General features: G+C 44.0%; 9 protein-coding genes and 1 long non-coding RNA gene across 22 annotated transcripts in view; 5 read left to right on the forward strand and 5 right to left on the reverse strand.

The window, feature by feature from the left end:
• Positions 1 to 843: 843 nt before the first annotated feature.
• cckar (cholecystokinin A receptor) lies at positions 844 to 7,033 on the forward strand. Its single transcript, XM_034615497.1, has 5 exons — positions 844 to 1,194; positions 2,136 to 2,387; positions 4,513 to 4,774; positions 5,043 to 5,170; positions 5,471 to 7,033. Exons 1-5 carry the CDS (start codon positions 1,068 to 1,070, stop codon positions 6,049 to 6,051), a joined length of 1,350 nt encoding a protein of 449 aa, XP_034471388.1. The 5' UTR covers positions 844 to 1,067; the 3' UTR covers positions 6,052 to 7,033.
• An 890-nt stretch (positions 7,034 to 7,923) lies between these two features.
• rbpjb (recombination signal binding protein for immunoglobulin kappa J region b) lies at positions 7,924 to 66,772 on the reverse strand. Of its 4 annotated transcripts, XM_034615494.1 has the most exons (13): positions 65,714 to 65,729; positions 60,951 to 60,957; positions 51,920 to 52,009; positions 27,776 to 27,814; positions 20,925 to 21,020; positions 16,945 to 17,110; positions 16,395 to 16,569; positions 15,894 to 16,031; positions 15,579 to 15,691; positions 15,165 to 15,305; positions 13,909 to 14,064; positions 13,664 to 13,767; positions 9,995 to 12,535 (listed from the first exon to the last, which is right to left on the reverse strand). In XM_034615494.1, the coding sequence occupies exons 3-13, from the start codon at positions 51,937 to 51,939 to the stop codon at positions 12,211 to 12,213; spliced, it is 1,473 nt and encodes a 490-aa protein (XP_034471385.1). In that variant the 5' UTR covers positions 51,940 to 52,009; positions 60,951 to 60,957; positions 65,714 to 65,729; the 3' UTR covers positions 9,995 to 12,210. The 4 variants fall into 4 exon arrangements, with proteins under 4 accessions (XP_034471386.1, XP_034471385.1, XP_034471384.1 ...); XM_034615493.1 differs by lacking the exons at positions 60,951 to 60,957; positions 65,714 to 65,729 and adding an exon at positions 66,711 to 66,772; XM_034615496.1 differs by lacking the exons at positions 9,995 to 12,535; positions 60,951 to 60,957; positions 65,714 to 65,729 and adding exons at positions 12,738 to 13,435; positions 66,711 to 66,772 and having other exon boundaries at positions 13,616 to 13,767.
• A 9,811-nt stretch (positions 66,773 to 76,583) lies between these two features.
• On the reverse strand, positions 76,584 to 78,898 carry smim20 (small integral membrane protein 20). Its single transcript, XM_034569109.1, has 3 exons — positions 78,696 to 78,898; positions 77,467 to 77,523; positions 76,584 to 77,082 (listed from the first exon to the last, which is right to left on the reverse strand). Exons 1-3 carry the CDS (start codon positions 78,802 to 78,804, stop codon positions 77,039 to 77,041), a joined length of 210 nt encoding a protein of 69 aa, XP_034425000.1. The 5' UTR covers positions 78,805 to 78,898; the 3' UTR covers positions 76,584 to 77,038.
• On the forward strand, positions 78,847 to 84,912 carry man2b2 (mannosidase, alpha, class 2B, member 2). 2 transcript variants are annotated; one of them, XM_034569108.1, is made up of 19 exons: positions 78,847 to 79,158; positions 79,319 to 79,465; positions 79,716 to 79,821; positions 79,912 to 80,084; positions 80,213 to 80,328; positions 80,406 to 80,583; positions 80,717 to 80,915; positions 81,002 to 81,192; positions 81,281 to 81,452; positions 81,575 to 81,711; positions 81,972 to 82,249; positions 82,376 to 82,567; positions 82,646 to 82,889; positions 82,965 to 83,075; positions 83,159 to 83,351; positions 83,940 to 84,086; positions 84,171 to 84,283; positions 84,360 to 84,477; positions 84,562 to 84,912. In XM_034569108.1, the coding sequence occupies exons 1-19, from the start codon at positions 79,033 to 79,035 to the stop codon at positions 84,663 to 84,665; spliced, it is 3,045 nt and encodes a 1,014-aa protein (XP_034424999.1). In that variant the 5' UTR covers positions 78,847 to 79,032; the 3' UTR covers positions 84,666 to 84,912. The 2 variants fall into 2 exon arrangements, with proteins under 2 accessions (XP_034424999.1, XP_034424998.1); XM_034569107.1 differs by having other exon boundaries at positions 78,944 to 79,158; positions 81,578 to 81,711.
• Positions 84,913 to 85,453: 541 nt separating this feature from the next.
• si:dkey-19b23.7 lies at positions 85,454 to 89,871 on the forward strand. 2 transcript variants are annotated; one of them, XM_034615561.1, is made up of 8 exons: positions 85,454 to 85,617; positions 85,980 to 86,051; positions 86,252 to 86,323; positions 86,582 to 86,781; positions 87,190 to 87,253; positions 87,396 to 87,561; positions 87,777 to 87,974; positions 88,105 to 89,871. In XM_034615561.1, the coding sequence occupies exons 1-8, from the start codon at positions 85,588 to 85,590 to the stop codon at positions 88,227 to 88,229; spliced, it is 927 nt and encodes a 308-aa protein (XP_034471452.1). In that variant the 5' UTR covers positions 85,454 to 85,587; the 3' UTR covers positions 88,230 to 89,871. The 2 variants fall into 2 exon arrangements, with proteins under 2 accessions (XP_034471452.1, XP_034471453.1); XM_034615562.1 differs by having other exon boundaries at positions 85,454 to 85,611.
• Positions 88,765 to 94,078, reverse strand: si:dkey-19b23.8 (low density lipoprotein receptor adapter protein 1). 2 transcript variants are annotated; one of them, XM_034615568.1, is made up of 3 exons: positions 93,483 to 94,078; positions 91,067 to 91,779; positions 88,765 to 90,488 (listed from the first exon to the last, which is right to left on the reverse strand). In XM_034615568.1, exons 2-3 carry the CDS (start codon positions 91,764 to 91,766, stop codon positions 90,403 to 90,405), a joined length of 786 nt encoding a protein of 261 aa, XP_034471459.1. In that variant the 5' UTR covers positions 91,767 to 91,779; positions 93,483 to 94,078; the 3' UTR covers positions 88,765 to 90,402. The 2 variants fall into 2 exon arrangements, with proteins under 2 accessions (XP_034471459.1, XP_034471458.1); XM_034615567.1 differs by having other exon boundaries at positions 93,644 to 94,076.
• A 1,064-nt stretch (positions 94,079 to 95,142) lies between these two features.
• LOC117779408 lies at positions 95,143 to 101,478 on the reverse strand. Its single transcript, XR_004617002.1, has 3 exons — positions 101,410 to 101,478; positions 97,108 to 97,281; positions 95,143 to 96,472 (listed from the first exon to the last, which is right to left on the reverse strand). It is a non-coding gene; the product is annotated as an uncharacterized LOC117779408 (long non-coding RNA).
• Positions 101,479 to 105,005: 3,527 nt separating this feature from the next.
• LOC117779402 (diamine acetyltransferase 2-like) lies at positions 105,006 to 108,122 on the forward strand. Its single transcript, XM_034615573.1, has 6 exons — positions 105,006 to 105,166; positions 105,484 to 105,535; positions 106,237 to 106,320; positions 107,569 to 107,670; positions 107,765 to 107,805; positions 107,891 to 108,122. Exons 1-6 carry the CDS (start codon positions 105,104 to 105,106, stop codon positions 108,056 to 108,058), a joined length of 510 nt encoding a protein of 169 aa, XP_034471464.1. The 5' UTR covers positions 105,006 to 105,103; the 3' UTR covers positions 108,059 to 108,122.
• A 3,736-nt stretch (positions 108,123 to 111,858) lies between these two features.
• Positions 111,859 to 118,742, forward strand: tnfsf12 (TNF superfamily member 12). Its single transcript, XM_034615570.1, has 6 exons — positions 111,859 to 112,720; positions 114,064 to 114,145; positions 115,821 to 115,877; positions 116,029 to 116,052; positions 116,188 to 116,315; positions 117,353 to 118,742. Exons 1-6 carry the CDS (start codon positions 112,547 to 112,549, stop codon positions 117,626 to 117,628), a joined length of 741 nt encoding a protein of 246 aa, XP_034471461.1. The 5' UTR covers positions 111,859 to 112,546; the 3' UTR covers positions 117,629 to 118,742.
• A 3,016-nt stretch (positions 118,743 to 121,758) lies between these two features.
• The window catches only part of chd3 (chromodomain helicase DNA binding protein 3), a 37,761-nt gene continuing 18,097 nt past the window's right edge, over positions 121,759 to 141,422 (reverse strand). For 6 of the 7 annotated variants that reach the window (XM_034615539.1, XM_034615540.1, XM_034615542.1 and 3 more), the window contains exons 30-40: positions 141,157 to 141,319; positions 140,900 to 141,051; positions 140,254 to 140,449; positions 140,044 to 140,160; positions 139,837 to 139,968; positions 138,789 to 138,897; positions 138,245 to 138,377; positions 135,768 to 135,963; positions 134,845 to 135,008; positions 134,398 to 134,524; positions 128,183 to 130,043 (exon numbers count right to left, since the gene is read on the reverse strand). In XM_034615539.1, coding sequence (XP_034471430.1) covers positions 129,775 to 130,043; positions 134,398 to 134,524; positions 134,845 to 135,008; positions 135,768 to 135,963; positions 138,245 to 138,377; positions 138,789 to 138,897; positions 139,837 to 139,968; positions 140,044 to 140,160; positions 140,254 to 140,449; positions 140,900 to 141,051; positions 141,157 to 141,319 — 1,758 coding nt within the window. In that variant the 3' untranslated portion in view covers positions 128,183 to 129,774. Of the gene's footprint in view, positions 124,048 to 128,182; positions 130,044 to 134,397; positions 134,525 to 134,844; positions 135,009 to 135,767; positions 135,964 to 138,244; positions 138,378 to 138,788; positions 138,898 to 139,836; positions 139,969 to 140,043; positions 140,161 to 140,253; positions 140,450 to 140,899; positions 141,052 to 141,156; positions 141,320 to 141,422 lie in introns of those variants that run through there. The other variant, XM_034615545.1, reaches the window with a different exon arrangement.

Below are 141,422 nucleotides of genomic sequence, written 5' to 3' on the forward strand. Positions count from 1 at the left end.
CATAAAGCCATTTTTGAGGAAATGTGTTTGTCTGTTTGGTCCATGTCCCATCAATAACACGGAGGAGGTGGGGCTCAATAAGTTCCATTCATCAGTGTGTTGTCAGGATTCTTCGATGCGATACTACTTCAAATCGTGTTTAAACAGGTGTTTATACATGTTATATGATGAAATCGATTTCATCTGTATTGCATCAGGCCACTTCTCTCCTGTGTCATTCTTTATAAATGACAGGTTGCAACAGGCATCAATCTATCATCAACATATTTTTACAGTGAGCATCATCATGCCCGAGGTGTCCTTCACCAACAGTCAAGACAATAATTAAGGGCAACAGTCTATATGGGACATAGGGATCTTTTAAACACAGGCTGTAGGAGTTGTTGGTATGAAGGTGAAACCCTGAACCTGTCTCCACAGGCCACAGCTTCCATAATGTTGCTGACACCACCACATGAAACGCCACAGCAGGGGACATCATGTTTTGAATTGAGTAGCTCGGACACACTGTGGATTCCCCCAACACAAGATTGTTGCACATCTGGCATTTCAAGTTATGTCGATTCCACTCATGTTCCTTGTGTATTTGGCTTCAGTATCTCCCCTGGGGGGGGGAGAATTAGATGTAGGTGCCAATGTGTGAAATGAATAGCCTGAAGAATCAAGAAAACATACCGTTAAATGATCCGTTGAACAATCAGTGCAATGATTTACATCAGGGTGAGGCTATATTTAGAAAAGTAGAGACGCTGACTTTCACAGACAAGTGAGGGTGGAGCACAGAATGTGACCCGTCCACATGTTGTCAGGGGCTGGAAGTGCTGAGCACTGCTGGAGCGACGCGCACCAGAGCGCACGGGACCTTGGAGGCTCCAATATAACATTCATTATTATTATTATTATTATTATCATCAGCCTGTAGATTAGAATTCCTTGTTTCTTCTTCTTTTTTTTTTATTTGTTGAATTGAGTTTGGATATGTTTTGTCCTTTGGAGCATTTTCTTCTTTACGCACGAGCATCACGGACGCTGCGTTTATGACCTGAGGCGACGGGAGAGAGTGCGACATGGAGACGTTCACGATACAAGACGTGCTCATGAACTCCACCGACCTGAACAAGATCCTGTGCAATTTCGGGATCAAGAATATTTCGGAATGCGAGGAGGAGCAGGAGCCGTCGCCCGAACCCCAAGGTACAGTGGGTTTATCTTTGTTATTACTGTTTGGGGATATTATGCAACAATCATCAAACGTTTGTTTGGATATTTGCAATTTAAATTTTATTTCAGATTTACGCATTTGTGCCATAAGACTGAGTCATTTGGGGCTTTTGTTTCTGCTCCAGTGCGCTTTACGCATATGGCTCATCTCCTCCACACAGCTCATTTGTCACTCGACACTATAGTTGTACCAATGTCAAATAAACAAAACTGATATTATATCCTCTATGATCGCAAAATAGAGACTTTATAATAGCACAAGCTTTATTTTTAGGATAAAACTCAAAGGAGAAGGATAAAACATCCTGAGAAATTCAACCCATGCAGTGATTGTGACATTTGGAAATTACTCTCCTCCTAAAACCTCTGTAACTCTGCTCCATTACTTCACTTTATTAGAATAAAACGTGTTACAGATAATGTCCAGATGTTGTGATATGGATTTCCAGATGATTTGGTTTACAACTGCATGATTTAAACTCTAAAATTACAAATATAAATCATTTATGTTGTGTTCCATCCTCTTTTACTCTGACCCAGTGACATCTATACTGATGCTGACACTTCTGAAGAAATCTCAGCAGTGTCAGCTTTATACAGATACAAAGATTACTCATATAGACTGTGTAGTTGCAGAGATATACACTATTCATGTTGTAATTTCCGAGCAGGGGCTATAGAAAAGGACAGATTTTAGGAGAGTAAGCATAAAAAAACCACCATTCTGCAAATACTGAGCATCAAACCGCTGCATGCGACTTGAGGCATGAAGTGATCATGCTGATAAATGAGGATGGAGGGAGAGTGAGAGAAAGCAAGAGGGAAAGGATGAGTCAGATAGTATTTAGGTCACGTTTTGAGAATGACCCTGTGCCTCCTCCTCCTCCTCCTCGCTCCTCTCCTCTCCTTCACAGATATCAACCAGACCGTGCGGATCTTCCTCTACAGCCTCATCTTCCTCCTCAGCGCCCTGGGCAACAGCCTCATCGTCGCCGTGCTGGTGAGGAACCGCCGCATGAGGACCGTCACCAACCTCTTCCTGCTGTCCCTGTCCATCAGCGACCTGATGGTGTCGCTGGTCTGCATCCCCTTCACCCTCATCCCCAACCTCATGAGGGACTTCGTCTTCGGAGCCGGCATGTGCAAGCTGGTCATGTACTTCATGGGTGAGAGGATTCACATTGTTCTACTGCAGGTTTGAGATTGAAGTGCATCTTTAGTCAATTGAAAGTCTCTTAAATTTAGCTTTTTATTTGCAGCCAAAGGTTTTTTAAAAAGATTTCGTAGGCATCAATCTCTGGTACCAACTATAAAATAAAATAAAACAATACAACTATATAGGAAGAATAGTAGAATTCAAGTTATGTCTCGTGTTATCATAATTTTCTTACAATAAAATCTTCACTGGGGTTCCGTGTCTTGCCCAAGGACACTTCAGCATGCAGACTAGAGGAGGCAGGGATCAAACTCTCTGGATAACGGACGACCAGCTGTACCCCCTGAGCCACACCCCATTTCAGACTATAAACAGTTCAATTACGTAGATGTAACGTATACGATTTAGAAATGCAAATAACACATGGAAGCCATACATACAAATTCAAATTAGAAGATAAGATAAAATGAGATAATCCTTTATTCGTCCCACAGTGGGGAAATCTGCTGTAAACAGGAAAGACAAAAGACAGACATCAGTAAAAGTAATAAATAAGTAAACACAAAGAAATCTATTACTTTTTACTGCTGAAGTGTCCTCTGGGTCAACGACAGTTATTAAACAATCGCAGCACATTTAATCTGAGGTGTAATGGCACAACCAAATTTATATTTTGGGTTGTGATCCAATATGAAACAGATCCTGGATCTTTCCGTGAGCAAAGAAAGAGTCCATCCACGAGTCAGATGGGATTATCAATAGTGACCTTTAACCGAATATCAGCTCCTGAAACCTTATTTATGACAGAAATTATCCTCCAATTGTGTTAAATGCTCAATTTAGTTGTTAGTGGGTTCAAATCCATCCTCCTGCTTTTATTAGACAAATATTTAGATGTAATCTTGGCCGTTTTTACTGAGAAGCAGCTTCATTCCTCACTGATGCTGATTTAGAAGCCTCGAATCGGTCACATAAGATTCAGTGCAAATAAACACGGGGTCCTGTTGTTCAGGTTTATTTCATTTTCTCAATAAAGCGTTTCTTTGGGGAGGTTTTCCTCAGTCGAAGGGTCAAAGGTGAAAGGACAGACTCTATCGACTCTAAAGGCAAAATGTGCTTTGGGATACTGAGAAATAAATGAGATAAATTGCAGGTGAGTTCATCTTTGTGGCAGTGGACAACATTTCCGAATTATTTCTGGAGCCGTTAATATCCGGAGGCGTATGGAAGATTTAAAATGCCTGCATGAAAATAAAATCAAACAAATAAATTATTCTAATGTGGATAAATGTGCCGAAATAGAAAGTAAAAAGTCATTTGAGACTAAATATCAACCTAACTAAGTAAATTTATTAGTCTGATCTCAGAGGATTAATCAGATTGAGGATGTGAATCACTTCTGCCTCCAGCTTCATCGCTGTGAGTTTTGTAATAAAGTGCAGTCATTACACACAGTTCACCTTTGCTAATATTTCATTTTCATCCAATTAGAACTCCGCCAGATAATAGGATTTTCCCTTCTCCCCACTTCCCCCCCCACTTCCTGTCGCTCCATTGAATCAGACCAGAGCGCTGTCCTGCAGGATTATTACCTCATTTGTCCATGTGTCTATCTGTTTACGCGTCGCCGCTCGCGGATCGTACACGGCGATAATGTGCATGTATTTATAGTTGGTCTTGTTATTGTTACTGAGTGTGTAAACGGCGTTCTGGTGACAGACGGGGCAGGATGCGCTCTGTCACCGCTCTGCAGGCAGATTTAACGTGACCAAACATTAAGGGGTCGTGTCGACGCGAGCGTTCCAGTCGTGTTACTGAAGTTACATCACTGATGGAATAGTTTTGGTGCATCTGTAGGATAATATCTGCAGCTAGATGCTAGCCTATAAGAAACACCCTAAAGCCCAGTACTTTACAAAATACATATTATTACATATATAAGTTTGTTCAATTTGAACAAGCTAACAAAATTTTGTGGAAATCCGATTTGTGGTTTTTGCGTAATCCTGCTAACAAACAAACAAATAAATGCACTGGGATGAAAACACAACGTAAAGTAAAAAAAAACACGTCGGCCAATTATCGCTCCACAATTAAAAGTGAAGCCATCAACTCTTTCATTCTCTGACGTGCAGGTGTCTCAGTCAGCGTTTCCACCTTCAACCTGGTGGCCATCTCCCTGGAGCGCTACAGCGCCATTTGCAACCCGCTGACCTCCAGGTCGTGGCAGACCAAATCCCACGCCGCCAAGGTCATCACCGCCACCTGGGTGGCGTCCTCCATCCTGATGCTGCCCTACCCCATCTCTAGCACCCTCAAGCCTTTTACCCGCCTCAACAACAGCACGGGGCACATGTGCCGCCTGGTGTGGCCCAACGACACCATCCAGCAGTCCTGGTGAGCAGAAAACATGTCTTCACTGCCCCACCAGGGGGCCTTCACACTGGGATGCACTCAGGTTGTGTGGCAGCAAAATGAACCCACTGGTGATGTCAGTCGGCCGCTTCATTGATTTTCTAGGTGCTTCTGGGAAGAGACGACCACTTCTGGCTTCACAGAGCTCACCCTTCAAAATAAAAGCACACAATGTTCAAATATACGCTCATCTGCTCTAATAGAAAATTAACGTTTGCTTTCACTTACTCCCCAAATGTGTCTCTTGCAGGTACGTGTCTCTGTTGCTGCTGCTCTTCCTGATCCCCGGCATCGTCATGATGACAGCGTACGGACTCATCTCCCTGGAGCTCTACAGGGGCATCAAGTTTGAGCTGTCCAATAGGAAATCCAGCAGAGGTACGAATGTAAATTCAGGAAATGTAATATCAATGTGCTTCTCCATCTCTGGATGTTTACCAACTTCTCTTTACCAAACAGACCACAAATACAAACTTTGATTTAATTTCAGTTTTAAACAAATGCTGCTCAAACACATGGAGACATTTACAGGTTTTCCCCTTGGCTCTTGGACGTCTCTTCCTTTCTAGGTCTGGAGTGAAGACTTTTATCGTCATTGGGGTTTTACTGCTTCACTTTATATGTTGAAATCTCTTGTTAACTCTCCGCTCTTTTCTTCTCATGTTCATGTCCTGACAGAAAGGCAGTGCAGCACTGGCAGCATCAAAACCGGTGACCACGACGGCTGTTACATGCTGCCGTCGAAGAAGAGGAGCATCACCATCAGCTTGTCCCACTCCATTACGAAGCCCACGGCGGTGGGTCGTGTGTGCAGCAGCAGCTCCACATCCAACCTGATGGCCAAGAAGCGCGTGGTCCGCATGCTGCTGGTCATCGTCTTCCTCTTTTTCCTCTGCTGGACCCCCGTGTTCGTGGTCAACGCGTGGCAGGCGTTCGACCGGCGCTCGGCCTACCGCCTGACCGGTGCGCCCATCTCCTTCATCCACCTGCTGTCCTACACCTCGGCCTGTGTCAACCCCATCATCTACTGTTTCATGAACAAGCGTTTCCGCCAGGGCATGCTGTCCACCTTCAGCTGCTGCAGCTGCCTCAGGAGGAGCGGCTCGGGGGGGTCGGTCAGGACCAGTAAAATGGAGGTGAGCAGAACGAGAGCGGCGCCAAAGACCCCCGAGCAGAATGGTCACACCCCGACGAGCGGAGCCACCACACGCTTCAACTACACCGGCATCCGACCATCAGCCTGGAGTGAGCTGACCTAGACCGGACTGAGAATCTGTGTTGTGGTCACGTACGTCCCCACAGTGCTTATAGGACCAGTATACGAGCAGCCATGTTGCTTTAGCTTGACGTGTGACCTGACACATGGGCACTGCAGTTAAAGAGCGCGAAGCAGCAGTGGCGCACATCCAGAGCAGATCAACACGGCCACATGTTTCTGGAAAACCCTGAAGGGCCACAAGATGAAGCAGAATACACAGATTAACGTAGTTTACACATGTTCTTTAAAGTAATTGTAGCTCTGCCGCAGCCGTTTGTACCAGCGACCAAACCATCTCTCCTCTCTTTCATAATCATTACTCTAAAAATCATAACTCTAAAAATAAACTGTTCTTTACTCAGGTGACATTCTGAAAAGGGAACCAACCAGTTACCGAGACATTTTCACCTACAGGGACATTTAGTAGATTTACAGCATATCACATGATTTATACTGCATTCCGCCACCAGGTGGAAATCGAGAAGATTTGGCTTCAGTTTTGGAGAGCTACATCTTTATGATACAGTCTAGATTCTGCATCGCACTTATCACGAGCTCCTACAAGAAACAAAACAGAAACAAACCCCTAAAAACGTTGCTGCTCCGAAGCGCTACGAAGTCAATAAACAGCAGAATGTACCTTTAAAGGTTTGATATTGTGGGAAACTGCTAATTCTCTGATAAAAAGCAAACAGCACCTTTAGCTCATTAGCCTAATTCCCCCAAACTGTCAACATATCCCTTTAAAACTCTGCTGTGATGCATTATGCTAAAAATAAATATTTGTCTCTCTGCATACAAGTCGTAAGTCATGAGTAAGAGAAACTACTACTCACGATTTGTAGTTAATTGGCTACAACGTGACGAACACCGCTGTTGACCTTTAACTAATTTTTAGACGCTCGTGGCTGTGAATCAAAGGCCTTCAACCAAACAGGCGTTCATTAGTCATTTTCGGTAGCAGCTGCCTGTCGCGCTGCAAAGTAACCACACGCAGCACCTTCAAAACACCCCCCCCCCCCCCCCCCCCCCCATCATCCCGCTCAGCACACAAAGTGTTCCGGCTCATCCTTGACCTCGCTGTTTGTTTGTGCGTGTGCTCTGCCGGAGCTGGAGCGGCCTTATCGTTTTTGTGAGACTTTAAACACCTGGTTCACCCACTTTTTTCTTCAAAGACATCAAAGAGTTCCATACCTGGTTTTTAAAAACAACAGCGTTAATGTAGCAACTTATATCTTTTTATTTCCTCATATCAGTTTGTTGCCATGTTGTAATTATTGTTATGTAAATTCTTACTTTTGGGGTTTTGATGCGTTGACATGAAACGAAGGGATTGGAGGTATTCTGTTTGACTGCATGATAACGTGCCTATAACCTGCGGCTACACGACTGAATGTAAAAACATAATCCCAGTGATTTGAGTGGTTGTGCGTCTAAAAGCAGTTCTGGGGACGGCATTGTGCTCTCTAACCAACGCGTGGTTGACCATATAAAGACCTCGAATAACCCACTGTGCAACCACATCTGCGAAGACTTGGGGCAGAGCAACTCAGAGCTTTTAACGGCTTTAATGAAAGTGGATCTAAAGGACAGAGGGGCATTAGGGCCCAGACAAGTGGCGGAAAGAAAAGGGGGGAATCTGCTAGGACTTCTTCCCGGGGATAAGAGCTCCATTTGGGCTTGGTAGATGCCCAAAGCCCCACTCGCCTCCACCGGGAAATGTTTACCTGTCGCTGGGAGGGAGAAAAGACGGAAATGTTTCTTCACACAAAAGGAGACACAAGCCAGAGTTGTTCATTTGTACTCTTTTCAGCTTAAACCACGGTTTTGTGGGGGTAAAAAATTAATAAAAACGTACATGCACAAAGTGTGATTTTGTATCACTTTTTTTATTTCTCATTTTTATGCCAGTATTGCAAGTTTTTTTTTTTCCACGGTTTTTTTTTTCTGTTCTTTTAATGACATACAGATTTGAGCATGATCTGGAGCTGCAATATGTACAAAAACAAAAACTAACGCATGTTATCAAAAAACCGTCCCCGTTTTGACGTTATTGCTAAAATGTTACAAACGGCACAGGTTTCTACCATCAGCAACCCTTTGAGCACTGAGTATACTACCACAATGACACCTCTGCTTACCATTTACTAGAATAATACACAGATACAGTGAGAGTGAAAGATAGTGGAAGGACATGGAGGAAGAGGAAGAGAAGAAGAAGAAGAAGAGGGAAAATGACAACAGAAAAAAAAAAAGTGATCCGACTGTAGCAAAGCTAAGCACGACAGGCTGCATGATGAAAAACAAAGAAGGGGCGGGGGGGGGGGGGGGATGAGAAAACTCCAAATGTACAAACAGAAACATGAGCGATAAAAGAGTGAGGATGAAATGTGTGAGAGAAAAAGAAAAGGTTAGCGCTCTGTAGTGCAAACAGCCCAATAGTCTGAAGGAGAAGTAAGGCTGAGTGCGACAGAGAAGGGCTCCACACTCCTTTTTTTTTGAAAATTTGTTTAAAGCTGCCTCTCACTCTGCCCTGTTTTGTTTAGCAGTGCATGAAAACTACATTATAAAAGACATTTGGCATATTAGAGGATACATACATTGTTCAGAGCTCATTATAAAAAAAACAAAAAACAAAAAAAACAAGAACAGCTGCTTTTGGAAGAGTAAAACAATTATGACCATTCACACACACACACAGACAGAGAAAGAAACCGGTTAAGATATTTTGTAAAAACAAAAAAAAGCATTGTAAATGCTAATGAGATGGTTGTTTCCCTCTCTATCTGAAAGCTTTGTCGTCGGGTTGCGTGCGTTCAAGAAGGCATGTAACATTAGTTTGACCCCTTTTGACAGCTCGTCCCTGTCATGGGCGAGGGAAGGGGGGTGGGGGGGGCATTCATCAAGTTATTCAGTATCCTCCCAAATCTCTTAAAAACTTCCGGATGTTTTAAGAGGAAAAAAAAGAAAATTGTAAACCAGCTCGGATTGTCAAGGCGACACATTTTCAAAACCAAAATAAAAAAACAAAACCAAAAAATAGCATGCATCACCCACTTTATTAGCTTGAGCAAATGTGACAATGCTGCTCTGTTCAGACTCGCATGAGGAGATGAAGAGGAGCTGCAGGGTCGAGGGGAAGATCGGCCTAAAGGAGGCGTAAACAAAACCCCCCAAATATCCAAGCGTCGAGGTGGGTGGGGCGTGTGTGTGTGTGTGTGACGCTAATGCAGAGGCTATGTTTAAAAAATAAAAAAAAGATGAATTTTAGAGCTAGTAGAAAAAAACACTCAAGTTTAAAAATCTACAGTTGAGATTTCGTGGACCTCCATCCTGCAGAGTAAAGGGTTCGGGGACGTCGGTTCGATGCTACACGACCGCTGCAGCACCAACTCCTCCACATGTCCATGACAGACAGGAAGTGGCCTCTTTTTATTTTTGAAAACAACAAAATAAAACAAAATACACTCCCAGGCCAACCTAGGCAGCATGGGCAATAATGCACTTTTCTTTTTTTTTTCTTTTTGACATAAGACAAAGGGAGACTTTGTACCAATAATTTAAAAAATATCAATATTACAATATAAAATATTTAACATTAATGACGGACAGGTGGACAGGGGTGGTGAAACTGGGGCATAACTTAATTTTTTCTTTTTCTTTACATTGAAAGGGGGAGGGGGGGGGTACAAGAAAATCATTTTTTGTTCCTATTTCAAGGTTTTGTTTCGTAAGTAAAAATTCGGAAATACTTCATTGAGCAGACATTCAAGTTACAGTATCGTTGTTCTTTTGTTGTTTTCCCAGGAAGTGTGTACAGTTGTACTGTAAAAACTAAAAGAGCACAAGTATTGCCTTTGAATGTTTAATAATCCACAATCACCAGACATTTGGATCCAGGTGGAAGACAGAGAAAGTCATGAATCTCAAGTTTGGTTTTTTTTTTTTTTTGGAGAGCAGTTTTGAAATGGAGCGAGTCTGACTCAATATTCCATTACAGCGACTTACATGTGACAATCACTCACTCACTCACACACTCGGACACACACACTCAGACACACACACACACTCAGACACACACACACAGATATATTTGCTGGCTGGTGAAGTTAGTGCTCAGGCGGACAAACATGATGAAATGACCTGTACAATATTGCTGTTCTGTTTGGAAATGCACATCTTCATTAACACACATTTAGAAGGCCTTTACGCGGTCGCCATGAACACGAGATGAGTGCAACTACTCGGACAGTGAGTTCATCATGTACATGCGCTTGTTTCTGCGAGACGAGAATAAACCACAGGAGATTTCTTCTTCTTTTTTTTTCTCAAAAAAGGGGGAAGGCTGGAAGGAAGGAGCTTTACAGCGCTCTTTGTGAGACATTGTACCAAAAAGTGAGAAGGTGCCGCGCACCGCAGGGGAATAAAAAACGGGATTATTGTACTTGTTCACCACAAAAGAAAAAAAAAAAAACACACAAAAAGAGACGTGAAGGCTGAGAGGTCCTTCAGAAGGCTGCTTTGCTTTGCACGACAAAATGTGGCTGTGGAGCGTCGGGCTCCAGCAGTAAGAGGCCAGGCATGAGCTTGTTTTGTGCTATGCACGGGTTCTTTCAAGGTGAGTAAACAGCAGATAAGAAACAGGTGAAGTGTTTTTTTTGTTAAGTTATCAGTAAGGCCACATCAAATTGAAAAGTGTCTGTTTTTTTTCTTGAAAGAAGAAAAAGAAAAGAAAACACTGGAGTTAAATGCCACCAGAACTACAGCACACACAGGAACGCACCTCGCTCGGCGCAGTTTTCAGAGACAAAGTTTCACGACATTTTCTGATACGTTCACAGAGACAGAGCAACAGGTACAGGATATTAGATATGTGACTGGTTTGACTGTGTGCACAGTAAGAATATACAGTACTAAGGCTATCCTTTTAAGTCAGTGACTACGCTTATTACATTAGTTTGTAAATGACAAACCGACTTGTTTTCCGTAACTGTGGAAGTCTAGTTTTCTTTTCTTTTTTTGACGTATTCTGCAAACGTTGCTATGGCTCCACGTGAGATGTACTGATGAGTATATTTTCCAAAAGGAGACATAGCGCACATAGAGTATTGCAGGCAAGGCAGAGGCGTTGCTTAAAGCTTTTCTTTTTAAAGACTTCATAAAAACCAATGATAAAAAATAGGCCCTCTGAGGTTATTCCCCAAAATTTAAAAAAAACAAACAAACAAACAAACAGAAAACAACAACCTTCGCTTATGTAAATAAACAACCAAGACTTCAGGTTTCTTTTTTCCCCAACAGAAGAAGTGAGAGTATCAAAAACAAGAGTTCGATCCAAAGAGTGGACAAGCAGGCGTTTCGTAGTTAAGGTTGCAATAACATACAGGTTGGGATTTTGGACCTCAAAGGGGGAAAACAAAGCCCAAGCTCAGGGGAAGAATAGAAACTATTTGGTAACAAAAGTGTACTATATGTTTAATACAAAAAAGGTATGGAGAAAAATGTACCTTTACTAAAGCTTATACAAGATCCTTGGTCCATAAAAACTATGTTATCGTCACGATTCATGTGTGTCCCTCTGCATCCTCGCACTCCCTCCAACAACAATACATCCAGCCCCCCGCTAGGAAACCACAAATGAACGCAGAGTAAAACAAAAAGGAATAATTATAAAACAAGTGGTGGGAGGAGATGAGGGGACGAGGGAGGAGGAGGGGGAGCAAGGCAGCGCAAAAATATACTTTCCTTTCAACACAACTTGGTTTTTTTTTGTACAAGGTGGATGTATTGTTGTTGTGGTTTCCATTCTCACAGCCGTAGAAAGGTGCTGGTGCTCTGAGCCGGCAGGAACTTCACTGAGTCCAAACACCAGAACTGAACAGGCAGGTCCTTAAAGTAACCACAGGAGAGGAGGCGTGTCAAGAAGCATGTTCGCTCATTTCCATTGGCTGACAACGTTGTGATGTTACTCCTTCTTCAGATTCCCCCTGTGTTCGCTCCTTTTGTCCCACCAACTTTTTCCATTTCAGCTTCTTTGTATCCAAAAATTAATACACAGCACTTTAGAGTGAGTCAGTTTTTATTATTTCCCATAGTCTGTATATACCCTCTGGTATATTTGCTCTCAAGGCATATTGTATTCAGCGGCCCCCTGTGTGCGTTAGGAGACCACAGCTGCGGCGGTGGAGGATGAGGACGTGACTCCTGCGTTGGAGGTGCTGTTGGGGCCGTAGACGCCGGAGCCGGCCTCTTGGCCTCCGCTGCTCAGCAGGCTGGAGTTCCCGGTCCGCAGGATGGCTCCGGCGGCGCTGCAGTGTGGCCGCGGCCCGGGCTCTGGCGTATAGGTGAAGGTCAGTGTGGTGGAGTAGATGATGCCGTCGTTCCTCACCAGCGTGACGGGCACCTGGACGGGCTGTCGCACCCAGCGCCAGCCCTCTCGGAAGGCAGAGATGTCGGGCACCACGCACAGCATGCTCTCCGCACACCTGTTGGGAGAAGAGAGGAACAAGGAGCCACATCAGAGTTTGATAAGATACATTCAGGCTTTCAGTAAGAATGGTTCCTTCTGGTTTCGATTTGAAGAGTTCGATTAACATTTTGCTCTAACTTTAAAATCTTTGTCTGAACCTGCCCCGATTGGCCCAGCTCAGGTATTCACACTTGGCTGTGAGTCATTCCTCTCTGTCCCCATTTCCTCTCATCTCTATGTCAAACAGCCAAAACTAAACAAAACAAAAGAAGTGATTTGTTTTAAAAAGCTTCTATCATAAACAGTATGTGGGACATTGCTCCATGAGGCATCGGTGGTTCTGTAATGTTGCACTGAAGCAGGTCTCTCTGTTTCACTGAGTCATTGTGATGTTCCATGACCTCACCCCCCCGTCTACGACTTAACGTTTGACGGGGGGGGGGGGGGCTGAAGCTAAACACATAAAACCTGATCCATCTATAAATCTCAATATGACAGAGGAAAAACCACATTGAAGGTTTTTTTACGAGGGTGTGAACACTGAAATCTCGTGGCTCTGTAAAAGATTTTAGCTCAGTGAAAAACAAAAAAAACAAACAGGTTAAAAGAAGAATGAAGATTAAACAGTTTTATTGCAGCGACGTCACTACAGCTCAGATGAGTATTTATTACCTGCATTAGGCGACTGGGCCGTGAGTGTCTGCAGCAGTGAGTCTGACTGAGAGCTTTTATCTGTTTTGATTAGAATACTCATCGAGAATTTCCATTTTCTTTTTTATTCTTTAAAGCCTGTAAGATCTCATCTACCCTCAAATTAGATGTAATTGATGATTTGTATGCTAACGGGGGAAAAAAGGCAAACTCGTCCAACGGATCTTATTTTGCGGAAGAAATGGAAAAGAGCACTTCAAGTAGCCAGGTAAATTAGAATGCACCAAATTACACACACTCATCAGCATCAGTGTCCTGAACATGCTTGATTTTTGTCCATCAAGATCCATTAATTAACCTCTGAGAAATCAACGAATCTGACCTCTACCGAATCCTTCCACCGGGTTTCACAGTAAATCTGTATGGTAGTGTCTGTGATGTGACGTGTGTGTAGATACCCTGCAGGGAAAAGGAAACCGGAGCAAAGGCACACCTGTACATGGTCTCAGCCTCGACGTCGCCAAACCACACCCGAAGATTCGGAGTGAAGTTCTGTCCCGTCAGCTCCAACATGGCGACGTCCCCACCACCGTTTAGCTGCAGGTAAAGAATTACGTAATGATAACTTACTCATACACACACACACACACACAGGACCACAAAAGGACAACTAAGCTGAAATCAGTTTTGGGGGGGGGGGGGGGGGGGGGGGGGTTGTATCCAGACTCTGCTGTGCACCTGTAAGCTCTCGACCACAGGCACGGGGGTGACAGGCGAGTGGACGGGGCCCATGCCCTCGTAGAAAGTGTATTCGGCCTTGTCTGTGCTGATGATTGTCCAGGAGGCGCCATCGTTGATCATCTCCTTGTTTGGTTCCTTTGGGCATGGAGTGGCCTATCAGGAGGAAGGAGATATAACAGATATTACATTTAGCTGACGCTTTTATCCAAAGTGACTTACAGTAAGTGCATCAACCATGAGGGGACAAACCCAGAACAACAAGAATCAAGAAAAGTACAATTTTCTTCAAGAAAGCCAAACTACAAAGTGCTATAAGTAAGTGCCATTTAACTAAATTTCTTGTTTAAACTAGTTTTTTTTGGAGCAACAAGCCGATTGGCAGATGCAGAGCGGAGTGAACGGGCTGGGGTGTAACGTTTGAACATGTCCTGGATGTAGACTGGACCCGAGCCGTTTGCAGCACGGTACACATGTACTAATGTTGTAACGGACGTGGGCAGCCACTGGTAACCAGTGACGGGAAGCGGAGGAGCGGAGTAGTGTGAGTGAATTTAGGTTAAAGACCAGTCGAGCTGCTGCATTCTGGATGAGCTGCAGAGGTCGGATGGCGCTAGCAGGTAGACCAGCCAGGAGCGAGTTACAGTAGTCTAGGCGTGAGATGACAAGAGCCTGGACCAGAGCCTGCGCCGCCTATTCTCCTGATGTTGTGCAGCATGTATCAACAGGAACGTGTTGTTACAGTAATGTTTGCAGTAAGGGAGAGTTGACTGTCGAGTGTCACACCCAGGTTCCTAGCAGTCTGGGTGGGGGCTAACACAGAGTTTTCAAAGGTAATAGTCAGGTGGTGGGTGGGAGAGCCTTTCCCTGGAAGGGATCAAAACCCCTTTCCTCAGAACTGAGGAAAGGGGAGAGCCTTTCCCTGGAAGGGATCAAAACCCCTTTCCTCAGAACTGAGATCAAACATCTCTCTGGGACCTTACAATCATCTAAAAAGCATCAGATCCTGGTGGTGAGTGGAACCCACACTGATCTTCAAAGAGAAAATGGCCCCATTACAGTAATATAAAGACAAAATAATGGATGAAGGATCGAGCTCGATCACTGTGTGGTTCAGAGAGGTGAAGCAATCATCTCCAATCGTGTGTGAAGTGTAAGATTGACTTGATCAGAGGAAGAAACGACCTCGACCCTGAATTGATTCTGAAAAGTGAAGAGTGGGAAGATGTTCTGAGGGTTTGAGGTGGAACACTGACTTGAAACTGGATGATCCTTTCTTGGGAAAGGCACAGGTACATGCGCTCGGTGTCCTTCAGGTAGAAGGCACACTTGTGGAGCTGGGAGACGGGGTCGTCAGCGTCCAGCAACGCCGTCTGCTTGTCCACCTTTCGGATGATCTGGAGGGGGGGGGGAAGAAAGCAATGGATTAGCCGCCGGGAGGTTGACGGAGGAGTGGAAAGAAGGTGTAGGGAAGTATGGGGGGAAAAAGATAGGAGAGGGAAATGGTATCATGAAAAAGAAAGTCACCACGATAAGGAAAGAAGAGAAAAAGATTTGGTGTCTATTCCTTCCACATTTCCTAATTTACAATGACTTCATCTTCCCCTCTGGGATCATTAAAGTTTCTCTGTCAGATCTGTGTAATGTCAGATGATGTGTATTCTTTTTACCAGTCTGGGCAGCGCCATGCCGGTGACAGAGCAGACCAGCTTGACCGTCTGGCCGTAGTGGATGTAACCGTCTCTCACAGTGAACTCTTCTCCTTCTGACTCCTCGTCATCCACTGCAAACACACAACACAGGAGAGAAGACATCAGTGGTGCGACAATCCTCCCACAATCTGCTGTGTGACGAACAAAATCACACTTTTGTTTGTGACAGGCTGTCATCAGGTTGTTCTCACTTCCTCTGTTTGATTTGTGGTGTTTCTAAATCAATAGTGTTTGTGTCACTGACACTGTGAACTCGGGCTGGATGAAACGTACACAGGTGGATGTAGAAGGCGCCCCACTGCTGGGAGCTGGCGTGAAAGTTGCCCCCCTCCACGTGTAGATAGCGCGTGCTGACCGTTTGGGACCGCAGCCGGTTGAACAGCGCCACCTTGGTCCCTGATGCGATGCACACTGTGGGGACACAGACATGCAGGTTACACAACGTGACATGTGGCCCTCAGGTCAGCTGTGTGAGCCGAGCGATACGAGGCGAGAAGAGAAACAAGTCTGAGCGGAGGAGGTGACGTGTGCAGGTGAGAAACATGCAACTGGGATAGCATTCAAATTAACCTACACTGCCCTCTAGTGGTTAGAATTAATAATAACATTGATAATAATAACCTAAAAGAAAAATTGGGTTTTACATTGGAAAAAATAAATAAATCAAGATTAAAACAAACTTGCACGATAATTAAATAAACTCAAATACACAAGGCAAAGGTACAATACATTAAAGTATATTCTTAAAAAAAAATGTGTGAACAACCAACTCACAGTCAGCGTTTTTGAGGGACTGCTTCTTTTTGGAGGGCTTGGAGATGACTTTGATCCTCTTGCTGAGGAAGACACCAATGTCAGCGCTGTTGCCGTAGAACATCTTGACAGACAACATGAAGTGCTTTCTCTTGTCGGAGTCGGATATGTACAAGGTTTTAGCTGTGCAATAATTCTGAAAAGACGACAGCAGACAGGGGAAATCTGATTAGAAGGTTTTCTTCTATTTACACTCGCCGGCAGCTTTGCCCGATGTGTTTGCAAAGACGGAGACAAAGTGAACACACACACACACAAACACACACAACTAACATTTCTATCTAAGCTGTGGCTTCGTAAATAGAACTCGAAAAATGTATCAGATGGCTACAAAGCCGGCTGATATGAGCCCATCTCAGATTTTGAGAAACTTTTATTTTACAGAATAAACAATGCAGCAAAGACATGCATTTATATTTAACTTCTATTTATTAACCTAGAAATACGCCGCAGTCTTATGAGAGGCTCCCTGTTTCATTAGTGTAAATAAGCACGTCAACGGGTGACGCACCTTTCCCTCTAGGTTGAGCTGTTGCATTTCCTGGTCGCTGTTGCCGATGCCGATGAAGGCACAGGGCTGCGACTCCTGCTCGGAGCAGCCGTCTCGCTCCATCTGCTCCTTCTTTTTCTTCCAGCCGCTGCCCATCAGGTACACGCAGGGGGGAGGGCAGAAGAACCTGCACACAGGGAAACACATTCATGAGTGTGTGGGTGCAAATGCTTCAAAGACACGTTTCTCTTTGACTTCAGTGATGGTTACGTGAGGAGTTTTATGTATCTTGTGTAGATACCAAATGTTAGTTGCCTCATTCGCTTCTGCAAGTTATATTTAAGCCTTTACTGGAAATATGATATGATTTTAATCCACTTGCCTTTTTAGCAAAGAAACATATTCACATCTGCAAGGCTGGTAAATATGCACAGATTCTTTTTTAGAACATAAAATAACATTCTTTTATGAATCAAAAATAAATGGAGGAGAAAGGACAAAACCACGATTCACGAAAATAAGTTAATATCTTTTTGAAACAGTACAAAATGTGCATCTTTTATTACACCACAAGAGGGCAGCGCTGCACCAAGCTTCGACAAGACAGCCATTTTTATCAACATATTGTTATGTATAATTTAACTAAAGCCTCTTTTGTCACGCTGTCAAACCTAATTCCACAGATGTTACTGAGATCAGTCCAACATGTAAATGATATGTTGTGAAATATAAACAAGGATTTCAGATGAAAAGTCACTTTTTCCATTTTGAAATCACCCTCTTTGCCTCTTATGTCAAGAAATAGAAACCTCGTGAAAGGAAAATGACAACTCGAGTCTTGTTGAAATGTGTAAAATCAACTCATCTGCTTCAAACAAATGTATGTGCGTCAGTGTGCAACTGGAAAGTGACCTATTTCGCAACACACACGTCTGTCTCTGTGGGTGTTTGTCTGCTTTCACCTCCTATAAAAAGCACAGACAGAACGAGTCAGAAAGAAAAGAAGGGAGACGGCACATTTGCATTCTCCGTGCGCCCACTTTCTCTGTTGCAGACGTAATCGCAAGTGCGAGACACACACACACACACACACACACACAACACAAACGTTGTGTGGGGATTTTTCAGGCCAAGGGAGGTTGAAACATTAATATGCCCACAGATGTAGAAACCCGTCTGTATATGTGACTAGAAATCCCTTCAGGACTGTGTCTATTGGTTACGGATACTTTTCAGGTTTTGAGTGAACACCTAAACCGAAGCCCTGCACCGACATGTCACTGAGCGACTCACAAAGCAGCAGCGCTGATAGCTGATCCTCTACACGCACGCCATTTGTCTCGCCGGTGTCACTTTAACTGAAAAGTTATCGGAGGAATTCATCTCCTCGCTCCATCTCCTGCTCCAAACTCTCTGAGGTGTCTCCGCTGGCTCGCAAACGTCTGGTTATTACCAAGAGCCTGATGAGATCGCAAGCAGCCCCGGGGCCACAGCCAAGAACAGGAGGAAGAAAGAAACAGGCCGAGATGATGGAGAGATGAAGAGAGTTGCAAAATGAGCAAGACCTGTAGCAGGGGGGAGGGGGTGAAAAAAAAAAAAAAAAAAGCTGTAAAAGGTTTTGCGAGCAAGAGGTGGAAAGGTGAGAGCAGAGTTACAGGAAGAGATTGAGGAAGAAGAGATGAGTGACAGAGTTCAAGAGAGTGAGGAGAAAAAGGAGAAGGGTTTCACGAAAGCTGCACTCATCTTTGAACTTAGCGGTAAGTACAACAAAGCCTGAAGTGAAGTTGCCCTGTGACCCTCTGACCCTTAATTCTCGTTGCCCCCGGTGTCTTTTTATCTCCCCGACTCCCATCGCTCCTGTTTCTCCTTCCTTCCGTCTCTCCGCGGCCTTCACCTGAACGCGCCCTCGTGCGGAGGTGGGGGGGGGTCGCCGCTCATTTCCTCGGCTAACCTCTGGTGATATGGGAGGTCAGACGGGGTCAAGATACACACACAGCGGAATATGTGTTTTCTGCCCGATCTCACTGAGTAACCGGGTCATAAAACCATACAACATGGAGAAGGATTAGAGGACAAGGCCAAGTGGGTTGTTGTGAAGTTCCGCTAATAACACTTCAGGGGAGAGCTATTAAACTACAGGTCGGTTTGTAAAAGGACTTTTTAAGACCGTAATGAATGAATTTAACACCGATGTCAAGTACGGCAGATATAAAGGAATCATAATCATAATTAAAGATAAGGTGAAGGAGCCTCGTAGAGAAGAGCGAAGCCTTGAAACGCCAGGTTCACTCGCAAACGGAAAAAGTACTCACATATTTTACTTGAGTAAAAGTACAAACAATAGACAAAAGTGTACTTAAGTAAAAGTACCACAATAACTTTTCTACTTGAGTAAAAGTGAAAAGTCCCCAGACAATAAATCTCCTTAAATATAAGAAAAGAGATACATATAAAATATACTTCAGTACAGTTGAAAAAAAAAAAAGTTTAAGTACTTTGTAACATCCCACCACTGTGTCTAGTAAACTTTCATTTGGTCTGTAAAGGCCCATACACAGTATAACACTGAGCATAAATGTAGCCGAGTTAACTCAAAGGTAACTCTCGTCTGCAGTAGCTCTACAGGCCTCGTCGTTACACACTGTGAGAGAACTGCACTAAACAAACCAGAAACATAATACAAAGTTACACACAGAAGCACATCACACACCCACAAATGTCAATATGAGGCCGCAGACGGCATCTGCTCAGTTTAGCTTAGCATTAGGACTGGAGACAGGTGGAAACCACCAGCCTGCTCCGTGCCAAGAAAAAGTCAGACGCACAACGGCCCGTGAAACCACAACTTGTTGTTTTTACACTTTGTGCAAATTAAACAAATGAGAGACAATGTGATGGATTATGTTACATGTGGACAGAGCCAGGACGGTTGGTTTCCTCTCTTTGCCGTCTGCTATGCTCCAGAAGCGAGAGAGATACCGATCTGTCAATCTCAGCGGGAATGCAAATATTTTCCAAAACGATGAACTATTCCTTTAACTCCCTAAATAATCCAGTCTTAGTGATGAACAGTGCTCTGTTGATCCGAGATGAGAGACGGTGCATCTTCAATCCGTCTCCCTCTAATGATTGAATGGTTTCTGCAGGTCTGAACAAGTTAGATTCAAGACATTTTTAAGACCATAATAAACTAAATTTAAGACCTTTGTCAAGTACAGCAGATATGAAGGAAGATCAGAGTCTCAGAGTTACGAGGAGAAGATTTGTAGCAGGATAGAGATTAACCAGCGAAACGCCACGACGGCTTGAAAACTACAGAGACAGCAGTTGTTCACAGTCTTTCTCACTGGGACAAATTCTGACTTAGGGTGTTTGTCGGCTCAGTTGCACACTAGTCTTGTTTGTAGTTTTATTACAGCGTCTTAATATCTGTAACGTTAAGAACGAACTACAACACATGGGGACTTGTAGTAATGGCGCTGACTGCTAATTTCGCTCAAAATACATCCTTTCTTATATAAAAAGGCACAACGAGGACACGTTAATATGTCGTAAGACTATATTTTCGTCGCTTCACGTGGAGTTTTAACTTGCGATTGCATTTGCGTAGGTGTGACTATGCCCTAATGCTGCAGTGAAAAAATGCTGTAAAAAACACAACAACACTCGACTGATAAAAACCAAAACAGGTCCTGTCAACTTGTGGGTGGGGCTCAGTAGCAGGTGAGCTGTGAGAGGAGAGTGGGGGGGACGCGGAGCAAGGGCGGAGCCATATTAGCATATCCACAGGTCCCAGTCACGGGGAAGGACAGAGTTGCTTTTAAGCCATTTTTAGGCCATGAGGGGAACTTCTACATGACAAACCTTTTGAAAATGTGATCTCTCCGGCAGCTTCTTACAGAGGGACTATAGCATTTTAAGAGCTGGATTATCAAAGTCTGAGGAAACCTTGATAAACAGATGTGAATTGCAAAGAAGCTGCTGCTGTGTGCTCAACTCACCTTTTCTCATTGCCGTAGGATTTCTGTGCAACTTTCGCGTGCAGGATCATGACAGTTTGGTCGCCTCGCTCCTTCAGGTAATTCCTCATTGCTTCTCTGGAAGTTGCAAATAAATAAGAAGAGACAGAGAGAAGGAAGTTCATTAACAGGTCATTATGTGATCAAGCAGATGAGGTGAGGTGACAGCGGGGGTGTTGAAACCTCTGGGGGAAGTGTTCAGCGTAGACGGATACAAAAAAAAAAAAGAGTGTGAAGTATAGAATGAGATGGTTAAAAAACTTGTGCAGATACAATTCACTTGGTCGCAGTGACCTCTGCAAAGCCTCAGAGCCTGCACGGCCTGCCGGCCAAAAAGATATGTTCTCCCCCAGCTGCGTCCATGTGAGGTGGGGGGGGGGGGGGCTGAACTGTTCATGACTGGCTCAGAGGGACAGTGAGGAGCAAGAGAAGGGGAGAGACACACGGAGAAGGGGGGAGGCAATTTTTTTTTTTAAAAGGCAGAGAGAGAGAGAAGGGACTGGGGGAGGGAGGTAACGAGAGCAAGAGAGAGAGAAGGAAAAACAGAAAACACCAGAACTGAAAAACACAAAAAAAAAACTAAACAACAGAGCTGAGCTCACCAGCAAAGATTCCTCGTCTCGTGTCAAAATGTTGCAATGTCCGAGCTCCAATTACTTCTGTCAACTCCACCAAACCCTCTCACCCCCCCCCCCAACTTCACGCAAAACAGCCGAGGAGCGTGTTAATATTTGTTGGAGCAGCGGAGTTTACGCAGAGGTGAAAAGCACAGGGGGTCAGAGATCATGGTTTGGATGCTGAATTAAGACGCATCGTCGACATTAACACAATCTCTGGCCAATTACACACACACACACACACACACACACACACAAAGACGCACAGATGTCAGTGACACCTGACACGCGAGGGGCTTGGAGGGAGTCCCACTCAGACACACACACACACAGCTTTCCACTCTGGAATACTGCGCCGCACACTTGCTTTAGACAGGGCCTTTTGTTATGAAAAGTAAGGGGCCCCCTCACGGTGTGCATGTGTGTGTGTGGGAGGGGGAGAGGGGGGGTTACAGTGGAGGAGGAAGGCAGAGAGGGACTCTAGGTGAGACAATTATATTTCTGAATATTTCAGTGTCACTGCAGCGCCACATTATGCCGCTGTTCATTCACTGGTTCCTGTCTCGCTGATGGCCAGCAGCTGTAGGTGAGCGTGACGGAGCGACGAACCCCAGATTCCAAACATTCGAGGCCATTGAAGAGATCCGGTGCAATCTGATACCAACTCACTAGCACATGGAGCAAATTATACATCAACAACACGGGGGAAACAGACGTGCTTGACTCCTGCCAAACACGTTCCACGGGAGCGGTTTGATTAAATGGTTTCAGAGAATTTTCGTGGAAGTGCTGAAGTCACTTATTTTTTCTTCTGTTCACATCAAGTGACATAACCGTCCTCTGGGGTTTGAGTGAATGATACAGTCACCAGTGTCGTCCTCGGGCACTCGCTCACCGAAGCCCAGGGAGACGTCCTGAGCTCATTGCTCGGATTAATTGTGTGGAGAACACACACACACACACACACACACACACACACACACACACACACACACACACACACACACACACACACACACACACACACACACACACACACACACACACACACACACACACACACACACACACACACACACACACACACACACAGTCTAGATGTGCTGATGTGAGGCCTGCAGGGCACATGTCACTGGTCACCTCTGACAATGACTGTGACCTGGTCTTACAGGAAGGCTGACATCACAGATAAAGCAACACACGCACGTACGTACACAAGCTTTCTTGTTCATGGCTCGTGGTTGATAAACTCACATTAGCAAAGGAATTACAAGAATGTTTTGATAAAATTGTATGTAATTATTCTTTTTTCCTTGGAAAGGTTTACGTTCTCCAATTTCAGAAAACACTTTTCCTCAGACTGTCCACTGCTGCAGCTCCTTTAACCAACAGGACACATCGATGTAGTTACTGTGCAAAAAATCCACAATGTTACCAAACTGCCGCCGATTCCCTGTTATAAGGATTTGATGAATCCGCTTCAAGCCTCTGACTTTATTATCAACGTCATCTTACATTCATGTCGAGATTCTGGGGTAAAATTAAAATATACGTTGCCACATACAACAGTTTCTTTGCGACACCAGGATCTCACAGTGGTGTTGGTGAGGTTTTGTCTTGTGGTTATCAGTTTCAACCACTCCTCTGCTGCAGAGTGTGAGAAATGCCCATTCTCTGTCAGGACACACAGGGTTAAGCTTTCACCCACACTGGCTCTTCTATGTGTTGTCATGTGCAATATCCTCTGATGCATTGACATTCACGTCATAGTTCAGTAAAAATAACTATTGATAACCAAGCTGGTGCCCACATATGTTCATAATCAAACGAAGCAGCACGGCCTGCGATCCAGTGAATCACATAAACCCAGTGGTGGGTCCATCTTTAAAATTCTTTGTTGTTGTGTTGTGTAGCCAAGCATTGTTCAAACCCACATGATTTCATATTAAATTCTGGTGGGTAACACAAGGTTTACAAAAATAATAAATGTGTCAGGCTGGATTTTCAGCGAATGTGAATAAAATGATGCACAAAAACGAATAAAAAAAATAAATCCATCTGATGCACTTCTGCAGCCACAAAAATCATGGCAGCTTGGGTTTGAGCATTGAACTCATCCACATAAAATGTATATGCAGACTGTCACATTCTGACTATTGACCTTATCCTGAAAAATGTCCGAAGCCAGCCTTGCCCGAAAATAGATACAAATAAAATCAGGGCAATCAAGATCTTAAGAGGAGAACAAAGAGGAGAACAACAACTACCGAAACGAGACTTAATGACAACGGCACGCCGAATGACACCGGAAACTCATGATAAAGGCGGGGATCAGTGACTCCGAAGGGTAGAACAGGGACGTCTGACTAATCACCCATCTCCTACACACTGAAACACAGACACACGCACACACTCAGACAGAGATTAGGTCTCTTCCTGAAAACTGAGGACAGGAAGGAGAAGTGAGAGAGACAGTGACCAGCGCACGGCCCAACTTCCTCTGCCTGCAGACACACGAGCCGACATGACTTCAGACACGCATAAGCATGTATATAAGAAAGAATAGAAAGATGCATATAACAAAATATGAAGGAATAACATTAAAGAAATGTGCATCGGAGCAAAACAAAGAAACTAGCGGTTTAGTGGCCAATGCACTCGAAGCTGATTTGTCGGTGGTGGCTGTTTACCTGCTTGTTACATTTAGCTGACAAGTCACATGCACACATATTCAGGCCATATATACCAACATGCTGGTAATAAGCGAGAAAAGGAACTGAATCAGCAGCACTGCCAAGGAACGAAGAACCACAACCACATAGACAACGTTCCCGACAACAATCAAAACAACAATCAAATAATATAAGAACTTCGTAAGTGGCAGGTTTCAGTTTTGCTCAGATGTATTTAGACAAAAGAGAAAGTAAACTAATGAGCGTAAGTGAAAAGAGAAGAAGAAGAAGAAGAAGAAGAAGGGGTTACAGAGATATGGACTGAAGGAGGGAAAGAGAGTGAGATATACACATACAAAAAACGGAAATGAGTGAGAAGTGAGACAAAAATGTGCCAGACAGATTTACAAAGAGAGACGTATTCAACAGCAGGCACTGCAGGGGTCGAGGGTGTGTGTGTGTGTGTGTGTGTGTGTGTGTGTGTGAGAGAGAGAGGAGGGGTTAAGCCAGGCTACAGATGCAGTGGAGCAGATGGGCATCTGTCCTGTACATCTGCCACAGCGTCTACACCAGAAAGGGACCCTCACAAGACCCCCCGTGAACACACACACACACACACACACACACACACACACACACACACACACACACACACACACACACACACACACACACACACACACACACACACACACACACACACACACACACACACACACACACACACGTGTACGCTGAAATAGCTCAATTAAGATGATCAGACCACAATTAGCGTGCGCCCGTATGCATCACAAAAGGTAGATTACACATTATCCGTGGCGTCGGGGCCGGCGCTAAGACGTTCACAATCTGCCCCTTCATGCTGCTTCCCTCAGAAGTGACCAACAGACGAGTGCACGTTAAACGTTTGACCTTTCGAAGTCCCCTGTGAGCCGTATAAACACAGTTCTCTCTAAACAACGGCGTCTTGCAGCAGCGTTTGCGAGTCCAGCTCTGATATCTTCATAGTGAAAACCAGTACAAACACAAAGGCTAGTCCTGTCACAGTGGTTAAAGTGTGTGATCGCCTGAAGCATTAGCGAATGAGGAGGGAAAGCACAAATGTTTTTAATACGGTGAAAGCTTAATGGCAGATTAAGCAGATTTTTCAGATCAAATCTTTATTTTTTATCAATAAGATCGGAGGGAAAACACAAAGAAAATCATTCAGGAACAAAAAATGAAATGCACACATGGGATTTCAGACAGAACAATAGCCCGAGCCAATTCAATTGTCACTGGGGTTTTATCTCAGTGTGAATTTAAGAGTTTTTGACAAACAGGCAGATAAGTAAAAAAAAAAAAAATGGTTCCTATTGAGCGTTTCCATGTGATTCTGCAGAGCTGGCCATCCTCCGCTGTTTGGGAAAATGAGCCCTTGAAGGGGCGTCTCCCCTCACAGAGGAGGCAGCTTATCCCGGCTGCATGCTCATGTGTTGTGTCGGTTTGTGTATCTGTCTGAATCAGGGACGTGTGTACGCGAGTGCGCGTCTGTGTGCGCTCATTTCCAGTGCATGTGTGTCACGTATTGTATTTCCAGTCGAGTAGCCTTCCTGACAGGGCGGCCCTGCAGGACCCGGAGCTTTATGCTGCCTTAAAAAGCCCCTGCAGGACGGTGCACTATTTTAGCTGTCTGTGCTGCTGCCTGACAGAAAACCACGGGGCTGTTGTTATGTTGCTGCAGGAGGAGGGGGGGGGGGGGGGGGGGGGGGGGGGCAAAGTGGGTGCGAGAACATGCAGACATGAGGACCCTGTGGTACATTTATATAGACGAGGAAACAAAAACAAAACGGTACAAAGACACACACTGGTGGAGTTGTGTCTTTCGGCTCCCGGGTAAAGAGATGTTTTGTGTCTGTCATATTTCTGGCCATCGAAACCATCAGACAAACGGAGGGACCGGTGCAAGCCAGCGGACTGGCAGCACATGAATGAAGGGGGGGGACACATCAAAAGGTGCTGGGGCCCCTTTTTTCCCGAAACCAAGCTCGGCTATTCCAGAAAGTATGCAACCCCTCATTTTCCCCGCTGAGTGACACAGGAAAAAGACGAGCATATGCACGCTGACTCACACACACACACACACACACAAACACACGCAAGGAAACAAGTGCATGTACCCTTTTACCCCACGACAACACACACACACACACACACACACACACACACACACACACACACACACACACACACACACACACACACACACACACACACACACACACACACACACACACACACACACACACACAAACCTCCAGCAGCAAGCCACAACATCCATCCAAACTCTGTTCACCCAAACTTTGCTGCAAATGACTTGGAACAAACATAAGAGCAACAGAATAATCAAAAACTTACAGCCTGGCTAATCTGAGCTACGCTGAACGCAACACACAGCACAGTGCATACAGAGGGTAGGTTGAATTATTGCCTTTCTGGCTTGATTCTCTACAAACAACAAGACATTGGGTTATTAAAGTACGCCTCAGAGGGACTGTGGAGTGAAACGCTACAGAGATCTAACTTATAAAGAAACAACAGCATAACAAACATGATGTAACATGGCAGGGCTCAACAGATAGCAGCAGTCCAGAGGCATAAGAAAGGATGAGCCGGCCAGAATTACACAGGAAAACCACAAAGCTCACCTGGTCTAACTAGAATGGCACTCAGTGCGGCGCCTACCTCCGCCAAGCCCCAACCGTCCACTTAAACTCAATCAAGCATATAGCTAAGCCAACAGAACAATGCAGATCAGGAAAACATAATCTCCATTGCAGAAGACGAAACCACATTTAAATCCGCTAGATCCACATGGCACGCTCTCATCATTTGCCAGGTTCTTTAATCAAGATCCATAAATTTCTCTCTGGGAAAATCAGTGAAAATGTCAACAACAAAAGTGTTAAAAAATCTTGCCAGATTCCTGACAATATTTAATAGGTTCCTTCGAGGCCTGTGTCACATCACGTTCTGTGGAAATCCATTAAGTAAACTTGGTTAATCCTGCTGACAAACAGACAGGGGCAGAATCAGAGCTGCTTGGCGGAGGTAACGATCTGCATAATAGTTTTTTGTAAATCACAACCAGAAATGTTCGCTGCTGTGTCCCAACATTGGCCTCGAGTGATCCTGATTGGTGTGTGTGTGTGTATTGACTGATACACATCTTCAAAACATCCATAACATTTTTACCAAACATACAGTGGGACTGGTGGGCGATTTATGTCATAGTTATCAACGTGAGCATCTTAAATAACCCAATGGTGTTGTTAATATGAACCAAATATTTTAAAGCACACAGGAGTTAATCCTTTGCACCCTGGTCTTTTCAACTGCTTTTGAAGTGAGCTCTTTCCCACTCAACTTATTTATTTAGTAGGCGAGATGTGTTCCTCTTGAATTACTGTATCCAGATCAACGTTACACACAGGTTCACATACAAACACCACTATGACAACACACAAGGTCTTAAGGGAGGCTTATGTTGTGTGCATACACTCACCTTGTTAGGCGCTGTGGCTGAGGGCGCTCCCCGAACTTCCTGCCAAAGACACAGAGTGAGAAGAAAACATGAGTGGGCTGGTTATCAACCACAAACACACACAAGGTAAACACTGCATTACTCAACGCTGCGCACACACACACACACACATACACAAACACGCATCTGCCCACACTGTGGCCTTGATAGTGTGTAGTGGCAGTGTGTGTGCGCCGACAGAGGCAAGTGACAGGATGTGTATTTTCTTGTTTTCATGGCCGCAGGCAGGTTAAAGCAGGAGCACAGACACTGAACTTTATTCGTATTAATTCCTACCAATGGCGTGTCAAAACAAGTTGTGCGTGAAAAGAAAAAGCTTCTCTCGTTTCGAATTTCAAACACAAGAGTCAGTATTACTATTAGATTTCAGGCAGCACACGTGAACCACATGAACCCGACTATGAGGCATGGATGTGTTGAGAATACAGTGATTCACAGGCGTGCTCAGCGGTTTACTACGCATAATTATCTTGGTTATCTAGGTTTTTACAAATGCTTCTGTATTCTCAGAGATGTGAGGCACGACGCGGCTATCATCACATCAATGGGTGGTGAAAAACCTTGGGTAAGAGGAGAACTAGTTTAAACTTGTATTAAAAGTCACAGTGAGGTCCAGCAGAATATCTAGAATCTATCTAGAAGAGGACTTGGAGAGTGCCAACCTCCGTCCAAGGCTAACACACTATTGCGCCATGTTAAAGAAAACAATCAGATCCACTCCAATATCTAAAAAGGGTTCATCCTTGGGTCATGCCTCAGCCCTACACAGAATTTCAGGGAAATTAGTGTAGCAGTTTTTGCGTAATCCTGCCGACAAACAGACAAGCAAACACACTGCAATGACAACACAACCTCGCGGGTATAATGAGGGCAGAGTCGAGTAAAAATGACAGGACAGAACTTTTTATTTTCCTCATTTCGATTTGTTTACACAAGTCTGTCTGTTAATTGTTAAATATTAACAGACGGGACGTTAACAACATCTTTCTTCCGTCCATAATTGAAGCACGACGTTTTGCACACTAATGACTCAACTCTTTACTTAACCGCTGTTGCTCGTCCCTGGTGTACACAACAAACACAACACACACACACACACACAGGAAATGCAGCTCGTGTTCAAAGTGTTTGCAAAGCTGCAGAGCTGGTCTGAGACACTGTATGCGTTTTGAAATTAAAAACCATGGAAGGATGTTTCTCATGTTTCTGTAACTGGGATGATTTGCTCATTTCGAGATCTGGTTGTCGAACCTTTTCTCTGAATTACACCGTTCATCCTGCAGCTGTCACATTGTGTGACACAGTGTCTCTGCCATCTATCGTTTTCATCAAGACCAGTTAGTTTCACAGCCAGCGATGTTTCACTTTGAAAAACACGAATCAATGGTTTGTTAAAACCTCCACGTCCTGGCACCAGAGTAAGAGCTACAAGACTGTGCCGGTTATTTTCTTTATCGTTGTCGAGTTGAGAATCGATTATGAATCAAATCGTGACAAAGAGAATCTAAGTAGAATTAAATTAAAGCTGCAACCATCAGTTATTTTCATTATTGTATTTTTTTTCTCTCTATGAAACGCAAATTGCGAAAAATGCCCAAGACTCCAAAACTCAAAAGATCCAGTGTAATCATGTTGAGCAATTTCGAAATGAAATGAAAAAAGTATTTTTCCTTGTTAGACAACTAATCAAAGGAGACGTCTGATGTGTTTTCATTTTTTCTTTCCTCTTGTTCCTTTATGTTCGCTAAGTAGTTCGGTCGATACGTCCGCATCATTCACAACCTTCACAGAGGTTTGTATTTAAAACAATACTACGAATCTTAACTAGTGCTACAAGTTTTTCAAATATCACGATATAAAAGTCAACCCTTAAACCACGTATTTTTTTGTGCATCACTCCACTGCAGAAACACTCAGCTAGTGGCACATGGCTGGTGTAATTAGTATGGACATGTATGCAGCACAGAGAGGTGATTGTATAGGAGTGTGTGTGTTTGTGTGTTCAGGGAGGGTGGAGGTGAGTAAGTCAGGTTTTTCTCCGGTCGCCACACATACTGCAGATAAGTACGTCAATACCTCCTAACATGCAATCAATAAACTGTCTGTCACACAGTTGATTGGGGGCTTTGGCCGGTAGAGTGTGAAAAAAAAAAAAAACAAGCAGGACGCAAAAACAAACAGGAGGGATGAAAATAGCTAAAAATAAAAAAAAGGAAGGGAAAGAAAGAGAGAGAATGAAACATGACTGGCGCAAGAGCCATAAAGAGGGAGTGGAGGTGGAATAATTATAAAGGAGGGCAATCAATAAGGTTCCCACAGTGAAACACTGATGCCTCAACTGGCTAATGGATTCCAGACTGCTCTCTTCTTTCTTCCCCTTCTAAACCCCCCCCCCCCCCTTCGCTGCAAACAAGGAGCGATGGAGGAAGGGATACTGCGGGGAAAGTGCAGGGTGAGATTGAAGGCTAGGGCGAGGGCAAGGTGAGGCGAGGAGAAGTAGATGGTCTGTTGTGGAAAGAGGGAGGATGGGATAAACACAGCGATAAAGTGCGAGGATTTAGCGGTGGTACGGAGAGAAAAGGGCAAATGAAACGGGGCACGAGAGGACACGTCTCCACACGAGAAACATGAATCAGTCGAGGTAGCGTTCGCCAGCTGTTTTTAAACCAAAAAAAAATCTAAGCAGAAGCCACTCAGGTGCATAATGGTGCATGCTTGCAAAAAATCCCAAATGCATGTGAAGTAGCACAGCAGTGTAGAGAGAATTGGTGGTCTGGGGGTTTCTTTACAAGTTCTGTGAAAAACCACAGTCCACGCGTGCACATCACCTCCCGGAGCTCACATTAAACACACTCGAGACTAACACACCAGGAACAAGAGACCAACCAGAGGAAACCACAAAAGGTAGCTGCAAAGGAAAGACACGTCGACTGTTGCATCAGCAGTTTTTGGGGCTCAGCTAAAGTGAAGTTCCACCTTTTCACGGTCGAGTTTGTGGCTGTTAAAAGGTCAAAAAAATGTTAGACTTTGGTTTAGATTCACAAAAAAATGAGTGTGGTGTCAATATTAAAATGATTAAATGACTGAAGGTTAACAAAAAGCTAACCTGTGACTTATAACAGGAAACGATCACAGTTCCTAGGACTTAAAGTTCCAGGTACTTTTGGTTGAAAAGATGTTTTAAAGAGTTTTGGGCATTTTAGGCCTTAAATATTTATATGGCGTGTTTGCGTTAAATTATTTTGCTCACAAAAAAATGTGTCTCGTCTTCTCCCTTTGCCAATGGTGCCCTATGACGTGTACTGAAGCACAGACAACTGCCTACAACTGTCCTTGTTCTGGCCTCTGGTGCACACAGACAGTCTCAGTGCACACAGACAGTCTCAGTGCAGGCCAGGGGTCAATAGAGGAAAAGGAAGCTCCGTGTGAAGCTCCAAAGTTGCGTCTGATTTGCTCTCCATCCGTTACGACTACTCTCCCTTCCCTCCCTCCCTCTCTCCTTCCTTCCTTTTCCTCCTCCTCACCTCCCGCTTACTATCACTTATTCCGCCAGACACAATGAGGGTGAGAGACACTGCGGGCAAACAGCGGCGAGAAAACAAACAATATGGGACTCACTATAATAAGACAGATGACACGAGGGGCTGCGAGTGCATTAACCTCTCAACAGGGCTCACTTATCAATTTCAACAGGTGGAGCAGCACAGACAGACAATGGTAATGGTGTAGTTTGACTTTATGTGCATTTCAATGCCGTTATGTACTAAAGAAATAAATAAACTAAAACCCTGACGGCAAATTAACCTGCAAAATATAAAAGCCTTAATTATATTAAATTTCTTTGCCATATGTTTGATAACCTCATTTTAGTTATAATTGCTACTTAAGAAAAATATTACATTGGCATCTCTAATTTTCCAGATTAGTCGGCCTCTATACTCAGGAAAACCATAATAAACAAGTAACATAATCCGACACAGCTGGAAATATAATCTGATATATGCATACAGCTGCATTTTTTTTTCACGTTTCTCGTGTATCTCAATCTCATGACGCCAAACTGTTGAACAGACAGAATTTCGGCCACTAAACCCATAAAAAGAGAACATGGAAGCAATGTTTTCCATTGATTGTTTCTTATTACCTCTTTAAAGTTCAGTACTTTTTAATGGGTGAGCCAGTTGTTTTGTATAAACACAACTTGCATGCGGACACACATCATTTATTCTACATCATCCTCATAAGAGGGATTGTTCTCTTTTATTTTTCTCATTTAAAAAAACCCAAACTCATGGTCCTGAGTGAAATGACCACATTTTTGTTGCAGAACATATGAATGTCATTAATACTGTGAACTTTGTGCTCCAGTGTTCTCCGAGTCCTCCAGAGAGCGAGAACTGAACCACCTACTCCTGCACAAATCCAAACTTCTGTTGTGCGGACTTATCAAACTAACTTCTCACACTTCTCTCAATTCTCTCAATTCTTTAATGTCTCTTTATGAACCCTGTAATGAGGCTTATTGTAACTTTGGCAATCACCGGCTCAGCCCGTTAAACAGCTAAGCCAACTCGCTGTTAGATTACTACCCTGGCACGGCTACTGACGGTGTGTAACAATTAAAAGTGTGCCAAGGCCAGTGGACTGGTTCAAGATGGGACAAACAGTTGTTTTGTTTACACGTGAGCAGTGGAAGAGGATATCCTGACTTCCCAGTGACTGTGCTTTCACTGGGAAGTGAGGGTCACTGTCTGTCTACACAGGTGTGATGTAGCTGCTGTACCATACTGACACGAGTCAGACAAATTCAAGATTATTGCTTTTTGATTTAGTTCATTATTGATTATTAATTTAGCTGCAACGATTAGTCGATTAATTAGTGAATCAACGAAACAATAATCTGCATCGTTATTTTGAAAACAAAAATATCAAACATTTGCTGGTTCCAGGTGTTCAAATGAGAAAATAACATGCTTCTGTTGTAAAGGATTATTCATGGAGCTTTGTTCTCATATGAATATTATCTTAAATTTAGCAGGAGACAATGTCTAGAGTTTCCCTTTTCACGCGTGTACAAAGCAGCAGGAGATTGTCAGTGTGAGACATGTGCTCATGAGGCGGTGAGGTGGGGTGTGTCTAGGTAGAGCGTGCGTGAGCCAGGAGAGAAACGTCAACAACACATCCACACACTTGCTTTGAATTCTCGAATACAGCTCTTTCAGGTAGTTTGAAATTGAAAGTTGTATTTTTCACAATGTACTCAAAGCATTAAAAAGGCAGAGCAGTAATCTTCTCTGCAGGCTGAATATAACTAGACAGAAATATTTTAAACTAGCAGCCTGAAGTCAGTATTTCATTTTACAGGCTAATGCTAGCAGAAGCATATTTCTTTAGCATGGTGTATAAATTTGAAAAAAACTCACAACTGCAGAGTGAGTTTACTACTAGCTCAAAGTTTTAAAGTGAGAGAGGGAGAAGTGTCACCTGTTTGCTTCCCCTCAGCGCACGTCAATCTGAGACAGCGACGGAAACATCCTCCAGTGCGAGAGGATTAGAGCCTTTACATTTCCATTCTGATGCGACTCTGCAAATCAAGATTGTCGGCTTATTCTTTTACAAATGGCGGATTACGTTCACCAGGCGAATTGTTCTCACTGTGGTTTGGAACAAAACTGTAGCCTGAGAGCCATGGGAAAACTGATAAAACCTCCATCAGCCTGCCAACAACAACAGTCAGAGGGGAAAATAAAATGCTCGTAATGTTGTTGTTAGAAAGTGAGCAGTAAATGTTATGACTGAGACGTATTGATTATTATTATTATACAGAAGATGCGTTTCATAGGTACAGGTGTGACCTTTCACACTGTGAGCCAGCACGAAGGTATGATTGGAATTATTACGAATCATTCCCATTATATAAACAGATTTAAATGGAGACATTTTTACATCCTTAATGCCTTGAAAAACCCCATTTCAGTGCTTTAGCGTACACACACAGACTGACACTTTAATTTCTCAAAAGCCGAACACAACAGCAGCCAGAGGGGTGACAGATATATCACATTTTTTTTGTGGTAGCTAATTAAAACCCAACACCTCTAACCAACAGCAGATCCGAGTCGAAGACAGAGTGAAACTCCACACCAAACCTCCCCTCGGGCTTTTTCACAGAAACACACACACACACACAACCGCAAACACTCATAGTGAGCATCTCCTGCAGAGTAAAAAAAAAAAAGAAGCGATTTCTCAAATCTGGACCAGAGCTGAGTGACAGTGAGGCACAGCAAGAACAAGAAGGGATCGATGAACATGTTGCTTTTCCGCACCATATTTAGGCCGAACGTCTCTAATCTGATCTAATCTCTTCTGGGTAAATTTAGCCAGCAGTTAGGTTCTCATGCGAGCCAGCCAGCAATGTGACAACGACAATTAATGGATCGATAATGCAAAATAAAATAAAATAAAATGTTTATACTGTGCCTGACTTATCTGAACAGACACCGTGTTTACAATATCATTTTTCAAATCAAAGACGCTCCAAATATTTTGTTTCCATCTTTTCAGATAAAAAGTTTTTTGTCCATTTTACATTTAAAATCGTATTAATTCTGATTAATTTTTTGACGGTTGTTTGGATTAAATCAAGCAATTTGGACACGTAAACTAAATACGAGTAATTCAAACCGGTGTTTTTTTTAAACAGATTGAAGACAAAACAAATCGACTCTTCAAAAACCAGGTACAAAAGTAGATACTCAGGTTATTACACAGCAGCTTGTTTCCTTCAGATTTATGTTAGAAAAGATGTTTTATCTCCTTCTTTATTAATGTTGTGGCACCTTTGGGCTCCAACACCACCTTACGTCTCAGGTGCTGCACAGGAACATCTGCAGTGTGATGATACACAGGTTATTGAATAAATGAAACCTCTGGATAGAGCGTGATTGGGAACAGGTTGGGTTCTCTCATCATTCTTTGACACGTACAATGACATATGACTGGGAATGGTGACAGGGAGGGTGCCGGGTGCTATTAATAGAGCCTCGACCACCCACTTCCACTTGCTAACACACTAACACATGTAAGGCACGTCAACACATGCACACGCGACGGGGTGGTGGGGGGAGGTTGATTGAGGGATCGCGAACCCAGCCTGCCGTTCATACAGCGATGCGTTTGACAGCTGTGACTGACAGTCAAGGTATAGAAACACGCATCAACACCCGAAGACTCCGAGGACACAGAAATAGACACCCTGACATGTCCTCAGCGCTGTGTACCAGACTGAAAAGACACACGTTCTAATGCAAAGTGCACAAACACACATTTGCTTTTTTTGCTCTGTTGCTCGGGAATATGAGTGATACATCCCCAACACATCGAACTGAAACAAAGTAAAGTTTCCTGAAACTTCGGCGCGCCGGGCTAACTCATGTATGGTTGGGTTGAACTCTCTAAATACGTGATGTGATTTGATTTAAACAATTTCTTCAGATGATTGGTTTATGTTTACATTTTCAAAACGTGTGATATAACAAGTTTAAATAATATATTTGAAATGTAATGATAACTTATTTCAACGGCCAACTAGGAACAGATTGTAAACACAAAAATACTCCATCTAGTGACTTTTCTTTTAACTGCAGCGTGTGCCATTAAAATAAATAAACGTATGACGTCGGTGTTACTGTTTACACCAGACGATTTACTAGAAAAGATGGTGTTGGCTCAGTATCTGAGGAGTGTTTGCATTAATCTTTAACATTAGATTCCGCTGCAGGCAGCATCGCTCTGGTGGGACTGGTTGTAGATCAGAAGTGTTTCCTACAGGGGCCGCCGCCTACAGGCAAAGTTCACCGACTGCCTCGTTAATGTCATCAGGTTCCCTTTAGGCATTTGGGTCAAATATTGTCAAACGGGAGCTTTGACGCCACATTCTCAGCTTCTCTCGTGTGATGAAAGAGGGAGCCGACTCACCTCCGGACTAAATGTTGATAACTCGCATTTTCTTTGATGAATTTCAGTGCTGCTGCTTATGCGCAGAAATTAACATAACAGGATTTATGTTTATTAAAAAACGAATAGACTGTGTGGCATGGGGGGTAGAGGAAATAGATCTGGTAGAATTGATGACCCACGTTTGGATTTTGAAGGAAGAAACCCCCCATAACTTGCACAAATATGGTCACATTGATTATCAGATCAATACGGCCAACACTCCATAAACTACGTTAAATGTCGATCCTTGGTAGGAACTACTGAGGCAGGAGAAGAGCAGGTGATGGTGGTGTCCACTATCTAACAATGCAGGGCTACATTGAACTTGCCCACATCTTAACCTTATGGAGAGTGATAACTGTGGAGAAGAGAAGCACAAAGAGTTGCTTTGAAGGATTATTAAAATTGAAATGTAACCGGCATAACTGAAAAGGAGGATTAATGAGCCTTTCCACAACCTCCTGCACGCTCATGTCACCATCGACAAACAATACACCAGAAACAGAGAGAAACACAGCCAAGGTTTATCACGTTTTAAAGGAGGTGCTGGGTAAATCTGAGAAAGGTGCAGAGCTTCTGTATATTTGTACCACGATACCGTTCCATAGACAGTATAGTAAATACCAAACACCATACAAAACAGTACTTCTTTTCAATGGATATTGAGAGATATTCTGCAGGAAATGATTGGAGCCACTGAAAAATAACAACTTTGCCATAAAAACTATAGGTCCTGCTGCCATTTTTCAAAGTAAAGCTGACAAAACCTCTGACGAACGTAAAAATGTGCCAAATGTATTAAAATTACTGTTCTTCATGGCAGGACAGTCATTTTCCTTTGAGAATACAGTGGGCATGGGATCCCAATATATCACTAATGTGGCACGTCGAAGGTAAATTATAGTTTCTGTGTCACGTCACCCCGAATCTAACTGTGTTATTATGAGAATTGTAAATAGTCTAGCCTAACCTAAATAATGGAAAACACCGGATAATAGCACCTCTACAATGTAATGTACTGTACTCTTCCAATTATATAAACATTTACCTAATGTCCTACAGTGTAAGGGAATGGTTGAAATGTCTTTTTATTACAAATGTTTCTATACAGGGGCCCTTTAATGACTAAATGATGGAGAAAAAATAAAAGTTAATATCATTTTTTGGGCTAAAAGGGCCAATGAAAACAGACAAGGGGCCAGTAAATCTCTGACCCAGTGGTAAAATGTTGGATTGGACAATGCAGTTACCTGAGCTTTTCTCTGTTGCTCAAGAATATGGGACCTCTAATGCACACTGGGCGCCAGTAACCCCATAAATCTGTTTGCGAAATGCAATCTATATTAGATTACAAAATATGTGAGCAAACAGGAAATACTTATGAGAAGTAGATGACAATCTGTGTACGAGACGGAGCTGACGAGTAAAACCCCAAAAACAGTTGAGCAACTTAAATATATATTTCTTTCACTTACAAACATTTGATGCAGGGTAAATGTTAGTATGTGACGCCGTTCATGTGTTGTCTAGATTGCAGACGGACAAACAGACGTGCACACACACACACACATGCATCTATCCTCTTGTAGAGCTGGGGATTCCCAGGAGACTGAAACCCAACACACAGATGCCATCATTTGTATGCTCAAGGTCAAGGGTTAGGGGGCTGCCCTCCAGGGGTCAACTGGCAGGCAGTGTGTTAATGCACAAATGTGGTCAGAGACAGATTATAGGCTCGCGTACAAAAATGGGTCTTTCACATTTTCTGATTTAAGATATAAAGGTTTAAAGTAATGCAAAAGTGGCATCACTATCATAAACAACTGCACCATGCTTTATTTTTGATAACTTAATTTATCACTGTGTTCTTAAGCAGACGCTCCTTCTGTCAACTCTAACTCTAATTTTAAGAAATGACATATATTTGGTGTTAAAAAACAAAAAGCAGGCCACCTCATCTTCATCATCTCTTCCTCGTAAATAGAAAAAGCAGACCCCTTTTTATTTTTTTACAGTGTACATAAAATATTCTTGTAATAACCTCAAGACGGCTGTAAGCGACAGTCTGCGCCCAATTAATCTGCTTTTCACACATCTGTCACTCTGGGTGGGTCATTTGCGGTGTGACACACCACTCGGTGTGAATATGAAAACTCATAACTGACTGTGTGTGTATGGATTTGCATTTACACACACTTACAGCAGTGTGGGTGGAAAGAGAGGGGATGAGGGATTAGTCCTATAAAAAGGTGTCTGGTTTCCCGGCCTGAGGGCTGATAGCAGATATCACAACTCCTTGGAGCGGCTGTACACCTTATTATCAACACCACTCTCCCTCCGCTGGCCTCCACAGCCACGGGCCATCTCTGTGACTCCAAATGTACGAGCCCTGAAAACAATGTGCTCATGCACAACTTCGTTTCAGAGGCAAAGCCATTTAACTCTCTTAATCATCTGTTTCAGAGAGTGGAGACGGAGAGTATACCATTTGTCTTCCAACTGCACCAACAGCGGCTGGAACACAGAACTAATACAGCGACCCCAAAGTTACTCATGATTAAATACAATATAAACAGAGTCAGAAAGTCTAGAGGACAATGAAAGAACAGTTTTTGTATACAAATGTTCCCTAATGTTTGACTGTGAGTAACAACAAACGACAAATTTGACAAATTTGATGATGTGACTAACCCTTTTCTCTGCGTGCACAGACGTAGTGACTGTTCTTTGACTCTTACACTGTTCAGTTGAATAATAACAGAAATAGAGAGCGAGTGGCGAGACAACTATTAATTTAACAACCAATTTATATCGCAGATCAATGTTTTCGCTTTGCAATTGTAACGGGGCTGATATTTGTACTTTAAATAACTGTTCCAAAAACACAGCTAAATTACTGTATACTAACCAGAGAAGGAACAAATCTACTCTTAGTAATGTTCACTGCAAATAGCAGCAGTTAGCAAGTCTCTCTACCTTATTATTTTTTTTAATTTAGATCTGATCAAAATGTGGGCTGACTCGAAACAAACAAACAACTTTGGAGCAGTGTGGACACCAGAAGTAAAACAGCAAAAATGTGCATTTTAAAACAACAAACATATGAGCATGGTTGTAACCGAAGTAATAAGGAACTGTGCAATCAACAATGCAAATTATAACAAGTTGCAGTTGCACCTTTCATATGCAAAGACTGGTGGAAATCTAGCGTGTGTTGGACTCATGCATCATGTTGAAGTGTGAAAGAAAGAGGAAACCGAGAGTCATCTATTGAATAGCTATAAACTGACATCTGTCAACAAGCTTATTGATATAAGCCAGACACAATAAGTAAAGCCAAATTATAGTCTGCTGCTGCCAGGCTAACCCGTTACAGGGCCTGTAAAAAGAAGTTTGAGGAGCACCAAAAAAGACTCACTCAGTGAAGCTCTGCCAAAAAATCAACACGATATGAAAGACAGAAAACAGGCTCAGATTGGGACAATGTGCTGCTTCTTAGTTACCTCTGCATGACGTGTTTTCAAACACTTCAAGACCAGACAGAGAAAAATGGGTGGAAATAACATGTCTCACCAAGCAAGTGAATGTGTTTGTGTGGAGGGGACTTCAGGCTAAGTGAGAGAAATTTCGAAATTTGAGCCCGTTGGCTACATTAGCCCTGGCAGCTTATTGAAAAAAATACCTGCATACTGATGTCACAGGCCCAAGACGCTCTGTTATACAGTTATAACACACACCGAGCACAAACATCAGCCTTTTCGTTCATGACACACTCGCTTCCTCGGCAGCGATGTGCCATGCTGTGTGTGGCCTGCAGCATGGGTGTTGCGCACACATCTCTCAAGCGCATATTAAATCATTGAGTAAAAAAAAAAAAAGAAGAACTGTTGCGGTGAAGGTGGCCAAGTTTGGGCACTAAACTCGTAACCCGAGTCAACCCCAGACGAGTGTTCCAAAGCGGGGGTGGTGGCGAGGAGGACAACGAGAAAGACGTAAATAGGGGGAAAGAAATGCACATTAAACCTCTGAGGCAGCAAACGAGAAAACAGGCAGACGTGGCCAGAGCTGGAGGCTCGATCTGTGCTTGGCAACGCTGCCTGGCATGTGCCACTGTGCATGTGCCACTGTGCATGTGCCACCGTGCATGCCGACAATCGCAGCCGCCAGCTAAAAGTGGTGAGGGCAGAGTCACTACAAATATTCTCACAATCCTGTCTGTTAGCGAAGCTGCGATGGACCATCCACAGCTGTCCACACTGGGGGGGGGGGAGGATGTGGGTGCAAAGTGCAACGTGCACAAGATCAAAAGGATATTTAGAAGAAAATATTACTTATATAATATGTGATTAAAAACATGAATCGATTATGTTCTGTCACCGATGCAGTCGTCCACTTCCGCATCGCAATGCTTTGACGTCTTGATACACATTTTCTTGTTTCATGTAATTCCAGGAGCTCAGACAAACACCCACTAACAGCCTTTTCTCCATCATGTATTCCGCACCTGGCTGGAAGCTTCATGTCTTTAGGACACTCGTGTGTGCACTTTGCTCGGTGCAATGAAAAACCCGCCTTTCAGAGCGCAGAGGTGCCATTGTCGCATTCTATCTGAAAAGGGCCGGAAGGCATTCATGATTTATAGCCGTTTATTATGGTCCATGTTTTGCACAAGGAACTGTTTTACCGGTGGACCTGACCTTGCTCAACTCCTGCTGTGACATCACTTTCAAATTTCTCTGGAAGACAAGCCACGGCAAAAAAATTAGTTCCTGTACGAGTGTATTAAGAATGTCTTCCCCTAAATCTTCCTCCTATGATTTTCCTCACATTAATCCAGCCTGGCTGCCGGCCTAAAAATCTGACTGAGAGAAGGGCAAGATGAGACAAAATAATGGAGGGCGATGTGATCAGAATCACAAAGAGACAGAAAATGATCTTTTATTAGAAGAAGTTTTATGTCGGATGAGCGGATACAAGTGGGAAGAGGGAGAACTGACTTACTGACTGCTGATGAGCTGTCCGACCCTCAAGCCTGACTGACTGCAGATGGCAGAGGTCTGGTAGCTGCCCTGAGACACCCCGCTGGGGGCAGAATCAAGGGCAGGGCTCAATGGTGTGTGTGAGTGAGTGAGTGTGTGTCTGTGTGTGTGTAGAGTTGGGTGGATCACATCAGTCTGCACTTGCAAGTGCCTGCACACACACACACACATACACACAAACACTTGTACACCCATGGCACCAGCTCCATCTGTCTTTGACATGGGAGAGCTTAATGACAGAGGTAGAAAACCCAAAGAAAAAGGCCCACTCTCTCTCTCTCTCTCCCTCCTTTCTTTCCCTCCATCTCTCTCCCTCTTGACCACACTCTCCAACATCAATGCTCCATATGGAGCTCCCTCTCTGGACAGACTTTTTAAAACTCATCGTGGCTTGGCACACAATCAACTCGACATCCAGACGCACACGCACTTGCACACCAACAGTACATATTAACGGGTGTAATCTGGCGCAGGGGCTGGAACACACTGAGTAAGAACATACTCCATTACTTGTGTGCATATAATATGTCCTGAACACCAAGTAATGAAATTTCCAATGTGTGCTGTGGAGCCATCGTGGACTCACATGTGTGCACACACACATACACACACATACACACACGCTCCCTTGATGCTTGCTCTATCTTTAATGAAGTCTCCTTTGTGAATCCTGCAGCTCTGACTCTGTTTCCTCTGTACAGCCTGCCACCTGGCTCCATTCAGTCCTCAGATAACATGTGTCCTAAATTGAGACAGTCTGACACCTCAGGACCCGCCGCAGTGGATCTGCAATGTAGAGCCGGACCGATTTATCAGCCAATATGAGCCTTTCACTAAATTCTCAGTGACACCATTTATATTTACTGATATGAAAACGTTTATTTTACAGAATAAACAATGCAGTAAAGGTTTGCACAAAAAAAAAAGATGTATTTGATTATATTTGTGTTTTCTAAATATTTAGTTATTCATAAAGTTTTTCAGGTTAAAGCATAGACTGTATATAAAGATGGACGACATGCCCGCTACAATGTGTAGGGCCATCAATTCTGCCTCCTCCATGTTAGTAAATTGGACATGGACAATATTTTTCTCAAAGATGGTCATTTTAGGTAGTTTTTCCAATCACACCGTAATCAAATGTTTGCATTTTGGGGTCAAACATCATGATTGACAGCTAAAAATGACTGATGACTGGTCGAGCATGTATATTAATGGGACCTGACTACTGCAGCTCCATCCCCAGATTGCTGCTGAATAGTGGGAAGAAGTTGAGACATGTCTTTCATCTTCTGTAGCCAGTCAATGGGTTAAAATGTAAAATATCAAGCCTCATTACATTTCTTTGTCAAAAGGGTTTGATAACAAAATCCAAGGAATCAATGCCAAATGTTTAAAAACCTGTTTATCGGCTGGTGTAGTAGCAAATCAGATTTATTTTGTTACTCCCTTATATCAGTATCAAAACCTGTCCCCAAAAAAATCCACCTTTATCTGGCTTTGCTCAAACAGACCGTCTCTCAACTGCTGTGCCTCAATTCCAAAAAACCAACAACAACAGAGAGCATCATGTTACTGAACACAGCGTTAAATCTCTTATTCCAGGTCTGACAGAGCTTGAGCTGTGGGTCTTAAATGAATTTAAAAATATATAAAACATGTAAAAGGAGAAACAGGCTTGGTGGAAACATTCATGAGTGGGCTTGCTGTTCTCTGTTCAGAGGTATGATAGAGGAAACTGCTCAGAGCCATGCGGCGGCACATTATCACACCTCAGGCAGGTTATAGAGACAGACAGCAAAATATCATTCTCAAAAGCCATCAGACACCAAGTATAGATTTAAAAAAAACAATGTGTGATTCATGTGTGCATGACATTTTCCACTTGAATGCGTCTTTCCTAACCTGCAGCTTCGGCACGACACCAACCTCTTTCATTATCATATTTTAAACAAGGATTTAATTTATGCTAAACATATTGTTGGTGCTGTGCAGAAAACAACAGCGCTGAACAAATCTGGTGAATAAATTCAACATGTTTTTAGTGTCCTGACTTGTGAAGGTTAAAACGTGTCCGAGCACATTGAAATGGAAATGGTGAGTTTATATTGGATTGGAAGAATATAATCAAGCCGCAATTCAACCACAAGAGTATTTAGTTTTGGAACAATTCAAAACAGAAGGAGGTGGAAATGACAAAGCTGAAGAATTGAATGCAATGTAAAAAAGCCTTGAGAACAGTACAGGGTAATGTGGGGTGTTTTAAGTTACTGTAGCCACAGGAGAAACATAAAGAAATCTTCAGGCCAAGTGCAACGTGGTGCAGCAACGTGATCTCACAAAATTAGACAGTGATGATTTTAAAAAGAAGCAATGCAGTGAAGTGACAAGTGTGACTGTAGCCAGAGAGACACACACACAGAACGGCTGGGGTTTGGGGTTGAGACAGGTCATGTGCTCAGGGGGGGGAAACTGTCAGGATAGAGATGGAGAGGGGGACGAGAGGAGGGAGCCTTGAACCCTGCATGAACCACCCTCTCCCGGCTCCCTTCACCTCCTTCTCACTCTCTGCCGAGCTAATGACTCAACGCGAGAGGGAATCCGCGGGGAAGGATTGCGAGGAGTCGAGAATCAACCACCGCAACGTTACTGACGCTCGAGCTCGAGTGCAGAGCCGTGTAGAGGGAGCGGATAGTGGTTAGCGGTGCTGTGTTAGCCTGTGTGCAGACAACGCTGCTGAAACGCAGTTTTGACCACAAGCCAAAGTGTCAACCGTCATCGTCCTGAAATTTGAAAAAAAAAAAGAATTGTCTTGCTAAGTTGAACTCAGATGCTCTATCTCATGTCTCTATCTTGCAGCTGCAGATTAATGTCTTGCACCCCCCCCCCCCCAAAAACCAAATCGACAATTTGGCTGCTGGCGGTTAAGGTTCAACTTCTGGGATATGCAAAGTAGCATGAATTGGCTGCAAAAAAGGGGGCAATTAAAATTAGTATAATGCTGGGATTATTGGAAATTTGAGCTGAAACAACTATGGAAAATTAATTAGTTGACAGAAAACTAATTAGCAACTATTGTGATAATCAGTTTATTACAAAAAATAGCAAAAAATCACAAGTTACAGCTCCTGAAGTGTTGAGATTTGTAGTTTTTTAACATTTAACACGACATCACCTTGGACTCAAGAAAACTTGGATAGATTTTTATGGTTTTGTATCAGACCATCTTCATGGTAAATTACAAATTCTCACATTTAAGAAGATAGTAATACACATTAGATTTTAGTATCTTTGCTAAAGAAAAGTCACCGATCAACTTTAACGGTTATAATTGCTCATCATTATGCTGTTATTATTTTTTAAATGTTTAGATAAGCTGTAAAATATATATATTTAGATTTGAGAACCATTTCTCTGTGATCTATATTAAGGAGCAGTGAAAGTTACACAGTCCCCCCCATATTTCCGTTATTTGCAAAATCAAGACACACTAAATCTAGGTTCTGTGAGTTTCTTGTTCCGCATGCCCAACTTCATTAATATCTATGAGGATGTGACACAAAAGTGTGATGATTTGCAATGGAAAGACACCCCCCATGTGATTGCCTCTATCTAGTACATGTCTTTACTTGTGAGATGGTACTGTCCAAACGTTAAGTCTCACAGGACGTCTGTCAGCTCTGGCAAACTAACCAGCGTCTCATCCTGCCCTTGCCTCAAAATGCACTGCATCGAGAGAGAGAGAGAGGGAGGGAGAAAGAAAGATTGAATTCTTGGCAAACAGAGAGAGCGACAGAGAGTGTGAGACACGACCTTTCGCCCACAAGCTGCGAGATGATCCCCAACAAACCAAATGTAGAGACTGCGGCACGCTTGAGTGTGTGTGTGTAGTCTGAGCAGTGACTTTGCCAACTCAAGATTGTCGTCTGGTTTCAATGTTGGGGAGTTGCTGTTCCTGCTACTTGTTCCTCTTCCTAACTGCCCATCTTTCCAAATTAATTCTACTCTGTCCTCAAGAGATAATTTCCTAAACCTTAACCACACACACACACTGATGTGCCATGAAAAACAAAGCAAACAAACATGCTGGTAAATTAAAGCAAAGTGGGGTTCGTTTTTCTACCAGACACTTAGACGAGTCGGGTTGAGGTTAAAATATCTGAGGTCTAATTCTAATCGGGTGATAAATAGAGAAACTTCGCTGGTGACTTTTTTAGGATAAATCAGTGGATATTAAAAGGGAAAGTTAAGTTTCCTTCCATGAGCTCATGTGAAACCTCATGTGCATTCTTCGGCAGTGTGTCCAAAATGATGGCAACGGCAGAGAACATCAAACTGCGGCCGCAAGTGCAAGATGATCAGCCACAACACGAACAGCCCTTTCTTCACGAGACGGAAAAAAAAGGCATTGTTTGCCCGACCACAATCAATAAGCTGTTCCACAGAATGACACACACGTCTATTACTTCATTGTGATTCTAAGCAAAGGCCAAGAACCTCCTGACGTCAACAGCCACAGGAATGCCACCAGGCGGATTCTTCAGTGAAACTCTCCGGGAGCCTTAGTTAAACAACCAGACAATGCGAAGAAACGCTTGGAGATAACACTTTGTCGTTCCTAGAATCCCAACCTCAATTTATGTTCCTTTCCTTGAATATCATCCTTGACACTTGATAACTCCTCGTTGTGCCCTTCTTGCTCTCTCCCTCCCTCTCTGTCTCTGGGGCTGGGGGTAGCAGGGTGAAGGCTGCTAATGTCACCAGGGCTGCCGTCACTTGTCTGGGCAAATGCCAGCAAAGAAGTCCCTGGATAATGGTCTTGCAGAAATCACGAGCTGATATAAAGTGTTAAAAACATGGAAGATGCAGGCAGATAGTGATTTGAGCATCAGTTGGTATATCACATTGGCTGGTATGAGCCTTTCACAGATATATCGATATCAGCATTTATGTTTGCCTATATAAAAACCTTAATTTTACAGAATAAACAATATGCTCAACAGCTTAGTGTTAATTGCAATCCCACCCTTTGCTGATTGTCCCACCTTTTCTCCTCAGTTCACATCTGCCAGGCTTCAATGATGATACAACTTTGCTCCTAAATAAGCCAAATTACATGCATGAAAAGACACAAATATATATCACACAAATCGGATAAAATATGTATTTGACAAGGTCTCAACAAAAACCAAAAGTCTTATTCCAAATCCTCCAAAGATAAATTTGCAATGTCAGTATTATAGTGCTGTAAAAAACCTGTCAGAGATCTACCCACGGAGGATGGGATTCAGATACACATCTCTGGCTATCATGGTCCCGAGGCCACAACAACATTTCTTTCAGGGACTGGTTACTACCTGCCACTCCCTCCTTATCTAATACAGTAATGGCAGTTGCTTACAGCCATGGGAGGTGGTGTTGTCAGGGGCTTTCCCAACACGGGAGATCCTGTGTATGTTTGCAACCTTCCCCTGAATGGATGAGCCGGCCCAGTATGGTCGCCGGAGAACAGACAGAACGAGGCACACTTGAACAATGCTTCCGAGCCCTCGCGACCTCGGCGGAGGATAACAAAGGCAATTATCTGGGCCAACAGATATAAGAAAATACAGCTTTTCTCATACGCGCGTGTTTCTCTGGAGGATTCTCCAGAAAGCTCAGAGCAGCATATTCTAGTTTAATGCAGTTTATCAGAGGCCTGACATGAGTCTGTTTTTGTTTTTTTTAAAGAAGACGACTTCAAAAATACAGATCCCCCTCTGCCATCCCTGAGGACAAAAGAATGAACAATCATTTTTGCCCACGAAGAAAAACAAAGAGTGTGGAACAAATGCACTAGTGTCAGTAGAAGCCTGTTCAACATTTTCTCTTCCTCTTGATTTCAGGAAGTAGGTGAGGGTTTGCTCACAGAAGTTGAATGAAAGCAAACAGGAGTCAGACAGGGGGAATCAGCTCATGTTTTCTGAATGAAACATCCTGAATGTGGAGGGACAGCGGGGGCAGAAACTGCTGACACAGTAGAAACCACCATTCCCTTGGCGAAGCTGTAATCACAACAAAAAAGTAAAAAGGAACATGGGGGGGGGGGGGGGAGAGCGGTTGAGGAAATTCTCTTGGAAGAGTAGGAGGGAATGCGAGAAAAGAGAAAAGACAACGAGCCAGTCCAAAACAAGAGTCAGCGGAGAGGTACGCACTTCCACCGCCTGTTGCGTTCGCCCCGTGTTAGCTTTCGGTCTCTCCGCTGCGCTTGCCTGTCTTAGCTAAGCAGCGTGGCCAACGCCAACAACAACACCGAGAAGACTTGGGCCTGTATCAAACATGACGCCAAGGCCGGTTTTTAAAACCACACTGGCTGCAGATTTGCATCAGAATGTTCCGTCCCATTCTCTCTGAGGCGAACAGCGGCAAATTTTTTTTGGGAAGAGCCACAGATTGAAAGAGTACAGCCTCAGACTAATGCATTTCAAGCCTTGCACGAGTAAATAAATGGCTCCTTGTCGTGGCTTGTGTATGAGACATCTAACCCCCTTATCAGGCCTCAGGCTGGGTGAAATTAGGTGATGCACCCCCCCCCCCCCTTCTCCATGCTAGCATCTACATGAAAAAGGTCACTTAAATGCATTATCAATAAAAAAACAGCCGCCTGCTATGAATAAGTAGCAAAGGACAGGGACGTTCTCTGTTGGGAAATCCGTTTTGTGCACACTCGAGAGACTAAACACCAAAAATAAGGAGTGCCAAGCTGGCGCCGGTCCAAGTCAAATTACGCAAAAATGTGCACTTCTATCCCCGTGGGTGTCTCCTGTGGTTGTTCCCTCGAGACACATAGACACAAAGAGGCTGAACAGGGAAACAAGAGAGCGAAGACAACGAGTCAACGAGGGCGTGTGTTGCTTTAAGAGGCCCATCGTCGCTCGACCAAACAAGTTGAATCTGAACCCTGAATGAAGCTATATGCTTCGGGGGATATTTCAATCATGTGAAGTAATGGGTATGCATGAACTCCCAAAACAATAGGCTACTGTACGAATGGGAGTAAATCCCCCTAAAGATGTCTGGCGGTGGCACATTCACTGTGGGTGCTTTGCCTGTGACTTCTGTGCAGCAGCCCCCCCCCCCCCCCCCCCGCCTTGTAAACACCCAGCACGCCACACACTTTGAAGATTTTCACAGCTCTGGGTGGATATAGGGCGGCTTTGGAGGCTGGAAGGATCCTGAGGTGACTGACACACACACACACAGATCAGGTAGCTTGTATCATCTCCATCATTAACCTATCCATCAGTGCCGCAGCTAAGGTAACAGACAGTGTGTGTGTGTGTGTGTGTGTGTGTGTGTGTGTGTGTGTGTGTGTGTGTGGGGACATGGGGCGGTTGCTTTGAGGGTCGGGGGGGTGGGGCAATCCCGCGTGTCTTTTAACTCCAGCCTAAGCTTTTGCCACCATAAAGGTCAGTGTTTCGACATCTGCTGCTCTCTCTGAACCTCTCCTTTCATAAAGGGAATCAGGGAAGAGGAGAGGACCCTGGGGACTAGATGCACACACACACACACACACACACACACACACACACACACAAACACACACAGATCTACTTTTATGTCTACGTACACTTACTCTCCTCATCTCACAGACACACACACACACACACACACACACACACACACACACACACACACACACACACACACACACACACACACACACACACACACACACACACACACACACACACACACACACACACTTGTTCGGCAGCAACAATGCCGTAGAGCTCAAACCACACGCTCAATGCTGACAAATACAAGAGCACAAGGTTTGTCCCTCGAAAACAAAAGCTCAGTAGTATCATTACACCGGGCTTTTGGTCTGAAAGACTGCATCGTTCCTTTTTTTTTTTTTTTTTTGGCAGAGGGATAGAGAGGGCTGAGCTAAATGGAAACCTGTCCCTCAGGGGCAAAGCAAAGGCAGAGCAGTGTTGAAATAAGTGATTCATGCTTTTATCTTTCCAGGTGAACAGTGCTGCTCTTTGAGCTTTCGCGATCGGTTTCTCTGGCAGCGTGGAGGAAAAATTTCGAAAGAATCGCTGTCGTTTTTCCCCCTTTCGCTCGTTTTTTTGGCCCCTCACCTACACGAAGGACGCTGACCTGGATGTTTTTGCCAATTTGTGTTAACATGGAAATCTCTACAGTTCTGAGAAAGCTACACACACACAGAGACATTAGAATACTGTGGAAAATGATAGGCTTAGAAGTGCACATTTTCAGATTGCATCCAAAGACAGGTGCAAAGAAACTAGATGGTGTGAACCAGAGCTAAAACCATTAGATATTGGACTGAGAATTAATTAGCAGCTAATTTAATAATTGATTAATCTCACGTTTGTACTTTTAAAAGCAAATGTTGGATTGTGTTTGAATTTCAGCCTCTTAAATTTTAATATTTTCTGCCATTTACTGTTTTATAAGATGCTAAATTTAATATCTCCAGGTTCCAGACAGGGTAAGTGATGAATCAATTATTGTAAGTAGATCGTGAGGTTGTTAAAAATGATCAAATCAAAAACAATTAAGTTGTTAAGCTTAAAAAAAGCACTCCCTTATATGACCTCATATACTTGACATGTTGCATGAAACCCTTAGTTCTGTTTTATTATTGACCACATCCACATGAAGGAGCAAACTCCTCCAAGCCATCTTTCACGTGTGCAGGGAGTCAGTGTTTGATACTTGAGATGTACAGTAGTTTGTGGATTGTGTATCATAGCTTTCATGTTTTTTTTATGGTCCATGCTGAATAGCTCAGGCTCTCTGGAAACAAGAGTTGCAGACTGCATAAAACTATCTACGTGCTAAAGTTAACTGAGAATGGTCAGATTCATTTTTAACTACCAGCTGCAACCCTGCACTTCCTGTATCAAACACATGTGAGGATGATATTTCAATCGACAAACCGATAAACAGATTTCCAGCGGCAACCAAAATTGTTCAGGGTGTAAATACAACAACAGCTTACGACAAAATCAAAAGCTCTGAATGCAACATTAGTCAAGTCACTAAAAACTACAAATTTCAATTCAAAGACAGGACAATAGGGATGGGTAGGGAGATAAAACAATATAGATAATTAAGACGTGATTTTTGCTTTGCTGTTAGAGGAGAGTCATGATAACATTAACAAGCCTGCGGTTGCGGAGCCCCTCCCTGTGTGAAGCCAGAAGCCCGGGGGCACGGGGCTGTGGTCAGCCTCGCTCATGCCTCCAACCGTCATTGTGAACATGGCTAAGAAAGAAGCCCCTTATGGCACTTTAATTTTCTGTTAAACCTCCCTCGGCCTCACACACACGCACCCATCCCATCTTCCTCCCGCACGCTGACCCCCCGCTCCCCCCATTGCAAAACACACGAATCCGGAGATATCATCTGGACAGGTGGCCAGCCACCCAGACCTGACCCGCCTGCCCTCTTGCTCCCTCCCTCTGCCTCCTCCCCCTTGTCCACCCTCCTCGCCACCGCCACCACCACCACCGCCCCCAACTGAAATCAGTTCAGGTCTGCTGGAAAGCCCCAAATGAACATGCACAGTAAACCGCCCCCAAATCCACCTCCCCTTCTTTTACCAACACACACACACACACACACAACTTCAACAAGCCCTGAAAAAGTCTGTCACCCACTGAGCTGTCTGTGGGGATTATTGCCTGGACAGTGCAGAAAAAAATAAGTCTGTTTCTAGCTCGTGTGGAGGCAAATAAATCGGACCAGGGTTTAAAGCACAGGAAGAAGGGAACGGGCTCACTTGAACACAACACAATGCAGGGTAAACCTTATTAATGCTGAATTGGTTGAATTACAGAAGACATGCGAAACAACAGAGAGCCAGACTTTGAATTCTCCATCTGGACAGTCAACAAATACTTATTTCTCATCCAAAGCCTTTGCTGGGACACAAATGTACAATCTAGAGGCAATTCCCTTAAACGACCCTCATTTAAAAACAGACTAAAATGTGACAACCCCGGAGATAAAGCTTTTGATTTGACAAAGTCCTGGTGTTTAAAGCAGCTGCTTATCAGATATTTATGAGCCATCGGGGGAGAGATCACTTCAAGTTCTTCAGAGCAGCTAAAAGTCATAATCATTACGCTGGAGAATAATGAGCGACTGAATCAATGGCTCAGGCGAAAGAGACGGATCATGTGTCAGTGAGGATGCTGGTACAATTCCGTCCTGAGGTGCACTCTTCACCCGTGGACAGTGAGGATGGGATTGTCTCGTATCTGTTTACACACCGTGCAGCTGCAGGTCTCTCTCTTGTTTGTGCAGTGGCGGTGGGGCTACGTTACTTGCGGAGCTGCCGGTATTCCAGTACACGCCACTCAGCCCACGGTGTAGTATTTACAACAAGCACGTTGTGCAAAAGGCTTAAACTGCACCCCTTTCCCCCCCACCCACCCCACAGAGAAGCCACAACGTGTTTTCTGGGAGAAAGCAGCTAGCCGGTGCCCATTATCGGACAGCTAGCTGCGCTGGAGTGGCGACTCCGGTTCGTCGGAGGGCTAACGAGTGGCGAGCACGTTTCGCAAACGGGCGCAGGACCAGTGAGGGGGTTCTACTGGGTTCGGATGCTAAATAGTGAGCCTCGGTGGTTAGTGTGTAGCTTACTGGTTAGCCTGGTAGCCCCCCACCCACCCACCCCCCAGCTAACGGTTGTCTAAGACAGGGGGGTGGAGAGGAAAAAGGAGAGAGAGGGAGAGACAGACCACCGAGGGTGAAGTATGGCTTAGCCGGGGCTAGCTCACGGAACAACCGCAGCAACAGTCCCGCAAGTAACCGGGCAGAGAGAAAACCCCACACGGGCACGGGCGCGCACACACACACACACACACACACACAGACACAAAGAAGCCGCTCCAGGAGAGCACACGAGCGGGTTAACCCCCCACCCCCCGGTTAGCCCGGGCTACAGCACATGGACACGACTGGAGCTAAATCGTGGCGATATCTTGGGCTCCACGCAACTCCGCTCCCTCCCCCGAGCCGCGGACCCCCCGAATCTCAGACTCACCCTGTCACAACAGGCGCCATCTTCCACAAACTCCCACCAAAACTCCAGTACTCGCGATATCCTTCTTCTTCTCTCTTCTTTTTTTTTTTTTTTAAATTTTTTTTTTTTTCCGGTGTTGTGAGTGTGTGTATCCCTCCTCTCTCTCTCTCCCCCGGAGCAGCGCGACAATCCGCCGAGACAACAAGAAGCCGACTGGAGGCGCAGGGACGAGGGAGACGGAGAGAAAGGGGGTGGGTGAGGAAGACGGAGAGAGAGAGAGAGAGAGAGAGAGAGAGAGGAGGGGGGGGGGGAGGCGGCGGGTAGCAGCAACACACACACACACACACGCACGCACACACATGGAGGGAGGGAGGGAGGGAGCGAAAAGGGCAGACGCCACAACAACAGGCGTGGGAAACTTCCGAGATCCCGCGAGACTTGGAAAACTCTCACAATAGGCGAGCGCAGAGGGAGCGCCGCCTCTCGCGAGACCTTCGCGTCAGGCGGAGCGGCTTGTTTATCCTGTGGCGCTGGAACAGTGTTCCCACGTGTTTACCAGGTAATAAATTACAGGGAAGGGTGGAGTGGAGTGGGGGGGGGAGGAGGGGGAGGAGGCACTGGTGTGGCGAGGGAAAGCCACGGTTTTTTTTCCCACAGTCGCACGCACGCACGTACAGTCACACACACGCACACACGCACGCACACACACATTACATTGACATACATTGAGACATACTCTAACTTCCACCATAGTTGCTACTTGCCTAACCCTGACTTTAACCTCAACCTAACCTTACACAATCTTAACCCAAAGCATGTCTTTAACTTAAATGTTAATGATTTACGTCGTGAAGACTTGATTTTGTCTGCAAAAGGAAGACAAGTCCCCGTAACGTGACTGTTTCAACATGTTAAGGTCCCTACAACATGAGTAATTCCTGGACCACACACACACATACACACACATATACAGTCAGTTGTGTCTCCACTACTTCAGAGGACATTACATTGACTTACATTGAGAACTACTACTCTAACCGTTACCATACTTGCCTAACTCGGACTTGAACCTTAACCTAAACCTAACATGAATTATGGGGACTAGATTTTTGTCGGCATAAGGAAGATAAGTCCCCATAATGTGACCACACACACACCGCACACACTCTCTTAGAGGACATGACAACCCTTAACCGAAACTCAAACTAACCTTGAAACAGGTCTTCCCTCTCCTCTACCTTGAAACTTAATCATTTACGTAATGAAGACTGGATTTTGTAAGACAAGTCCCTGTACTTTGACAGTGTAAACATATTTAGGTCCCCACAACATGAGTAATGCCTGGACTACACACACACACATGTATATAGTATGCATCCTGTTTCCTCAGCACGTCCCCGCAGAATTCCGCATTAACAGCTGCACAGTTAAAGCCAAAGTATCACTTTTATTTTGAAAATGTCTCCCAACAGTGTGCAGAATAGCAAACACGAGTATAAGCGAGGACTGCGAGGCTGGTTTTAAATCAGACGAGGAATTAACGGAGGGTTTCTGCACCCCTGAAATTTACAATTCCCTCGGGTAAAATCGCAGTTCCTGTTTAGAATGTGGAAACAATGGTGTGACCACATGTGAATGGGCCATACAGGGCAGATTAGTGCATTGCCATCACATTGGGGAGTCCCATGACCGCCCTCCTCACAGTCCAAACCTCAGTCAAAGTACAAGGGAGGCTTTTATTTAGAATGATCATGCTTGGAAATGTGGCATAGACTTAATCAGCCGTTCTGTTGGCCTGCGCCTGCCTTCACAAGCTTCTCCCCCCGGCTAGATTGCATCTCTAAAAGGTTTGGATGTATACAAACAGGGCAGGTCGCTGTTGTTTATCTAGGAGGGAGGAAAGGAGGGGGGGTGTCACAAAGCCGTAAACCTTCATGTAGGTCTCCATCCCCTCGTGTGATGTTGTCTTCTCTAACAGCCTTCATTTAAATCTGTTTGGCATCTTTGTTCACCTCACAACTGACTTCTAGTGGCAGCTTTCTTTTTCTTGCTTCAAAGAAAAAGTGAGAACTTCTGAGACCACGCTCATAGCAAGCTCCTCATTGTGTGTGTGTGTGTGTGCGTGTGTGCGTGTGTGTGTGAGAGAGATCTGCTAATGGCTGTTTTGTATGGGAAAAGAGTTTGAATTAAAAAAACTACCAAACAAATAGTTGGCAATCTTGTCTCATTTCACTGCAGATTGTTATTTCATTTTATTGAAGTTTCATATTTTAATGACATAGTTAAATATATATATATCACAGAAAACAATGAGATTTTTGTTTTACAATATTTTTGCATTCCTATATATTATCAAGTTTCTTTCTTACCATTGAAAAAGCCATGACAATATCCTACTGCATTCTCACATGGCCTCACTGTGACATTACCCAGAGTTTGTACCAGGGGGCAGGCGGGAAGAACTGACTTTTACATTTGAGTCCTCACATCAAGCCCCTGCTCATAATATCAGGATATCATCAGGAGTTCAGCTCATGTCTGAAAGCAGCTCTTGAAATATGAATCAAGAACGAATCAAGATATTCAAATGCTTGAAATAAAATCCCCCCCCGCCCCCCCTCGTCTTTTTCCACAACAGATGTGCTCATCAGTGTGAGCGCATAACTACATCAAATAGTGTCTCTGTTGAAAGAAGCAGAAGCGATCTACCTCTGTACACTGTGCAAATCTACACATTTCATATTTTTCAGATGCATTATTCACTTTTATGGCGCTTCACTGTTCTACCAGAAGAGGAAAGAGGGAAAAAAAAAGCAGGGAGAGTTGCAGGGATGAGGTTTTGCATGAGAGTGTGCCTGGCCCTCGGCCCGAGCTATGAAGACACAGAGACGAGGACCTCATCCTGCCCTCAACCATTTTTCCTTTCCCTCTCTTTTTTTTTTTTTTTATAGTCAGCGGAGAACCTCTAGTTACACTCAGAGTTGAATGGGGAAGCATAAAGTTTCCTCAAATGTTTTACAGCTGAACACGGGGGGAAAAAAAGGAGAGACGACACAAGTGCAAGTACTTTTTGGGGGAAATGGAAGTGAGATAACATTCGGTTTTTTTTAGGTTATGCAAACCCATAAATATCGATGAGGTGCACAATGGCAAGATTTGAGCTTTGACCTTTTTGGGGTCATTGTTACACAGACTTCCTTGAGGCTCATTATATTCATGTCTCTGTTTGCCTCTCGCTCCTGATTTTTCCTCAATCTTCCCCCCATGTTGCTCCCTCTCGTGAGGAGTAAAAGCCATTTATTCTAATAGAGACAGAGCCAATTCAAGCAATCACGACTAAGCCATAAGCCTCAGGTCTATAAATCCACTCACTTGACTGCTTAAGCTTGTGGCTCGGAAGAAAAGGAAGATTGGGATATTGAAAGAAAGATCCTTGTCCCCAAGTGGAAACGACCCATCTGTGTTATCTCTATAGATTTGACCTACATACTGTTAACTACATGCATGTCCATCAGTTTTAATGTATTAACTGTCATTCAGTGTTGCAGGGATCCAGAGCAATTTCTCATAATCCCCATCTTTTGAGCTGAAATTGTGAAATTAGACAACACTGTCTAATTTCACAATTTCTGTGGTCCAGGCAGTTTTCACATCCAGGCTATTACGGAAACCCCACTAGCACTAATTATAAATAGTAAAGGGAAGGGGGAAATTATTTTTATCTTTCGATTTTAGGAGTGAAAACAGAACGAGGGAGAAAGTGAGTCAATTAAGGAAGTGCAGCTCCAGTTTCCTGATTAGTGGCTCCTTGACATGAAGTCATCTGATATGACCAGAGCGTGGTGAAACTTCCTCAAATAAGCAGACGCACCGCGGCACAGTCAGAGTGAGATCCAGGGACAGACGGACAGGGAAAGGTGGGTCAAGAGACACTGGGTCAAATGTTAGACTGGTGAGGAGACAGACAAGTTGATTATTGAGGACATTCAAAATAATTGGGGGCCAGACGGAGACAGAAATCCAGGAAAAATTGAATATATTCAATGATATGTGGCTTTATTTGTTTGCATGGATGTTGGACATACAATTGGCCCCTCTGTAAATGTTGGGGCCCCTTTATGTCCCCCCCGATTTAGAAAAATCCTAGATCCGCCACTGTCCGCTTTCCCTCAGTTAACATCACAAGACAAAAAGTCCGGAATTAATCAACCATGGCTCGTGTGAGTCTGAGTTCACAGCAGAGGGAAGGGCGTCCCCGTGTGTCCATACATCCGTTGTGTCCATCTGTCTTGTCGTCCAGCCACATGGGAAAACCCAGGGGTGGACGAGGGCAGACAGTCAAAGGACGATGAGTCCTGGAGGGGCACACCTTTACTCTCCTCTCGCACTCGTTTCAAAGCCGCCCACGCTTATCACATGACTGCCATTACAGTTCAGACACAAATACATCAGAGAGCTTTGACTAAAACAGAAGGAGAAGAAAAAGTGACAGGGTGATAAGTTTGCAGACTGTCAGGGGAAATAAAGCGTCTGTTTTCCAAGCGGGTCTTTTGAAACAGAGGCGAATCGGAGGCACGAGGAAGGAGCCGTTTCCCCTTTCCTCATCGCATGCAGTTCACAGTGAGTTCAAGCTGCCAAAACCTATGTGGGGTGAGAACTGCACAGGCACGCTATTTGGCAGCTTTGACGCAGCCTGTGCATGACATTGGAAAATAAGCAATACGATATGATTGACTTATACCACAGTGGCTTTGGGCTTCCACCTTCAGAAACAAAACCCGGCCGTTTATGGTTTCGCGTAAGCCTTTATGATCCGCTCAGTTTGTCTGATAACTGATAACAACTTCTAATAACGAGCAATCAATCCACGGCATGCATTTCCTCACAGCCTTTAATATGGTTGTAATAGAGCTAGATTATGGGCTTTCACAAGCATGACACCATCACAAGGACCTGTAAATCCATTACTGTGATGGTTATCAGCAGAAACAACAAGCACCGATAGATACAAAAATCAAAAAACCAGCATGTTTCCTCAGTTACCAGAGGAGAGATCTCAGCCCTGCGACCACAGCACTTTTGAAATCACTTTGCAGAGGCTTGCTTCCATTCTCCTTTTCACTAGAGGGAAGCCTTTTCATAAAAAGTTATACGAGTCCCCATCTGAGAGGACCTGGCTCCGTTTCTTGTTGCCATCTTTTTAAATCAGCCTTTGCCTCCGGGGTATTTAACTTTGATTAAAAAAGCAGAGTTGATCATGAGCTCTGGAAATATGTCGGATGCATTATGTATTGAAAAGTATAAAAGCAGCCAGGCGGCCTTATGCCTGTATTTATGCTTGGAAATTGTCCCCTGAATAACATGTGACATTGTCTGCGGGGAATTCTTGGAGCTGAAATATGTCAGTGGTCTTAAATGAAGTGAAATTCCACATTTGAAGGCATCCGACCATATATTTTGGCTACAATATGTGAAACGCATTGTGTGATAGCATTTTACAGATGAAGCATAATGTCTACAGGTCTGAAGAAGACCTCAGGATTTGTTGGCTTCCACCTATAAGCGATTGGTTTCTAATTCCATATTTAGGGTTAGAAAAATGTCCCCAAAGACATTGAAAGTCAATATACTTAAATAGGTGTAATCTAAGTGACAAAAGTTACAGAAGATCTCAAGGGTCTAAAGATACCAGGGGTGCAGTTGTTCCTTTATGCTAAGCTAAGCTAACCACAGCCCATGACACCCAGGCATGAGAGTGATTTTAATTCGCTCGTGTGATTCTCTAAAGCAAACAAACATGCTCCACTTTCTTTTTAATGTCCTTAAATAACACGGTGAGGCCCGACGGTTTAGTTACTCTACGAGGAATTATAAAACATTATGATCCTGCAAGAACAAAACAGGCTTATTGACGGTTGCTGGTTCCAATTCTCAGTTCAGATGGGAGAACATGATAGTGAGGAAAGAAAATGTGCTTAATACTCTCCCTCAACAACTCAGACTCCCTGAAGCAGTGCGTTGAGTAAAGAGGAGACAGCTAAAACATGATTGTTCTTTATTCTGACACGATGTTATAACACATGTACACTCATCAGAACTCCACCTGGATGAATCAGCGTTTAAAACAGAATCGCCGGAAAAGCTTAACTAATCAAAAGCCATTGTATTATGTTATCATTCTGCAGGGTTTAATAACATGAGACAAATGAGGGCAATAAAGCAAAGAGGCAAGTTAATCATAGAACATGCGAAGGGGGAAATCTGAGTTGATTTGTCTTCATCTTCACTCCATCGGTGCTTTGGTCAGTCACTTTCGCTTCTGGATCGCTTTGCTGTATGCGTTAACCGTGAGTGACATCTATGTTCCACTTCGGAAAATCTGAGTCGATGCATGCAGTCCCAAAACAAAACCCCCCCCCCCCAAAAAAAGGCTCCTCTTGACCCCTTTTTGTATGTGCGTGAATCCAAAGATTTATGGAAGCTGCACAAGAGTATAGGCTGCAAGAATCCTCGACCCTCTAACACAAGTTATTTTGTTTGTTGTCAGGATGTGGTTGAAACACCATCTTCTGAGCCCAGAGATTCGGTATCGCGGTCGGCTCGGCCGGGAGCCAGTGTATTCAGAGAGGTTTAGTCCCAGAATAAAAAATTTTAAAAAAGGAAGAAGAAGAAGCAAATACTCCTCCAAACTTAAAACCCTTTAGAGACTAATCAGGAACAGGGTCAAAAAATGTCATAACAATGGAACCTTCCAACAAAAGTAAAGCTCTCCACTTTGTGTAAACCCTCCTGGGATATTCACATCCAGTAAACTAAGAGCATAACTCGTTTGGCTTGGCCTGCCGCCCTTATCAGTTAAGACTTCTGAAGCCAAAGCCTGGTGCGGGCTTAGAGCAGAAGCAGCCTGATAATGTTACAATGCAGATTGTTAATGTTTTGTTAACAAGAGCGAGTGACAGCCTTTATTATACCTTGACAAAAAAAGATTGATGGACACTTATTAGTGGGCACAATGTGCTGTGGCCAGCTCGGTCCGAAACCCCGAAGAATCGCATTTTTGACATTTGACGACATTGAATTGTTTCGGGAGAAATGAAAAAGTAAAAGCATGCTGCTGTGACGATTTGACTAATATTCATGTTCGTTTGCTCCCTTCTCCTGCACCTCCTGCTCTTCTGAACTTGGAAAAACACGAGACGTCGTATATTTGTACGACTTTTTCTTTCTTTAATTCTTGGCCGCTGTTGCAATTGTTTATGAGATGATGTTTAGAATAGACAGTTTTCACTTTGTTAACCACAGCATATTTGGCTGGTGGGGGTTTGGAGGGAACAAGCCTCAGCCAAGTGAACCTCTCAAACCTTGACCTTTGCCTCTTTAACGCCCACACGCTCCTGCTCTCTCCCGTCTGCACACACGTCCGTGCACACACACAGACAGACAAACACAAACACACACACACACACACACACACACACACACACACTCTTGAAACATTTTTGCAGCGCCTACCTCTTCTGCAAAAGTATGAAAAATACTCCGACACACACATGAAGGGGAAGAGGTGATACAAAAACACACATGGCAACACATGGAGTGCACACACACACACACACACACACACACACACACACACACACACACACACACACACACACACACACTTACACAGTTACACTTACACGCACACTCTCTGGCCAAGTGACTGCACTGCTGAGGTTGTGACCTTCTGCGCCTCCCCCCTCCACACACACTCCTCCTCCACCATCTCCCAGGCTGTCTGTCTGGGGGCCTGATAGAGGCGAAGGAGGCAGGGGTCAGCGAGGGGCGTAGCGGGGCAGGAAGAGGACTGGTGATTTGGAGGAGGAGGAGGAGGAGGAGGAGGAGCGGAGGTAGGGTGGGGAGGGTTGGTGGGGGTGAACATATCCCTGACCCTCTTTCCCATTCCTGGCAGCCACACTGCCGCTCCGGGGGAGAGAAAGAAAAAGGGAGAGAGGGAGGCCCGGCAAATATTTGCGATGGATCCACACCCACAGACCAGATAGTGGACACCCGCACTCACACACTGATGAGGAAGACTTGAGGAGCTTTGGTTGTGTCCAGCTGTACGTCCATCAGTCAGTCAGTCAGTCAGTCAGTCAGTCAGTCAGTAAGTCCACTAGTTTAGTCCACACGGAAATATCTCAACAAGTATAGGATAGAATGGTAAAGGACATGCTAATGGAAGCATATGGGTCAAAGTACTGTTGTGCCTAAGTACCATAGCTTGTATATAAAGATGGACGACACTCGCATTATCAGAGAAATTCATTTATCCCGGATACGAATGCTGTGTAGGAGTCTGCGCAGGAGCGATCGAGCCACAATATCAAGGTCTCGCCGATATATGCACTGGACCAATTGTGAGTCATTCTTATGAAATGTCTCTTAGAATTCTGCCAATTAAACACATTCGAATAAAATTTGCTTCGATACAAAATTAGCCATAGAGACATGGCTTTTTTTTTTAAACAACTGCAGATAAAGTCTGTTCAATATTTCATGTCAAAATTGGTGATTTGCATATTTTACATTGAAAGTGAAAATCCTATTTTTGGCCACATGCCGGCCACTTCAACCTGCACTTTCGCACCATGAACCGCCAAGGGACTTTCCATCAATTCTGAGGAAATTCTCTGAAAGCATTTTCACCAGAAAGACAAGATTCTCAAAAACCACAAATTCCCTTTTTCGAAGAACTCTTCGGTCACATTGGATTTTCACAGCAACCGGCTTTGGGGAGCACCACAGAGCTCAGTTCTCTGTGGTTTCAAATGGAAGAACAAAACTGAGACTACATTTTCAGATTCATCTGCTTCTATGAGGCTCGAGTGATCGGGCTGAGCCAGAAACTCTGTACACGTGTGCGTGAGCACGGCCGGATACGAGAACAAGTGAACAAGTGGACAGTGGTGGAATAGTGTGAACAGACGGGTGAGGAAATGAGGTGGCAGGCATTCAGCAGGGGTGCTTTGGAAACGCAGGTGCCTTAATTGTCCTCCAATAAAGCCTCGGCGAGTGGGCAAACCTGTGAATGAGTGTCTGTTAAAGAGGGGAGATGAATGAGGCGCACGTGAATAAATGAAGGAGTGAATGAGTGAGCACACGAGGGCCTGGAAGAGCAAGCACTCGGTGGGGAGGCTGGAGGGGCCTGTGGATTTAGTGAGGGTGGGGGGTAGGAAGAGACAAGTGATGTGATGTATGGGAGGTAAAGAAAGCCCAGAAGGAGGAGAGGAGGAGGCAGCAGTGGAGAGAGATGCTGAAGAAGCATTAGGGAGAGGGTGGGTAGGAGAGAAGGATGGTGGAAGGAGGGGTGGGGGTGGAGGGGTGCAGAAATCAGCATAGAGGTGGGGGTGAGGGGGGGTGAGGGAGTTTTAGTCAGGCCCGTCTCAGACAATATGACATGGCACACGCTATTAATTCTGGCTCAGCGGAGAGACCCTGCCTCGCCATCTGCTCAGGGTCAGGGGCGTTCGCTGGGGTCGGCGTCACATCCACTTGCCCCCCCCCCCCCACATCCACCCACTTACACACACACACACACACACACAGAACCCCCCTCCTTCCCCTCCCCTCCGCCCCCTCGCCTGGCAGACACCCGGCCAGGCCCGCGTGCATTTCCATAAAACAATTGCAAGCCAACCTGCTCCCGTGTCGGGTGGGTGGGGTTAAGAGGGGAGTGGAACGCTGGCTAGCCCACACCCCCCAACAATGGCCTGTCAGATGAAAAGGCCCTTGGTGAACTTGATATACATTACAAAAGAGCCACACCACGGCAGGCCCCGGGACCAGCCTTGCCGACCTGCGGTTGAATTTGAGCTTGGCGTTCGTCCGTTTGTTTGCAGTTTGCCCCCACCTCCTTCCTCTTAACCCCACCACCAAAACTGCAGCCACACACACACACACACACACACACACACACACACACACACACACACACACACACACACACACACACACACAAGCTTATTTTTCAAAGCTTAAACAATCGTTTTGATTAATCGTTAATTAATCAAATGAAAGGCAGAAAATAATAAAATTATAATTTATACAAATTGTTTTCAATTGTTAAAGAAGTATCTATATCCTTTAAATTACCCACCAACATTACTTGTGGTACCTCAAAAATAATACTAAGATGAAAAAATGCACCTTGCACAACTGTTCTAAAACTAACTGTTAGAAAAAAAGAACCTAAAAACTAAATATATCACATCATAATAAATACAATGATTTATTGCACAGTGAGAGCGAAAACCTTGGAAATGGTGGCGCTCCTGTTCCCTGCCATCGCGTGCAAGAGGCGGCAAAGCTACGAGATATTGGGTCCCTAATTCTGTTGCTTAAGATCAGGATTAGAACTAAAACAAGAGAAGATCAGACGGCTGGAAGTGGTATCGCTGTGACAACACACGACTTCCTGTCTGCGTTTCCCCCTCCTCCACTCACCATCCATCCATTCATCCATTCATCAATTCATCCCTCGCTGCCTTTGCTTCTTAAACAAAATACAACCTCTTGATTTCTTTGACCTCTTTGGCGTTTGTGCGCAGGTTCATCAACCAACCAGCCATGTAGATGGGCGAGGAGTTTAAGTCCCTCCTGTGCCACCCCTTCCCCCCCACCCCCCCACCCGAGCTAAATCCCTTAATCTGCTCTCGGACACGTCTGGAGGGCAAAACAAACAAATAGGATCCCCCCCCACTTGTCCTCCTCCTCCTCCTTTCTACCACCAGCTCCACACACACATGCATGCAGATCCCCCCCCCCCCCCCCCCCCCCCCCCCCCCCCCCGAGACACCCCCGAGCCCCTCCACCGAACATGACATCACCGAGAGGAGAGGGTGACATTCACCCCCTCAAGGTTAATGAAGTGAGGTTGTGACCACAGAGCCGGCGATTCAAGTCACGACAGCGGATGTCTGGAAAAATCCTCCCAAGTCTGCAACAGGAAGAAATATTTCTACATTCCTCTTTCCACAGCAGTGAAGGACAATGTGATTTATCCAGGAGCTGCTGTGATAAAAGAGCAAATCATTATCAAGGGTTAAATGACATAATTTCAGCTTTTGGCCAAACGCTGTCTTCCTTGTTGATTAAAGCATCTGATCATGCTCGTGTCACTGTGGTTTCTTGGTTTAGAGATGAGCTCATTGACAGATCACACCCTGTACTTGCTCGTATCTGATTTCTTCGGGTCTGTTCTACGGCCTCTGATCTTTTATCTGAACAATCAGACGGAAGAGTTCTAAAACCATCACAAATCCCAGTTTTACTTATAATGTACGTTTTTTATCTAAGGCATTCCTCAGGGTTCGTTTCCAGAGCCTCTGCAGTTCTCTCTATAAACACTGCTACTGTGTTTCAATGTATAGTCTAAAAGATTCTAAATATCATTTTTATGCATATGATACAATTTGTATAAACAGAGGGCTCATAAGTTTAAAAAAAAGAAGCTAAAATGAAGTAATTGTCTTCAAAAAGGTTCAAACTGAACCTGCTGTTTCCAACATCTTAGTGTCTGGAGGGCTTTTGTGTAAGTCTTAATATTCAATGCCTGCTTTTAATGTCCTTTGTATATATTGAGCCAATTCAAAAAAGCAAACTGCTCTCATTGAGCCACCCTCTGGTTCAATGTAGATGTAAAGGTTGAATAAATGAATGTGAGATTGAGAGGAGGCCTGCAGGCTTGTTTGACATCTTCTCTTGTGTGCAGACGTTTGTACGTCCTCCTACATGTGCATCAGTTGGTCTAAATGAGGTGTATTAGCCATTAAATCAAACGTGTGCTTCTTTATGTGAGGGGGGGGGGGTGCTGCTGCTCCTGCAGAAGGTCAAAGGTGAAAGGTCGGGAGACGAGCGTGATGCAGTGTCATGGACGGCAGCTGGTTCCTCAGTTGATGACCTCCAGGGAAAAAGGAAGAAGGGAAAAGATGAAACCTCGCTGATCTCCAAATAAAACCACTCAAAGAGTAACGCTGCAGACGCAGACAGGGAGTGAGTCCAAACATCAATTGAGGCCAAAAGAAAAACGTGCATCTATTTATATGCGTCTCTGTTGTCAGTCCTCAATCCGGCCTCCCCCTCTCCTCCCCCTTTCCCTGCCTATAAACCAACTTTATTACCTTTAAATAAAAATCATTTCCCCATATTTCTCCTCTTTTCTCCTTTTCTTTCCGTTCAATTTTAGCCTCTTCCTCCCTCCGCTGCGGGTTACCTCCGATTCCTGACTGGGTGGGAGCCGCGATGGGCCACAAACGATGATGTCACGGCTGTTATTTTCAAAAAAGGGGTGAGCTCATTGGCTAAAACCACAGAGGAGCTGGCATCCAAGTGTCAGGGAACAAGCGGCCCGAGGTTGCCAGAGGCCTGGCCCTGGATTTTTCGTTTGCGTTACATCTGGGGAACGGATCTGGGACAAGTTGTCTTTTCTGTCAATCTATTGCTCTTCTATCTCTCACTCAGGAGATATAAAGTCGTTAAAAGACGGGGATACACTGGAAAAGAAAGAAAGTGACATTAAGACCCGGCGAGAATAAATAACACTGCTTTTCAGATTTGAGAGTCTGGCTTAAAGTCCTCAAGGAGCAGATATGGGAGTGTGGAGGCCAGCAGCCACACGCTAGTTGACCATGACATGGAAAGAGTGACACGGCTGTGCAAGATGTGCCAGAGGACTGATAAAACACCAACCGCTCCTCCTATGATTCCAGTTCAAACTCCCGGCCGCAGCAGTTCCTGTTGACTTTCATACGAATGACGAAGGAAAAAATCAACTCACGCATAATTCAAAGTTGTCAAAACATTTGAATTAACTGAACATTTGTTGGTGGTTCAGTGCCGTAAATCTCCTTCATCAGCAGATAAAGTCAGCGCACGGTGCGTCACCTCACATCACAATATCGCTGCTTCACTTCGAATAAAGTTTGAAGGAAAAACGTTTTCTCATCAAAGTTTTACTGGCTGAATCCTATAAACAAGACCCTCCGCAGGATTAATAATATTTCCTTAGATATTTCACAATTCACAAGAATATTCTTTATGGAAAACAAATCAAAATCAAATAAAGCCGCTTTATGAATTGATGTATAATACACGGTTCTGTTTCTCACGACTGTTCTGGTCTTCTGGATATGGCAGTAAACACTTTTATGATGCACACAAAAAACCATTCACTGCACATGGCAAAGATGAAATCAAATCCTTGTCTGAGGGGACAGACCTCAGGAAGTGAATTGCATTCGCTCAAGACATAATAGAAAGAAATAGAAAGAAATAATAGAAATATGTGCTTTATTAGATTTTTATTTTGGACTTGAGAAGTTTTGACAATAAGAAAAAATCCTCCTCTTTTTCTGAATCAGCTCAAAATCCTTGTACTTTCTGTTTGAGCAATCCCAAAGTCCTGAGGTGCCTCAGACAAACTAATAACAATTCCATCTTTATTACTTAAAGAGTATAAATATCTCCCAGGGTCTCAAACCAAAATAAAACTGGACCAAACACAGGCTGGACACGTTCTCAGTTATCGATTAAAGTAATGTGATAACTGAGCACATGATCAGAAAGTACAACCTGGAAACCACTGAGCTCCACAGATGTTTGTTATTTATTGTCAATGAGAACAGTTTTGTGTTTTTGCGATTTAATCTAATGCAAACATCCCAAATTGAATGATATACACATCAATTTGTAGAATGGGAATTAGTGGAAGTCGGGCCCATTGTGTGTGACATGTATATACACACTGCGGCTGCCAAAAACACATTGTAGACACTGTGTGTGTGTGTGTGTGTGTGTGTGTGTGTGTGTGTGTGTGTGTGTGTGTGTGTGTGTGTGTGTGTGTGTGTGTGTGTGTGTGAGTGTGTCACAACCCATCTAAATGCACTGAGGGTACACAGAGGCCAACAGACTGAAATACGGATGAGGTGATTTTCTGCTTTCTGGCTTTTCAATAAACTTATCTGTGCCACACATCTGTGTGCCAGCCAGGCTGTTTGTGAATGTGTTTGCATGCATGTGTGTGTGTGTGTGTGTGTGTTTGCATGCCTGTGTGTATGTGTGCCTGCATGTGTGTGCATGCGTGTGTGTGTGTAAGGGTCAGTCTGGGCAGCAGCTATGAAGAAAAGGAGTGTTTCATCATAGGAGGTGGGTCTGGGCAACGTGCCAACCAGCCTGACACACACACACACACACAGACACACACACACATACACACAGCCCGAGGCAGTGGCCCTGTGCTGTTGATGCCTGCAGGCAGGCCTGACCACTCGCCGCCCCCACAGACACGCCGAGGACACAGAGAGAGCAGAAAAAGAGAGGGATCGAGGAAGATGAGAGGAGCGGAGAGAGAAGAGCTGCGGGGGTGAGGGTGGAAGGGTGAGGAGGCAGAGAAGCGAGCGGACAAGCTGATAAGGTGGAGATGGAAACCCAGGCTGATAATGATAGACGGAGGAAAACAAGAGAGAGAGAGAATGAGGTGTCAGGAGAGGAGGAAAAAACGATTGGGGGGGGAGAAAAAAAAGATGGCTAAAACAAATGGAAAAAGGGGAAATGGGATGATTGGGGTGGGTTATAAGTTGGTGTGTTTGTTGTGGGAGGTGCAGCGAGGGGTCCAGAGTCTTGGAAAGAGGGGGGAGACGGAGAGAACAGGGAGAAGAGGAATGGAAAAACAGTGGAAAATGTTTTTTTATAAAAGGAACAGGGGGTGACACAGACAGACAAGGGCTGTAGGGATAGTGGAAAAAAGGATAAGATAAAGGAGTGTAGGCAGGGGGAGTGTGTGTGTGTGTATGTGAGAGAGTGTGTGTGTGTGCCTCAGAGGCAGAAAGAGGAGATGAGTGGGTGAGAAAAAGAAACATTAGTGGTTTGACAACATACAAAGCTCCCTTTAATTGAACTGATGGAGAGATGAGAGAACTTATGCCACAGAGAGACAAAGAGATGAGGCAGGAAATTAGAGGAAGAAAAGAGGATGGGACGCTGAGACCCCGACACAAAGACGAAAAAGATAAAAGAAATAAAAAGACGAGGGACATATTTAAGCAATAGGCTACTGTACACGCTTGGAGAATCGTATCCGGGATCTTTTGGCTTCATTTTCATTTTTGAGTTCTTCATCAAATTACGAGCAACTCAGTGTATGGCTGGTGTTAAAAATTAAGCTATTTCCGTAGCATTTCATGGTATAGTACAACACCCATTTTTACTGTACATATGACAATAAAGTCTTGTATCTCTTGAATTTGCAGTAGTTGCATGATTGATCAAACACTGATTATTAGTCAATCGTACTGGTGGCTGGCCCCCAAATCAAACTCTGCCCAGGGCCCCATAGATGCTTGGTCCGGCCCTGCGTGAGAGATACAGCAAGACAGGCGGCCTTAGAGAGAGAGAGAGAGAGAGAGAGAGAGAGAGAGAGAGAGAGAGAGAGAGAGAGAGAGACAGAGAGACAGAGAGACAGAGTGAGACAGGGGAAGAGAAAGAAAGAACGCCTGTGTTGGTGCCAGAGTGGAGTGTAGGGTTTCCTGAGACTTGTTTTCCTGACTTAGCCGTTCTGTAAGCCCTCCATCTACTTCCCCTGAATGTCCTATGTTACACACACACGCACACACACAGGGACGCATGCACACACACACACACACACACACCTCTCCTCTCCTCGCTACATATCGCGGCAGATAAAGGTTTTTGGGGAAAACTGAGCCCAGTTCCTTTGGGCTAAACCCGCGCTCCGGTTACACCACCACGTTCCAGAGCACAATTCCACAGAGCTGGGCTGAGTTTACTTAGGCAATTCCTCTCTCCTCAACATGCTGCACAATCACCCCCACAGCACTTATCTCTGTTATTGGAACTCGGCTTCTATCAATCCCCTTCCATCTAAATATTATTGGAGGCAGAGATAATAAAAAGTTGCAATAAATATGCGAAACAACATTGGGAGTGCACAGCAGGACCACTTCCTTAGCAGTTTACATTCGAAATGAATGTGTTAATATGCGAAGCGTGCATCTGCAAACCACCGGCTGGAAGGAAGCGCTTAAGAAAGTAAAGTTCTTCACTCAAAATTCACTGTGAAATGTCAAACGCAGTATTTTGGATGTGACTGACATTTTAAAAGTAGAAGAGTCGGTTCCTGTGCTTCGGAGCAAGGAGGCGTTTTATCTCAGAGCCATTAAAGATCCATCGACTTATCCGTCATGTTAATTCGTCTGTGGTCCATTTAATGGTTGATTTGATCTCTAGCTCTGAAAGTACATGGCTGAGAGTCAAGAGATTCATCATCCTTATGCGGCAGACGCGTGGATTTCTCTGCAAAGGCAACTTGTAACTGCAGGAGCGATAATATTTTGTGTAGACGCAAAAAAACATACTGCAACACAGCATTTTATAATAAACCTCCTCAACATATTTCTATGTATTAGCACAGCCATGCTAGACTGTCTGCAGCCCATAGAATGTGTAAAAATAAGGTGTAGCCGCAGTGTGACAGGTTTAAACACAGTGATGGACAGGTGACAGGTGTTTCGACTGTGTTCTTTAAAAAGTAATTTGATGTGTACTTTTCACTTCTTGGTTTGGCCGATGTCTCATCCACTAACATGGAGGAGGTGGTGTTTATGACCCTCTACTGCAGCCAGCCACCAGGGGGCTGTCTAAATGACTTATGTGCGGGTCACGTAACTCCATATATTCCACGAAGCGATGCCACATACTCGTTTCTTTTTGTTGACATCACGTAAATCCAAGCTTGATGAGTGGTTTTCATCGCGGCGAAAATAAAACCTAAATCGCAGTAATTCTCAAACTGATCCTTTTAAAGACAAAGTACAACAAAGGACCCGTGGACGGAGCAGAAACACTTTGGATGATCAGTTTGTGGAGCTTGTGATGTGTTCCACACTGTAGGTAGCAGGGAGGCAGCCAGACATCGCTGTGCAGTAGTGTGCATTAGGAATCCAGAAGCCACAAGTACAAGTTGGTTTTCCTTCCTTCTCGCCGCGCCCCCCCCCCACTCCCTCCCTCCCCAACCAGCCCTCCACTCCACTCCCACCCCCAAGCCAAACCACTCTTTCTGATACCTCGGCCTGCGTCCCAATGATTCATTCAACCATCCACCCACTAAAGCAACACTGAAACAAAGAGTGAACGCAACATAAAACAGCCTATACTTTTCCGACCACATGCCTTCGCACAAAGACGAGCAAAGCCCCCCCCAGCCCCCCATCCACACACACATGTTGTATGTTTCGTGCACCCACTTGCATGCCCACAGTATAAAACAAAACAAAAAAAAGAGTCATCCAGATACACACAGACCAAATTACACACAATTGTGTTCATCATATTCCACATCGTTCCATCTCAGTCCGTTTTTTTTAACGAAGCCCAAAGGCAACACCACAGGTCCCGGCCCACATCCAGGGCCCGACCTGAGATGACATCACTCCTCTCCTCTCTCTCTCCCTCTCTCCCCCGTCGCTCTCTCCCCCCTCTGCACCCATCCTTCTCCAACAAAGGGCCGAGTTCCAACACAAATCATCCAACCCTGTCCTTAATGACAGGGTAGAGCTAAGTGATGCCAGGGGGCAGGAGAGCTGGAGGTACTCTGGTCTGGGATGCTGCCCGTTCATTCCATTCCTCCCCGAAACATGTGGTTTGTACTCGCTCTCTGGATGGTGCAGGAGCGGAGGGATGGATGGATGGATGAGGAGAGGCAGGGAAAAGGGAGAGACCACAAAGTAAGCTCACTGCCCATAGGGAGAGATCATTTGTAGCTCAGGTGGGATACGACTCTGCTTTGGACTGGAGGTGGCTTTCTTCTGCGGACGGCATTAAGTAGCAGACGAATACCCTTTCGACAGGATACGAGGATGAGGTCTACGCGTGAAACTCAATCGTTTTTGCAAATTTCCAACTGACATCAGTGCATATGGCTGCTATTTAATCCTGCGGTTAGGTTTAGGGTTATGCACATGACATGACCACGGTTTATTTTTGACCCTCCATCGCGCGCACAGCCAGGGCGAACAAATGTAGGAAATAATGAAGTTCTTGAGCAGCCGTGGAAAAGAAAATCCTTTCCAGGGCTGCGAGGCTTTTGAAAAGGAAACAATATCAGCCTTTCCACAATCTTAATTTGAAATTCATGGTGGCTAAGATATCGTGAAAAGCTGACAAGCAGTCAGTTTTCAAGGCTTTCGACGGCGAGTTCAACCAACGGCTCGTGTCATTAAGAACAAGTACAAGTCAGGTCACGAGTCTTGTGATGGAAAATCTCATGTTGAGTCTTAAAAGAAGTTTATTGTCATTTTGGCACACGTCTCTGTACAAGGCAGAATGCAAAGACAGATTTCAGTCACGAAGGTGCTAAATATGAAACAAGGGACTTTATATTCAAAGAATTCAGAACAAGCTGAAGTCAAATTACAACCAAGATCAAATCCAAAGAGCTCCAAGTCCAAATTACAAGTTTAAGCAAAGTTTTAATTGTTAAAGCAAACACTATGCAACTTTTTAACCTTAAAAAAATAAGTTTTAAAACTTGTTTGATGGTTCAGGAAGCCGGGGATCGTGTGACCAAGTTTACATGGACACACGATCTTCAGATATGAATAAGAATAATGGCGGAATGACGTCAGACATAATGATGAAATGGACGTAATGACTTGAGTCATAATCAGACTTTGCTCTCTAACTTGTAAACAGGAATATGAATGTTGAATCTTAATGTTGTGTTATGAATCTTTGACATGTTACAAAGTGCTGGTTTAATTGTGACTAAGTGCAAATGACGTAACAAGTCATTTAAGTACTGCTGACCATTCCAGGATTTTACCTCAAAACCAGAGACTCACTTGTTTATACTTCTAAGTCTTAAAGGACTCAAGCAGTTAGTCTGTATAAATTTGTCTCCGGCTCTTTGAGCAATAACTCGAAACACATCACCAAGTTTTGTTATGAGATATTCTGAGGACGTTACTGAAACAACTTTGCATGTTACTCATCAGCCAAAAATCTGAAGAGGCAGTTGTTCCAGAATACAAGAGGATAAGTGATTCCTCATGAGTTTTTCATCCTCAGAGCCTTTTTTTTTTTTGACTATATGAGGTAAATGCAGTGAACAGATACAGTGGATTCATCGCTCTTGAGAATACAGATTACCGGCCAGACTCATTATCGAGACCATCACGCCGCGTCGTATCTGCTGCAGAGCTCAGAGATCCCTGCTGGACATCCACCACCCATGAGCCCGCCTGCCTGGTGTGGAGCTGTAAACCTGTCATTGTTCTGGGTCACCTCCCTGAGGATGTCCTTAAGGCCCAACACCACACACACAAGGACACACACACACACTGCAACAGGATTTCTTCCTCCTGGGCCAAAAGTGGACAGCCTGTGTTCCGTCAGAGCGTCCAAAATTCCATGACTTTCCCAGAATTCCCACCCCGAGCCAAGTCATATATTTGGTTGTCATCTGCAAGGCCCCAATGAAAACCCCCTGAGGAACGCAGAGGGAGATTGTGTCGTCCTGTCCACACGTCGTTTACACCCAAAAAACACTGCGGATGGACGCTGGATATCTACTGAAACTATCCAGCTGCCATCGGACACAGGTCGGACTCGATGAATTCATTTTCTCTGTGTGCAAACCACTAATAACAGGATACAGTTCATCTCGCGGCACTAAAATAGCGGGGTGTTGTGTGCATTTTCAACACCGTGAATCACTCGGTCCACTTGCGCGTCGGGGGCTCCAACTACAACAAGACTCCGTACGTCACATTAGATCATAACACTACGCGTGTTTTATCTGTCTTTATTGCATTACACGCTGTTAAGACACAGCTCTGTGAAACTGCATACCTTCTGTATTGTTCACGACAATAAAAAGTTTTAAATGCCGTCTCGGGATTCAACTGTTTATTTTTGATGGAATCCCTCAGCTAGGGGGGGGGGGTGGTTGAAGCAAAGCGGCGTGCCAGGAAATATGAATGAAAACTGACCCAAGACAGTGTTATAAAAGAGCTTTCCATGGCTTTTTAATGTAAGCGCTGGCTTTGATCGGCCGCAGACTTATTTTCACGAATGAACGTGTCAAGTATTAAGGTGCCTTATAAATCACTCTCCCTCTTTTCTCAGCGTTCTTCGGAGGAGCAGCACGATTTGCCTACAGCCTTGGCCCTCTTCGTCAGTAGCCCTGCCTAAATCAACAGTCCCCCTGCTGCTTTAGTGCATAAGAAATTTTAAAGATTGTAATGGGACTTTAAAAAACAGAAACCTGCTATATAACGTGATTGACGGCGGAGGCTTGCACTGGCTCAGACGGTGGTGCTGTAACGGTGTGTGTGTTTAGGATGCGTGACAGTTATATTTCAGCCAGCGTGTGTGTGGTTGTCTGTTAATCAGCTCTGAGCTTAGAGCAATTGTGGTTCTCGAACCTTTTTTCGGTTCCTCGGGAATCGATGGAACCGTGGTGGTCTGCGCGATGAGGTCGGTCCATAACAAGGATTTTCCTTTCTGTTGGGAGAAAAAATGATGGAGGAAATAATAACTTTTTTCCAACCTTAAACTCCAACTAATTGCTGAACATTTCCTCCACAGATCCACATGCGCGCACGAGCCAAGAGGCAGGATTGTTGGCACATCGGAGAATTTCCTACTCATCTCATTCAGAGGTGTTGCTTCATCACATTCACTGGCTGCCTGAAGAGACGTGAAGAAAGAAGGCCCGGTTCAGTTCAGCCAAAAACACAGTAGACACATGTTGCTCCTTTATTTCTAATGTATTTCTACTGGGCATAGTTTTTTGTTGTTGTACCTCTTTCCACTCACCACATTTACTACATGAGACACAAAGAGACTCATAAAAGTGATGGAAAACAGGTTTAAAATCATTCTTTTGCAATCATGTGATGATTAAAGTTCTTTTCAGGTCATAAGTGCAACGGTCTTAAAACTTTCAGAACCACACAGAGGTCAGTTCAACAGCCATCCTGCCAAAAAACACAACTTTAAAAGACAACGCACATCCTCACAGAGGGAAATAAAATCGAATGATGTGGTTGGGTGTCATGTGTTTCTTTAGGGAAGGGGGGGGCTCAGTTTTATTTTATGCAGGGCCCCCTCAGGTCCCTTTTGCCTGGGGCCCCCAAAGTCCCTTGAAACACCCCTGCGTTTGAGACAGTGTGGCATGCTAACCACGCTAACCCAAGAAAGGCAGGGATTGCTTTACACCAGTAACCTGTCATTTAAATAAAAGAAAAAGGGATTGTGCTAATTGCTATTCTAAAATTGTGAAACTTACTGTGCTACGGACGTTGACTCTTAATTAGAAGATGAAGGTTTTTAATGAGTTCAGCTAAAAACAGACTTTAAGAGGGCAGAAGAAAAACCACACAACATGTTTTCACAGATTCTTTGGTGGGTGGCCAAATGACTGCACACACTGTTTATAACTGATAGTTCCTGTGAGAGCCTCAGACGCGCACACACACACACACACACACACACACACACACACACACACACACACACACACACACACACACACACACACACACACACACACACACACACACACACACACACACACACACACACACACACATTGCATCATCTGCCCTTCACCACTGGATCCCTGTGCACACGACGAAGACCCAACGCAACCGCAGCAATGGACTGCAATGCCTCCACGACCGGGCAGTGGAGACGCAACCTTCAACAAACCATAATCAGCTATTTGTGGTGCTGCCCGGGGGCAAATACAAGCATAATACAACAGCACACACACACACACTCACACTCTCACACACACACACACACACACACACACACACACACAGAGAGAGACACAGAGACACACACAGAGCGTTTGGAGTTCCAGTAAGTTCCACGACCACAGTGTAGTCTCTAGGGGACACTGTGTTCCTCTTGACAGAGCTTCTTTGCTTTCTTTCCTGAATGACACATGCACAAACACACGCACACAGTGTAACACTAGCTCGCTGCGGACCACACTGTCACTGGGGCAGCTCGCCTTCGTCCTGCCTGCTGCGAGGCCGGCCCGCTGCCTTTTTTTTCCTAGACATTGCTTCAGACTTATACTATCTGTTTCCACAGCCGTGCGCCTGCTGACCCAGGAATGCGGACGGCACTCCGGTACATTGTTTTACAAGGCCGAGCGGTGTATTTGAGACGTGAAATGTAGACTCTTGGTTGTTTTGTGGGGGGAAAAATCAACAGTGTGTGTGTGTGTGTGTACTTTCTCGTGTGTGCGGAATTTGTTTTGAACTGATAATCTATGATTTTCTTGTTTTTTCTTGTATTTTGGTTAAGTGGTCAGCACTTTCATTATCCTCGTGCAGTGTACTGTACATTTCCTGCATTTTTTCAGATACAGAATTGAAACTCTGATGTCTAATACATCCTGAGCCCTCTGCATACTTTCCCTCAATGGAATAATAAATAAACGAAGTGCATCCACTCCGGGCTGCAATAGGTGGGGGGAACTCCAGCAGTCAGGGGAACTCCAACAATTTCATACATCAAAGTCTGTGTATTGGCCCCGGAGTTTACTATAGAATATGTGCAAACAATTGTAATAAGCATTGCTGGCTCTAGAGGGAGCTGTGCAAAATCTGATGAAGTGCCTTAGGTGATGTCACCTGAGTCAGAGTCGCTTGGGTGTGAAGACTACAAGTTTAAAAATAATCTGAGTTTGGAGTTAGAAAGAAATAAAGTTATCAGACCTCTACCCCCCAACGTCACTACGTAAACGTACAATATATAACTGCAGCCGCACTTTAAATGCTGTAAAGTTGGATTGTCATATATTTTATAGTATATAAAAAAAACATATTATATAATATTGTATTTTGTTTTTTTTAATTTGGGCCGCAACTCATTATTTTCCCAATGAATTGATTCATTGTTTCATCATTTTTGGCTAATTATTTTCGGTCTGGCCTTAATTTGTTTTTTTCTTTTTCTTTTCCACGCTCTTATTATTTGGGTACTTGTTTTTACGGAGTGTGTCATCGAGAGGCTCTTATGAAGCTCTCCAGACTTATTGTTTTCGTTAACTTATGATCTGTTTCTGTTCTCCACACTTGACAGGGCACATGGCATTCGCTCGTATTTTACCCGCCATTCCCGCCCCTTCCCCGAACGCGCTCTCTGCTGTTCCTTCAACCCCGTGGCCTGTCTGTCAACCCTTGTTCCCATGGCAATTAGTTCAAAAACATCGGCCAATTATCTGCAGCTCTGAAACACACGCCCGACAAACAGCTCGGAGCGATGACGTGCCACCCCCCTCAAAAACAACACCTCCTCAATGGCCGAGAGAGATTTGTGTGATGGGTTAATAGCAGGATAGTTGAAGTGTTGCTGAAGCGACAGTGGTGAGTTCATGTGGGTTCACAGTGTGCCGTGACCCCGCTGAATGTTTTATAGTGATGACTGTCGATCTACATATTCTGAATGGGGACAAGGGGCAAAGCATAAAGAGACGAAGACAACACAGGACCATAAAAAGCCTGGTGCAGACTTGAGGCCTGCTTCAGAAAAGCCAGACATGTGGAGAAAGTGTGTGTCTGACATGGAGTGTCACAGCGATTCGAGCACAGAATGAGAAGCCGCGGGCCCCGCTGCACAACCTGTTACATACTTTGCCAGGCAAAGTAACAGAGATTGAGTGTCTTTCTATTCTGTGTGTAGGTGACGCGTCCCCTCAAGAATGTGGTTCTCTTCCTCTCGCCGGTTGCTTCAATTTCCCCTTTGGTTGCTTACTTCACTCACGCAGCCGAGGAGCTGTCGCCTGAGGAATCTGGAAAACACCAGCGGGGAATGAGAGGAATTTCTGCTTTTCATTTTTCCTCAACCACCCCCTCACCCCTTGCTCTCTTTACTTTGGACGCCTCAGCGCAGTCGGGCTCTTGAGTTTTCTCTTGTTTCTGAACACGGCCCAACAATAACAACCTCTCATAAACAATGGGGCTTGTTGATTGGGGGGTTGAGAAGGAGAGTGGCCGTTGCTGGCCCATGCAGTGGATTTTGCTGGCAGAGGGCCTGGTGAACGGTCCTTAAAGTCCGAAAGTACAGGCTTACATGGAGGACTGTGAAAGATTTAAGGGCAACTTTAAAAATGCACCATCTCTGAAGGACCATAAACACATGCTTTAGCTCTTTCTTAATCTATCTCTCCTCAAAAAGGACTTTGATGGACCAAACTCTGGAAGGGGATGCTGGTCAATGTCAGCAAACCACAAAAGTACAGGGGAAAAAAAAAAATGGTAGTTTTGGAATTCTCAGCTTTTTACGGCAGCCGTGGACTCGTAAAGAGAGTCTGGATCACATTGAGTAGGAGTTTGAACAAGACGACCATGGAGCTCTGCCCCATCCTTTCAGCCTATGGGCAAAACACAGCAAGAGTCACATGCCATTTAAAAAGCCGAGCTAAACCCTGTGTCTGTGACGGTTAAATGATAATTCAGAGTGATGTGTCCTGGAATAACTCTGTCTCTACTGTTTCCATTTTAGAAGATGATCCTGCACGTTACTGGACAATGTCCCTCATCTGCCGAACCGCTTTTATTACTCTCGCATCAACTTAATCAAAATAAAATGTCAGAGGAGACTCTTGTGAATGGGCTGGGTAAACAAACCACTGTATTTTATTATAATTTCCTACAGGCTGCATACCAGAGCAAGGCTTTTGGAAATACAAGAGTTTTTCCAAAATATCTAAGATGCACAAACAATACACACGTCAACGCTTTCTGTGTTCACATGCAGGCATGGGGCGCCCCCTTGTGGCCAAATTCAATTCTGGGGGTAGAACATTTGAGTCTATCTGTCTCTTAAAACAATACATTACCCAGTACAGCAAAAAATTACATACATAAATCTTTAAGGAATCGTATTTACGCTTTTTGAACTTTACATTTTATTTATAAGATAAAGAATCACTCATTAAACAAACCAAACACATTCTGCAAATCATTCATTCACTCACGCGCACACCAAGCACTCATCACAAAAGGCGTTCGTCATCAGCATCAGTGTGTGGAAGTAGTGAAGGTCGGCTGTCGCTGCTCTTCATTTGTCTCCAGGTTTGAAGGGATCCGACCACATCTTCACACCTGAGGGGGGGGAAAAGAAATAAACACTGTCCTGAAGAAAAGGGTAATGTGAGAGACAGGAGGATTTAACGAGTTCAATTTAGGACCTTTAAACCTTTCTAATGCCTGTACCATCGGGATGAAGTGAAAAACAAACAATAAAAACAAGTAGTATGTAATATTTTTACATATTTAAGACTTTTATGGACGAAAAAGCTCAGTTCAATACATACCAACCAATTCCAAAGGTTGAAATAAAGGTGAACAAAAAGCTGAGTGGCCTAGGACCTTTCAGTCTATGTAACATTTAATTTAAACTGAGACATCATAAATAAATAAATAAATATAACATTAATGTGCTGCAGTGATAAAACCACTAGGTTCAGATCTACTATTTGCTCTTACCCACAGGTTGAATATCTTCCTGGTTGATTCCTGTCCGGTTTGTCTTCTGAACGTCTCCTACAGGAGAAAGAACATTTATTTAGTTTAAAACAGTTGTGGTCAAAATCAACAACATTTTTCACATTGAAGCTTGTTATCATCAGCATTTGTTGTTGTCTTTTGTCAGCAACACAAGAAGAAGATTGTCCTCAACTTGTCCTGACTGTAGCTTTCCATCAGTGCCGGCCAGAAGTGGCCAGACATAAGCTAACTATTTAGCTTAATGTATTTTCCTGGCATCTTTCTTTCTTTGTCTCAGTTGATTTAACTGCATGTTTATTTATTTCTTTGTTTGGGAAAATAGAAAGGAAACTTCTCTCTGCATGCAGGACAACAGATTGGCCTCATTTAACAAAGTAAATGTTTTTAACTCTTTGATGAGAAGAGCTTTCATTGAAATAAAGCCCTGTTTTATTCAAAAAAACTTGTTGAAGTCCAGCCACTTACTTTATTAAGACTTTTAATTCAAATTCTTAAATTCTCCACTTGATATAGTATGATTGTTCTGTGTGGCGAGAATAAGTGTGTTTAATAAGCGCCTTTATAAATATCTCAGGGTGTTTAATAAACGCTACTGGCACAAGAGAGGCTGAGTTAATTCACACTGAGAGGTTGCCATTGGACTGGTTTTGTTGCCGTTGGACTGGTTTCAATTGGCCACTATGCTAGTTTCGCTGCCGTTGAGCTGGTTTTGGGCTGGTTTTGTTGCCATTGGGCTGGTTTTGTTGCCATTATGCTGGTTTTGTTGCCATTAGGCTGGTTTTAGTGCCATTAGGCTGGTTTTGTTGCCATTGGGCTGATTTCCTCCCCCAGACCTGGCAACCTTGCATCAGACATTTTCATTCATTGTCTCCTGCCTTGTGTGAAACAAAGCTAATGACCTTTCTTACATGTTCCTTATTAAAAAACCTCACTACATTACAACTTAAACTAAAACAATTCTCTATAACTGGGGCCCCTGTGTGTGAAGGAACAGTAGCATTAGCATGTAATGTACCAGAAACACCAAATTAACAGCCACATGTTTTAGGCTTTTAGCTAGCTATGTTGTGTTTTACCAGGTAAAGCTACAATTAGCATAAAAGCTAAACTCTTCATGTGCAGAAACGTATCACCTGTCATTACTGGGGATGTTGTCACCAGTTTCCATTGAGTAACTCAGACGTAATTAAAGTTTTAACCCCACTTACTGTATTCCTCCTTGTGTTTGAGCGGGTAGAAGAATATGGGGTAAAACGCGGCGGCCACCGCGGTCACGAACCCTCCGAAGATCAACGCTATTCTCGTGTTCTTGGACATGTTTCTGTGTCACATAGGAACAAACCGCTTTCACCTCCAAGTGTGTGTCTGTGTGTATGTGTGTGTGTGTGTGGTGTTTACAACGAGTGCTTCCGGTGTGAAGGTCAAACAAACCAGTTTGGTATTTCAGGGCTTCCGTAGTCATGTGCTGCAGCAAACAACAATAACAAGGAAGCAGAGTTGTAGAAGTTGGCTCCTCTTTCCTTTTCACCTTTTATCGGTTAAAAGATGATTTATTTAGCGTTGAGTGTGTTTTATTTGAGTTGCTGTTGCTCACAGGCAGCGTCAGGAGGAATTCAGACGTTTGTACTTCCTCACAGTCACATGGATGTTGGCTGGGTTTACACCATTCAGGTTGGTTTCTGTCCAAAAGGGCTGTTAAACCTCTGCAACACCTGGTGCACAGCCTCCAGACGAACCAATTCCCCTCAGCAAACTACTATAATTCAAACAATGTGCAGGGATGTGTGTGTTTTTACTGGTATGACTGGGGATTTGTGGATGTTTCCAATAGGAGAGCATGCACGCCTATGCAGCCAATGTGTACAGCAGTGTGACTGAGGAGCTGTCAAAAGCTGCAGGCCGCCGGTTCATCGCTGTGGAGCAGGAGTTCTTCCGACTGTGGTGGGACACCGTGGCCACAAACACCCAGAAGAAACAAGTAAGGATGTGTGATGGGTCTCTACGCTGTTCTGATGTAGAATGATGCACCTGGAATACACCTGTGAGCTTTATTCTGAAAGGGATAAGTCTATGTTGCATGTTTCATAAAGTTTGGGGCAGTCAGATCAAATCAGGTGCAAGGATTTCCTGGTTTCGTAAGTTTATTAGTTGGGACCTGATCCTTATGTTTAAAACCACTTGTTTATACAGTAAATGAATAACGTGTCGTGGTTTGGTTGGTCTTCCAGGTGCAGCAGCTCGTGAAAGAAGGAAGACTCGAGTTCATCCTCGGGGGTCAGGTGATGCACGATGAGGCTGTGACCGATCTAGAAGATCAGATTTTGCAAATGACAGGTGGGGCCACGCATTTTTTCGGCTGCTGTGGTAATTCCAGCAGCAACTCACTGTAAGCAGCAGTAACCCTGACGCTTCCTGCTGTTTCAGAGGGACACGGTTTCCTCTACGAGACGTTCGGAGTTCGCCCTGAGTTCTCCTGGCACGTTGATCCATTCGGCGCCTCCTCCACCACGCCGGTCCTGTTTGCCCTGGCTGGGTTCAACGCCCACCTCGTCTCACGCATCGACTACGACCTTAAAGACGACATGCAGAAAGAGAAGGTATCAGTTGGGTTTAAATACAACTCGTGGAGGGAATAGTTAGCACAATTTCATCATATATTTAAACTAGAATTGTTTATTGATTTGTTCACCTTACTTTGATGTTGTGTATCTTTCTTTTTGTACAGAAACTACAGTTTGTATGGAGAGGTTCTTCCTCCCTAAAAGAGAAGCAGCAAATCTTCACTCACATTATGGACCAATTCAGTTATTGTACGCCATCTCACCTCAACTTCTCAAACAGGTAGATCTTGACTATTGACCTAAAAAAATATTTGAAGCCTAGTATTATTGAATAAAAAAACTTTACATTGTCTGCAGCTCCGGTTTCTACTGGAACGGAGTCGCCTTGTTCCCAGACCCACCTAAAGATGGAGTCTACCCCAACATGAGTCTGCCCGTCACCAAGGAGACGGTACACGCCTACGCACAGGTCATGGTGGAGAACATCAAGCAGAGGGCAGCTTGGTTTCGGACAAACCACGTGCTCTGGCCATGGGTGAGGAAAATGAAAACCTGGGATCATTATATTTGAGAAGCTAATTCAGTTGAGTTGTTGTTTTTAACGTCCTTTTTGTAGATGAAGTATAAAACACATGAAGAAATGTGTTTGTGTGCTGCTTGTGTTTCAGGGCTGTGACAAACAGTTCTACAACTCGTCGGTGCAGTTCAACAACATGGATCCTTTAATGAAGTACATCAACCAGAACAGCCAAGAGTTCGGAGTGACAGTCCAGTACGCCAGTCTGAGTGAATACTTCCAAGCCGTCCACCAATCAGATCTTGTGTGGGAGCTACGGGGGAGTGAAGATTTTCTACCCTATTCCACTGGTGAGAATCTGTGTCGTGAAACGTAAGAATAATACCAAGCATCAAATTAAAGGGAGGAAATGAGACGCAGTGTTATCTTTCCTCAGAGCCGTACCAGGCGTGGACGGGATTTTATGCCTCCAGAAATGTTTTGAAAGGAGTCGCACGGCAAGCGAGTTCCCAGCTGCACGCAGCCGAGACTCTGTTCACCCGGTACCGGCTCACCTTCCCCGACGGACCTGTAGCTAAAGACTGGGCCCTGGACAAACTGAGAGCACTTCGCTGGGCTGTCTCTGAGGTAAACTCTCAAACTACTGGACTTTACCTGAAAGAGACGTCACATAACACAAGTAAACGCTTACAACAATCACGTCATGTGTTTTTAGGTGCAGCACCATGATGGTATCACCGGCACTGAGTCTCCCAAGGTGGCAGACATGTATGTGCAGCACCTCGTGCAGGGCATGATGGGAGTGGAGGAACTTCTCGCTGCTCTTTTTCTGCTGCCGCACAACCTTGACATGTCCAGCGTCCTCGACAGCGGCTACCACAGGAAAGGTGGATTACAGCTCGTGCTAATATTAGGGCAGCGCTCCATTGAAAATCATACATTGTTGTTTAACATGTCTGTCATGTAAGTTTCCATTTGAAACATTTTGTATTTGATCTCCTCGTGTCAGGTGTTCATCAAACTCTGGGGCAACACGTCATCGTCTATAACCCATTAGCCTGGAACATCACCACCATCATCAACGTCACGGTGACCTTCCAGAACGCAACCGTCTTTGATGATGAGGGTCGGCCTGTCCCTGCACAGGTATCAATCTTTTTGTTTCAAAAGCTGATAGTCACAAATGTTTATATCTTCAGTCTCTTGTATCTTTGTGCTGGACTGAGGTTACATGCTGCAGATTCAATGTGAATAGTCAGCAGTATCTTCAGCACATTGACAATAAAGGCTTTCTATTCTATTCTAGTCTGTTCTATCTATCTTTTTAATTCTATCTATCTATCTATCTATCTATCTAACCCTTTCCATTTTAAATACACAGTGTTAATTTCTTGTGTCTGTTACAGATCCAGACATCAGCACAGTCCAACGTGACCTTCGACCTCTTCATGCTGGTGGAGCTGGGAGGCCTTCAGCATAGAAAATACCTGATTAAGTTCTCTGACAGGAAGTGCGCTGGCAGGTCCAAGTGTGGCTGGACGTACGCGGCTAAAGGCGTTCGGTTCGAGAGACGCAGCGTCCCTGACTGGACGAGAACGGGCAGGAGGCTTCTGCCGGTTCTGAATGAATGTTACAAGCTCATGTTTGACCAGGATACAAATCTACTGCACAGCATCACTTATCTGTAAGATTTGTTTTAGCATTTTATCGTTCTCATTCTTAATGTTTAGTTTGCCGTGTTACAAAAAACATTCTTCTTATTATGTTGTAACTCTTCTGAACTTTGACCTCTCCTGTCGTCCCCTGCTAGTGAGGAGAAAAGGAGTGTGATGGTCTCTCAGGATTTCTGGGAGTACCACGCGAACGGAGACGTGAAAGCAGGGCCCATCTCCGATAACTACATCTTCAGCAGCAACGGTTCAGCCGTGCGCGCCTACCAGGCCGTGGAGATGGAGATTATCCCCGGAAAGATCGTGTCTGAGATCAGGCAGTACTTCTACAGGTGGGGATAAGGAACTTTCTCTTTTTACTTCTCAGCCCTAATTGTGACTCTGGTAATTTAACGTGGTGCCTCTTTCAGAGAGAAAAACGACGAGGACTACGCGTACTCGATCACCACCCGTGTCCCAGAATGCTTCGGGACGACGTTGCGGTGTCACAGGCTGGAGCAGACTTATTTGCTGGGGTCCCTCCTCCTGAACACTGAGGTCGTCCTCAGGACCAGCACTGACCTGAAGAGCAACAGGACCCTGTACACAGACGACAACGGCTACCAGATGATGAAGAGGCCGTACAGAGAGTTCATCAACAACACTTTAGCAAGAGTAAGTCCGGGCTGCAGGTGATTTCCATGACTGTTTAAAATATGAACAAATGCATTTTGACGTGTGTTTTTGCAGAACTACTTCCCCATGGTTCGGACCGCCTACATCGAGGATGACCTCAGCCGACTGGTGCTCCTCAGCGACAGAGCTCACGGCGTTTCCAGCCAAGCTAGTGGACAACTAGAGGTACAAGAAGCTGTGAGATCACAGACTCTGTCACCGTCCTCTCACACGGGAACATGTTGACATCCTGCGTTTTTACCCCTCAGGTCATGCTCCATAGACGTCTGTGGAACAACCTGCCCTGGAACCTCGGCTACAACCTGACCCTGAACGACAGCTCAGTCGTGAGGCCCACCCTGTGGATGATGCTGGGCTCCATCAGCACCACTTCCAGGCTCTACCAGAGGGAGGCAGTAGAGCTGCAGCACAGACCTGTCATCATGCCCATTGACCAACCTCGTAAGTTTTTTTTTTTACAAAGTAGTTAGATGACATTTAAAAATATTTCATGAATTTGCTTGGTGTTTCAGTGTCAAATTACTTTTGTTATGAAAGACACTCACAGGATAAATCCACCCTCTCCTTGTGTTACTTTTACACTTGAAGTTACTGCCAACTTGAGGAAAACAAAGTTCCTGCCTCTGCCAAAACTCTGGAAGAAGAATGAAAAATGTCACCGCAAATGAAATGCAGTACAAAAAACAACATACCAATACAAGTCTGTTGTTCACTGTGCATTTTCTCACAACCCCCAAAACAGCTTGTCCAACAAACACAACCTCAAACAGACGACCGCACAACTGATCCCCAAGTGCGTCACATCCTGCACTGCCCACATTCAGCAGGCGATTATACGTAATTTGCCTCGGCAGGCGATTTCATTTCTATGCACCGGTCACTCAGAGTCTGTTGCACATGAGAGCGACGTTCGTGTGCACGTGCACCCTGGCTACCACCATAGATTGAATGTATTCTGCAGAGAGAGAGAAACAAAATACTAAGAAACAACCAAGAAACCTCACTGTTGTGTATTGTTTGTCCACTTAGAGAAGCCGTGGCCGGAAAAGAAGCCCAGAGGTCGTTCTGCCGTGCGTTCAGTCGTTCTGCCGCCAAACCTCCACCTGCTCAGTCTCAGTATCCCCGGGTGGAACTACAGCTCTGACCACGACGTTCACCTGGGACACATACACTCAGGTCAGCACGCAGGAAATACAGTGCCCATGAAAATCTGTCCTTTACTGGTTATATTCTGAGGTTTTCTTTGGGATTTGCGTTTAGGTGAAGATCTGCACTCTGAGCCGGACTTCGATCGCGTCCTGTTGAGAATCATACATCTGTTTGAGGAGGGAGACGATCCTGAGCTGTCGAAACCAGTCACCGTTAACTTAAAGGTGCCGATGAAGAAATTCAACTCATACATCTACATACATTTCATCATAATTCTAAAACAGCATCTTTTTTCTTCAGGAAGTTCTGCAGAGCGTAGGGGAAGTCAAAGTGCTGGAGGAGCGTTCTCTCACAGGAACCTGGAACATCAGCAGTCTGCAGAGGTGGAAGTGGAAAACTGTAGATAACTTAGAAACAGGTGAGAAACAGCAACAAACAGGAAAACAAAAAATATTAGGAGTCACAATAACACTGCATTTCTTTTCTCTCTTCCTTCCTTTAGAAAACAAAGGGTGTGAGAGAAGCGGAAACGAAACTTTCACCGTCACCATCTCACCCAAAGAGATCCGGACTTTCTTCATTCACTTTGGTTCCAATGACTTTTAGTCTGAAGTGTCTTTCTTTCTTCTGTGAAGATCTTTAGACACAACAGAGCTTTTTTAAACCTGTGATTCTTTGCTTCAGTGTTAATGAATGCTCTTTTTGCACATGATGTTGACTCATTCAGAGGGAACTGATTTGTTGATGCCAACTTTGAGTCGCTGTTGACTCGCAATGAATAAAGTGATTTATTTTTGTCGTATTCAAATATCTGTGTCACATGTTTGACTTCACTCACACGGGTCCAATAAATCAGGTTTAACTGATCGGGTCTGTTGCATTCAATTATTAGATATTAAAAAACAAAATGATGGCCCAATGTTTCTCCACCTCCAGTCACGGATGCATGTCAAACTAAAGTCCATGCAGACCTTCAAACATTTAAAGATTTAGAACGAGCAGGGAAGACGCAGCAAAGGGTCAAAAGTCGGAATCCAACTTGCGGCTGCTGCAGAGAACTCAGATCGCCAAAATAAATGATCTGTTTTTCTCAATCATCAGTTTTTAAGGTTGATACAGGGGAGATGTTGTAGCTACAGGCAATACAAGAATAACTGACACTAAGAAAAACGTCACAGAAGTTATTAAAGTTACTCAAAGTTTCCTAAATAAGATAAATTGTTTTACATGGACAGATGGGAAAAAGATTTCCTATCACAGTTTATTTGCTTATCAAAAATGCAACTAATGTCTTACTATATGATGATGCAGCTTTGATTTAAAAAGGCAGTATTATGTCCGGCCGCTAGGGGCATCACAACCCCAATAACCAAACCCAGGACTCCTCCTCCTCCTCCCGTGTGTGAGCATCACCACAGTGGTTCACCAGAAAGAAGAGGTCGTGTTGAAAACAGCAGAACAATGAGGTTCCAGTGTCTGTGAGCAGAATCACAACATGATTCTCCTGCAGAGGAAACTGTGATTGTGGATGAAGATGAGCAGCAGCAGCAGCAGCAGCGTGAGTCCTGTTCTCTTCACATCAGCTGCACTGTCTCTCTGTGTTTGTGCAGCAGCGTCAACATTAGGGTTTAAAATCTCAGTTCATGCTCTGTCTCCAATCTGCATGATGTCATTATACGGTGAATGGATTCTTTGTTATTTATTGGTGAGGATGCAGGAGGCTGCGAGCAGGTGTTTGTTGCTAGGATACGAGACTGGCAGGGTGATGTCATGGTGGGCTGCATGATGGAAGGCCTGTTAGAAACATTATTACTGTTTTATTGTATCTCTTAAAAACGTTTGAATTATTTTTACATGTGTCTTTGTAATTTTCTGTCAGTGATATTAACATCCTCTGTCTGTGTGTACGTGTGTGACCAGAAGAGAGAGAGGGAGCAGAAGAGGAAGCTGCAGCACTTCCTGGGTGACCTGGCTCTGCTCGGATCTTTACAGGTGAGAACCCACAGGGGGGCAGGGGCGTCTCCAGGGGGATTTGAGGCCCCCAGGCCAAAGGGATCCCTGCTCGGGGGGGCCCATGCAAGTGCCTGCTTCACTGACCTTGTTGCAACATCCCCAGACTGGAAGTGAATGCAAAGAGAGAATTAAACTCACAGAAATAATAAGATAAACAAACTCATTGTTTTCCTTCACAGGGTTTTAAATATTTCCAGCCGTGGCTCAGAGGGAAGGAGGAGCTGCTGCTGACAGTCGTCAACGAGGACCTGGTCAGTTCCTGTTGAAATATACAAAATATAGATGTATCTGAAATATATAATATAATAGGTTTGTATATGTGTTTGTTCTACATATACTTAGTAATAATAGTAGTAGTAGAACAATGAAAAACTCCCCCACGAAGTCATAATATAAACTGTTTATGCTATTCTCTATTATTTACTGTCTTGTCTACACCAAATCATGTGTCTCTCTTGTGTATTTACTAAACAAGTCTTGAATATTGACGTCACCGTCCTGTGCTGCAGGGTTGGCGCTCCCCGGGCTTCGCGGTGTCCCGAGCCTCCTCCTTCTCCTCCAGCAGCGGCGGCAGCAGCAGCGACGTCTCCCCCAGCAGCAGCTCCCCGAGCCTGGACAGTCGCAGCAGCTCCCCCCTCCCTGGAGAAGCTCCGGCTCCACGAGGCCGTCAGCCTGAAACACACACAGAGACGCAGCCACGGAATGTCAGGTGACTGAGGATTATGTGTGTGTGTGTTGTAACGTGTGTATTCTGTTTGTGTTTCGATTCAGGGGGAGATCTGATGTGACTCTTTCTAATGACACATGTTGGTGCACCTCCAACAAACATTTCAAATATCTATTCGTTCAATTGTCACCTCCATCAAGGAGATTTAATGTTTTCTCCCCTTTCCGTTAGTTGGTTAGTTAGTTTGCAGGATTACACAAAAACTACTGAACATGGCCCTAGATTATTATTATTATTCATCTCCTCCTACCTGCCTTTGGTGTTTCCTCATTTCAAATTAATGACATTTGGCTTTTCCCTCATCATTTCTGTAGCTTTTATTCGTGTCGCATTGCTTGTATAAAAAGTGCAGTACAAAAAAAGTCAGATTTATTCTTTGTGTTTTCTCAGGGCCTCCACCAGTGAGGACCACCTCCTGCCTGCATCTCCCAGTGAGAGAGAGATAGCCGTACCTGTGAGTGCTTCATCCAGACTTCACTTGTTTACCGCAGCCAAAGCAAAGTTCCACATGTCTGACACATTTTAATGAAGACCAGCTCTGTTCTTCGTCTCCTGACCTCATTAACCCCCCCCCCCTCCCCTCCGTCCCTCAACAGGAGGTGAACTGCACTCTCTTCTTACTGGCTGGCTACGTCAAGTACGGACGCCCCTACGCCTGGATACGCTCCAATCACGAGCGCCTGGTCAACATCGGAGGCACCGACTCCATGGTCAGGGACACGCCCATGAAACTCAAGTCCATCGCAGACTGGCAGACGCGAGGTATGGAAACAATGTGAGGAATCCGAACAGGAGAAAGTTATTGTTTCACTGCGCAGATTCAATAATTACACCGTTTTCCATGAGCTAAATCAGACGCAGATGTGTGTGGATGAAGGTTGTTAGGGAAAAATTAACATCTGGATGCTTTAGTTTATATTCTGCTGGATTTCTACAAATATTAGAATAAAAAATCTTTTTCTGTCCTTTTTCCCCAGTTATCCGTGTGTGGGACATAGTCAGCGAGCTGGTGTGTCTGTGCACGGTTCCCTCGCCTTCAAACCCCTTCGCCCTGGACATGCGTTACATCAAAAGTCTTCCCCTCCCTGACCGGTTCCTGGTCACGGGCGCCCTCCTCAACTTCCTGGAAACCTATGTGGTGTTTGGCAACCAGGACGAGCTGCACTATGACAAAGGTACGACAGGTACAGTTTATAGTGCACTCTAAAAGCCAGCAAGTGGTGCTGTTTAGCTGCAACAAAACTTTTTCTCCCATGTGAAGTTATCAGCTCACGCTTTGGATGATTTGTATGTTTTTCTCCTCAGTCGTAGAGGAGGTGAAGCCTCTGAGGCGACTCCACGTCCAGTCCCTGCTGGAGCTGCAGCGGCACAGAGAGGCGTCCAGGTCGAGCTGCAGCCCGGCGGTGGAGGACTCGTGTGGAGAGGAGTGAACGGAACTTGTTCACATGTTAACCACAGCAAGAGGAGATGTTCTCGGTGCACTTTTAATAAGTTATTGAGGTAAAACGGACTGAAAATAGGTTGGAATGTGCAACATTTAACCAGAGGGACCGTCTGGAGCTCGATTCTGTTTCATTGAAATAATTTGTCGATTGTAGTCTTATTGCAAACACATTGCACAAGGTTGTCCTGCCCAGTTGGAGCTGTATCTGCATCTTTACTCTAGTTGGAAGGTTGTCACATGTTATCAGATGTTTTGGAAAAGTGGAAAGAAACTCTGGGAAATCAGTCACATGACTAAGATTAAAAATCCCAGGACCTCTCGCCACCTCCAGTCCCTTCAATCTCAATCTCTGACTCCCACACAGGAATTCTGTTTTCCTCAGGCCAAGTACAACATTTTAAAAACATCCAATCGTGGAAAAACAGAAGATCATTTGTCAGGGTCAAAGCTGCACAAGTTAAATATTTGTCCGGTTGAAAGTCAGAGCGGCCTGAGACCAACACAACGAGACGCACACGAGATGTCGTATAAAAACTTTTAATAATCCATAAAATACACATTTAATTAAATATGTACAAAGACAAAAACAGTACATCGATAAAATAAATCTTAAAGCAGGCACTTCAACCTGAGACGAGGGTTGTGCCGTTTGTAAAAGATGCATTGAGTACAAAATTAAACTGATAAAACAAAGTGGCACAGCAGTCAAAACAAAAACACACACAGGCACCTTTCTATAGCTTAGTTTTGGTCAGAAAATAAGAAAGATAAGTGAGCGGTGGCCTCGGGGTCCAGCACTGATCCTCACGTCTCTCATTTGTAAACCGGAGACAGAAATCGCCATCGTGAGAGGAGGTTACGCAATACTGCACACATCAGAGCCCACAACCGCCACTTAGACTGGACTTCAAAGTTGTGAGGGCACCTTTTATGGCGTTGGTAATGTGAACGAGTCGAGGGCCTGGGAGTTCAAGAATCGCATTCTGACGTCTACTCGTGAGGCTGCTCCGAATGCAGAGTCACGGGTGGATGTGTAGAAGAAGTCAGGGCGTTTTGAGGAGATTCGCCATCTCAGATTTCCTACGCTGGAATGCAGGTGCATTCCTCCGCTCGGGAACACAGCGTTCCCAGTGTTCGGACACCAACAACCTGGCGACTCATGGCCCAACGTGTTTTTCTCACATAAAAATGCAAATCATTTATCTTTGTGGACAGTCGGGAGCTGTGTTTTTGCAGGAAACTGTTGACCCTGCAAGTTCTGCAAAAGGTCGATTGTTTGTTTGTGACGCAGGTGCCTGTCACCACAACTCAGAAAAGAAAACATCGCAAACTTTAGGAGGAAATTATAAAACCTGTGTTTTCATGAGTCGGGATTGAACTGTGATGCGTTCAGGTGACAGATTTTACAGTTGGAAACTTGGAAAGTGCTCAGAAATGACTTGTGTGTGAGACAGATGACCACTTTTGTCTGCCAGCATTTTCCTCTGTTATCTTCTGCTGTATCGAGATCTATTTGTCCGAAACTGCCATGGATTAAAAGTGTGCTTTTGTCAGTCCAAATAAAATCATCATGACCAGTCACGAATGTCAGTTAAATAAAAAAAAGAACTCAGGATTGAGAAACATCAGGTCTCTCGTCGTCTTCTTCCAGTTTTCCCTGTGCATCATTCGGCCGACAACCAGCATCGTTGTTGGGTTTAATCGTCTTTCCCCCCCCCCAACACGTAACACATCTTCAGAGGCTTCAGCATCAAGTGGACTCCTTGGAAACAGACAAGCTGACAAGAGAGCCTCAGACGTGAATCAGTCTGGTCCTCAAACGTCTCACCGCCAGCCACAAGTCCTCAGACGAGTGCTGACAGGCGAACAAAGGAAGCCGTCACTGGCGTCGTGTGCTGTAGTGGACGCCCCACGTCAACAGACGCCTGCGCTGCGTCACAAACCTCTGAGTCCACACACTCAACATCCTCTCACAAGCAGAGTCCTCTCACACACGCTGTCCAAATATGGACTTCCCCCCCACTTCCCGGCTGCACCCCCCCCCCCCCTTCATTCTCTTCTGTTTTGTAAAACTCCCTCCCTCCTGTCAGTGCTGTCGTCGTTGAGGTTGTCGTTAGGTCGAAGTGGTCCCATCACGTTCGAGGGGCTCAAGCCGCGGTTCAGTTCCAGCTGTCTGAGGCCGACCCTCTCCTGGTGATGGCCCTCAGGGGGCTGCGTGACACGGAGCCTCGCTTCTTCCAGCGAACTGAGGAGAAGGAGAGACAGAGTCAGTGATGCTGCAGATCAACAGCGAACGTTAGCGTTTCAATATTCATTATCAACACAATAGTTGGTTTGACCTTGACTCTAAATCGCCCTATTGAGGCTATTCATTAACTACTTCCTGCTTCAGCACTAGATTTCCAACTAAAACAATCTCTGTCCACAAAAGCATTTTGGTTTTCTGCTCGAATACAAGCACGTCTCCCATGAATGTTAGCAGTTGTATTGTTATAAAATACAGAATTTAACTGCACAACAAGGTCACTATGCTTGTAACTGAATTTCCCTGATGCATTCAGTTGTTTTCTTCAGTCAGAAGGTCGCGTGATAGCAGCCTGACGAATCTGCGAATTAGCTACGTCGTGGCTGCAAGTGTCTACGTCATCATTTCCAAACATCTGCCTGTCAAGACTCAAACACAGCTCCAGAGTTTTCAAACTAATTAGCAGACTTTCCAAGCTTCTCCATTTCAGAAGCTCTAAAACTCCGGAGTGTGGACGTTTTAAAACCTAGCGTATTAATATGGATGTAGCCTGTAGATCAATTCAATTGTCATCTCACCTTTTCCCAGACTGGTGGGTAGGGTGGAGCTCTTGCTGAGGGTGGGAGAGTTGGACGACTCCTCCAAACATTTCCCCTTCACCTCCCCGGGCGTCAGCGTGGCCGAGCCGTCCTGCTGCAAGTCGCTGAGCGCCTGCTGGAAGGAGTGGGCCAGGCACGCCGTCATATCCCGCGCCCGCTCCGCCCGGCTGCACCAGAACACCCGACACTGCAGCTGCTGGCCTTGATGCTTGCAGATGTACAGGAAGACGTTGGGCCGGTTGGCGTCGGCGGCGCAGTACGCGATGTCCTGCAGGTACGTCTTCGTGAGCTGCCGCCCCGTGCTCAGCTCCTTGACCTCCACGTACCTCGGGCGCACCACCAGGGCGTGATCCTTGCTCAGCTTCTTCCCATTGGCGATGCCGTCCAGCAGGTGGCTGATGGCGTCCTGCGCCTGCTCTCGGTCGAGGGAGAAGATTTTCTCTGTGCCCAGGTAGTGGACCTTGAAGAGGGGGTCGCCGTGGGACAGGGACTCTGTGCGGTCGCGGCGGAAGCGACGGCGAAAGGCGGCGGGGGAGTTCTTGAGCGTTTGCACGAGGTGGAAAGTGCTGAGGGACATGGTGCGTTTGGAGGAGACTTCAGCCGAGGTGGAACCAGCTGTGGTCGTCTTCAGCCTCTCCCACTTGTCCACCTTTCTCCTACGAAAGGAGAAAAGTTTCATCCACTGCTTTTATCTGAAAGGAAGCAGAGACAGGTTGATGAGGATCCAGTTTGAAAAAGGAAACAGGAATAATTGGAAAGTGACAGATGCTTGAGATTTATTGTGTGAGTTTCACTTTTTGTGTTTTCTTTAATGAGGGAACAAAAACATGTAGTCATCACAACCTGTCCTGCAGCGTGAAAAGAAACCCAAAGGCCACCGAGCAGGATCAGTAACACAAGTGACGCATTCAGCAAAGAATAATTATTCACCACAGACACGGTCTATTAAATATTTACTGTCAGGTTGGGCTTCGTCCTCGGAGCAGCGAGGAGACTGACTGGAAACACGGAAGGTTACGGTAGCACAAAGGTGGCAAACGCAATCAGATAAGCAGCACTCATATCTCCACACTATTAGTTACTGGAAGACGACTGTGACCTTGCAAACAAGTGTTACGCAAGCACATCTGCCCCCCCCCAATTGTCTCCCATCCCTCAAACCCTGCAGAACCGCATGTTCTCCATTGTGCTAAACTTTATTTTTTCCTCCCTTTCTCGGACATTCTTTCAACATCCTAGCCTCCTCCTCAGACGCAGGACAGAGAACCGCCGACTGTTCCAAGTCGGTGGCCATTGTTAGTGGACCCCCTGTGCAGGAAGCAGCTTTGCAACCCCCCCACCAAAAAAAAATATAAAATATGTCTCCCTGCAAAACAATGGCATGCTTCAGAGTGTGTGTCACACCACAAAAAGAGAAGCCGGTTGATCTACAGCCTCGTGAAACCAGGGAACGTGAACATGCACACGTGTGGGTCACAAACGTGCTCCGACACCACAACCTGCACTCGGACGCACACGCACACACAGGCTGATATTTTGCATTGAACCCATTATCAGTCGATATCGATAATTATTTATTTTTAAGTTTAAACACTGATTTTTGCTCCTGAGTGAAGGTTGTGGTTTTAAACTCTTCTTTATGTAAAACCCTTGACAGCAACACATTTCACACAGGTTGAGGTAGATCAACGTGTTTAAGCATAAGCAATATATCAATATATTTCAGACTTGTCCTATATTGTTATTAATGAAAAATATATTGCGATAATAATTGATAGTCTTATTTACCAGCCCTATTCTGCTTATATGCGTTTTCCTGTCCAACCACTTTATTCTCAATATATAACAAAGAATAACAAATTCAATTCAAGCGTTTATTGTCATTGAACAGCTGTACAACGAAACTTAGGTGCAACTCCTCTCAGTGGTACAAAGGGACAATTAAAAGAAATCAAGGATCAAAGATCAAGATCAAAGACCGACCAACAACTCATGTAAAAAAAACACAGATCCACAGAGGCAGAGCTCAACGTGTCTGACCTTCTTCAACCAAATGAAAAGCAATCAATAGTAGACAGTGGCAAACAATACTTGAACACCTATTTCAAAGTAAAGTGCTCCTTCCTCTTATAAGCCGAATTATTCACCCGAGCTTAGCGATCACTATAAACCACACAACCGCATACTGGGTGATGTGTAATTGCAGGAATGGACGAGAAAACCTTTAATTGACAGATTTTCTGATTGAGGTTCAGCGCGAGTCCGATAAAAGTCCACATTTTAGAGGCAAAGATCTAAACATCGCCAGACTCCATTAACATTTCTCACAAGATAAAGAGTGAAAGCAACATTTTAACACTACACGTGAGTTTTAAGTTTTTTTTAAAAATCTTACCTGCACGCGTTCATGCAAAAGACGATGCTCGTGCGCCTCAGGTGAAGTTTCCCAAAACTCAGGTGCAGGGTTGTAGTCCTGTGCGTTTACACACACACGCGTACACACACACGCACACTGTCCTCCAGCATTAAAACACTCCTGTGTCATTTACAGCAAACACGCAGGGTTGATGCTCTACGGAAGCTGCGGGGACAGACTTGGCTCCTCGTGCCTCTTCTCCGGTGCGCGTGTGTTTGTGACTGAATCGCGGAGCTCGTGGGAGAACCGTTTAAAACGCAGCGCAGGCGCGAGCACGTCGCACGCGTGGACGAGCACTTGCGTCCGAGGGTTGGATGGTGTGGAGGCGGGAGGAGAGAGGGGGAGGAGAGGGGGAGGAGGAGGTGACGATCACAGACTGAGGAGTCACATCGATTCGTTTCACTTATGAAAGCATTTATATAAAGCGAAATAATTAAAACTCAAAACTCCACGATTTTTGTGTTTCACTCAAATGTGCCTCGTTTTATACACAATCCACCCAAATACAGCCTGATGCATTTAATGTCTTTGGAAAAAAATGGAAATTTTAAAGCCATATTCCTGTAACCCATATTTTATTGGGTTGTTTTAGTTGTTTCCTTCCTTCCTCTCATTTCCATCCGCTCCTTTCCTTTCTTTTTCTTTCCATCTGTCTGTGTCTCTTTCTTTCCTTCCTTCCTTCCTTTCCAAAAAGTGCTGTATGAGTACAGCTAATTGTTTTCATTATCATTTATTATTATTATGAGAAGAAGAAGAAGAAGAAGAAGAAGAAGGGAGGTCGTAAAGCCAGTTAAAATGTAAAACTAAACACTTCATCATCACCAAAGACATAATTGACACAAATTATCAATATATCTGTCAAGTATTTTTCCATTAATTAATCAAAAATAGGACATTACACTTCACCAGTTTCAACAGAATCCATCCAGCTTCAGGGGTCACTGGGGAACTGGAGCCAATCCCAGCTGACATTGGGCAAGAGGCGGGGTCCATCCAGGACAGGATGCCAGTGTTGTCCAGAGCCGACATATAGAGACAAACAGCCGTTCATACTCACATTCATACCTACAGTCGGTTTAACTTCTCCAAGATTTCATTTTCAAATGTCTTGTTTTTGTCCATCTAAAAGTCAAAAATCTCAATAAAACAGTTTAGAGTGATAGAAAACTGAGAAATCCTCACATTTGATAATTTGGAACCATTTATTTACAAATTTATCCCTTTAGTTTTTACATAAATCATCAATATTGATCTACATGGCCGGTGAAAATGTACAAAACGTTGGCTTCTCATGACAATATAAGAGTGGACCTCCTTTCCCAAGCCTGTGACGACACGCTGCTCCAACTGAAAGTTTCACTTGACTTAATTCTAGCACATGTGCGACGCCATACTGAGAAAACATCTGAAACCCACTACCTCTCATTTCCATCACATTGCGTCACCGTCTGTCTTTAATGGGGATCGTTGGGCTCAGTGGCTCAGATCTGCTCCGAGTGTTTATTCTGGGGGCATTTGGAACAGTGGCAGGGGAAAAACTTTAAACGGTTCCATGTGTGCGTGTGTCTCTGTGTCGTCTGTACACGTGTGTGTGTGTGTGTGTGTGTGTGTGTGTGTGTGGGTGTGTGTGTGTGTGTGGCTGGGTGTGCCTGACGCAGGGAAACAGTAGGGCCCCTGTTTCTCCTGGGTTTGGCCCAATAACAGTTAGGTTCTGGACGTCACACTCGCCTCAGGGCCTCGCTGGACACACTGGAACTATTCTTGGTGCACCAGTGACATAATGGACCGTCTCAACGCAGGCGCCCACCCTCACCGTATATCTGCTAACGGCCAGCAAGAACAGTGTCAAACCAGTGTAAACCACGGCATAGGGGCAGCTGCTGCTCTGGAACACGTGAGAGCATGTTGTGACATGTTGCATTGAAGGTATATCGTATAATCTATGTGCCCAGGGAGGGAACCATTCAGCGAGTCCCTGTGCCTACAGAACATACGACATAATACAACTTTAATCCTCTTAAAAACATTATCAAAGTTTATCTAAAAGCCATTTGCAACATGTTTTGTTATGTCTGGATATCTTATCTTTAGCCGTGTGGGCAGAATTGCTCAAGGGATGAAAATAACTGGCATCAACACAACAACTAGACATTTATGGTCCCCAGAGGATGATAAATACTCCTGACTTTGATCCCCTGCCCTTGATATTTATGGCTTACAGGATATCTTTGGAACTGTCAAATGGATTTATTGATGAAAACTTTTCACCTCCTGTGAAATCATTCAACCCCAGTGGTTAAACAGCAAAGTTTGTACAAATATAAAATATCAGAATTAGTTTTTCAGTGAAATGTGTCAAACCCATCAGGAAAACTAATTTAATTAATATCTAATCCTAAATACTGAGCCTTTAATATGAAACATCAGAGAACGAAACCTTAGCGGGTGTGGCTGCTACACTTCCTTCAAAAGCTAATAGGGATCTTTTATTTAAAAAGACCTGAATAATACCAGAAACTGAAACTAGTTTACAAACCTCTGCCCAGGTAGTCACACGTCAATGTGGAGGCAACAAAGACGACCTCTGACTCCAGCAGGGGAGCGTAAAGGAAAATGGGTGGTGCAAGCAAGTACATCGCAGAAAATAAAAAGCTCCTTTAATGGACAACGTCAACACAGTTCACAGCTGAGCCGCGAGGAAATTTGGGGATTTCAAGGAACAAAAATCACAGTGTGTGCGTTCTTACAAGACCAAGGCTGAGAAAGGGGAAAAGAACGGCCCGTTGATGAGATTAAGTTTTTATTTCAGAGATTGGAAATAACTGGCTGACGTGGGACGGAAAGGTTTTTCCAACTCAAGTGAATCAAAGATGAGAGGCCTGTTCCAAGGAGGAGGTTTACCGAGTTATCTGCTGCTGGAAGAGATATTATCTCTGTATGTGATCTCTGCTGTAGTGGTTATGCAGCGTCTTTAGAACACAAACAAGATGTGTGGTGCTTCTATTGTGGGAAACAGGGCAAACTGAAAATTAAGGAAGTACAATAACACTATATGAACCACGGTGCATTCATGGAAGTGTTTTATACCCACTTCTCTTTTTCAAAACTGCTGTAAATCAAACGCCACAAGCAATGAGATACACAAGTATTTGCACTGATGTGAATCTACAGCTTGTCAACAGTGAAGACAGAAGAATACATTACAGTCTGTCCCCAGGTCAAATTGGGCAAGTCTGGGAAGTCAGCGGCCATGTTGGCAACACCCACAGGCGAAGGACAATTGCCTTTGGCCTCAACTGTACTATGTGTTTAGTACTAATTAGCAAGTATTCACACAATTAACTCAGATGGTGGCAAAACAAACAACGTAAATATCAGCATGTTAGCAGTGTCATTAGTATTTATCTCAAAGTACCTACAGCTTCCTGCGTATATATAAATGGCAGAAGCAGAATATGTGGAACAGTATATACTTTAGCTTCTGTTGTTTAATAGTATTAAAGGCTTTTAAACACTGTCTTTTTTTAAGGTAAAATAAGTAAAATAAGAGAAAAAGGCCTTTGAGCACAAAACCCTCGTTCACAGTCAAAACCATCAAACTTACTTTTGTATGTTTTTGTCACACGTGAGACACATGACCAACAGCGTATCTCAGTGTAACATGTGGTGTGTGTTTTCTGCCGTCGTCGTCTTCTGTAGTCACACCAGTTGTTGTTATTTACGTCAATAACACTGACGCACGCAGAGCATTCACCTCGAGGAGGAAGTCAGATGTGGCCTGGAGATATGAAAACAGGAATGGTGACAGAAGAGATATGGGTCACTCACTGTTCTCAAATATTTACAATAGAGGATATGAAGGGACACAGTTTTTTTTTTTTTGTCCAGTACAACAAGTATTGAAAACATGTCATCCAGTTCCAGGCTCATAAATGCAGCTGAGGTTTTGTTATATAACTCGAGTCAATTTTGACCTTCGTGTGTTTTGAACGTGATCATGACATTCGATTTTCACGTAAATTCTCTGTAAATGTCAAGATACACGCAAAGGTTTCGGTGAGTTGGTGGGTTAGAGAGAGAGAAACCTAAACATAATGGAGTTGATGTCAAGTTTGTATTGATCATCATAAGATTTGACTGGTTTTAAGAACAAAAGCAATGCAGGATGTTGGCATTGTTGGGAAATAACAATGGAGCGAGCATGAAAAACCACTGAATTTGCAGACTTCCATTGGTTTGACCCTGTTAAAAGGACAAAAGCGTCTCTCTCCCGATTGAAGGTGAGCAGATTCAACCCTGTGGAGTGTGAATCTCTATCCTCACTCCCTGGTTACACCTTCCCGGAACAAGTTCAACAGGCCTCTGGTTTCATACAGGGAAATGGATCGGTTACTCAAAAGAGAAGTCATCGACGGGGGGTTCATTGTATTTGCTGGCCTCATTGTTACGTCTTCCTGTTATTTTTGCTGGAATTCAAAGGAATAAAATCTGAGGAAATTACTTAACAGTGAGAAAAGAGAAGAAATGGGTGGCTTCCACTTCTGATCATTTGGAAATCTGACATTACCCCATAAATTATGATTTCATAGTATGGGAGGTTTTGCAGAACTACAGGGGTTTCATTGTTGCTTGAAAACTAACTTAACCCCCTCAACACACACAAATACACACACATTCCACTTCTTTGCCTCCTGCCAGTGATGCCTCCTTGCAGTAGAGCAATGAGGGAGAGGCGCTTTCCTCAGGATGTTACTACAGTAGCTCGTGTGCTGCTGTGTGTTTGCAGTTTACGGTACGATGCACATCACAAGCTGCTGGTTTTTGTGGAACTACAGGAATCTGTGGAGCCGCTGTGCAGCTGTTTCCCTGTTTGTGGTCAGTGAACAGAAGAGGGTGTTGGCTTTATAAACACCACAATATGCAGATTTTTTTTATAACAAACTCTGGGATTGCATTTTATTTTTTTGGTTCCCTTTAGTTGACTATGTCGCCATTCCTCAATTGCTCAATTACTTTGGGCAAATGTCTCAACTCCATATAAAAATGGATGACATGACAGATTCCCAAAAGTGAAGCCAAAGCATCTCCATCGCCCGCTGATGGCTGTAGGTCATAAACCTCACCTTCTCCATGTTGGTGGACGGGAAATGGGTCAAACCAAAAAGTCAAAGAACACATTGAATAAACTTTTACTCATTGTACATATATATTTCTGGAAGTGCAACCTGTCCGCACACCTGTCTACAAATATGCACGACAGCTCAACACTTGCACAGCAGCCCTGAGGCTATTATACTTCAAAACAGTTCAAAAGTAAAGTGTGTTTACTGTGGCAACAGGTTGACATGTAAGTCGGTGTTGTCTGTAAACTTGACTGACCTCAGTTTTGACCTGCGAAGTCAAGAAATGCACGTTTTGCACGCTCACACACCTGGGGGTTAAAAAGGGAAGCCGCAGGTTTAACAGAGGTGTCCTCAGCGGGAATATAAATACTTTTCTGTTTGATTTGTGAGTGAAAGGATGTAAACTTATCCCAAGATAGTTGACACAGATTGTTTTTTGCCAGCCGCTTACTGAAAGTGAATTCCTTTGTGCCCCTTACGAGAACATATTAACTGGACACTGTCAAGGAGCTGTGCCAGAATGAGACACTTCTTGTATTTCCCTTACAGGAAAGCTAGTTGTTTATTTACCTTTACCAAAAATCTACCGCCAGTGTTATTGTTCAATTCTTCGTCTGTGCGTTTGGCCAGAGTCCCGTGGTGAGCAAGTGGCCGAGTGACCCGACCTTTAAAACACATCACATGACTCAGGCCGTCTGAGGGAAGCTACGAGAGGCAGGAAACACCAAAAAACTAAGAAAAAAGCCACCTCTGCCACCTCTGACTGCTCCTACCCTCACAACTGGCTCCAGATGTCCTAATAAGGCATGTTAATGGAGCTGAGGGAATGACACCCTGTCTGCTTTTTACCATCCAGTTATCTTTACACCAGGGTTGCGTCAGTCAGCTGATGAGCTAATTTCCTGCTTTTCTTTCCATTTCTCTAAGGGGGGGGGGGGGGGTTAGGTATGATCACAGCAGACAGGAGGAGAAGTTTGGGAAATTCCTTAAATCCTAAATCCTGTTTTCACACTGTCATTCTGATAAGGTTTCTTGAACCCAGAAACTTTAAGCCAAAGAGAGACAAACCAATTTTGTACCATCCTTAAAAAAGACCTATTTTAAAAATTAGAACATTTGGACTCTTGTGGCCACTGTATCTCCAAAGTGTACTATTCATAATAAGCAGAATAAAAGGCGTTAAGCCACTTAAGCAGCTCTTATCACAATACTTTGCTCCTTCTGGGCGTTTCTTTGTTTTCTTATTGATGTTGTGGAGAAACTAATCAGGGATTTTATTTTCAAAGCAAAATAATGACCAAAAATGGACTCGATGGAATCTGTGCGAGGGAGGTTTCACTTGGGATTCCTCTTTTGTTTTGACTGTATCTCAGTCCCCGTCCACGGCCCTTCTCATTTTGTCATGTTCAGCTCTTTTGAGATAAGCTGCGATAAACGTGGTGTTGACTGCTTTGTTGTGGAAATGCTCCCGAGCTCAGGGACCAATCAGAACCCAGACTAAACAGGATGAGGAGGTGGCTTCCTGTACGGCCCCCCGACAGGGTCGTTGTTATACGGGACTGTTCTAAATCTGCAGGAAGGACTTTCTCAAGCCGCCGGCCAGAGAAACAATGGCTTGAGAAAATTAAAAGTAATCCGGGTCAGAATGATGAGTTCGAACTAAAAGTCCAACGAAATGAAAATGCTTTAATTTGTTTAATTCATTATAAAATGGAAGTATTTGTATGATGGGTTACATGTCCGATTGTTTCATGAATGAGAAACTCATTCATGAAACACAGACCTGGATAGAAACCTGTGGTATTATCTGCTAAATGAATCGTCACCAACCCGAAAGAGGTTTTTCTTTTTTAGCGCCTGAAAATTTTCCATTTTTGGGGGGGGGGGCACGATAACAGGAAATGAAATCGTCACTTGTCATCTGTCACTTCACATGATATTGTTGTCACTCACAGCATCACGTCTAAGAAACTGATTCATTTAAACTCATGTCGAGAGTAAAGCTGAGGTTGTGTCACTTTTCTTGAGCACTCATGAGCAGATGGTTTATTACGCTCACATCATTCACCCCTAATGAATGAGAAAGACGGCTTCCTGTGCGCCGGCTTTAAAAGGTCAATGTGGGAAAAACCTTTACAGCAAAGCTCTAGTACGGTCTTTAAAACAGCATGGGTCAAGAGTCCTGTCGTTTTAATAGAGAGGTAAAGATTCATACCTGGGTTTTAAAGGTTATTTAACATTAGCTCTGCTCAAGATCAAGATCCAGAAGCTAATTAGCTTTAGCATAAGGTCCAGGAAGAGAAGGAAAGATGATAAATGCTTTCGACCAATCGTAAGTCAGTCTCAGCTGTCAATCATGATGTTTTAATCTGTTATAAAAGCATCAAATAACCAATTAAAACCAAACTTATCAGAAACAAACACTTGACCATTCATCAGTGGGATAAGAACAACCTTAAAATGCTTGGTTTACGTCCCATTCACTAACATGGAAGAGACAGGATTTATGAGCTGTACTGCAGGTGAAGATTAAAATGTTTCCATCGTGTCATCCATCTTTACGTACAGTCTATTTTCTGAGCATATTTCCTAGCTGCTTGTACTGCTTGTCCTTTGAAACCAATCATCATTTGCTCTGTGTTGTCGTGGATATCCCAGTGAGAGGCCCCTCTCCTTCTTGCTCACAGTCCACTGACTAATACCGTCTTCAATGCCTCTGCCTCCCCTAACAGCCTGTGAGTCCTCTATAGTGCGTCTGTAAAAACTGTCAGGGGGCGTCTCACCCACGTCATCGGCAGAGCCAGAGAGGCCGCTGATGAAAAACGACGGCAATGCTCTGGTTTTGCTGCTTGCGTCCAACCAACGGAGCCATTAGTCAGTTATAAGGAGTCACACCGGCCCACTGGAGCTATTAATAGCAACATAGACGGCTTTATTTGCTCCAGGAGAAAGCCAGCCCAGCAAAATCCCCCTTTCCCTGCTCATTTCCTCCCCACCCTCCACTCTGCCATGTACGAAATGTATTTTTAGTCTCAAGCAACTACAGGCTCCTATTTATACCGAGACGTGTGTGTAGAATCAACACAAATCACACGAGAGCAGAGAAGTTAGAGGAGCGTCAGGGCCACACGCAGCAGGCTGCAGGTTAATGAATAGAAATCATCACGTGAGAAATGACAGGGACGATCTCTGACATATTTCTCTGCTGATTCACTCGTCAGTTATTACCTCAAACCAGACTTCACACATGACTTCACCAGCTGAGGTCTCGTGGGTTTCACAGACAATCATTACACGTCTCTTAAAACAGAAGGACGGTAAAGAGGGGACAAAGTTTTTGGAATACTTCGACAAGATCCATTTCTTTCGTGCATTTGTTTTTCATAGAGTCAAAGGTCAAATAGAAAGTCATGAAGAAGTTCTGAAATACTTTCAAGCTTTGAAAGATATTTCTGTTGGATTGATTTATTCAAAAGAAACGAAGGCCGTAAAATAAATGTAGTCGATTGAAAAGCAGTAAATAAAGAAGCAGAAAGTAGCTTAAAATGTAAATGTACTCAAATGAAGTACCTCAACCTCAAGTATTCAGTTTGGAGATACGATTTGTATACACTTAAACTATAGTCCCCTTTCTCTGGCTGGTTGAGTGACGTCAACCAGCCAGAGGGGTTTCATGTGTTGTACCTGCGTTGACAGACTATTAAAACACATAATAAACAGCTGGTATCGAGCGTGAGGTCAAACATGAGGTATTTTGATTTGATCAGCTCACTATTTAAAAGCACATGTGTTTGTTCCACCTCATGAACTGGGATGCTAGAATAAGACAAATCCATTTGACAGGCTTATCTAAAGAAAGACATGTGCTTCATCTCTCTTAATGAGTCATATCTTCAGATCTATCTATATATACATTTATATATTTCCCCACTGGTCTAGTTGATGAACTTGTTCATTACTTCTCTCACCACGTGGTTCTCAGTTCCTCTAACATGGCGCTCAGTTGTCTGGGACTCGCCGTTGCGCCTGTGTGAAACAGTGTGAATTCATGAGATCATTCTTATTTCTGGGGCTGAACTTATCACTAAGATGACATGTCCACACGTGCGTCATCACCAGCTATTTCTACTGAATATAACCTCTTCACAGCTCCTCGACACCCTCTGTGAAATCCAGCCCTTTTTATATATCATACGATCCCTGGATGTAAAACTGCATAAATCTGTAAAACACACAGAAACAGAAGCCAAAGGCGTCGGTCTTATTATTAGTAAAATAATCCTCGGCTTGTGGTTAGAAATAGAAACTCAGTTGTTGAGGACAACGAGAAAATGTACCAGACGGAAAGGTGCAATAAACCACCATGAGTTATATTTTGTATATTGAGTGAAAATAGTAAAACTTGAGTGATTCATAAGAAAGTATTTAACCTCAACAGTACAGGATGTGCATTTCTCCACTGCGGATTTCCCACACATCCATAAATCTCTCTGTGAATGAGACACATCAGCTCCTCTTCCAGCAGCTCAGACATAAAACACACACCACAAGTCTGAAACCTTGCTACGGTTCCCTCTAGAGGCGGAAATTATTATAACAACCCCATAAAAGCAACACACGGCTTAGGTATGAATGTGTTCAGCGGATTTCTACAGTGATTTATAAAAATTACGACTCATCTTCTGATGATGTCTTAGGGTAGTGCTGAAGGAAAGCTGGTGGGAGCGGTTCATCCCCTGGGAAGCATGACAATTCTCAGTGAACATCAGGATAATCTGCAATCTAGAGTTTTATACATGTACACATAGAAAATGTTGCCTCAGAGATGAAGGTCAAGGGGTCAACAAACCCAACATTTGGGTTGATCCTCTGGGGATCGTCAACATCCACAGCACATTTCATAAAACCCGTCTGTCGTTACTAATGGACTGATCCGGTCAAGGAGAAACTCTGACCTGACAGAGGCCTCAAAGGTCAAGAGGGGGCCACAACATCATATTCTGAGGACCATGAAAATGTAATTGTAAAATGCTAAGATTTTAAAAGACCGATTAAAATATGAATAAGAATAAGAGCAATATAAATAAAGTCAATTTGTGAATATCCCTATGGATGCTATAGATATCTGCCTACCTGCACGACAATGTACTTTTCTAGAGAGGAGCTGTAGAGCATCTGAATCAAAGTTCATCTGCAAATAGAAACAATAGTTATTTCAGTTAGTTATTAAAGGATTTTTACAACAGTCTGCAGTTGTTAATAAGCAGATAATTAAATGGATTTTAGGTCATGTCATTTTAAAGGCAAGGTTAAAGCAAGGGACCGAGCTGGAAGGCACAGTGAGTCACCGGCAGCTTTATTTAGCCCAAAACGTCAAAAACTATTTACAAAAACCATGTAATAAACCTACGGGCCAATTAAAGAAGGCAAATGCACAAAAGCAAGCTAACAAACCACAAACTGACGTAATAAAATTCAACTGACCAACCAGAGCAAAAGGGGACATACATGCCCCCAGGTTTAATCTGCCCCCTGGTGGAGGCCAAAGAGACCCTGCTGTCTAAACAGTGTAGAGTTTAGTAAGTCAGGAGTTATTCATTATTTCTAACCTGTCTGTGCAGGTTCTCACGCTCCTCGCCTCCCTGTTACTCCAGTTTAGCGAGTTGTGTTGAATCGTTAAGCAGACGACCTGAAAACATTGGTTGTAAAATGGCCTGTTTAGCTCTGATACTCTACAACTGGCTGTGATGAGAAACTGATGAGATATTTCATGTTGCTGACCAGGACCTCATGAATCTTAGGAAGAACTGGGCTGTAAACAGTTCAGATCTTGTGATTGTTCTAGGATCAGTTGTGTAACTGTTGTATTTAAGCACGGCCTGTTGTCATAATAGTGTAATGCTGTGACTGCAGCTCCAAAACATTGCTCCTTTGTGCTCTACTTTTATAGCTTTTTATTGTTTTTGCTTAAAATCATATGTTCTCATGACTTTTAGTTTAATGATATTGTACATGTTGTATATGCTCCACTGTGTTTTTATCAGTTACACCACTGTGGAGTGAATTTTGATCATTTTAACAAGTGATCTAAGACCTTTTTACTCATAAACTCATTTTAATTAATGTATATGATGCAATATAAATAAAGTTTATTACTTTGAACTACATTTGATTTGTTTGAAAGTTGCTGCATGAATGAAAGTTTCATTGACTGACTCATTCAGAAGAATGTATTGTAAAAGTCTCAAATGAAATAAAGAGGAATAAAACATACGAGCTGTTGGCTCCTCCCTCAGCGAGCAGCCAATCACAATCCCGTACCTTGAAGCGAGCTGACGCGTTGACCAATGGCGTTAGAGAACAGGCGTGACGCTCCCCCCCTCGTGACTGCCTCCGTTCAGCCCCGGTTCTCCTTCCGCCTCTGACACCGTCAACACCTCCTCACTCCGCCCGGTCACCTCGTCCCCTCTGCCCGTCATGGATTTCTCCATCCGCGCCGCCAACGTGGAGGACTGTAAGGACATCGCGCGCATGATCATGGTGAGGAGAGGAGGGGGATGGGGGGGGGGGGGGCGCGTGTGCACGTGCAGCTCGGGTGTATGTATCACACGCGTGCAGCTGTGACGTCACTACCTCGCTTTCACATGCAGGGTGATGTTGTTATTATTAGATCTCAGACGTGTTGTTGTGTGAGATGCAGAAGAACATGTGTTTCAATGCATTTCCTGTGTGTATAAATAAAGTTAACACACTGTGACTATGTGTGTGTGTGTGTGGGGGGGGGGGGATTTATCAGGAATAGAAATATATGGTGTCTAATGTTTGTGATTTACTTTTTTCTTCTCCCACCTTTGCAGGAATTGGCTGAATATGAGAAAGTAACAGACCACGTGAAAGTGACACAGAGAGGTAACTGTACTGTGAGATGTGCACTCGTCTGTCTTGACCTGACACTAGAATACAGTCGACCTTCATAAGAACAACATCACTGGAGGTCAGAGAATCCAGCAGCAGGGATGGAAATGGAGCTTTGGCCATTAAACTATATTAATCAATATCGTAATATACATGCAGTACTTATTGCTACTGTTTTATCAGCCAGCGATATATAAATACATTTCTACTTCTGCTGTGAAATGTGAACTCATCTGTCTTCACTTCACATTAAAATTGATTTGACCTTCATAATAACAAGGTGAACTTCAGTGGAGCGAATACAACATCAGAGATGATTGTTGCAGACGCTAAATGCTTGTTTTTATTTTCCTTCTGAGCACTTAGTGGACTTTTCAACCTGCAGCCCATTAAAATTTAACAGGATGAGGAACTGAGATGATTGTGTGATAAGATCTGAAGCTTCAGAACAGCTACCAAATGAACCTTGGACAATTTTTTATCTACGATCAACATTCAGTATAAACTTTTTTGGAACAATTCCATGACAACAGTACAAGCTGATAAGCCGGATAAATCATTCATTACACTCCCATCGATATCTGTTGTATTCAGGCATCACTAGATCTAGAATCATCATTCAGAATTACTAACTGTTTAACTAATCTAGAGAACCAGTCTGTTATTTACACGTACCTCTTGCTTTCTACTCGCAGACTTGGAGCAAGATGGTTTCTCCAAGAACCCGTTCTTCCATGGGATCGTTGCTGAGGTACCAGAACAGCACAAAACCAAAGAAGGTGAGAGAGAGAACCATCAGTGAGAGTGTTTACTTACAAATGTCAAAAACTAGCGAGCACCAGCAGCAAATATTCATATGTTCATACAAACTAACAGGATTAGAAAACTACGTGACGAATAAACATACCAAAACCTGATTCCTTAATTCACATGACCCTAAAGGCAGATGTCAGAGAAGGTGGGTAGGGCAGGAAGGCTTCTTGAATCGAGAAGGCAGGCTCACTGATGGCAGGTGCGCTGGTTGGCAAAGAAACTCAGGAAATCCCAAACTCAAGTAACAACAGGTTACTGCCATGTTGTTACAGGAAACATGGCAGGAATAAAAGAGAACTGAGGCAAACAGGAGGAGAGGGAGCACAGAGACTAAATACACCAGAGAGGCAGGAAGAAGTGAACACAGGTGAAACACATCAGGGGCGAGACAGCCAATCACAGAGGAGGGGAACCCAAGACACAGACAGGAAGTAAGAGGGGAAAGACAATTCAAAGTAAAACAGGAACTAACAGGAAACAACAACAGCAAAGTGCTGAAGGTACTTTTCACTGAAATGGTTCAACCAAAGGTCACACTCAAAGATGCTGCGTCTGCACTAATGTGTTACTCACCATTCGATAGTATGTGACGTTTTCTTGTGAGTCATTTTCTCATGTATTTTAAAGTGTTGTGAGTCCGTCTGCGTGGAGTTTCCACCACACTGTAAAGAATGGAATTAATCACTGGGACACTTGAACAGAACACAGCCATTGTTCATGTTACCAGGAACCTCTGTGCTTTCTCTTCTATGACATGTCAAAAATCATGACAAATGCTAAATGTGTATAAGTGTTTAAGCTTTGTTTTGGTCTCCACCAGTTCCTGAGAGAAACTTGACTTTATCTACGCTCAGCAGCTGTGAGCTAAGTTTACATCAGTCCATATTCATAAGTGCTTTCTTACCTAATACAACAGTGTATTGCTGCTGCTCTCACTTACATAACAAGGCTAACACACTGCTTTCCCCCTGAAATACAGTAATGAGATCATTAGCCTACGCTCTGCTGACCAGGTGGGCCTTTTTCATCCATGGCACCGGCTCTTTTCAGTCACCACAACTCGACCATAGCGCCACTGAGCGCCATCAATTCATAAAATTCCAAACAGAAAACATTTAAAAGAGGATAAACAGTAATGAGCCAAAATAACATGTGCTTTGGTTGATTAGGATTTGATAACATCACATTTTGTCTTTGTTGACGGTTTGTTCCAGGTCATACGAAGATCGGCTACGCACTTTACTTCTACTCCTACAGCTCGTGGTCGGGCAGAGCCGTTTATATGGAGGACTTGTACGTGATGCCAGAGTTCAGAGGTAGAGTTAGGAGTCTTACTTATAATTCGTGATAAACACCTGGGGAATATTAAACCAAAAGTCAATACATAACAATGTGGATTCTCTCTTTCAGGGAAGGGCATTGGCAAAGCACTCATGAGCAAGGTAGCACAGGTGAGTACGATACACATCACCATCCCTCATGTCAACACAGCACAACGTACGACTGTCTTCTCATTTCATTTTTGCTCTCTTGAAGCTGGGCATGGCTGCCGGCTGCAACCAGCTCAATTTCACTGTTCTAGAGTGGAACAAATCCTCGGTGGACTTTTACGTCAGCCAGGGCTGTTACGATCTGACGGATAAGATGGGCTACCACTGCATGCGCTGCGAGGGAGAGGCCCTGGAGCACCTGGCCCAACCCTAACACGACCTCTCAGCCTCGGTAACCAGGAGTTCGACCTACACAGTGCAGGGATTCAGACTCAGACTCAGTGATCGGACAGATTTCTGCAAAAAAAAGTTTAAATAGTTGACTGTTTGCTAAGCTCCAATACTTTCACTTCATTTCTACCGATACTAACTCCCTGGCTTGATTGAAAATCCTGATTATAACCAATTTTTTTTTATGTTCCAGCCTTGTAAAAAAATATGCACATGTCGGCTGCACACAGGATTTAATGCCAAAAGCTGAGGTATTTGTTTAGCCCTAGCATTTAGCATAGCGTTTCAAATAAAAACACAGTTAAAATATAGTTACACAACCTGTAGACCCACAAAATACATTCCTACTGAAATCATCGAGCTAGTTAGCTTAGCAATGCTAATGCAGGCAGCTTACGTTGGGGTAGATAAACACACCGTTCATAAGATTAATCAATTGTCTTATATGCACAGAATCACTATTATTAAATCTTCACAAACACCACTTCAACGTGGAGAAATCTTATGTTGTGTCCAGTAACCGTTGCTAATCTGTGATTGGCCGATCGCTGTTTGCAGGAGGGGCTCAGCAAACACTTAATTGGCTCAATAATCAAATAATCAACGATGCAGTTTTAAGTATTGGAATGGGGCCTTTGCAATACATTTAAATAGTTCATAATTTAGGGACCTTAATCTGTGGTATATGTGGTATTAGGTGTGTGTGTGTGTGTGTGTGTGTGTGTTGTGGGGGGGCCTATATTTGAAGGATCTTTAGAGAAAGTACAAAACATCCTCATCCAGAAGTGAAATAATCGTTTGCACAAAGATCCAGATAAAAAACAGGATGTATGTTTTATTGTACGGCTGTTGAAATAAAAAGTGAGTTTGTGGTATCCTGTCCCTTTAAGTTTATGATTAACTATGACAACCAAAGAGTCGGTCACCCCTCCACTGTAAAGCTGTTGTGATACAAGTGTTGGCATTTGCACTGTTCTCTTCCATGGTTGAGCTGTGTACATAGATGGATGTGAGGGTAATCAAAGTGTGCACTAAAAGGAATCAGTGGGATTGAACCTAAAACCTCCCTCCACGCTGCCAGACAGCAAACTCCCGGGGCTGGTTTCAGAGACGTGGATAAAAGTCAGAAATCAAAGGAAAACGATCCATCTGGCGGAATCTGAAAAACAAAAGGAAAATCTTGGACTGGGCTCGGTGCGCGTCTTTAAACCTGTCCGGCTAAAATGAAAGTGGCACCACTCTGGGCCGCACTTCTGTTTTATATCCAGTGTAGTTTAAAAAAAACAAAAAAGAGGACTTCTTGTATCACTTCCAGCCATTTACTGAAAACACTCAGCGTTATATTTAGTTTGTTTTCTCTCACTCTAAACAAGTAAGAACCACTAACCCTCCTTTTGTAGCTTTTGCAATTTGCATTTATTTTCATACTTTGTTTACGAAATAATTGAGTGAGGAATGTGAAGTTGTTTTTCTCCGTCCTCGGGACATTGTGTGGTCAAATGATCACGTATGTTTGCTTCAGAGTCGAGACGTCAACGTGGAAAAGTATATTTGGTGCATTGTCATCCGTGTTGTTACAGAGTGACACAAAGATCGATAGAGTCCAGGGGAAGATGAAGAGATATTTAAATCTTCTCACCAGAACGAGCCAGAGCTACAAATTATACAACGTGTAACTCTGGTTTCCTCAGTGGAGTCCACACAATTTCAAATATTTCAAAATCAAGTCAAAGTTCAACCCTGATTCCTTTAAAATCCACTGAGATCTTAGCAATAAATCAACTTAAATGTGCAACGTGAAGACTTTTAAATGTTGATTCAGATTTTTAGGGAGCAGGGTGTGTTTCTCACAATCAATACGCGTAGATAAAAACAACTATGTTGATGTCTTGAGGTTGTTTCCTCAACTTTGGTGCTGTGGAGCCTAAATGTGTGTGATACCCAATGTGCCACATGTTCATATTCATGTGATGAATTAGTGAAGTGTGTTTTCAAATGTCACCTGCGGGCATTCATTTTTTATATGTGTCTCTGGAACGGTAGCATTTACGTAGCATTTAGCGCTGACTGTCATTTGCTCGACCAGAAATCCTTACTCTATAAATGCATTAGAAATAACAAAAGCCATATTAGCGTTAGCCTAGAGCCTGCATGAAATTCAAATGTTGGTTTCAGAAACGTATTTTAGGCTAAAAACAAAGGTTGTGGTTTATTTTTTATTTGTTTGATTTGTTCAGTAGTTGAGGAATAAAACCGGTGAGAGTTCAATAAAACCTGTTGTGTGAATATATAAAACAACTGTGTCGACTTAATTTCTTTCCCTCTGAGTAAATTCATCCATATAATCATTTATTAATCATTTACCAGGAGTAATGAGCTTATATGGATTTTTGGATATAGACACACTATCTATACAAACACTATGCATTCATGGCAAAATAAAGTAAAAATAGAACTCTTGTGTACTGCTCTAACAAAAGGAAGCAGGAATATATTACTAAGTTGCATTAAGAATAATAAACTGAATAGAAAGCTGCATGTGCTCGTGTTGCCATGACCACCTGCTGTGTCTGTCCACCCCCCACCACCACAATCAGACTCTCCAGTCCTCCCTCTGCTCGTCTTCCTCAACCATCACCATTCCCCCTGCAAGAATCATTAAAGAGCCATTACCTTTTCCAGCCCTGCGTCCACTTCTGGGTCCAACTAAACAAAAACCCCTGACATGATGTGTGGTTGATGAGTTGAATAGTGTTTGAACACCATTTGTGTTTTAGGAGCAGTTTTCTGTTTCTGTTTCATGCACCAGGACGCTCGTACGATGCAAAACACATTTCCTCTGATGGCTTCAGGCTGTTTCACAGACCAACAGTAGATGGTGGTAACACGCCAACGAAAGGCAGTAGTAAGCCAACGCAGGCAAGAAAGATGTTTGCTAGCAAGCAGACAGGAACAATCCGAGTTTCAGATTCACCCACAAATTGGCTTTTGCTAATGTTTTTGAGAACTTTGGGAAACACATATTTTTCATTTTAAAACCATCCACTGAATTAAAACAGAAGAAGCTGTCTCTAGCTATAACTCAGTTTAGTTTTGAACTCCAGCTTAATTTGTTATCCACATAACGGTTCACAGGTTGAATCCAGTCTGTGTGGAAATAAATAAAATCTATAATAGAAAACTTGTTTCCCTCTTTTGAGACCTTTTACTAAAACTTTTACCTCCCCAGGCTTCTTCAAACTAGTCAAACTAAACAGTGGCAAAGAAAACCTGCTTTGTGTGAATGAATGAAAAGCACAACAGGTTTGGCTTGTTTAATTACTAACATATATTTGCTCCAAAAATATCCATATCACAAGTTACTCCCACAGAGTACTCAGAATTTGTTTGAATCTAGAGAGAGCCGATACGAGCTCATGGGAATAAATAAGTTCAGAACTGTGACCCCCCCCCCCCCCCCCCATCACACCAAACACTGTTACACACACACATCAAGGACTGTGACTGACACACATACACAACCCACCACACTGCAACTGAAATAAAACATTCTTGCCTTATTCTTTTTGTTGTATACATTATTATTTACTGTTACTTTTGTAATTCTCTATTTTACAATAATATAAATCTTGACTAGAGACAGTTTCATTGCACCTGAGTACGATGACAATTATTTACACTTAATTTATAATTTTACAGTAAAATGAAATAAAGAAATGTGTTCTCCACTTTTCTGCAGTGGCTCACGCAGGCTGGTGATATTTACTTATACACCACCGCCACCGCGTGGCTACTCGGGGAGGTGCTCCACGCGTGAATGGCACATATTCGAAGGCAATGCGACTTGATGAAAGTAACTGAGACGCGGAGGAAGTGGCCGATGTTTTCGTTGGTTTTCTTACTGCGGACGCCAGCTGCTATCACAACATCAGGGTTCACCTCCGAGTCTCTGTGCGTAATGTGTGCGTGCGTGCCTGTGCGTAAAACCCGCGCACTGCCCCCGCGTGCACCAGCAGCAGCAGCAGCAGCAGCAGCAGCAGCAGCAGTCAGTCAGTCTCTCTAATGGAGTGACCCCCCAGCACGTTGGCTGAAGGGAAGAGCGCTGAGTCAACGAATCACAGCGAGAAGGATGCAACAGTTGATGTGCGCAAGTTGCACAGTTTTCGGCCTGCACGCACTCGGAGGATGGTGGTTCGGATGCGCGTGGAGGAAGGATCGGGTGTTTCTGTCGCTCTGAACCCACTTCATCAGTCCCGCTGAGGGGAGAAATTTAAAACGCATCTTCCCCGTGCTGCTGGCGTTGCAGTTGCGCGCTGCCTGTGCCACTTTTGCGCGTCTTTCCCCCAAACCAGAATGGACATTTGGACAGGAGCGCGTTCGGAGGGACTCGGCGCCCCGCTGGAATGGAGCTGAAGTGCGGATCTCGGGTGGTCTGCGGCGGCGAGTAGCAGCGCGGTCCCCTGCGCCAACGATGCATCGGATTCTGCAGAGGAGGCGAGTGCGCAAGCTGCGGGTCGTCTGGGCGTCTCTGGCCCTGGTGGCGCTGTCCCTGGCGGCGTGCAGCGCGCTGTTCACGGCGTGGACCTGGCGACAGACGCGGGACCTGTCTCAGTCCTTCAAGGTCTTGCAGGACCGATTGGAGCAGGTTTGTGTCACACTTTTTAAAAAACGACCCTCTTCCGTTAATAGCGTGCACATTTATTTTTTTCTCTTACGCACCATCAAGTGTTTGTTATGTAACTTCTTCTGTGTCTGCGGTTACGGGAATCATCGTGGGGGGTGCACGGAAAAAATGCAAGTCCACACTTCAACCCCAATGCCCCCCCCCCCCCCTCCCGTGCACATACTCCACTATTGTATTGCACCATTTCTCTTCTTGGCACTTTTATTGCTTACCAATAAGACCAGTCAAAGTTGTGTGCTTGTGATGTGTGCGCGCGCCCCCGTCCTTCCTCCTCCTCCAGAGATTAATTACTCTGGTGCCAGTTGTGCTCCAGTTTTATCTCAATTTACTGGAAAGCCTCAGCTATTTGGCATGTGAGCACTTTATACCCAACTGGCTGCTGCTGTGGCTGGAGGCCTGAAAAGTGTGGCAAGTGTAAATCATCTGCAGCCAGCATGAGCCTCTTCTCATGCACGGGGCTCGGGGATGAAGTACAGTTTGGAATTTTACAGGAATGAGGGTAAAACTCTGTGCAGGCTCGTGCAAAGTGCAGCTTTTTAAACCTCTTGTTAGACTCCAGCAGGAGGTTGCATCACAAGGTGAATTATTTCTAATGAAGCAGCCAAAAAGGAGCTGATGGAAATTCTTCTGGTTTCGAGTTCACAGTGCTTACAAACCCAGGTTGCACTGGATTTGAGATCAGGGGGACAGCAGATTGGCTGTGTATCATATTGACAGACATGCACACACACGCACACACACACACACACATGCACAAACACCCCAAAACTGGACACGTGGAGTGTTGATGCTGGAGCGTTTCCCAAGGGGCCCCACGTTCTGTCCATTTGACCGTTCGCCAACTCCTGATGAGAGCCAGTGAGTGAACGTCTGGAGAGTGAAGAGCAACTCGCTGCCGACGTTTCCACAGTAGCAGTAAATTTAAAACACACTTTTCCCTGAGCCACTTCTCCTTTTACTTTATATAGGCCTCCCTCGGTCACTCGGCGGAGCCCCGAGCCAAGAGTTTCCAACATTGCCTCTTCCACATAACTAATTTCTTAATGAAAAACTGGGGAGCAAAGACATGCAAGGAATGCGAAGCACTAAAAACACGCATTAGGTGTCGCAAGCAGTCTCGGAGGAAGTGGTAGACCTATTCTGAAGCGAGCATGGCAGCGGGGGCAGGATCCTGGAAAAGATGAGACTGTTTATGTGGCTGGCTGGCTGGAGGAGGCCGCGTAGGACGTGTGCCAGAAAACAGTCATAACAAACTCATTGGACGTTTGTTAATAGTGTGGTTTCTTTTTTCTCTCTTTCAACAGGTGAATACACAGAGGAAGGCCATCGTCCAGCTCATTCTGGAGAAGAGAGAGCTGCTGGTGGGGCAGAGAGTGAAGAGAGACGGTATATTGCAAATCAAAAAAAAGAAAATTCAGTTTTCTTGCCTCCAGCGCCACCAGCATACGTCGCCGTTCTGTGCTTTCCAGCCGTCCAAATCACCACAGACACAATATACTTACCAACTGCACTCTTGTTGTTTTTCTGGGAAGAACATTTAACACAAACGCTGGCCAGCCTTGGCCCACATGCCACTATGGTCAGGTCTAGCGGGCCGCAGGCACTACCGCTGCTAAAAGTTGACACAGGAAAAAGTAGGCAGCTGGATGACTGTTCCAGAAATTACAGGTCTGACCAGAGCGGCCTCGGAGCCCAGAAAACCAGCTGGCGCGGGACTGAGGCCTTGTTGCACGCTTTTGGGCAATGAAATTGATTTTTTTTCTTCCCCCCCCTGAGCACACGACTGACACAGCTATGATTTGTTGTGAAAGCGGTGATATTTGATGACCTATCATTGCTGTATTTATAGCCCCTGCTTGCGTCACCATCACGGGACTGCTTGATTGTTCACATTTTGTCCAAGAGTGAACCCTCAAGACTCCGTCGTGCTCCAGTTCAGCCGAGGGATGAATGTCCAAAATTTGACAAAAGGATTCATTGAGAGAGCGACCGGTCGCCGCCAAAACAACCATGTTAATATCCTGCAGATATTGGCTTTTTCCTTTTGAAAGCGATATCTGATTCTGTGCTTCCAAAATGCATTAAAACAGTGTTCGGAAACCCACGGCTATCAATAGAAAAAAAAAAAAGCCCAAACAGCTTTTTCCAGTTTGTGGAAAGTTGACCACCGTGGTGCAGCGTTTCAGCGGGACACTGCTGTTATGTTCTCTCTGATGACTGACAGCCTCAGTCAGGAAAACCTGGCCGGCCTGAGGGCTTTACGCTCGTCCGTAGCAAATCCTAAATCTACAGGGTCACCCACCTGCGAGTTATTTTAGCAGGGACTTAATATTCCTATACGATGGCAGGGGCCCGCTCCACACAGAAAGTACTTCACAGTTCACACAGTATTCAAGCTATATCTGTGTTTGAAATACCTCCCCGCAGGCCAGATTGCAAAAAAAGCTAAAATAAACCTTTAGCGAGTAACAAGAGCAGGCGTTCTTCAGCTCGGGCCTTTTTACTGTTGTGTTTTATTTATTGTATTTATTTGAGCAGGGGCCATAACTGTTGCTTCACTCTTAATCGACTCTGTGAGGGTCAGAGAGGAGCCAAAGACCTTTTCCACTCTCCTTATCCGGCACTTCATTTCTCTTATTTAGCGAGAACATTTAAATCCCTCTTCCTTCTCCATCTTGTCTTTGTCTGACCCCAGCAGCACTCACACTTCTTCATCGCTCCTCTTTCTCCGCACTCAGTACTTTCTTGATGACTCCGACCAGCTGGCACTAAGATTAGCCCCCACAGGGAAAAAAAAAAAAAGAGAAAAATAAAGGAGGCACACGCTCCCGACCGAAAATAACAGTTTGAGGAAATATATTGAAGCACGTGAAAGGAAATCCTTTGCCCATCTGTTAGCCGCGTTAAGACGAGCCAGGTTCAGACTAAATGGCCGCAAATTAACACACTATGTTATTAGACAGATACAGATGGGAATGATTGTTTTATCAAAAAAAAGCCGCAGCCGTTATTTTCTTTGCCATTAAAACTCATATTCTGTCTGTCTCTGCCTTCCGAAAAGGGGGGACGTTTCGAGGGAGGAATGGAAATGGAAAGAAGGCAGCGTCTCATTTCGAGAGTAAGTGGCTTGGCAGATCTCGTGTAGCCTTCTCATGTAGCATCTGCTGAAGTGGTTTCAATCCTATAGTCCTATACAATTGCACCCATAAAATCTTAATTGACTTTCCCCCTTTTCTAACTCTTTCAATGTCTCTTTTACTTTCCACCAGTAACCAAAGTCTCCTCTCAGCAAGGTAAGAGTCGTAAAACTGAAGGATGGAGGATAATCTGCAAAGCTCCCGTCCATGAGATTAATCACCCTGGATGTGTGTGTGTGTGTGTGTGTGTGTGTGTGTGTGTGTGTGTGTGTGTGTGTGTGTGTGTGTCAGTGGGAGAAGGTGGTGTGATAAAGGGCTGGGAAGAGCGGACGTTGAATATGAGCAAAGCGGTGAAGTACAACAAGGAGCTGGGCACCTTCACTGTGGAGAAGGCCGGCGTCTACTTCCTGTTCTGCCAGGTGAGGTTGTGCTGGGAGTTGTAGTTCATTAAAAGTGTTGTTCTCCACTAGAGGGCGCAGCAGTGGACTCAGACGATATAAAACTTCAAAATCCTGTAAATAAAAAACTTAATAACACTGTAGGAGGTTAGCCTGCTGTTATTAAGGCTTTTAAACCAACAACATCGTGATGATGGCAAATATCTGGCCCTACACTGCCCCCTATCATTCATCTTCGTATTGCATCGTGCGGATGTGCAGCGTTCTTTTCCGAGGACGCCACGAAGTGACACGCAAGACAGCCATGATGTGTACTTGTGAAAAGCAAGTTTCTTCGGCCTTAGACCTATATTCGTTTGATAGAGATAAACATTTGTTGTTCTGCTGCCCCTGAGTGGCCAAAAAAACATTAATGCATCTTTAAATTGTATAATTCCATATATTTATTTTGAAAATCAATGTCCAAATCATAAAAGTTTGGTATTTGGTCCTGATACTGAAACTCATCTAACGGATTGGGTTTTTAAATAACTCAGATCCAGGATAAGTCTTTTAAAAGTAACATGAAGTTTCAAGGGCACAAACAAAACTACCAAGTTTTAAAGGGAAGAAATGCTTTGCTCTTGAATTAGTTTTCCATATTCCCCGAGGTGAAGTGATGAAAAAACCAGAGATCTCTGTCATATTTGCAACTCGAGAGAATAAATCTGAGTCTTGTGCCCAAGCAGTGTACTGGTATGTGTATAAAACCAGATTGCACTGGTATGTGTATAAACCCAGAGTGTACTGGTATGTGTCATGTTTTTTAGAGAGGTGAATATCAGGTTTAGGGCAGTTTCATGTAGCCAGGCGTCCGTCTTGTCGAGTCGGCAGAGGTCTGGAGAAAATGCAGCCAAAAAGGAAAAAAGAACAGAGTTCTGATAACAGGACCTTGGAAGCACTGGTTAGTTTTCTGATTGAGCAGAAAACCAAAGTGTTGCTGATTCTCTTCCTAGCTTTTCTCTCTGGAGATGAAGCTTTGGGATGATCGTCTTCCTTTTGTTTCCCTTTGTCCTCAGGTGTTGTTCAATGAGCAGCAGACTCCGTACGTGAAGCTGGACGTGGTGACCACCGGCCAGAAGCCTCAGAAGCTGCAGTGCATAGAGGGCTACGCGACGACCCCCTCCGCCGGGCCGCACTCCTTCCACTTCGTGAAGTCGTGCCAGGTGTCCGGCCTCCTGCGACTGGACCGGGGCACGGAGCTGCAGGCCATCACGGGCTCGTCCTTCCGGCTGCACACCGTGGGCAGCCCCTCCGCCTCGCCTCACGTCTTCAGCATCTTCAAAGTCAACTGAAGCTCGGCGCTCGTCTGATCTGGGATGGAAACTCATCTCACTGCAACGCAACTTGTTTTTGTGTGTGGATGAGGTTTTTTTTCTTCTTTTCTTCCAAAGTGGTCAGAAGCAGCCGAGGGCATCACATCCTGCTACAGCCGCTCCTCAAAGACGCTAATTTGAAAGACAAGCCTGACATTTGCGGACGATGTTGTGGAAATGTTTTCCTCCGGACGGTGGAACGCAAAACAACCGACTTCGGATTAAAACCAAAACCCAAAGTGGACACGAGGCCTCAATGAATGTCTGCAAAACACGTGCGATGGAAGCTGTTGTGTACATAAAGGGCCTCACACAAAAAAAAAAAAAAGTTCATCTTAGCCTCCGTATCATGTAATAAATAGTGCTTACACTGTCTTTATAAGACTGACAGTAAAGCTGTGCATGCACCTTTCACTTTTATATCACCGGTTGCCTCAAGAAGCTGAGAGCACATCTGCAAGCATCAGATCTCGACGCTATAAAAGCCAAATGAGTTGTCGTTCATATTTTATACAATACGGTGTGTGTCTGTGTGTGTGAGAGAGAGAGAGAGAGTGTGTGTGAGATCTGATGAATCCAACAGTTCTTGTTTATACTGATTTATGCTCATTACAATTCATTGTGCGGTTTTAAGCGTGACGTTGCCTCTTCACATACTTTGTATATATGTCACACACGTGTTACATGGGTGCGTTTCAACTCGGCAAAGAAAGTGGAACATTTTAAATAACATGGATGTGAATTTGTGCTCTTTTCTAAGGTCAAATTTGATTGTAAGGTATTTTTATATGTCGTGTACTTGGCTTTACTTTTGAGAAGTATGCACAAGTTCTAGAAGTGTACAGCTTGGAATATATATCTTTCTTTTCTGACTTTATTATGTTAGTGGTAACAAAACACCATTTCCTGCCTATAGGTGCGTCATCTGTTAATCATACCGTTTATAACACTGAGAGGAAATCATGAAATAATATCGGGGAGGAAATGACACATTCAAGGTTAAGTGGCAATTAACTTAAGAGATTTTCATTAAAGGAGTAGCATCGTTAAGACTTGTATTATTCTGTAAAGTTCTTTAAAGTCAAAGTGTCGCGAAACAAGACAAAGTAGTTATGTATTAAAACAAATTCGCACGATTCATGTCCGAATTACAATGTCAAGTAAAATTGGAGACATTAGCATTTAGCATTGCCACAACTGAGCACACGTACTTAGCCGTGGTAGCTGCTAGCATTGTTTAGTTTTTGAGAGTCACATTGCAAACTCACCAGTTTAGTAAAAAAATGCGTCTTTATTACGATGTCACTTCACAAGTAACAATATGTAGCCTCAGTTGTACCAAAGGCGCTAATAAGCAAACGTTAGCAGATGGTGAAAATTATTAACACTGTAACTTTCAGCGTACTAGCATGCTAACATGAGCATTTAGCACACATTGGCCTCAGAGTTATGTCGCGTTCCATTAAACCTCGGAGCTAGGACTTGCCGACCCCCTTCCACTCGGAACCTCACCACCCCCGACTTCGTAATCCAAGATGGCTCCTCCGTATATCAACAGTAGTGAACGCTGTAGTTTTTACCGTTTATTAGAACTTCTGTCTTTAAATGTGATCGTACACATATTACTGTCCAGTTGTCCGAGTCGTATTGGAACGCGGCATTAGCACGGCTGCAGACTGTTTCGCCCAATTGTGCCTTAACTCGATTTTCTTTTTAAAGCCAAAGATTCTGAGTCGTATGACACCAAGAACACAACTGTACGACAAAACCTTTAAAACACAAACGTTCTCCGTTTCAAATTGTTCACATTTTCTCCTGTTTGTGCTGAGATTGTTTCTCCGACTCGTTTATTTCTAAATCTCTCTCTTTGAAATGAAAACTCCTTCCTTTCCGCCTCATTCTGTAATATTTCCTGCTGCACCACCAACAGCGTGTATTTCCAGCCGTGGGTTTGACTCCCACTCTTGTTTATAAGTAGTTTTTGTGGACGGGGCCGCATTGGTTTCTCCACAGCACTTTACTGCGGAGAGCGCAGACTTTTTTTTAATTGGTGCCAAACGTTCATGTTTTCAAATGGAAAAAGTGTCGACATTAGACATATATCCTGTTTGATTTCCTCATCGTTTTCCTCTTCCCTTTTGTGTCTCCCCCGCACCACTTGTACGACCACATGCACCTCATATTTCCCTGTCAGCACCGATCAGACTGCACACACACACAGACACAGACACACACACACATTGACTCCCGAGTGTCCTCTGCACACACACACACACACACACAGACACACACCAGCAGCCATCTAAATTTTCACTTCCTGAATCTGAACCTGAACCACATTGCTCAAAGTCTTTGAGGAAAAACATGCCTCCCCCTCCCCCCTCCCCCATCACCCTCACACACTTCCCTGTCTCAATTCCCCCCCGCCCCCCCAAATGTCAAAGTTTATTACCACCTCGGAAAAATCTTGCGAAGTCTGGTGAAGAAGTTTTCTGTAAAAAAAAAAAAAAAAAAAAAAAAAAGATGATGTATGCCGCGCCTGGACATTTATTTTTTATTATTTCTTCTCAAGTCACTCATCATAAATGTTGAATAAACTTATTTTTATGTTTTTTGGAAAGTTATACTTTTTACATTTCTTTATTTAATGGTGTGAAAAATGAGCTTTGAAGGGTGAAGAACAGAGAATGGGAGTTATCACCATGTGGTCGAACGTCTGGGCTGGACGGGGATAATCACTGCAGACAATTAAAGATGCACTAATCAAGGTTACTGCTTGTTTTAATGAACCCACAGATAAATATCACTCTGGCGGCACCGGAGCATTTTAGTGCCTCTAAGCAAACTGTTTTGGTTTTATTGGCCCGAAACTTTAATTTCTTTCTCACATTGTTCTCAACAGCAAGCAGCTGTTCTGCGTCTCAACTCGGGGGCTGCGTCCTTCGGAGGCTGCGTTTGACCTTGAAATGCGTCCTTCCATCACAATCGGAAACATAAGTGAATCTTCAGTGTTTACCCGAGTCGCCCCATACTTGATCTATGATGACTAATTGGGAGTTGACAGTTCAAAAAGCCGAGTTAACAGCAAACTGAGGGGAATGAATCTGTTGTGAATAACAGCACCATGACTGAATGAAGAGCTGGTGAATCAGAGCGTCGTCACAGCCGCCCACCACCAGCTCCTCCTGCGTCTACAGGCAACAGACAGTCAGTCCAGACTTTTACTCATCCACTGATCTCTTGCTTTAGTCAGACGTGAACTTTATTGCCTTCATTTATCAAGAAAAAGGTAAAAAAAAAAGGAGCAAACGTTCACACTGGTTTCTCACGACCTGAAAAACTTCGTCTTGGTAAATGATCAATTTCACTGGTTGAGAGTAAAACCTCTTGGCCCAAAGCCACTTTGAATGAAACTGAGCTTAACAAACATTAAATCTTACAGCCCATTTAAATCTACAGGTGGTTTTTATTTTGACAAGGGATCGGAATCATTTAAATTACGAGTTTAAACCTTTCAAATATCCTGAGATACACTGGAAATGGGACAGAGAACATTTTGATTTGATCCTTTCTGTAGTAAAGTTAAGCCCTGAAAGTTGTTTATGCCTCAGTCTGCATTTCCTTTATTTTTTGGTTTTAGTTCAATTGTCATAAAAAGTCAGGGCAATGAAACATTACAATAAAGAGATAATAAATTAATGTTATGAAATATATGCACGAGTAAAAATATGACAATTGTGATACATTTTTTCAAAGTAAGATGACAACTTTAGAAAGAAATAAAACAATGCTCTTAAATTCATTAGCATTAAAATCCCTTGTTGCTCAATGCACTGCACTCTGGTCTTTTGTTGCACTAGTACAGTATTGAGCATAGAGTGGCTAACGTTAGCCAATGCTCTGCAAACTTCTGAGTGATATTTTCGATAAATAAAGATAAATAAAGACTCTTATTTTGCTGCTTTTACCACACAAACCAACTAATGTCCTGTTTTTTTGACATTTGAAAACGTCATGTTTATCCGTCAGCTAGGTTGAGATATTTCAGAGAAGTGAAGCTGAAGTTACATCGCTGACACGTCTCATCTTGAATAAATCCACACGGCAACTTCTTTTTTAATAGTTTCGTTCAGTTTTATTAAAAACAAAAATAAAGAAAGAAAAAAAAAAGAGAACCATCATCATTGACGTGTTTTGCATTGCCACTCATCATCTGATCGGCACCACTACATCCACAGTTGCACAAAATACCCAGAAATAAACACGAAAACCTGGAAAGAGGACAAAGTAAAAGAGGAAGAAAATAAAACGAACTAAGTGCTTGATTTTTGGGGGTTGCAAAAATGTTTGTAAGCAACAAGAATTGGAAATGGACTCTGACTAACTCCTGGACTGATCAGGATAAAAGGTCCTGGGTTTTATGGGATAAATTAACTCCTAGTTAATTGTTTTCATTTCTAACTTAAAGCAGACTTTGACTGGGATTTTACAGGTTGACATCAGGTTCTCAATCCATTTTACAATTGTTCAGCTGTGTTTATTAAGGCGTTTTTTAATGATGCAGTGTATAAAATGGATTTCCAGCCTCTAATTTTCAAGATAATATCCATGATTTTCTTTTTTAATATTGGGGTTAGATACACTTTCGTTTTTTGCCCATAGAAGCATTTAGGGTAACATATGGCCTATTCTCTATATATGTATATGTCATTTGCAAGCCCCAAATCTAAAATGTAAGCAAGAAAAATGAGCTCTCCTGTAATATACGCATCTACTTCTGAAGTTCGCTCAACTTCTTCGTTTCCATTCGCCTGTAATTATAGGACAAACATGGCAGAGAGGTGCATCGCGTGTCGCACGCTCTGGATCGTTTTTCCATTGTTTGTTACACAAAAATGTCTCTTTTGGTAGAAGCTCTTTCTCAAATAGCAACAGCAAGAACAACAGCGACATCGACGACAACCAATACTCATAACTCGCGAGAGTAAAAACACAAGAGAACACGAATGAGCTGTTTAAATATGCAAAGTATATCACAGGGTTTTTTTGTAGAAAGAAATAGAAACTTGGAAAAGAAATAAAAAATTGAGAGAGGGGAGAAATGGAGGGGGGGGAGGAGGGGGGAGTCAGGAGGAGTGTGGAGGGTGATCGATAGGATTTAATAACACTGACTTGTTTATGAAAGGTTATAAACATTCATGGGGTTTCTGCAAAATAACGGTTGTTGCGAGAACTTTTTTTTTCTGGAAACAAACCCCCCAAAAATACCTCAAAGAACATGAACTCGAACCCAGCGGGGGAGCGGGATGGGATGGCGGCGAATGCGCTTATGTGGTCGAACGAGTCCTGAATATAGTTTTTATATTGATATCATTATCATACCTCGCTGCGTGTGTTATATCTAAACATGTACCATCGGGAAAAAAAGCAAAACAGGCAACAAAAAAGGCCAAAGAGAAACCGCTGGAGACGCTCGCGCTGAGAAATCAGGGGTTTCAGCCTCTTTCTGAGAATTAGAAACAGTATTGAAACGACTTTAGGCACAGCTTGATACAGATTTTTCTTTTTTTCTCCCCCCCCTTTCCACGAGACAGCGTTATTGTGATTAGAGCATGCTTCAGGGGATGGAGTGTGGTGGTCGAAATGTTTTTAGTTTCACATGCAGCTTCCTGTCGAGAGTTTTTAAGGAGCAGGGGAGCAGGAGGAAGGTTACTTGGTCTACTGAGAGATCTAAAGGGTTTAGGATTGAGGTGCATTGTGTGTGTGTGTGTGAGTGTGTGTGTGTGTGTGTGTGGAGGTGAGGATAGAGGCATCCCTAGAGGAGGAGGAAGAGGAGGCCAGCGTGAGGAGGCCGGTTATGAGGAGTATAATGGTTTGAGGCAGACAAAGAAGGTCATAAGAATCTTATGAGACTACATGGACTGTATGCACTGTAGGTGTGTGTGTGTGGATGAACACTAAGTGCACGTGTGCGTTAATTACTGTGTGTGGTTTTTTTTAGTTAGTCCTGGAGCGAGGTGAAGTTTTAGAAGACTCTGGTGTGTGCGTTTGTGTGTAGAAGTGTGTGTCAGCGTGTCAAATGAAGCGACTACAATCACGAGCGGGTCAGTAAGTTCACCCTCAGTCAGTCGGTTTGTTTTAATACTGGATGCGTGGTTCAACGGTGCCGTCTGAAGAGCATTTACCGCCGAGACTCGACTTTCTTGGAGAGAAATTGAAGATTCATTTGCAGCAGATGGGTTTCAGTGAGTGTGTGTGTGTGAGTGTGTGTTTGTGTGTGTGTGTTTGTGTAGTCTAGTCGTCGATGCAGATGACCTCTCCGCTGCGCTGCTCCCGCCGGTTGACTAGCAGCTCCACTTCTCGCTCCTTCTTCACAGACATGGGAGGCCCGTTCAGCACTGGGGGGGGGGGGGGGAGAAGAGAGTTCAGTTCAGCAGGTTCAACGTGGAACTTGTCAGAAGAGAAAATTCACGGTGACAAACACAACTTTTTGGAAAAACGTGTTCTCAATGAATGGTAGCTAGAGCGCGGATTCTCCCAATCACAGCAGGACCTCAAATAACAATTCAAATCTTTTTTTTTTAAAGGCGTAAACACTCTGAGTTTTTTCAGTTGTGTGGAACATAAAAATCATAAAAGACTTAAAAATGATGGGCCTGAAAAATCACTTCCAAAATGTTTTTTTCATTACAGAAATTAAGAACAGGGACATTGTGCGGTGGAGCTCACAGAGCAGATTTGACAAGAAATCCTCGTTCGCAAAAATAAAGACATATTGTTCGTCGGAAATATGTGAGAGAAAGACTCAAAATATCTCCAAGGTGATGAAGCGCTTGTCAATAATATTCATATTTGCAATTGTTTTTGAAATGATAATTCAAGGACCGATTATTTTTTGATATGTTCATTATTAAGAAATGTATGCATCGTTTCCACACTATTACACTAATCGAGTCCAGGATGCTCGAAAACACTTCAATTATCTTTTTAATGAACAAACAGTACATCAATATATGGTTTTACATTTACAGTATTATGTTTACAAGGATGATTAAATCCCAGAATGCATATAACTGTTAACCTGGCAGAGGTGCGGCTGGCAATGAGAATAAACACACACACACACACTCACACATACACACAGGTACCACGGACACACACATGCATGGAAATGATTCTCCTGCAGCGTCGGGCCAGCTCAGGGATCTGTGCGCCCCACATCTTGTGCACTATCATAAATCTGCTCGGGGAGTGGAACGGCGAGTTTAGCGCTCCTTTCAAAACAAAGCCAGGAATAGAAGAACAGCGCACTTCTCTCACCCGCGCCACAGGGAAAGATAAACTGTCATAACACCACCGTGCAGATGAAAGAAGTGATAAGGAGCGGATTGAGCCCAGGACGTTTGGGCTGGTGGGCTGCTGCAGCACTCTGTGTGTGTGTGTGTGTGTGTGTGTGTGTGTGTGTCTGGACCCAGCAGGGGGACCATTTATGGGAAAACGTGTGGCATTTTGCCAGTGGAGGCCAACAGAGGGGAGATGCTGAGAGAGAGAGAGAGAGAGAGAGAGAGAGAGAGAGAGAGAGAGAGAGAGAGAGAGAGAGAGAGAGGACACGGAGTCAGTAAGTTTGTATGTGTGTGTGTTTGACAAAATCTGATAAGAGGCTAAACAAAATCAAGGTGAAGACTCGGTGAAAGAGCGAGAGAAGGAAAAAAAGATGCAGAAGATTGAGACGTGGACGAGAGAAGACGATAAAATAAGTGAGAGACGGGTTTAAGGGCTCTGGAAAGAAAAGGAACTGAGGAATAAAAGCTGACAGACGAGTGAGGCCCGTATAACAACAGGAAACTGCAGCACATTTAGTCTGAAGTCGTGTGTCACCACTGTATCGTTTGTCCACCAGAGAGCGCTGACAGGTACACATGTCACGCACACGTCATAAATTAAAGGACCCTCATGAAAGAGACCAGAGCCAATTTGTTAATCACATATTTTTAAAAACCTCTTCTAATTTTTTATATTTTCATCTATTGAAATTCCACAAATAAACATTTGATGTGTATATACTGGAATTTTGTATTAATAGTGGTGTAGTTCCGCTGCTGTCCACTGTCTTGAACGTAGACTGTATTCAACGATGGACAACGCGTCTCCACTTCCTTCCATGATCCAGAAATGAAGCCAAAATATACAAACACCGCCATCTTGTGCATTTGAAGCCAATCAGGGGACGGAGACGCGTTATTAAATTACATCAGTGTTTTATGGACCTTTATTTGGTCCATGTCCCATCTGCTAACATGGATGAGATGGGGTTTACGACCAAATACTGCAGCCAGCCACTAGAGGGTAATCCAGATGCTTTGGCTTCACTTTCGAGCAGCTGTCATGTCGTTCATCTTTATAAACTTTCTCGTGTCTATAACCAAAACTGTAACCTTGCATTTGGTATTACTGCTCCTTCACATTAAAAGCACTGAATTAGAGAAACAGAGGATGGCTTTTTATTGTGAAGCAGTCACATGTGTACCCAGTTCACTGCAACTTATTTTTAACCTTGAATATCAGCTTTGGTATCGCCCCCAGTAAACCCCCCAGTATCAGTCGGACTCTAACCAAAAAGGCAAATAAGGTGAAGAAGCCGTTAAGAGAAGGAATTCAAAGGAGCACTTGTTCTGTATTAGACCAGATAACAGATTCACTCTGCTTCCAAACTCACTGAGCGAAACCCACCCCTCTGTTCTCCTCCTCTTTCTTCATATACTTCTCACTGGCATGATTTATTTTTAGTCACAACCCGCACATGGACATACAGCATCTCTAGGAATTCCTTAAAACTCCAACTGTTTCTATTCCATGACGAGAATGAAAACTCTGCACTGGATGTAGAGTCCAGAAAAACAATAAAAATCATTCCTGGCCAACATGCGAGTCTCTCCCCTGTGGGTCCTGACTTCTATCTGATAGAAGCGCGAGCTGCCATCTTGGCAGGAGACGCAGCATTTTTGCTTTCTGAAAAGCTTTTACGCGAGTGTGCCGGCGCCAAAACTCTTCATCAGCGACAACCTCGTGTCTCCGAACCGTCAACCCTCTCAGGAACTACAACATCTTTCATGCATACATGTGTTGTGTAGTCTTTAAACACTGGGTATCACACGTTTCTAGTACAGACAGAAATCTGTTAAAATTAACAAGTATCTAAAACTATCCTGTTTTCTACTGATTTGAACCTGTTTACTTGATTTTTGGTTCACGTGCAGGTGGTAAATTGACATATTATTCGCTTAGAAAACTGAACTGGCTCATATGTTGGACAACAACTTCCCATTTACACACTAAGCAATCACAGTACAACACAAAAATGTATTTTGACTTGTGTGTTCAGTCAGTTTTCTCTCCTCTTAGCTCTGTTTGTGGTCTGCACCGACCCCTGGAGGTAGTAATATCTGGCGCTTCACCTGCTAAATGCTCCGGCTAGTCCCTTACTTTGTTAGACAGGTAGAATACTTCCTGAAAACAGCTGCCTGCAGCTTTTAACAAGGTGGAAGAGAGGAGCGAGACTGAAACTAAAGTTTGGGGTCTTAGAACCAAAACAAGGAGCTAAAAAATGCTGAAACGATTCGAGGTAAACTGGACTGTTGAGTCATAATTCTGTGGGTTAGTCGGCATGAGCGAGAACAGTCACTTTATTGATCGTTACCATAAAAATACTGATCGGTACAACTTTAATGACCGGATCCAAATATTTTTCACTTTCTCAGTGACTAAATCAAGCATATTCACACGACTCATATCTGTGAATGTGTGTAATTTGGTGCAGCTTGGTTGAATTTACTGGCGGATGCATGAGCTCTACTGAGTGTTCAAAGTAAAATTCTTGCCCGAAATAGCTTTTGCCTACGTTGTTTTGAGGCAGAATTAAACACTGATGCATTTGAGAATTTTGTGAAATCGGGGGGAAAAAAAAGGTTTGTATAAAAACATTCATATTCCGCGAAGTAACGCAACTCAAAAACAGTATTTGGAATTCATATAAAGAAAACTATCGTAAAAAAAAAAAGTATCGTATTGGTACAAATATGGAAAATTCTAAATGGTCCCTGGTTTTAATAAAAATGGAAGTGCTACCCTGCGCACATACACACACACACACACACACAGCATTCCTGAATCTGCACACACACACACACAGCATTCCTCAATCTGCACACACACACAAACACACACACACACACACACAGTGTATTCTCATTGCAGGCCGCATCAGTGCCACACTTTTCTAGTCTCAATGTTCTTCAAGCTGAAAGGGAAATACCACTCAATTTTAGCTTAAAAATACTCATACAGTAAGCAAGTCCCGGAAAAGTCTGGACTGTGTAACTGATTGTTCGTGTCTCCTCTTTCCAAAGAGTTTGTCCTGCTTCCCCACTCCGAGATGTCACCCTGATGTACAGCTCTACTGCACACACTCACACATGCACGCACAACTTCCACACACACACACGCACACACAGACACACTCAGCTGGAAAAACGATGACAGAGTCCAGAGTGTTTTATTTTCCCTGGGATCAGGGGACATTTTCCAGCGTGGAATCCATCACACTGTCACAATAAAGAAGCTCGAAGAACAAAAACGTCTCTTCAGGCTTCAAAGTGAGTCTCCCTTCTTCACCCGGTGACAGATTACAGTCTTCGGCTTTAGGGAAGAGCTGCTCATAAATAGTCTTTTTTTTTTTTTTCTTCCCTTTTTCCTGTGTTGAGGCTCTAAAACAGGAAATGTAAATACTTCACTTGAGTGATATTCCCCTTTGAGTGACCCCCTCCGAAAACAAAAAGGTGCAATAGTAAATAAACTTTTTTTGTAAATACAGTACATATGTCAATACCAGGCCCGTCAGATCGGGTCCGAGTAACTTTGCTACTGATTGTTGGTCGAAGGCAGCGTCTCAGTTTTTCAACTTCTATGCTTCTTGCTGATACGCTTGGTTGGACTGAGGAATGCGAGGGCAACAGAGTCCATGGGAAATAGAGTTTTATACTTAGACAATTATTTTTTTTCTTTCTGTTCTGTTCTTTTTTTGTTGCAAGATAAGTCCAGCTCGTCCCTTTTTTTCTATTTCAAGTCTGGATCTCATCTGCACAAACTCGGCAGACATATTAACTTCTTTGCAGGTTTTCAGGTTGTGTGTGAGGTCTAGAGTGTGTTGTGTGTGTGTCTGTGTGTGTGTGAGAGAGAGACTGAGAAAGAGACGGAGGAGTGGAGGACTGTGGAAGAATGAGGGAGGACGGGGTCAGAGCGAGCGGGGCAGGCTTGTTCAGTCAGCCGGCGGATGAAGAATTGATCCAGGGGGAAATCTTTTTCTTTCTTTCGGCGCGGAGGGAGAAACAGAAAAAAAAGAAGTCGTCTTGACAAATCTGTCTGAGGCAGAATAATATAAAAAATAAATAAAAAAATCCTCTTTCCTTTGTTGCACTTTTCTTCAATTCCACCGTCATATTTGAATTCTTGAAAACCTGTGATTGCATTAACATACCGTCAGTTTTTTTTTTTTCCATTCTTCCTTCAGTCCAGACATATTTCCTCCTAAAGTCAGATTTTTTGGGGGCCTTTTTTTTTTCAGCAGCGACTTGCTCGAGGATTTGTTTGTGCCAGACAGGTCATCTCTCCTTTTTTCTTTCTCTCTGACTCATTTTCCTCCCACGCATCATTAGTGCTTGATCTCAGGGCCAGCTCTTCACCTCTCCCTTGGTATTTTGGACCTCTCTCTCTCTCCCCCTCTCTCTCTCTCTCTCTCTCTCTCTCTCCCCTCCGTCTCCCTCTGTGGTTGATTGCTTGTTTTATTTTGTGGACCATAGTGCCAGTACTTCTTTTCACTTTTCATGTCCTGTCCTTTTTGCTTTCTTTCGTACTCACTCAATCCAACCAGCGAGCTTTTTGCTTCTCCCTTTTATATCCCTCACATTCCAGCAGAGTTAAGGTGCCTTGTCCTTGTCCTCCTCGTGCATTCAGGTTTTTCATCTCCCCTTTTCCGCTTCCACTGTCTCTTTTTTGCTACGTTCCAGGATTCGTAAATCCAAATGTCCTTCCTTTCTTTCTCCCCCAATGTCGAGTCTCTCAGTTTAACCTCAGGGTTTCTTTGGTCGGCCGTTGCGCGGCAGGTTTTCCACCGTGTTGCTGAGCCGGTACTTGACGATGATGCTGTGCACCGTGGACTTGGGCATCCTCAGCTCCTGCCCGATGGCCCCTTCTGACTTGCCGTCCTTCCAGAGGTCCACCACTCGCTGCCGCTGCACCACATCGTGCTCTTTCGTCTTCTGGCAAACGCTGGCAGCAGTTGGCCCTCCGGCGGCTCCCCCAGCAGCTCCCCCGGTGGCCCCAGCAGCGGCGGCGGCTTCTGTGGGGGCAGACAAGCGGCAGACTGTAGTGGAGACTCGGAGCAGGGGAGCAGGATAATGTGACACTTTACTGGTCCCCGTAGGGAATTCTCTGTTTGTCTGCCTCCCGCCTCTGCAGAGAGGTCAGAGGTCAGAGAGGGCAGGGAGCTACTGGCGCTGGCGGGAGTTCGGTGTCCTGCTCAAGGACACTTCAGCAGGGCAGGTGCTTGCAGACATGAGGGCTCCACTCCATCTCTCTAATTTCTAAACCAATAAAAGATGTTTTGTCTAGAATGGACTCCTCTGAGATGAGCAGCTTCCTCAAGGAGGCACTGACGGCTGAAACAGGGTTTCCAAAATGTGATTCAACATATTAAGCAAATGCAGAGATACAGCCACGTGTGAGACAACACAGAACATTGCATTTGCTGCATCATAGTGACTTGTAGCAGGGTTCACAGAGTGCAGCTAAAGAAGTAGGTGCCTAGTTAAAATGCCATGCAGGGCAGACATGCATATTTTTGGACATGTTTTGTGTACTTAAGTGAGGGAGCTTTTCTCAGGAGAGTTGTCATTAATGGAGGGAAGCTACGAGGTCACAAAATCAGAGGACTGTGTTGTTTTAACTCCGTCCATTTCTTCTGCTCACTTTCTTCCCCCCTCCTCTCTGGCTGAATCTAAAAGAGGTCAGGAAGCAGCGGAACCCCAATCAAGACCACAAATGCGGCCTCATTTGCTGCGTGCCTGTGCCCTGCCAGAGGTTCAGGATGTTCAGAGGCAGCTCGGCCGCGCTCAGCCTCAGCTGCTCGCCACGAGGCCCCCGCGAGCAGAAAAACCCACGGAGCGACACAACTCGCGCGTGACTATTTCTGACCGGCCGGCGCTCGGCTTAGCCCTCCGCCGCTTCACAAGTCGCAACACAACATTTACACAACTAAACTCCTTCTGTGGTTTCTGTCCCTCTCAAAATACCTTGGTACAAAGTCCGAATGTTTTCTTGGCACGGCCCGACTCAGACAGGCTGAGCATAATGACATTTTCAGAGATAGGCTCTGGCTCTCTAAAACGCAATGGCTTTGACAGATGTCTCAGTCTACAATTACATAAATCAAGATACTCTGAGTGAGAGGCAGGCACGGCGCAGAGGGAGCTGGCTGTTGTGGTTTTTAAGGGCAAAGCTATTGGGGCATATCAGGTTTTACCAGTTATCTCTGCCACATCTCAGCTATCTAAACATCTCCGAACACGAATGCACATGCCGAGCGGAGAATGCGTCTGGTGAGCATATGTTGTTACCAAACTAATTATGAGCAAATAAATTCACAAACTGCCTGAGCGCACTGACAGACTGCAGGCGAGGGGATCGGACAAGAGGCCAAAAAGCGAAAAAAGAAATTCTTTTGCTTTTTTTGGGGGGGGTTTTATGGTTTTAATTCTAAACCTTTTAAACTCAATAAGTAATGAGCGCCAAAACACAACAGCTCCTCACAAGAGTAAATGCACACGCTCGAAAAAGAAAGAAAACACTCCTCGGGCAGGTCTGATAGCAGAGACTGTGCTTTTATTGTTGCACAATGTGTCATTACTCCTGAGCAAAGCATTGAGGTTTTGAGGTCGGACATGTTGAGAGATGAAAATGCCTTAATATAGCAGAGCAGCACGTTTGTGTTTGATTTCGGTAATGTCTATTTCAGGTGTTTATCTGGCAGCCACATCTGAAACTCCGCTACAGATGTTTTTCTCCAATATTGACTCCTTTCTGGATTTTGAAGGTTTCACAACTTAAGCTGCTCGGGGAGATAAAGTGTCCATTCAAAGTGTTTAAATGCTGCTGCTTTAGAAGCAATCAAAGAGTTCTTTACTCCACATATTTAAAGATTACATTGAAAGGTTATAGTTAAAATGACGCTGCGCTTGATCACTAAAGTTCCCACAGTCTGCGATTTTCGTTTTCTTTCGCTGAATGTTTTTCCACAACAACATAACCATATAAAGATGGAATTCCTCAGATGATATCTTTGAATCAGAGAAATATTTTTGGACGGGTTTTGCCCATCATCAGTGAAAGTTTCCAAGTAATAAACCCAGACCTCTGGAGCCTAATTTGTGCTCGTCTGTCAGGGTGTCGTGGAGCCTCTGGAGCTCATGTGCAGCCGGCTGCAAACAGTACAGCTACAGACACACCACAGGAACTGTAATTGGTCAGTTGGGGCTGCTTGTGTTTTCTCATACAAGTTTATGATGCCAGTAAAGCCCGTGGATGGTAAAGGAAGCATAAGAGCGGAAGGACGACCCAGTAGTTTTCAGTAAAACTACACACGCTTACATTATGAGATGGTAAATGCAACCGCTGCTCTCTATCCTAGAGTGAACTCAAAGACTTGGAGAAATGTAAAATAACATTTCCAAGGCTTAATCTCTTCTCCTCTCGAACATCTTCACTGCTCTTTGTCAGACAGGAGTTCAAGGGTTCGGGTTCGATAAGTTCTTCCAAGTGTATTGAACTCTATTGGAGGCGTTTACCCACCTTGAGGACCCTTAAAATCCCTGAAAGACCCTTTAGAAATCTCCTGGGACCAATGGGACCTTGTGAAGTACCTTGATAAGCTCCTTAATGACCACCAGAACCTCCACAGAACAAACAGAACTTCCTGAAACACCTTGTCATTCGTCAGGTTGATACTTCCTCATCATTGTGACATCACAATGCCCCACACGGGCCAGCTGGCCAATCACAGCAGACTTGGCTTTATAAGGAGGGGGCCTTGAAGAGACAGGAGCTAAAACCAACTGTTTCAGACAGAGGCTGAAAAGAGGAGCTGCAGCAATGGACAGTTTAAGGAACATGATGTAAAAACACAAATTAAAATCTTGAACCTGAACATGAGCATGTCTCTTTTAAATGATCCTGAGAACCTCCTCAATAACCACTAGAACCTGATGAAGGAACCGTAGAACCTTATTTTCATTCTGTAAATATTGAATTGAAGTGTTAAATGACAGGAAAGTTATAGACTTTGTTAGTTAGCCTTGAATCAGGGTTTTCCACACCACAATAATATGTCATTTGCTAAGTTTTTGGTGGAAATTGATATATTTGATGTTCAGGACAAATGAGAGCGTGATGGGTTGACACACTATAAGAGGACTAGAGGTGTGGCTCAGGCACAGCCCTGCTCACAAACCCAAGTTTACTAGTTAACTTCCTTTAATTTGTCACTTTTTGACACATCTTTTGTTGTAAGACAAATATTTCACAATAAAAAATCCATCACTTTCCCCCAGTAATTATACTTTTTCATGACTCAACTTGAAGTTGGCTGAGTGCGTGTGATTTGGGGGTGTCGGGCCAACTCACCCATCATATAAAACCGCACTTGACCGTTAGCATGAGCGTCACAGCAGCCGCAGGGCTGGAGAGATGCAGTGTCATTTCACAAACTTACACAGATCCACCACAACATTAAAACTGGTGACTGGTTGTAATGTCGTGGCTGATATATCGTGTAGGTCAGTTCCCTGTTATGAAAGAGTTCATTCGGAAGCATCGGTGATGTGATTTACAACTTATACAACAGTTTTTATAGACTGATTAATCCTCCTCAGGAACTTCATGTATAAAAACAACTCCTTGCACACATTTGTTTTATGCTCTTGGGAAACATTAGTTTTTATGGTTCATATCTTATCATCATCAGCCTCTATTACCCATAACTAAAAGAAACACATCGGGTAAACAAAGGAAGCACAACACTTCTTTGTCGAGCACTAAATCTACTGGTGCTGTGGTGCAGCAACGATCAACTGGTTAAACTCTTTGCCGAGCCATAAATCAGTTCCTCCGCCAGAGGCAGCTTCAGTGAGATCTGCAACAACACCTCCGCAGAGCAGCATAAATCAGGCGCAAATAGCCGGCCTGCCAAGTGTCAAACAGATCAAACAAACAGCTATTCTTCTTCTGTAAATTAGCCCGAATGCTCTAATTATGACTGCCATAATAATTTATGAGGCTTATTATTGCTTAGTGTAACACTTTTCTCACACTCAGTATTGGCGTGTGTATGTGATGTTTAATATTCCCCAAATGTCTCTTAACAGAACCCTTAAATAGCTTCTAAATAAGATAAACTATATATTTGAACAAACATCAGTGTGTTAAGGACTAACTAGAAAGACAGAAACCATGTATTTGATGTGTACTTTGACTTCATAGTTTGACCCATGTCCCACCCACTAACATGGAGGAGGCGGGATGTATGACCCACCAAGTAGCAGGGTGCTGTCTGTGATTTCTAACAACGTCTCCAACGTGTGACCGAGACGTTATTTATAGCACTAGAGGACGTCTGTGTCAGCGCAGCTCCAGACACTGACCTGATATGAAGGATCCTGGTGGCATCTGACTGTAGTTGGCGCCTCCCATGTAGAGGGCACTCGGGGGTGCAGGGGTGAAGGGGGCTCCATAGTTCTGAGGGGTGGCGTAGGGTCCTGGGGGTATGGGCTGTGAAAAGGGAAAGAAGCTTTTATTTCCAGGAACAACGTACACACACAGAAAAATCAAAAAACAGAACAATAGGGGGAAAAAAAGGCACGATTTGATCCATGCAAGCTGACAGAAAAATGTGCTGACAAAGCTGCTGTAGAGTGAAAAAGCGCAGGTGGGTGGGTGACAAGATAATGGGCTCTGTATTTTTATTGGCCGCCCTCCATTTATTATTTTTCCACTGAACGCAGGAAGGCTCGAGCAGGTTTTAACGTGTGAGCGCGGCTGTTAAATTGTGTGCATGCGTGTGTGTCGTGGCTGACAGTGGCGTCGCTGACCGGGGGCGTGTGCGTCTCTGTGCCCTTGCTCGCCAGTCGGCTGAGGATGCTCCTCTCGGACATTTGCAGGCGGGCGGCGATGGGGGGAACCCTGGACAGCGTGGCCGGCAGGCGGGTCACGTCGGCCTTCATGTCGCTCAGCAGCTCCTCCAACTGGTTCAACACTGCAATGAGAACCACAAACATCAAATGACTCATTAGAGGAAAATGCATCTGCATATTTCAGCTTCTACCTCCTGCGTCTTTTGTCCTTCCTTCCTCCGGCGTCATATTAACTATTGATGCTCTATTCTGATCATTTATTGATTATGCAGGAGGAAAAGCAGGTTGGTATTCAGTCACGTCCCAACGCTTTAAACAGTCTCAACTTTTTACTAAAAATCTCGGTTTACCATCCTTTATCATCTTGCCCCGCTGCTATCAAATCCCTACATGAAATCAATCACTGGTCTTCGGATTGGCATCGCAGCTCAAAGATCTGATAAATGTTTATGAACGTTCATTAACTTCAGCTACGTGCGGAAATACGAGACGAGGACAAGAACAGTCGGGCGCTGAGCATGTTATCCTTTCGACAGACCAATTTAAACATGGACAGACTTGCCAGGCGGGCGGTGAGGAAATGTTTGGAGCTATCACTTAACATCGTGTAAGCTTATCTGCTTGGCTTAACTGAAGTCCGCTCCAGGCAGGGCGGTACGGTTGCCGGGGCAGGAAACGAAGCGATTGCACAACAGCGCTGGTGTGATGTGTTGATGATATGTATCTCTCGTCCATATTATGTTTGTGGATATCAGTCTGCAGATCTTTCCCACTCTCTTCTCTGTCTGCCTCCAACACGGTTTTATATAACGGTACGAAAACACATTTAGAATTTATAGATTTTTCTGTCTAATTATCAACCTCTCTGCATGATCTCTGACCTTTGTGCAGGACAGAGTTGGCTGGCTTGTTTCCCGCCAGCGACTCCTTGCTGAGGTGCTGGTGCGACTCCGCCAGGCACTCCACCTCTGCAAAGCGAGCGTTGAGTGCCATGGCTGGGTGGCTGGGGTCCTGGGTCATGTTCAGGTAGGCCGCCCGCCGCAGCTGCTCCTCGATCACGAGCGCCTGCTCCAACAGCTGCAGGACGGGGACATAAATGTTTCAAATTACAATGTTGAATGTTGGCATTATGCAAACTTTAAACCAAAATGCCAGCAGTGTTTAGAGAATTTGCACTTCAACACACAGATATCTGTTTGATATATGAAACAAGGGAGTTGCTTTGATTGACTATTATAAAACGTTTGCCAACATGGAACAAGAACAAGCAAGAGAAAGACTGAAATGAAAGTGCAGCAGGGGGTAAATGTTTATTCTGGTATTTCTTATGCAGATGTGTCTGCAGACTGCTCAACACATTTTTTACTAAACCACTGCATCAAACAAACATTTCTGTGTGTGTGCAAACCCTCCTCAGAGTTAACAGAGACTTCTTTCACAGTTTGCAGCTGAAGCCACTGATTGCACCGACAAGTGTTGGATGCAATTCACCATGTGAAGATCTGAAGAATCGCCACAAACTAAAAAAAGAAAAAGAATATTTACTTATAATCAAAACCTAACATAATCTAAGTGTCGTCTAAAAAAGAGACAACCCAATACAGTAATAAGTATCTATGATATATCAGACAGGGAACTGATTTTCAATGTGATTAACAGACTTGAATATTATTGCTTATATTACAATAAAAGTGATATATACGATTTATGGGTGTTTCCTTTTTTCTCAGAAACAAAAAATGACAAAACAGTGATAAATAGATTTGAAAACATTCACTCTGAAAAGTCTTTAGCTGTGATTCATCTGCGGTTTCTCTGAGATATCAGGGAAGTGGTCGGCATAGCAATGGCGATACAGCCTTTTAATGGGAAATCTATTTTTAAGTTGTATGTATGTTTACAGGAAAAAAGTGTTAACATTTCCCAAACGGGGGTTATCGTGTTACACAACCAATTACAACAAAAACCCACCCGACGGGAAATTGGTGGGAAATCGTTTAATTTTGTTCGGCCTTGTGCAACCTCGTTGTTGGATTTTCGAAAAAAGTAATTTGGCAAGAGAGCGATAAGAAGAAGAAAAGAGAGTGAGACAGACAGAGAGATACAGTAAATGAGGATGTTGAGGGCAGGATCTGAAACATGTGAGCTGCTCAAAAACAGGATGAGAGATCTTTCAGAAATGCAGCGGTCAGCATGACCATCGGGCCGATATGTGGGACGAGGGGCATCCGTCATCCGACCATCAAGCCAGTCAGGTGATTGACGAAGCTGAGGAATGTGATTGAAATAGTTCGGCTGCTTTAAAGGTTCAGTGTGTAGAATATAGTGACATCTAGTGGCGAAGTTGCATGTTGCAGCTGAACACCCCTCACTTTCACCCTTCCAAACATGAGAGAGAACCTGTGGTAGATTCAGTTGTCATAAAAACTGAAAAGGTGTTTAGTTTGTCCAGTCTGGGCTACTGTAAAAAAAAACATGGAGCCTCCGTAGAGAGGACCCGCTCCTGATGTAAATATAAAGTATTTGAATATAAAAGGGCCCATTCTAGGGTAAAGAAAAAAACTATGGTTCATTTAAAGCTCTGCATCTTTATATATCCGCCAAGGAGGTTATGGTTTCATCTGTGTTTGTTTGTGCGTCGGTTAGTTAGAAGGACTACGCAAAAACATCTGGACTGATTTCCGTGAAATTCGGTGGAAGGATTTCGACTGCGTCAAGAAAGAATCACACAAATTGCTGCGAATCTGGATCAAGGGCGGATCCAGGATCCATAACAGAACATTTTTGTTGATTTCTAAGAGAGTCATTTGTGGACCTTGATGAAAAATGACTGATAATTATGAGCGTGTGCCGATTGATGCAGATCCAACTATTAAAATCTGGATCTAGTGAATTTAATTGTGGTTTTCGTAAGGGGAGTGTTGAGCATTGGCGGAGCTATGCACACTTAAATGATCGGGTCCCAATGAAACTTCCAAAACGTGAATTTTAAAATTCAATACTTTTTTAGTTTTACTCCGAGAACAAAACTTACTTCCAAGTCAAATGCATTAACATAGAGATACAGAAAATAGAACAGTTTCATGAAAACCCAGAGTTCTGTTCTGAAAACAGAATGAGAGACAGATGGACGAACAGACAGATGGAAACACTGATGACTATCGCCCCGCATTATGTGCTGGGTAATAAAAATGGTTTGTAGAGTAACATGTTTATTTCTCAAAGCAAAGTGTAGAAAAAGCTACCATCTTGTGTGAAAAATGGAATAAAGACATAAAATAAAAGTGAGAAAATAAACACGTCTCTTGTCTCGGCCTCTGAAAGTGGAGGCGAGGCTGTAGCTGTGTTCCGTCTTTACCTTAAACCGTCGAGCCAGGAACTTGTTCTTCATCTCCAGGAAGTTGCCTTTGTTCGCCTGCGTCTTGAAAGGCTCGTTGACGATGGCGAACTGGGGATCGTTCTGGATGTCCTGCCACCGGGCGTAGCCGTGACTGGCACGAAGGTTAAAGGTCATGATGGAGCAACTAAAGGACGGTGTGCAGCAGTCAATACGTTTAACAGGGTGAAGCTAAAGAAACTAAAAAGGAACTTAAAAAAGAGTGTCAGGCCGTTTCTGAAAACCATTTCTCTCCCTCGGTTTCAGTCTAACAGCACCTGAGCATTAACTTGCAGAGATTTATGTGAATTCTGCATGGACTTAATTAGCATAACAGAGAGAACAACATGAACTAAATGACCTGCAACAGTGAAGAAGCTTGTAACTACACCGACTTCCAGCAGACACAGTTTGCTGTTTACTGAGCTCTCGCTGGCTTGTTGACTTATTGCACCAGGCTTCGCCCGGCTGATAGAAAAATAAACACACAGGGGGTCATCGCCCGGGCAACTGCTGTCAAGGATACATCACAATTCCCGCCAGCAGCCAGAAGTCGTGTCGGCGGTGCCAGATCTCGTTCATCTTCCCCGAGGAGATGGCAGCCCGCTCCTCGTTCTGCCAAAGAGTGTGCAGCTCTGCGGGGGTGAAGCCAGCATAAAAATGAGCTTGGTCTCAAAGCGCTTAGCTAGCAGAAAGCTGGCTGCAGGTGTTTCCACAGCACGTGGAGCTTTTCTGCGTTCGTGATCAAGGCGAGGATAATTTTTTAGCTCACTGTTGCTTTTGTAGAGGCGCTCTGAAAAGCAATTTTTCCATGTTGTTTGGACTGCTTAGTGACCTGTTTGCTCAACCTTATTAGTTATTTTCACCTTTTCACCTCCTCGTCATCTTTCAGGGATGCTGACTCTAACCTTCTCCATCTTTAAATAGAGGTGTCTCTCCTACAATTCCAGTTCCCTGACTGGAGTACGCAAATCTGTGCACCGACACCATGTCTTTAAAGTATATTAGTGTCAGCAGTTGGTAATATTTCCCGCTGGAAAGTCTTACAAGTAAAAACCACAACATGCACCGTATAAGACTTTAGTTTCAGGCTATATAAAGGAAGTAGTGTTGTGTATTCCTACATTTATATATTTGTCTTCTCTTTCAGTTGTGGCTGTCGAGAGACTAGATAATAAAAGTTTTATGATATTTATCCTCTGAATTTATTTGTTTTAAGGGTTTAACCTGAGCCAGGCCACACAGCAATCATCACTTCCATACAAGGTTAGTAGCTGACAGCTGTTATATAAGTTGTTATTATTAAAATTGCACTGGTGTCAGATCGGTACTCAGTATCGGCCAATATGCAAAGTCCAGGTATCCGAATCTGTTTCAGGAAGTCGACATATGTAGTTATCATATAATAATTCATCTTTTCTATGCATCTTTTAATCTTACATCTAGAACTTAGAAAACATTTTCATCTGTCATGAATTCTGGAAAATAAGAACAAAACCTGACTGAAGGAAAGTTATTTCTTCACAGATCAGTGTACTCCATCCCACAGACTCTGTCGGTAAGTCCGTACTCACCAGTGAAGCCGCCATCTGCGATGTTGAACATGAAGCGAGGTCGCTCAACAGGAGGCCTCCCGTTACCTTTGGGTGCCTCCTCCTTCGCTGCTCTGACTTCTTTTCCGGCATCTTTTTCACCTTTCACCTCCTCTGTTATTGAGAAAGATAGTGAAGGTGTCATTGAGCGTAGACTCATCGTACGTGTTCTCAGACAGGGAGACGCACCTTTCTTCACGTCGGCCACCTCGGACTTCTCCTTGGCGTCTGTCGCTTCCGTTGCCGTGGGCGTCTCTTCGTGCTTTTCGTTGTCTTTTTCCTTCTCCTCCGCCGTCTTCTCTCCATCTGCGAAAAACCAAACATAAAGTTGAGTTAAGAAGAACATCAGATTTTCATCCATCAGTTCATTAATGTTCTCTCTTGTGTTTTTGTTTTTACCTGATTTCTCTTCTTTTAACTCTGTGTCTTGCTTCGTCTCTTCGTTGCTCTCCTCCTGCGCTTTCTTCTCCTCTGTCGCGGCAGCTGGACTGTCTGGCGTTTCCTTCTTCTCCGCCTCTTTCAGGTCGTGCTCCTCTATATCTTCGGCCTTTTGACAAGGAGACGCACTCTGTGGTGTCTCTTTTGTCGAGGACAGCTAAGGACGGTGACAGAATTAGGGATCAACAAGTTGGTATTTACTGTATTTTTCAGTTATAATGGCTTTTAAGGGACTGCATTTTTAATACAACACACTACACCAAGCCAGAGTTGTGCATGTTTTTCTCTTTCTGTTATTAATTTCATTTCCTTAGCATCATCCTTAGCCACATTTATCATTTTTTATCCATGATTTGGTTTAAAATGCAGCTGTACAATACAGTACCTCACAAAATGTTTGACAGTAAAGTGAAATATATATAATTTGAAGTCATTGGTTTGATAAATTCAATAAAATAGACCCAAGCTCTGCAGAAATATAAAAACAGAAATAAAAAAAATGCATTTATAGCAATTGGCTGATTAGGAAAATGAGGTAAGTGGCCAATCAAAGCCTCAAAATAAAGATGTTTTCGCTGTTTCTTGAGTTTTGAAAATAGTGTCCCACCTCTTCAGAGTCTCCAGTCTTGTTGTCGTCCACCTCTGTCCCCTCATCCTTCTCCTTCCCTTTCTCCGACAGGGTCTCACCTTCCTCTTTGTCCTCCTCCTTCTCCCCCTCTTTTCCGTTCTTTTCCAACTTGTCTGCAGGAGCAGGGGTCGCTGCACATGTTCATACAAATACACACAATATGCCGGGTTATGTTCAACTGCTGCCCTTTACATGGAGCGCCCCCTGCTGGACCTGGCGCATGCATGTTTGGTTACCTGGCATGGAGGTGCACGGTGTGTTGCTGTAGCTGCCGTCTGGCGTGGGCGTGGCGGTCTTCACTGCGGGAGAGGAGGCCCTGGAGGAGGATTTGTCCACGTTGACCTCAGGCTTGAGCTCTGGGAGACTCCACCGGCCGTTGATGTGCTCAAACTCCTGGATCTGAACACAAAACACAGATAAAAATATTTTTAAAAAACTTGGCACAGACTCACTTCACCAGTATCACCTTATTTAACCTCACCACCCACATGGGCCGTTTGTC

This window comes from Hippoglossus hippoglossus, chromosome 18 (genome assembly GCF_009819705.1).
Source record: "Hippoglossus hippoglossus isolate fHipHip1 chromosome 18, fHipHip1.pri, whole genome shotgun sequence".
Lineage (NCBI taxonomy): Eukaryota > Metazoa > Chordata > Actinopteri > Pleuronectiformes > Pleuronectidae > Hippoglossus > Hippoglossus hippoglossus.

Coding starts and splice junctions, on each gene's coding strand:
- cckar (XM_034615497.1), top strand. CDS start 1,068: ATGGAGACGTTCACGATACAAGACGTGCTCATGAACTCCACCGACCTG. Junction 1,195..2,135: donor GCCGTCGCCCGAACCCCAAG/GTACAGTGGGTT, acceptor TCTCCTTCACAG/ATATCAACCAGACCGTGCGG. Junction 2,388..4,512: donor GCTGGTCATGTACTTCATGG/GTGAGAGGATTC, acceptor TCTGACGTGCAG/GTGTCTCAGTCAGCGTTTCC.
- rbpjb (XM_034615493.1), bottom strand. CDS start 51,939: ATGGCGCCTGTTGTGACAGG. Junction 17,111..20,924: donor TCCTACGGCAATGAGAAAAG/GTGAGTTGAGCA, acceptor CCCTGTGTGCAG/GTTCTTCTGCCCTCCCCCCT. Junction 13,768..13,908: donor CTGTGGTCGAGAGCTTACAG/GTGCACAGCAGA, acceptor CTTTACCTGCAG/CTAAACGGTGGTGGGGACGT.
- smim20 (XM_034569109.1), bottom strand. CDS start 78,804: ATGTCCAAGAACACGAGAATAGCGTTGATCTTCGGAGGGTTCGTGACC. Junction 77,524..78,695: donor CAAACACAAGGAGGAATACA/GTAAGTGGGGTT, acceptor TTTCTCCTGTAG/GAGACGTTCAGAAGACAAAC. Junction 77,083..77,466: donor GGAAGATATTCAACCTGTGG/GTAAGAGCAAAT, acceptor CCCCCCCCTCAG/GTGTGAAGATGTGGTCGGAT.
- man2b2 (XM_034569108.1), top strand. CDS start 79,033: ATGATTTATTTAGCGTTGAGTGTGTTTTATTTGAGTTGCTGTTGCTCA. Junction 81,712..81,971: donor GTCGGCCTGTCCCTGCACAG/GTATCAATCTTT, acceptor TGTCTGTTACAG/ATCCAGACATCAGCACAGTC. Junction 82,568..82,645: donor ATCAGGCAGTACTTCTACAG/GTGGGGATAAGG, acceptor TGCCTCTTTCAG/AGAGAAAAACGACGAGGACT.
- si:dkey-19b23.7 (XM_034615561.1), top strand. CDS start 85,588: ATGAAGATGAGCAGCAGCAGCAGCAGCAGC. Junction 85,618..85,979: donor GCAGCAGCAGCAGCAGCAGC/GTGAGTCCTGTT, acceptor GTGTGTGACCAG/AAGAGAGAGAGGGAGCAGAA. Junction 87,975..88,104: donor CGAGCTGCACTATGACAAAG/GTACGACAGGTA, acceptor TTTTCTCCTCAG/TCGTAGAGGAGGTGAAGCCT.
- si:dkey-19b23.8 (XM_034615568.1), bottom strand. CDS start 91,766: ATGAAACTTTTCTCCTTTCGTAGGAGAAAGGTGGACAAGTGGGAGAGG. Junction 90,489..91,066: donor ACCCACCAGTCTGGGAAAAG/GTGAGATGACAA, acceptor CCTTCTCCTCAG/TTCGCTGGAAGAAGCGAGGC.
- LOC117779402 (XM_034615573.1), top strand. CDS start 105,104: ATGGATTTCTCCATCCGCGCCGCCAACGTGGAGGACTGTAAGGACATC. Junction 105,536..106,236: donor CGTGAAAGTGACACAGAGAG/GTAACTGTACTG, acceptor TTCTACTCGCAG/ACTTGGAGCAAGATGGTTTC. Junction 107,806..107,890: donor TCATGAGCAAGGTAGCACAG/GTGAGTACGATA, acceptor GCTCTCTTGAAG/CTGGGCATGGCTGCCGGCTG.
- tnfsf12 (XM_034615570.1), top strand. CDS start 112,547: ATGCATCGGATTCTGCAGAGGAGGCGAGTGCGCAAGCTGCGGGTCGTC. Junction 112,721..114,063: donor TGCAGGACCGATTGGAGCAG/GTTTGTGTCACA, acceptor CTCTTTCAACAG/GTGAATACACAGAGGAAGGC. Junction 115,878..116,028: donor GGCAGCGTCTCATTTCGAGA/GTAAGTGGCTTG, acceptor ACTTTCCACCAG/TAACCAAAGTCTCCTCTCAG.